The 110,041-nt window shown below is 34.5% G+C and overlaps 9 protein-coding genes, 1 long non-coding RNA gene and 2 other non-coding genes across 20 annotated transcripts in view; 8 read left to right on the top strand and 4 right to left on the bottom strand.

The window, feature by feature from the left end:
- Positions 1–12,914, top strand: part of LOC122298562 (transcriptional corepressor SEUSS) — a 13,428-nt gene extending 514 nt beyond the window's left edge. The window contains exons 2-11 of one of the 4 annotated variants that reach the window (XM_043108372.1): positions 240–1,031; positions 1,116–1,840; positions 1,931–2,050; positions 2,326–2,374; positions 2,606–2,820; positions 2,920–2,988; positions 5,194–5,291; positions 6,089–6,182; positions 9,338–9,407; positions 11,641–12,914. In XM_043108372.1, the coding sequence (XP_042964306.1) occupies positions 764–1,031; positions 1,116–1,840; positions 1,931–2,050; positions 2,326–2,374; positions 2,606–2,820; positions 2,920–2,988; positions 5,194–5,291; positions 6,089–6,182; positions 9,338–9,407; positions 11,641–12,578 (2,646 nt within the window). In that variant the 5' untranslated portion in view covers positions 240–763 and the 3' untranslated portion in view covers positions 12,579–12,914. Of the gene's footprint in view, positions 1–239; positions 1,841–1,930; positions 2,051–2,325; positions 2,375–2,605; positions 2,821–2,919; positions 2,989–5,193; positions 5,292–6,088; positions 6,183–9,337; positions 9,408–11,640 lie in introns of all 4 variants that reach the window. The other 3 variants (XM_043108368.1, XM_043108369.1, XM_043108371.1) reach the window with 3 other exon arrangements.
- Positions 12,915–15,421: 2,507 nt separating this feature from the next.
- On the bottom strand, positions 15,422–16,542 carry LOC122299335 (thioredoxin M-type, chloroplastic-like). The gene is made up of 2 exons (XM_043109553.1): positions 16,191–16,542; positions 15,422–15,878 (listed from the first exon to the last, which is right to left on the bottom strand). The coding sequence occupies exons 1-2, from the start codon at positions 16,420–16,422 to the stop codon at positions 15,559–15,561; spliced, it is 552 nt and encodes a 183-aa protein (XP_042965487.1). The 5' UTR covers positions 16,423–16,542; the 3' UTR covers positions 15,422–15,558.
- Positions 16,543–17,075: 533 nt separating this feature from the next.
- On the bottom strand, positions 17,076–20,771 carry LOC122299333 (ribosome maturation protein SBDS). Of its 3 annotated transcripts, none has more exons than XM_043109550.1 (6): positions 20,517–20,771; positions 19,669–19,836; positions 19,044–19,173; positions 18,721–18,921; positions 18,353–18,520; positions 17,076–17,664 (listed from the first exon to the last, which is right to left on the bottom strand). In XM_043109550.1, exons 2-6 carry the CDS (start codon positions 19,800–19,802, stop codon positions 17,221–17,223), a joined length of 1,077 nt encoding a protein of 358 aa, XP_042965484.1. In that variant the 5' UTR covers positions 19,803–19,836; positions 20,517–20,771; the 3' UTR covers positions 17,076–17,220. The 3 variants fall into 3 exon arrangements, with proteins under 3 accessions (XP_042965484.1, XP_042965485.1, XP_042965486.1); XM_043109551.1 differs by having other exon boundaries at positions 19,669–19,910; XM_043109552.1 differs by lacking the exon at positions 20,517–20,771 and having other exon boundaries at positions 19,007–19,173; positions 19,669–19,811.
- A 12,429-nt stretch (positions 20,772–33,200) lies between these two features.
- LOC122298621 (transcription factor MYB15-like) lies at positions 33,201–35,040 on the top strand. The gene is made up of 2 exons (XM_043108452.1): positions 33,201–33,551; positions 33,826–35,040. Exons 1-2 carry the CDS (start codon positions 33,326–33,328, stop codon positions 34,713–34,715), a joined length of 1,116 nt encoding a protein of 371 aa, XP_042964386.1. The 5' UTR covers positions 33,201–33,325; the 3' UTR covers positions 34,716–35,040.
- Positions 35,041–48,244: 13,204 nt separating this feature from the next.
- Positions 48,245–57,476, top strand: LOC122299616 (probable protein phosphatase 2C 11). The gene is made up of 15 exons (XM_043110002.1): positions 48,245–48,619; positions 48,738–48,806; positions 49,454–49,519; positions 50,489–50,610; positions 50,955–51,083; positions 51,823–51,935; positions 52,578–52,590; positions 53,103–53,305; positions 54,164–54,306; positions 54,441–54,539; positions 54,646–54,804; positions 55,094–55,180; positions 55,389–55,480; positions 56,152–56,223; positions 57,064–57,476. The coding sequence occupies exons 1-15, from the start codon at positions 48,478–48,480 to the stop codon at positions 57,190–57,192; spliced, it is 1,638 nt and encodes a 545-aa protein (XP_042965936.1). The 5' UTR covers positions 48,245–48,477; the 3' UTR covers positions 57,193–57,476.
- A 946-nt stretch (positions 57,477–58,422) lies between these two features.
- Positions 58,423–66,454, top strand: LOC122299351 (putative DEAD-box ATP-dependent RNA helicase 29). Its single transcript, XM_043109576.1, has 11 exons — positions 58,423–58,835; positions 59,034–60,195; positions 60,317–60,374; positions 61,220–61,324; positions 62,150–62,192; positions 63,395–63,471; positions 63,689–63,741; positions 64,593–64,674; positions 64,753–64,809; positions 65,771–65,909; positions 66,003–66,454. The coding sequence occupies exons 1-11, from the start codon at positions 58,460–58,462 to the stop codon at positions 66,224–66,226; spliced, it is 2,376 nt and encodes a 791-aa protein (XP_042965510.1). The 5' UTR covers positions 58,423–58,459; the 3' UTR covers positions 66,227–66,454.
- A 726-nt stretch (positions 66,455–67,180) lies between these two features.
- TRNAQ-UUG lies at positions 67,181–67,252 on the top strand. Its single transcript has one exon. It is a non-coding gene; the product is annotated as a tRNA-Gln (tRNA).
- LOC122299375 lies at positions 67,201–68,375 on the top strand. Its single transcript, XR_006239672.1, has 2 exons — positions 67,201–68,096; positions 68,208–68,375. It is a non-coding gene; the product is annotated as an uncharacterized LOC122299375 (long non-coding RNA).
- Positions 68,376–68,669: 294 nt separating this feature from the next.
- LOC122299374 (F-box protein SKP2B-like) lies at positions 68,670–73,441 on the bottom strand. Of its 4 annotated transcripts, XM_043109619.1 has the most exons (6): positions 73,306–73,429; positions 72,619–72,665; positions 72,239–72,540; positions 70,470–70,818; positions 70,237–70,378; positions 68,670–69,226 (listed from the first exon to the last, which is right to left on the bottom strand). In XM_043109619.1, exons 3-6 carry the CDS (start codon positions 72,496–72,498, stop codon positions 68,859–68,861), a joined length of 1,119 nt encoding a protein of 372 aa, XP_042965553.1. In that variant the 5' UTR covers positions 72,499–72,540; positions 72,619–72,665; positions 73,306–73,429; the 3' UTR covers positions 68,670–68,858. The 4 variants fall into 4 exon arrangements, with proteins under 4 accessions (XP_042965553.1, XP_042965552.1, XP_042965550.1 ...); XM_043109618.1 differs by lacking the exon at positions 72,619–72,665 and having other exon boundaries at positions 73,306–73,441; XM_043109616.1 differs by having other exon boundaries at positions 72,239–72,665; positions 73,306–73,428.
- A 5,332-nt stretch (positions 73,442–78,773) lies between these two features.
- LOC122299549 (ACT domain-containing protein ACR3) lies at positions 78,774–85,445 on the bottom strand. The gene is made up of 8 exons (XM_043109918.1): positions 85,196–85,445; positions 82,706–82,890; positions 82,561–82,606; positions 81,826–81,940; positions 81,472–81,539; positions 80,710–81,327; positions 79,964–80,068; positions 78,774–79,244 (listed from the first exon to the last, which is right to left on the bottom strand). The coding sequence occupies exons 2-8, from the start codon at positions 82,774–82,776 to the stop codon at positions 78,921–78,923; spliced, it is 1,347 nt and encodes a 448-aa protein (XP_042965852.1). The 5' UTR covers positions 82,777–82,890; positions 85,196–85,445; the 3' UTR covers positions 78,774–78,920.
- An 11,496-nt stretch (positions 85,446–96,941) lies between these two features.
- Positions 96,942–97,012, top strand: TRNAG-GCC. The gene has a single exon. It is a non-coding gene; the product is annotated as a tRNA-Gly (tRNA).
- Positions 97,013–101,225: 4,213 nt separating this feature from the next.
- Positions 101,226–103,705, top strand: LOC122299617 (protein FAR1-RELATED SEQUENCE 5-like). The gene is made up of 2 exons (XM_043110003.1): positions 101,226–103,552; positions 103,645–103,705. The coding sequence occupies exons 1-2, from the start codon at positions 101,226–101,228 to the stop codon at positions 103,703–103,705; spliced, it is 2,388 nt and encodes a 795-aa protein (XP_042965937.1).
- The last annotated feature ends 6,336 nt before the right edge of the window (positions 103,706–110,041 follow it).

A 110,041-nucleotide genomic window follows, 5' to 3' on the forward strand; every position in this document is an offset into this window, starting at 1 on the left:
TCTTGATCGTTGATTGTTAAGGTTTGGGAATCGATCGATGCGGGTTTAGTTGTTGTCTGCATTTGTTTAGCTCTTTGGTTGTTGTTTGCAGTCGTGATTGTTGTTATTGTTTGATAAAGTTTCAATTTTGCGCTTTTTGGGATTGCTTGGGGGTGTTCATGTTTGAAACTTAAACTCGGAGGTGTGAGAAAAAGAGTTGTTCTTTGATGAGTAAGTTTCACTTTCGTTTTCTTTTGTAGGGTTGTGAATTTTGGTGACATGGGTTTGTTTTGGGATTTGGTTGCAGCTGTTGGCCGGTAGTGTGAGGAAATTGAGATTCAGAATCTGTGTTTGGGAGTGAATGTTTGATTGTGGATTGGTTAGTGTTTTTGTACAATGGTTGAAGCTGTAGTAGATCTGAAAATTCGTAAATTATACAGAGATTCATGCGGAAGCGGCTTGGAGATTGCTGGTTTTGCAGAAAAAGTACAATTCTAGTATGTTCAGAATCGATGCTTATTCCTTGGTTTTGGGCTGTCTCGGTACTTGGCTTGCCTTTGGAAGAAGTCAACACCATATGCACAGGCAGAAAGCTTGCCCCCTTCTATTGGTGCACAATAAGCTTCTTTGAAGCCAAAGACCTTGGATGTTGCGGAGAAGTGCTATCTGGTTTGAGCAATTTGTCTGGTTTTTCACGCCTTGTGTAATTGTAGTTTCTTGATTCTTGTTGTTTTAGATAGTTGTAGCACTTCGGTCAGTGTGTTTAGTTTGCGCTTCTGGAAAGATGGTACCTTCGGGGCCGCCCACACCAATTGGTGGCACCCAGTCCGTTTCACCTTCACTCTTGCGATCAAATTCTGGAATGTTAGGAGGTCAAGGGGGTCCCATGCCTTCCCAGACGGCTTTTCCTCCACTTGTGTCATCCCGTACTCAGTTTAATAACATGAATATGCTGGGAAACGTGCCCAATATGTCATCCCTTCTTAATCAGTCTTTTGGAAATGGAGGTCCGAATACTTTGCTTTCAGGTCCTGGAAGTAGCCAGCGTGGAGGTATTGATACTGGGGCTGAGTCGGATCAACTTTCTAGTATTGGCAATGGTATGGGTTTTAATACTCCTTCATCTTCATTTGTAGCTTCGAACATGGTGAACCCTTCTTCATCTGGGCAAAATCAGGGTCAGCAATTCTCGAACTCTTCTGGTAACCAGCTAATGTCAGATCAACAACAGTCCCAGCAACTTGAATCCCAAAATTTCCAACATGGTCAGCCGGCAATGCAACAGTTCTCTGCTCCACATGGTTCCCACCAGCAACAGCAGCAGCAGCAGCAGCAATTTCAACAAATTCGAGGGGGAGGTGGTGTTGGACCTGTAAAGTTGGAGCCCCAGGTGTCAAATGATCAGCATGGACAGCAACAGCAGCAGCAGTTACAATCATTAAGAAATATTCGTCCAGTGAAACTGGAACCACAACAAATTCAAACAATGAGAAGTCTGGTGCCAGTGAAAATGGAACCTCAACATCCTGATCAATCCTTATATCTGCAACAACAGCAGCAACAACAGCAGCAACAGCAACAGCAATTCCTCCACATGTCAAGGCAGTCCCCTCAGGCTGCTGCTGCTGCCCAGATTAATATTTTGAATCACCAAAGATTCTTGCAGCTACAGCAACATCAACAACACCAGCAACACCACCAGCAGCAACTATTGAAAATGCCCCAGCAGCGTTCCCAGTTACAACAGCAGTTTCAACAGCAGAATTTGCCTTTGAGGCCTCCTACAAAATCGGTTTATGCACCTGGGACATGTGCTAGGCGGCTCACACATTACATGTATCAGCAACAACACAGGCCAGAAGTAAGGTTTTTTTAACCATTTATAGTCTTTTATATACTTCATTTGGTGTGGCTGTTATGGTCTGTAATAATTTATAAAACCTTTGTGTAGGACAACAATATTGAGTTCTGGAGGAAATTTGTTGCTGAGTACTTTGCCCCCCATGCGAAAAAGAGATGGTGTGTTTCTATGTATGGAAGTGGCCGGCAAACAACTGGAGTTTTTCCTCAGGTTGCTGCTAATGACATTAAATTACTCCAGAGGACATGCAAACCTGCGGCTCTTCTTGTTCTTTATCTTTTGTATCTATACACCACTGATACTTAATATCACCTTCATGCTAGTTTGAAGTAAATAATTTCAATTCATGCTCTCAAAATTTTATTAGCCCTTATAAAAAAAAAAAATTATTAGCCCTTCAATCTCTGTGCATTCATCCTCGTTTGGATTCCTATTAACTCAAATATTCGTCCAAGTGAAAATGATCAATCTTGTGAATTTTTCAGGATGTGTGGCACTGTGAAATATGCAACCGCAAGCCTGGCCGTGGTTTTGGTATGTTCTCAATTAATTTTTCAAGTTTGTTGTTCATACCATGTTGTTTTCCTTGGTGCCCATTGCTGCTCTAATTTAGCGTCGTCTTTTAAATGTAAACTATGCTATTGGCTCACTAGCATCTTTGATTTTTGGTGAATATGGTCACTAGTTACGCTCCTTGCTACTTTTATTTGGTGTATGGATGGAGTTTTCCATGTCTAACTGGTGTCTGAATTCTGTTTACTGTAGAAGCAACTGTTGAGGTTCTTCCTAGGCTTTTCAAAATCAAGTATGAAAGTGGTACTTTGGAAGAACTTCTTTATGTTGATATGCCCCGTGAATATGAGAATTCATCTGGTCAGATTGTCCTGGACTATGCTAAAGCAATACAGGAAAGTGTGTTTGAGCAACTTCGCGTTGTTCGTGATGGTCAGCTACGAATAGTTTTCTCTCCAGACCTAAAGGTTGCACAGAAGAGAATGGCATCTTTACCTGTAATGTCTGCGTTATTCTTTATGCATTGCTATTGACATTTTCTTGTCTTTGGTCACCCTTTTGACTAGATATGCTCCTGGGAATTTTGTGCTCGGCGCCATGAAGAGCTCATCCCTCGAAGATTGCTTATACCTCAGGTAATGATGAAGTATCATTTTGCGACAAGAGAAGCCATTCTGTTTTACGGTTGACTACTTGATTCCTGCAAGATATCTTTGTTGGAGAACCAAGTTAACTGTCTGATTGATATGCTGATTGGGGTATATTGTTTGTTCAGTGACAACTAGACCTTGCTTTTTAAAATACAATGAGGCAACCATTTGTTTTGGTGTAAATAAATATTTCTGTAAGGTGGTTAAATAGTTTACAACTACTGTCTTAGACTCTTAATAGAAGTGTGCTTGTTTGCTAATCATTTGTGCTAGAATTTGTAGAGCAGATTTAGGTTTTCTAAAAGACACGGGTTATGAATAGGAAGTTCGTATATTTGGTGTGCTCCTTTTGGCTAGCCTGCTAATGTTTGAATCACGTGGGGATCAATGTATTGGATTTAGGAGGTCCTTTCCTTGATGGTTATGATAATGACTTGTTTATGTATTTGATTGTTTGGATTCCTTTCTTTTGTTTTTGTATTCCACTTCTTGTCAGTATTCATGTAAACTTTTTGCCTCAAATCTGGCGTAAAGATGGTCGAGAAATCTTTCTTTTTAAGCATGTTGATAATTGGAGAAATTTAATTGGATTGAATGTGGAAGTGCTACAAATCCTATGCAAATGCTTGTAGGGCACCTTCAACCTATTAATTAAGGGTTTACTAGAACGCATGTGAATCTTTTTTTTTTTTTTTTTTTTTTTTCTGAAAGAGGTCGTAGCCCCAATTTTATTATTAGCCCTCACTTACGGTGGATGAATACCGTGGTAACACAAAATCTCCACTAATGGTCATCATCATTTACAATGTAAATATGGAAGGCCCAATTTATCAGGTCTCAAACATCCCCTTAAATTTGCAAGGAAGGTCACGGAGCTCCAAGACATCAGTTGATTGCCCCTGAGCTCCAATTTTTGCTAATCCATCTGCTACTTGATTGACTTCACAGTATGCATGATATACATGAAAAACCATGTGGTTAGCAAAGGACTTTGCTTGATCCCATGCGTTCCTGAATCCTCACTATCCATATAACCTCAAAATCGTTTTGCCGCCATGAACAAATCAACTAGGAGTCAGATTCCACTTCCACCTCATAAAGATTTAGCTGCATGCAAAGTTTCAGACCATCTACTAAAGCGAAAGCTTCTGCTTCTGAGTTGGACCGAGTCCCGTGCCTACAGAACGCAGCCACAGACTCTCCATTCGCATCTCCAATGATCCCTACTCCACCACTCGGGCCTGGATTCCTGCGACTGCTCCCATCTATGTTCAACTTGACATTTCCTCTGGTGGGTCTTAGCCACTTAAGAACAAGATACTTCTGTCTTTTAATAGGGTGAAGTTATGCCTAATTGCTTCAATGCATATGGATCAGATCGTTTTATGACTGACAGATCTTGCTTTGCCATCAATTGCTCAGCCAAGAAGCTCTTAATCCTGAATACAATGGCTGCTCCTGTTTCCACCACCCTCCATGCGTGCAATGCAATGCCTAGTACACAAGAACCAGCTAATAAAGGAAGGGAGAAGCCCAATCATTAAGCTGATTTGGGAGGCTAGATTCGCCTTTCTAAACCACCAAGAAAAAAGGGGGGGGGGGGTGTTATTTCTTATTGCTGAAATTTTCAAAAAGGAAAATTCTATACACCATAATACTATCCCACTTTCATCCCATTAAATATGATGTGACACATTTATCACCGTTGAATGATCATTTATTGCATGCTTTTTTTATCATTTAATGGTGATGTGGATGAAAATAGGATAAGAGTGTGGTGTATGATATTACTCTTTCAAAAAATGTCTTGTTTCTATTATTGTTCTAGATTGTGTGATTGTTTATTTTTCATTTTCAGCTTTATCTTTACTTAGTTTTGAGTCATATTACTGGATGTCTAAACCGAAGCCCGTCCGGCATTGATTGAAATGATATACAATGGATTTTTTTTAGTTTTAGATGAAATAAGTACTGTAGCTTGGTTGTTTCATTTCAGATGTACCATATCCTGGTTTTGATAACCTGTAGGCACACGCATTTTCATTGGATGTGCAAATTACCCATTAATTGTCGAATTCTCCTCATCCCCAATTGGCATTTGAAGTAATTGATTGGATGTCATAACGTATGTTTAAGCACTTTTGCCACTACCAGATATTGATCATGGTTGACGGTATTTGTGGTGCACAGGTTAGTCAGCTAGGAACTGCAGCTCAAAAATACCAGGCTGCTACTCAAAATGCATCGTCCAATATATCTGTTTCAGAGTTGCAAAATAATTGTAACATGTAAGTCCCTGACTTTTATGGTTCCTTATTTGTATGCTATCTCTAAGAGCCTTTGAGTAGTGCTTCACTTTTGCTCCTGGAATTTACCTGTTTGATTAATTTCTTTTCAAGAAGGGGTAAAAATGTGAAAAAAGCAATAAACACTTTATGGATTCCCTATATTTTTTTTTTTATAAGAATGTTTTAATGTTTTTTAGCTCTCTCTCTCTCTCTCTCTCTCTCTCTGTCCACGCATTTCTTTTCTTCACTTGTTTCTGTTTTCTCAAGCATCTTAAGATTGGTAATGATGAAGTTATTTCCATCTAAATTGACTTGAGGAGTGGTGGTCTGCACGTCTTTTGCAGTTCAGCTTGATGCATAATGCACACATTTTATGATTTTCATGTAGCTTTAATTGCACTAGCAACATGAGTATGGCGGCAATAGAAGTTAAGATTTAACCATGTTTCATTGGCACTGTGCTGAGTATCTGCAACAACATTTGATTCTCAAACTTGCTTCATCTATGAAATATGTTTTGATTCTCAAATACTTCGTCAGATAAGGCTGCCAGTGTATTATATTTTATTGTGACTAGTTGGTTGCAAATTTTGGTTCCCCTCCCCCTCAAGAAAAAAAAGAATTCCCTGCGAGCTGCAGGGTTTTGAGGTATGCCTTGTGGTTACTGCTTATGATTTTAGGTATACCTCGGTATGAATTACGTGAGAGTAGTTTGTCATTGACTTGCCTTGGACTTGACCAATGATGTGTGGCATTTAAGGCCTTTCATTAATTCTTTCTGTGTGATTTTTCTTTAGGTTTGTAGCATCGGCTCGACAATTAGCGAAAGCCTTGGAAGTGCCATTGGTAAATGATTTAGGATATACAAAGAGATATGTTCGATGCCTTCAGGTAATGTCCTATTTCTAGACGGGCTATTAGCATCTCTTGTGTTATTCCTCCAGCTTTAAAAGTTGAATGCTTTGGGTTCCATGTTTAAGAGTATTAAATCATCTTTACTTGGAATATGAAGTAAAACGCAAAACAACAATAAGCGGTTAGTAGTTGGGTAATTTGTGCTTGAGGTCTTTGCAATTTCCATATAGGGAATACCATTTTCTTTTCTTTTCTTTCTATTTTTTTGAGTACTAATGTATTTTGATCTTGGCAAGCTATTTTCTATGTTGGTTATTTTCTAGTAGAGTACGAGAAATTGGAGAACATCAACCTTCCAGTTATGAGCTACTCTCCTAGTTAAACTAACCGTCTTAGGGCTGGTTTGGATGTTGAGATGCGATGAGATGCTCATCTCAACATCCAAACATCACTCAAATATAAATACTTTTCAATTTCAAATTTTTAACTTTTTCATCCAATTATTACAACTTTTGCAAACTTCCAAACAGAACACAAAAAAGAATTCAATTTTTTCAAATCTCAAAACAAAAATAATATTTTAATAATATTTTAATTTTATACGATTTTTATTCAATTTTTTCACTTATTTCCCAAAATCTCAAAAAACATCTTAACTCGAACTATTTCACTACCATTTACAGATTTTCATCTCATCTCATCTCAACATTGAAACGAGGCATAAGAGGAGTTACTAGAGAATTCCAGTAGCTTAGCCACTAAAGTCTCTTGTGCATGTGCGATACTATGCATCTCTGGTAAAGTTTCCTTGAGGGCTTTGTTGCCACATTATATGTCATGCCAGAATTTGGTCCCAAGGCCATTACCTATCTCAAGCCTAGTATGACTAGAAAAACTCATCCTCAAATGTGGTATGGCTTGAAAAACCATCCTGTCCTGATATTGTTTATAACTTCACTTCATGCGGCTCATATACCTCATTAGAACTCCACCCACCCCTTGCACACACTAATTTTGCAGCTTTCCACAAGGCCTCCCTCTCATATTGCTAAAGCTAGAGCTACTTTCCTAGAAGGGCATGATGGAACATAAGCTTGTTTCAAACTCCCAAATCTCCCATAGAGATAAGGAGTGCACACCTTGACCTAGTTAACCAAGTAGAATTTGGACTCTTCACTTAGTCTTCTCCATAAAAGTCTTGTTGTGTAACCCCTAGGGATTGGCTCACGTGGTAAGGGCCTTGGGTACAAACAATTTCTAGGGGCCATTAGTGAAAATCGATTTACCTGATACTGGAACGTGTAACATGGGGCCAAGATTTATCCGATTTTTTTTTTAATTATCTTAATTAAAGATGTGTTGCATTGCATGATCTCCAAAATTCCTCATCTCATAAAAATAAAATAAAATAAAGGCTTGATGTGGCTTCTCTATTCGATTGGTCATGCCAGTGGGAAAAGTAAACCATGGATAACAAATATGTGGGCAAATAAGATAGCATACTCTCAAAATAAATTAGATAGGATGCTCTTGATCAAGTTGACCTGATCACCTTTAGACAAATATGTCATTTCCCAACCAGCCAATCGACACTCAGCCTTCTCAATCTCACAATCCCAATATGTGGGCTAGACTATCTGCATTGAAACATTACCCACAGGAAACAGCTCCGACTTAGCCAACTTCAAAGCATGAGAAAAGGGCTCTCAAAGAACAATGATGGGCCAAGTTTGCCCCCCAAAATATTGAAGTATCATTTACAAACAAAAGGAAAATGTTTAGGACACCAATATTACTTGCCGCCACAGAAAAAACCAGTCTCTCCATTGATGGTGGCTGATAAGTTAACGTTGTTGAGACTTATAAAAAAAAAACAATTTGCTCAGCGACTCCATGAAAATAATGAAAACTAATGGAGTCAACGGATCACCGTCACAAACCTCAAGAACTATTGAAGAAGACAAGGGACTGACATTCACTAATGTATAAAAGTTAATACAGAGATACCAATGAGCTATTCAAAATTGTTATCTCTTCAAAGAAAATAATAACGAAAACCTCAATCAACATTTGTAAGCCTTCTTTTTTCAAATTTGCTATTGGTATGAAAATCCTCAGATATACCTTCATGATGTCTTTGATTAATGAGCTTGAAGGAATACAATAGTAAAATTGTTCAGGCCTGGTGCTTTATTAGTGATCATACTTTTTACCACTATGAGAATCTGACTCTTTTCAAGCCACAAGGAAATATCTTCCACTATGGTCTCAAGTGCTAATCTGTCAAAGTTGGGCCTTGAAGCAAACTGCTCTGAAAACACATTCTCGTAATAAAGCACAATGTGATTTCTAATCTCTAACCAGCTGGAGGAGACCGCCATCATCAATCAAAAGTATCTCAATTGTGTTGTTTCTCTTATTCGACTTAGCCACTCGATGGAAAACTTTATTGGTGCCCTTTCTAGGTTACTGGTCACGTGCTTTTTTCTTGGATTTTATTCTTAAGATAACATTCGCTCATTTTTAGCTATTCTTAAGATAATGTTTGCTCATCTTCCACACCTTTCAAAACTTGTAACTCCTCCAAGAGAGACTTCTTCTATGCTCCTCATTACCAAATATTTGCTCATTTCAAGCCTTTTTTAGATCATTCTTAAAAGCATTTAATTTAAGAGCCAAGAAAGCTTGGAGTTCCTTGGAAGTCGTGGGATGACCACCACTGACTAACCTTACTAATAAAAGCTTCTGCTTTTGTTGACAGGGTTCATCATGACATGATGAACTTTGTCCATGTTACTACATCATTAAGGATATGCTTTTCCTTTAGGATCAACTACTTCATCAAGACTTGGATTAGGTTCTTTCCTTTGTTTGGGGTCAGTGCTTGAAATTTTCTCTTTCTATGTAAAAGTCTAGCAGTTCAAACAAGGTATGCTGAGATCTTTTCTGTGTTTGAGAGACATTTGGAGCTTTTGCTGCTCACAAAGCCCTAGTACCTAGGACTTATCTCTTATTGCGATAGTTTCTTTTATGACATTAGACAACAATGGTAAGCACTGGTTAAAATGCTTAACTGTGGATTTTTTGGAGGCTAAAAAATAATAGCTTCTGAGCAGTTACTGAACTATATTACTAATAATTCTGTGCAGTGTTCATCACTCTGTTCTTTAATATCATTCTCGTGCTTGCAGATATCAGAAGTGGTTAATAGTATGAAAGACTTGATTGATTATAGCTGGGAAAAAGGGACAGGACCTATGGGTAAGTTTCCTGCAAATTTTTTTTCATTAAAACTTTTACCTTTACGTATTTGTTTCATCGGTGGTCTTTTACTAAGGCCGAGAGTAATGTTAGAATGTCAGATCAAAGAAATGAAGCTGGGAAACTCTTACCTAGCTCCATGGTAGTATTGCTATGCTACCTTTTGATAAGTATTGCTATACCATCGAACTGATGAATCTAATGTGACTTTATTGGGGTAAATTTGTCATAGAAATTGCAGAAAGTTTATTTCCTTGATTTTAAGCAATTGAAGACTTTAGCGGCAGAATCTTCTTGTGACCCTAATGTGCACCCTGCCTCTCAAAACCCAAAACAAATCCGTAGGGAAGATGTAGTAGTGGCCCCAAATTTTATGCTGTTTACATAATGGTTAGCTGTTAATGTGTAAATCAACAAAGTATATTTCCATGACTCTTTTCCTGTTGTGTTTTGGACGGTTGCTCACTTTATTTAGGCATTACTTCTTTTTGTTAAATGTCAAATATTCTGCACTTGCTGGAGATCAAGCTATTCCTTTTGGTTTTCATGACATTTGGAGCATTCAGCTTCAGGAGTCTGTAAACTTTATTATTGCTTGCATACGGTAGAGTAATCATTTTGCTCTTTAGCAAGACTCTAGTAACAATGATGAGAGATCTGGAAAAATTGGATGGGCTAGGAGAAATGAGGCCTTTAAATAAGAATGCTGCATGTGCTGTCAGGAAATGGTATGAGATTTTGGATAAGATACAACGAGTAACTTTGTAGTTGCCATATTTCCAAGCAGTTCATGCAGTGCCCGGCTTACCCAATGCTCTCCCTCTTTTCCATATATGGGGGAGGTGAAATGGACAGACTGGATTGAAATTCTTCTACATATTAGCTGTCACTTGATTGGAATGAGCTTCTGAGCAAATCAATCTTGGAAACTACACTCCCCTGCCTCTCTTGTTTGCATAGGTGCACGAAAACTTATTACAGGGCTTGATCATTGGTGCACGGTGCCACTGTTATCATAGTGCAAAAACTGAATTTTCTCTCTCCATTAATAGAGCTTTGCTTAGTTTCTTTTTCCATCCTCTGTCAATGAATCAGGAGTGTGGAAACCTGGCCTTGCGACATATTTGGTTTGTAATTGGTGTCTTTTTAAGGTCTTCTCTAAGCAGATCTATGGTTGATGTGTTTGGAGCAGTCAAGGATGGTTCCATTACATAGATTTATAACACATCAAAAATAAAAAAATGTTGAATGGATCTTCTAATTACTAAACCATTTGAAATTTGGACAGCCAATAACATGATTTTAGAGCTCCTTTGTCTAGAGGCTGAAATCCCCACTTCGATTTCTGCCCCATTAGCATCTCCAAACCAAGATTCGGGCCAGGCTTCCAATATTTCCTTTTGGTGCTTTTAGAAATGATTTTCTCAGATACTTCTTAAAGAAAAAAAGAAAAGAAATGATCGTATGAGAAAAAAAAGAAGAGAAATGACTGGTCCATAGGTATGGGGAAGCTGTATGATCTTTCAAGAGAAGCAAAGGATCTCTCTGTGTTTTATAATACGTGTTGTGTTCCCTATCACATCCAATATACAGGGTAACTTGGAGGCTCATGTTCAGGCAAACCATTGTTCTTAAAGGGATTTATTGAGTGGATATGATATCTTAGTTTTTTAAGTTTCTCAAAACCAGTGGGTAATATTCCCAGAACTGTTTAACTAGAAATCTTCAACGTTAAATTTTCTTGTCTTGTAGCCCATCGGGCCCCTAGATCTCTTTAAAGTTGGGGATGTGCCTTTTGTGTTAAAATATCAGATCTGCAAATATGCCTTTATTGTTGCTCATAAAGATAGTGTAGTTATAACAGTAAAAGGGAATGTTATTGTTGATAGATTTAGGCTTTTCAAATGCGAGGGAAGTCTGTGGTGGCAGTTTTCAACATTGTGGACCTAATACTGACAAATGAAGAGCTGCTCCCTTCGACCCCAAACTATTTTGCTGTCTTCTGTTGGAAAATAGATTTTTTCCTGTGTGTATGCACGTAAAAAATCTACCGAACTCTTCATAGTTAATATTTCGTAACATGCAAGTGTGTGGGTATTCCAATGGCCTCATAGATTTATTTGTTTTTTTGTTTTGCGTGTTTTCTGGATTTTTATTTGCAAGATGCACATCACAACTGTACTTTGGGTTTTCAAATGCCAAGGGTAGCTCATTTTTTTCTGTTTCTTCTCAGAAAGCTTGGCCAAGTATCCTAGGAGGATAAGTACTTCGCATAGTCAGTCTCAACAGCCTGAGGAACAGCTACAACAGCATCATAAAGTGGCCCAGAACTCAAACAGTGATCAAAGCTCCGTCCAGGTTGCTGCTATGCAACTTGCTGCTGGCAATGGTGCGTCTGGTGTAAATAATAATTCCCTCAATGCATCATCCACGTCAACCTCAGCAAGCACAATTGTTGGGCTTCTCCATCAAAACTCCATGAACTCCAGACAGCAAAATTCCATGAATGCAAGCAGTCCTTATGGTGGAAGTTCTGTTCAAATTCCTTCCCCAGGTTCATCCAGTACTATTCCACAGGCACAGCCCAATCCATCTCCGTTTCAATCACCAACACCATCATCTAACAATCCACCGCAAGCGCACGGTGCCTTAACAGCTGCCAACCATATGAGTACCTCGAATTCACCTGCAAATATGTCCGTGCAACAGCCAGTGCTTTCCAGCGAGGCCGACCCAAGTGATTCACAGAGCTCTGTTCAGAAAATCCTACATGAGGTGATGATGTCCAACCAACTTAATGGCACAGTTGGTATGGTTAGTGTTGGTTCTTTGGGGAATGACATGAAAAATGTTAATGGGATTTTGCCGACAAGCAGCAACGCAGGTCTCAACGGTGGCAACTACTTGATGGGCAATGGAACTGTTAACAGTAATTCAGGTATGGGTCCTGGATTTGGTACCGTGGGTGGACCTGGTCAGTCTGCCATGGTTAATGGAATCAGAGCGGCGATGGGAAATAATTCTGCCATGAATGGAAGGGTAGGAATGGCATCCATGGCTCGAGACCAAAGCATGAATCATCAACAGGATTTGGGAAACCAGCTGCTTAATGGGCTAGGAGCACTTAACGGGTTTAATAATCTCCAGTTTGATTGGAAACCGTCCCCATGAGAAAGGCTTTGTTGATCACACTGATATTCCTGTTCTTGATTACAGCTGCTGCTTGTGCAGCATGCGAAATGGTAGAATTGCCTGCTGCCCTGTGTGAAGATGGTTGTATACGGCGAGATTTTTGCAGGGTTTTGCTCCCACTTTGTACTAATCTGTTTTTCATATATAAAAAGGAAATTTGGTGGCTGGTTGTGGCTGAAGGGGCTAAGTTGCTGTGATTTTAAATGTACTTAATATATATATGTATATGAGGTAGGTTTAAGTTGCACTTGGTGTAACTTTAAATAGTACACTTTAATTTTCCTCTTAATCAATATTTTGAGTCCATTTTTTTCACATGCTAATTACTCACATTTAGAGTTTATGGCTAATCAGTTGGTTTTTTAAGATGGCATATCTTTTTTAATCTTCAATTGAGGTCAAATTTAGCAACCAATTAAGATATTTTTCTTACAAGAAAACCCTAATTAAGCCTTGCTCAAATGGTAACATCAGATACAATTGGATTCTTGGTATGCATATGTTGCTTTGGATCTGTGAAAGTTACACTGCGGTATCAAACCATCTTTGTTTTTCTTTCTGTTTTTATTTTTAATTTACTTTCTAAATTATTAAAACTTTCTAAATTATTAGATTTGAAATTTTCTGGCAATATGCGAGAGGCATGCTTGGCACAAGAAGGCTCTTAGGTTGCGAATGGGTTAGAGAGAAGTGGTAGTGTCATGAAAATCGCTGTGTGTGGTCCTCAAGCGCTAGACCAACAAACTCGCCACCATCAGATCCTATAGATCTGACTGTTGAGGTTGCAAAGAGATAGGCATGTGGGCATCATGCGCTGTAACAGATTTTGAAGTCTATTGGAGTTACTTTAAATTGTAATTCGTTCTTTTTTTATCTCTATTTTAGTACTTATTGTTTTTCTCAAATTTTGTTAGGATGCTCTTATAAGTAAAGAGTTAAGTAAAATATTCAAACCATTGGCGCTTGACAATCACCACCTCATCTTTAGTCTCTTGGCGGTCTTTTTCCGCCACAACTCACGAGTCCCACTTTTTTTACTTTTATCCCTGGCACGAGATTCACATGTACTCTTTTAGGAGAGTGGAATTTTGTAACGACGTATAACACGATGGAGAATCACATGTACTCCCCCTACCCCTTACTCATGTATTTCTGTATCTCTTAATTATAATATATTGAGCTTGCTTAGAAAAATAAAAACTATTGTTCATGGTCAAATCTTAATTAAAAACGTAATTTTCAACAACCAATTTTGAAAATTTGGAGCCCATATTACCAATTCATGGCAGTTGAGGAATACAAAGTGTAATTTTCTTTTGAGTTTTTATTTTTTATTTAGATATATATATATATATATATAACATATATAATTTGACTTGAACGTAAAACCAACAAAATTCATGGCGTGGTCCTCAAGCACTAGACCAATGAACTCGCCACCATCAGATCCTATAGATCTGATTGTTGAGGTTGCAAAGAGATAGGCATGTGGGCACCATGCGCCGTCACATATGTCGAAGTCTACTGGAGTTAGTTTAAATTGTAATTCGTCCATTTTCACTTCTATTTTATTACTTTTCTTACTGTTTTTCTCAAATTTTGCTAGGATGCTCTTACAAGTAAAGAGTTAAGTAAAATATTCAAACCGTTAGCGCTTGACAATCACCACCTCATCTTTGGTCTCTTGGCGGTCTCTCTCCGCCACAACTCACGAGTCTCACTTTTTTTACTTTTATCCCTTGCACAAGATTCACATGTACTCTTTTGGGAGAGTGGAGTTTTGCGACGACGTATAATGCGATGGAGAATCACATGTACTCCCCTTACCCCTTATGTATTTCTGTATCTCTTAATTATAATATATTGAGCTTGCTTAGAAAAATAAAAACTATTGTTCCTAACTATCAAATTTAAAACTGTTGTTCCTAACTATCAAATTTTGACATGGTCAAATCTTAATTAAAAACGTAATTTTCAACAGCCAATTTTGAAAATTTGGAGCCCATATTACCAATTCATGGCAGTTGAGGAATACAAAGTGTAATTTTCTTTTGAGTTTTTATTTTTTATTCAGATATATATATATATATATAACATATATAATTTGACTTGAACATAAAACCAACAAAATGGGTGTGAACACCAAACGGTGTACCCTTTGGAATGACACCCTCTCCATGATGATGGTTTCCTTGGGGTGATGGTTAGGGAAGTGTTAAAAGATACAACCTTTTGATTTAATTAAAAGGTTATGTCACTTACAAACCATTGTATTGTCAATGGTTGTGACACTTGCCAACTAGTGTCTCCTGGCCTATAAATAAGGGTCATTAGTGCGCATTCAAAGCACTCAAATTCACTTTGTTCATCACCAACTTGTGGGACAAATACCCTCACGGGAGTGCCACCATCTTGTTAGTTTTACGTTCAATTTTCGTCCATTTTGTTTCTCCATTTTTCTACAGCATGCAGATCCACCCGTTAGTGGCCTTCTTTTAATTCTCATTGAGAATGATTTGGTGTATGCATGTTTTTTAAGAAAAGCATGAAAAATCGATGTTAGTCTTCTATTGACGATACACCCTTTAGCGCCCTAGCTAGCAGTCCACGCATCTACATGCACAAAGCAACAATCTGATCTGCAAAATTGTGCTGAACTTGTACTATCACTTCTCTGTATAAAGTTATAAACTCATGCACATGTACAATCCACACAAACACACAAGTTCCAGCCTCCACTCTTGAGACTCTCCGGGTATGGTTTGAGAAACTACAATCTAAAAAATACTTGATATTTAGGAGTTCCTGAGAGAGACTGAATATGCATTGTCGAATGCAGGGTGGTTATAGAGTAATAACATGTACAAAATGAAGGAGATATTTTGAGTACAATGATAACATTAACATAACATTAGTGCCCTTTCCCCAAAAGGAAATGTTTGTTTTTTCATTTCTGTTTTCAGGCCTCTATATATTTCTCTATGGTAGTAGATAAGGTGGACTTTGGCACTGCACCAATCACACTCTCTTTCTTCTCTCCATTCTTGAAGAACAGCACAGTTGGAATGCTTCTGATTCCATACTTAGTGGCGATGTTCGGACTGTCATCGGTGTTGAGCTTGCAGCATAGGATCTTTCCTGCATATTCTTTTGCTAGTTCATCAATTACAGGTGCAATCATCCTGCATGGTCCACACCATGGTGCCCAAAACTCCACCAGAACTGGGTTTTCACTTGCAATTACAAGGTTATTCCAGCTTGAATCTGTCACCACTTGAACTGCAGATTTCCAAGTATTTGTATCAATTAAAAGGATTGTAAATTTTCTCTGAAAATAGTAGGAGATATTGGGGGAGTAACCTTTGAGAGAAAATGACAACTACTGAATCTCTGACTGCCTTCTGTTTTCGTTCTCAGCATTCAACAATTATATGATGGGGGAAGAAGGCAAAGGCAGTTGCAGTAGTAACTCTTAAAAACTTAGCTAAAATGAAGACAAAAAAACAAAAAAGCCACACACACCCCCTCGGTTGTTTTGCTGCTTCGGCTACAATATTTTGCTTTGAGTTATTAAAGAGTTTAGCAGCTAACCTTCATCCAGAGCTTCACGAGCTTTGCAGACAATGCTCAATTTTTGGGGTTTGCTTTTGAGGGAATGACGATAAGATGGAGATGATAAAGAGGATGTAAGTATGGACTTCTTCAATCCGCTACATATCGGCAAATGAAGTTTTTCTTTTGAATAAAATGGATGATAACATTGTAAAGCAGCAGCTCTGGTGGTGCAAACGGTGCTCACTTGAAAACAGTTCTCCAGAGCCATTTTTTCCCTCAACAATTACAATATTTTTTTGGTTTTGTGAAGAGTATGACTACAAGATTTTCTAGTGGATATTATTACAAGATTCTATGGTCGCAAGAGTGCTCAAATACATGTGGATGACATTTATGTACTGAAACTCACAATTTGTACCACTCGTAAAGTCATCAAAATTACCCAAAACACTCTCCTTTTATAGACAGATGCAGAAATCCAAATCATCCCACTTTCCAGGATTTATCGACCACCCTTCATTGGAGGACCACAAATTTCTCATCCGTTCATCAGCTTTGACTGCTTTTATGTTCACAGATGGCTCTCAGCTTAAGGGTTTATAGGACTATTACTTGCTATCTTCAACATGCCTCAATAGTAGCTAGTATTTCCATTATTTTCACTCTTAATTCTAACCCAATCCTTTGGGCAAGCATGATGTATTACAAATTGATCATTAACAACCATGTTAAGATTTTAATACGCGCAAAGCCATTGGAATCCCTCTACATATCCTTTCTGGTTTCTTGTCCCCTTTTGATTATAATATATCCTTTCCACATACAGATTCACTGCATAAATAATGTTGCGTGTACCAAAAACCAAGATACCACACTGACTCAAAGCACTAATGCTGGGAGAGAGGGAAGAAGATTTGATACTAGCGAAAAATGATTCTCTCATATATTTTCTATTTAGGGGAATCCAAACACCAGCATAAAACATCTTTTACTTTTTTTTTGATAAGCAAGCACAAAACATCTTTTACTATTATCTAATACATGTGTGGAAATTAACCATCCAGTCTTAAAATGAATAATCCTTCAAATCTGCCCTCGAGTCACCAGCTTCAGCGTCAACCATGCACTCTTCTTCAGTAAGGGGAGGGAGTTGCCGGGTCTTGCGCTTCACGTTATGCTTATGCCACTCACCCTTGAAGTGATCCCTGAACTCCTTGGAATCCCCAAAAAATGCATTGCATGTACTGCACTTATTTTGCTTCCCCTCCCCCTTGGCATTCCCACTTTCAACAGAAACAGTGGTCTGTTTTTGGAATTTCTCGCTTAGTTCAGACGTATGTTTAGCAGATTCCTTGGGTAAGACTGACAGCCCGTCGGCATAATCATCATAATCATCTGCATGGGTATCTCCCTCCACATGCACAGAGTGTGCAAGAACTTCAAACCGTCCTTGCAAATTGCTCACAAATTCACTAGAGTCCCGATATAAACCAGGATCAATTTCACAAACCTGCACACCGACACAAATATTGAACATTAGGGTAGATAGATTGCTTCGTATAACAAATCCCATGACAGTAAGAAGTAGTATAGAACAATAGTAAGTTATAATAATAGATCAGCGGTCATAAGTGTACATGACTCTACCAAGCTAATTACATGATTGAAGTGTACCAACTGGTGGTATTTTGAATTTAGCAACAGATTATGAAAAATCCCTAAGTAACTTTCTTTTGCTTAATTGGAGACTACTAGGACCTCTGAAGGTGATATTTGATCCTAGATCTGGTATACTTATGTAGCTAAATTATGATAGACAAACCTACACAACCTACATCAACAAAACGAATAGTGAATAACAGAAACGCCGCTCAGTCTCTGCTATTCGGTCTAATCTATATGTCTAATCTATATATCACAAGCTTCACACTCCCGATATATAAATGGGTGCAATTTGATAAAACCACTGCTATTCAATTTACTCATTTTCATTCTTTCCATGTAGATATAACTTTTACAACACCCAAAAGCACGTGCATGCAAATCCTTACTTTGAAATTTGAACAGGCATGATGGTTAATAGTAAACTAGCACTAAAAACTGATACGGGAAAAGGAAATGAATAGATCATAACTTAAAAGCCTACTATAGTTGGCAGTCAAGACATCTGTAAACAGATAAAAAGAACCCAGACTTACAATAGACGGCTGACTTCCAAAATCATCTTTTGAAACAATGGTAGCATTCCAGATATTCAGCTTCTCCAAAAGAGAGGAATAATTCTTTTCTGGAACATAGAGTCGTAATCTCATTGGCGACCGTTTTATTGGAAAGTGCTTCTGAAGCTCATGTATTACTTCCAGAGCCTGCATAAGTTGTGTCATTGCTAGAGAACAAAATATTTATGCATCATACATTCTCAATGAGGAGATGGCAGTGAGAAAAAACTAAAATCCTTTTGTACCATCTTAAAACTGACATGTGCAGGTTTAAAAATTCCACCAAATTTAATACCATCAATCCCTTTGTCAAAATTTACAGACCCAAATGCAGCAAATAGATTTACCTGCTTCTTTGAGCTACCATGTGGATCAACAGCAAAATGAATTTCATGCATAAGTCGCTCAATCATGCTAATGGTGTAAGGACGTTGAGTTTCAGGATTGAAGGTCTTCTGCATAACAATGGTCGCAATATCCCGAAACTGACTAGATAACTGAGATTCTCTCTCCTTCCCAGCCACTTGAAGATCTCCTTTATCCAAAATCTGCCACCAATACATATACAATTCAATGAAACCAACATTAGACCTTTACTGGTACTCAGCGGGCAACAGAGCATATGACACGTACCATTGCAACAGTGGAATAAATTAACCATCTCACTGACCTCCAAGCATATTTTTCCCTGATCATCAGTTCCAAAAGCCGCAATCAAATCTTTTGACTTGGAAAGAATTCCTTTTGAAACATTTGAATAAACTATCTGTGACTGCAACACTTCATCCAAATCTTTCTCGCTGTTCCCAAAATATCTCATCACAATGGTGACCATTCACATATCAAAACGTTCAAATCTTAGTGGAATAAGTGAAAGATATCAAAGCACTAAATTAGGTAAATCTATATTCAGTCGGCATCTCAGACAACAATGTATTCGTAAATATTTGCTCATGTACTGAATGGGGAAAATTTAAATGTTTTACTTTCAGACTTTACTTCCCTAATCCCTAGCTTGTATTTAGGTGTTTCTGCTAGTGTACTTCCTGTGTACTTTGACTATGTCTATTTACTTGCATTAATAAACTCTCTTATTACTTATCAAAAAAATGTTTGGGCATTTACATTCAATGTTAAATTAAATTCTAAACTGAGGTTTGCTATAGAGGACAGCATATATACATACATATATGGTTGGCCAATAAACGTAAAAAACTAGGGTTCCATAAAAGGAGAGAGAGAGAGAGAGAGAGAGAGAGAGAGAGAGAGAGAGAGAGAGAGAGAGAGAGACATACAAGCCAGAACGCCAAGAGAGAACCTTGTTCTTGTAGCAGGCGATCTCGAAGCGAGTGCCGCGCTTCTTGAGGCGGACCACAGCGACATTCGTTAGTCTCTTTTGCCCTACCGGCTGCACCAGTATCCGAGACATTTTTCCTCCTTTTTCTTGCCTTTCAACTGGCTCCCTGCTCCCACAAAGCAAAAACGACGATCAAACCCGTTCTATTTGGCGACGTTGCTTATCGCGATCCGATCACGTCTAAAGTTTTTCAAGCAAATGTTATCCCGATCCCCAAATTAAATAGGACCAGGACACTGGTCACTGGGATATGAAATTATTAGGACTAGTTCAAACAACCCAAAAAACCCAGTAAGGATTTTGCTTTTCGTGTTTTAGTTGGCTAATTCTGGTTCTGGATATGTCCGAGACAAAGCTTCTTTGAAAACAAATCTCTTCTTCTCCAAAACAACCTTGGTAACTTGTAAACACACAGATATGAAAACTGGAATGATGGGTTTTTATGTTGACTCTAGGAACTCCGAGTTAATTTTTTACTTCCTCCAGATAAAGAATAAATAACTGCCTTTTATAAAAACAACAATTAGAAAAAGAGGAGTACGAAAGAATGAGATTTGGATGAAAACCACCCACCTAAAATCCAAAAAACAAAACAAAATCACAGTTTCTCTGAAACGGGAAAAATAAATTGCAATTTACCAGCAGCAGAAAGATAAGGATACGCAGTAACGCAGGAAGGAATAACAATGTCAATCTAACATTGCGGAGTACAAATATAGTCAATCTCCAGGGTCCTTGTCGGATTTAGACATGGGTTTTTCGCAAAATCGTTTAGTAAGTAAATACCTGTGGCGTGGAGTGGGCGGTGGACGTCGACGTGCGGCGGAGGAAAGCGAGCTGCGACGGAGCCGATCAAGCAACACGAGCGGACCGAGCTTCGACGACGTTGTGGAGGTGGCGTTGGCGTCGGAGCGTGGAGATACTAAAGAGTGGAGATGTCGCGCCCAAGAACTAGAGAGAGAAATATGTAAGAAGAATTAGAGAGAGAGAAAGACAGAAGAAGCAAAACTGTAACTGAACTCTTATGTAATTTCTTGATATTATCCTCTGTACATCCCCGTCACGTATATATCCATCTGACCGTATGACAATAGGCACTAGGGCTTATTTACAGTTACGGGCCTTGGGCCCCGAATGTATGACTATAAGGCTCATCATTTCATCTGCTCATTAACACCTAATACAGGCTCATCGTCAAAGCCCACGAAGCCTCATCAACGTCTGTTGCCCTAAGCCACGATCTCATTTCTCTCTCTTCTCCTCTTCTTCTATCCTTTTGCCCTAGCCGCCACCTGTGACAGGAGACAGATTGATAAAGAGCAAATATAAGAATGAGAAAGTTAGAACTTAGGTATTTCGCAGGGAAGGGGTGAAGAACGGGAGAAGTCGAACGGGAAGCGGAATTATCGTTTTGTCCCCAGTTTTTAAGTTATTCACGAAAATGCTGTTTGGTATACTTCAGACCGGAATATCGAAATCCGGCCGAAAAGGCCAAAATTTAGTCGGGAACGGAATGTCCACTATGTCGTGCCGGTTAGAACTGTATCTCGGCACGGTGAATTCCGACCCTTCTATTAAGCAATTTTAGTAATTTTTAATTAAAAAATAAAAATAAAATAGAGCTAAGAATATATTTATTTTAAATAATTTTTTCAATTGAAGATTTTCGATTTTAAGGTCCGGATTGGTTACACAAAATTAAAAACCTTATCTTATCTCTTCTCAACTCATTATTATAATTTTTTTAAATTTTTGTATAAAATATAATAAATAATTTTACTTTTTTAAATTTCAGTACAAAATTAATATTATAAAATTATATTATAATAATATTTTATTCATTACTATTTAAAACATCTCATCTCATCTTATCTCATCTGTGTAACTAAACGAGACTTTAATTACAACTCTTTTATGCACAATCGTCTAATGTAGACGCCGTGCAGTCAACTGATATGGCTTGACATTAACTGACATTAAAGAAATAGAAAAAAAACATGACAAAGACAAATGTGAGAAGGGGAAGAAACGCAGACAGAAACCCATTTATATGGTTTCCCACTTCTGAGGGTGCGAGAGATCAAAATCTCAGTGCGACTCTTTCTAATCTTCCTCCAGCTAAAATTAACTCAAATTCTTGGGGAAAAATTTCTTGTGGTTTTATTTATTTATTTAAAATGATTTTCTCTTTCTCATGATCATGGAAGTGGACCATCCTGGGCCACCTAGATGCGTCAGCGGTGCTCATGGAGATAACGTATGCATCGCCCAGCTCACCCAACCTTGTAGAGTCAGACTACTTAATGCCGACGTCGACCCGGTCCGTGAAAATCATTCTGTTGCAGCACCCCAACAAGTTGCCGTCGTCTTCATTTTCTCTAAATGGACGTTGAAGCTGCAGAGCGTGACCTGGGTCCAGTGGATCGACCTCCTCCTCCCCTTCTATCGTTGGATTAGGACTTACAAATTGAGGGAGTACCTCCAGATAGATCTCATGGTTGGGACAACTGTCGATGTCATGCTCGTCCCCCAGGTACTAATACCAGTGTTTTTAAAATCTTACCGTACCGGCCGGTACGGCCGGTATATTCCGTACCGGCCATCGGACCGGTACAGAAATTCTGTAATTTCGTACCGGTTCAAATACCGGCCGTACCGGCCGAGATTTCGGCATGTACCGGCCTATGTACCGGCCGGTATTTCGGTTTCGTTTTTTTTTTTTTCATTTTTTCAAACTACAAATTTATTTTTTTACCCCCAATTTAGACTAAACTATTTATAATTTATATAGATATATGTATTTATGTATAATTTATTTATATATAAATTATTATTTTGAAATATAATTAATATATATATTTATATATATATATTTATATATATAATTTATTTATATATCGACTATCCCGAAATGGTACACGAAACGGTACCGGTATCGAAATATTTCGTTCCAGTGCCTTGACCAGTACGACATTCAAAACATTGACTAATACCCTACACTTGCCCATTCCTTCCTTCAAAGACAATAAAAGAACAGACGCAGCATACAATGATTCGGTGTAGATGACGTTTTCATTATATTGTTGATTTTACTTCTTTCTCTGCAACCAAACAAAGTTATACTTTCTCTTTGGTTGTTGTGGAAACCAAGGAAAGGAAAGAAAATTAACTCAAAGTTTTTGTTTTGAAAGATATAGGGCTCAGCTCAACTAAGCTAGACTGTTGTTTTCCGATCGCTTGAATGGAAAATATGTTCTTGCAAATGATTAATTCAGTCGACATCAAAATATTGAATATTTTTATTTTCCATTCTCTGGCAACTCGAAGCTTTCTTTGTGCATGAATTTTTTTTATTGATTGTATGCCTTCTTCTGTTTTCCCGTTGAACCCGCAGTGGAATTATCCAGTGAAATGGAGGAAATGGGGTCTAAGGAGAATGGTGGGCGTGGACTCGAGAGAAGTTGAGAGATTAGGGAAATGGAAGAATTAGTTCTGAGGAAAATGACATGGAATCGAGAGAGTAGAGATGAAGGATTTGAGGAGATAGGAAAACAAAACCGGATGGCGTGGAATCGAGAGAGAAGCATAGAGAGGAAGGGTCTGAGGAGAGAGAAATTCTTATTGCAGTCCCCGAATGGGGATTGCGTTGCAAGCATAATGAAATGCAGTGTTTTATTATTAAATAGAACGTTGCGTTTCATTACAGAAAACCAAAATGTCCCATACATAGATGAAATCGCCCCTAGCCTAGATGAAATTGCCCCCCCCTCACCCCGTTGCTGTGGTCATCGCCTCTCTCCATCATATGCTACGTCGTCGTCTTCTTCCTCAGAGAAGAATAAATCCCATTTCTTCTTCAGATGCATATAAAAATCATAGAATGTGTTTGTGTTTGGTTTTGGTAAATCCCTGTGCTAATTTTTGATGTCCCACTAATTAGTACATAGTATTCATTTATTTCCACATATGAGTGAAACTCGAGCAAGTGATTTGCAAAAGGATGGCTACTATCTTTGTAATCGATCTCCCTCCTCGTTTTCTAGAAAACAAGAATTGCAAATGACCAAAATAAAAGAAAAGAAAAACGAATGAGGTAGAGCTTGAGACCAAAAAAAAAAAACTTGAGGAAAATGGAACGAAAATAAACAGAATGTTCCGTTGATGGTAGAGGAAAAGGGAAAGAAAACAAATCTTGAGTATGTGACACCGTTGATGGTGGAAATGGTTTTTCCATCCATGCAGATTTGATCTGGGGCGCAGCAGTATTCGTATAGAATGTCAAATGTTATCATTTAGCTTTAGGTTGTAGAAGAAGGAGGGGTAAAGTAGTAATTGTAAGCCTAAATATGTGGACAACCTAGTCATTTTAGCCACTAGAACTGCAATACAGTCCTCTAAGAGGACTGTATATAGCACCGCTCTTGAAGAGATAGACAAACAAAGCTAGAAAAACAGTAAACGAAATGATGCATTAGGAATTAATACACGTCAGCGGGCCGCTTACCCCCATCGACTGCATTTAGCTTTTTTCTTTTAATTAATAGATCTAACAAAATCATATATATATATATATAAGAGAATAATAAAAAAAATGATTTTTTAACTCGAGAGATAAATATTAGCCTGATCCAAATAAATTAAAAAGATAAAATATTAGAATCAAGAAAAAAAAATTGTGGATATTAAAAATGGGCTAATTATTGCAGTAAATAATGGGCCAATGAAACAGATATTGGACATGTGTACAGTTACTACCTATGGGCTAAAGAATGCAGCCAGACTTTAATGGGCCATTAACAGTTGGGTTAAAACATGGGCTGGTCTTATTATTTCCTCTCTGATTTAATTTCCTTATTTCAGTAACAAAATAATAAAAAAAGGCATATTTTTATATTAGTAATTTATTATTCTCTTTTATTCATCTCTTGGTCTAAATGAGTTATAATCGCATTGTTAATTAGCTCCAAGGACTCCTAAGTAGGATGTCATATTTGGAGGAAAAAAAAAAACATATGTCAAATATGACATATAAATGAGATTTTAAAGAGAATAATTAAAAAATTATATAAAAATAAATCAACAAGCTAACGTGACTTCTTGATTATATGTAGACAAGAGAACATACCTCAGACCAGATAAAAAATAAAAATAAAAATCAAATCTAATACTCTTTTTAATATTAGATTTAATATTAATAAATATTAATAAAAAAGGTCAATCCCTTAAATGAAACCACAAATTCACTTAGGAGCAAAGGCTCCACAAATTAACTTCTTCTACTCTTGCAAGGACTAGAACATAAGAGTCCTTGTAGGAGATCGACTTTTTATTTTATTTTTTATTTATTTTATTTTTTTAATATTTGATTTAATATTAATAAATATTATATAAATATAAAGTAATGTTATATATAGTCATAGAGTGTGTAAGTGTCATTCAATTACTTTGAAAAAAAGTTAGATTCACCTTTAAAAAATTAATTTTTTCATGTGAATCTCGTATTTATTAACTTTTTTCAAAATAATTACGTGGCGCTTACGATTGCAACCATCATTTCTCTAACTTTAATTATGGTTTAATTCACTATATGATCATCATAATTGCACTCTAAATTTAATTTAATTACAAAAAGAGCTCCCGATTACTAAATATATAATATCCGTGGAGAAATAAAGTATGCATATACTATAAATTTAATTTTCTTGAGTACCCAATATTATATATTTAATATTTTAATCTTTTGATTATTATTTTATCCATATAATCACATTCCATGTAGAAAATTAATTAATTTCAATAATTCCTTGCTAAAATACTTCATCCTGACATTCAGAATATATAATCAACTCCCATTAAATTTATCTCAAGAGGATATTTTTTACCTCAAAAGAGATATTTTGTAACAAAATATCTCAAGAGGATATTTGGTTATACATCCCAATCTATCTCATCTCATTTCATCTCATCTAATTATTACAATTTTTTTAAACTTCCATACATAATATAATAAACAATTCAACTTTTTCAAATCTAAAAATAAAAATAATATTAAAAAATTATATTCTAAAAATATTTTATTCAACTTTTAAATTTCATTTTATCTCATCTTATCTGATCAGTGTAACCAAAGGAGGAATGTAATTACCTAACCTATTAAGATATTGATCCATTAATAGGATCTCATGTCATTCTCAATAACATATAACTTATTATATTATAAATTACAATGACTTGTGATTTATATCTTCTGTATAATATATATAAATCACATACAATATTATAACTTATGGATTAAACAAATACAATCCATGCCCAGCATTCATGTGGTTTCCAACCGACTGAATATTTTATTAACAAACTGCAAATCTTATATATGAATTATTAAGACTTTAACCCAACAATATTATATATATATATATATATATATATGAAAAAAGATATTTATAACCGTGAATTGTGTAACTGTCGCGTAATCGTTTTAAAAAAATTAGTGAATAAAGTATAAGATCCACGTAAAAAAATTAATTTTTTAATTGTGGATCCTACTCTTTTTCAAAACGATTACGTAATGTTTATGTACTTCACAGTTGTATATAAAATTACTCTATATATATAAATGATTTATAACTGTTCCAACTTCCTACATGTTAAAAATAACCCTGCCAATAATTAATAAAACCTGCCATGCATATGTATAAATTGGAGCAAGCTGCAACCATGATATAATAATTATTTCTTTCATGAAAAAAAAAAAAAAAAAAAAACCCAAAAACAAGGTGTGAGAAGTGATCAGGTACGTCCACGGCCATTACCCAACTGAAAGGTGGTGGCGGCGGCGTATAGATTGATCGAACAAATAATTACCTACTTTGATATGAAATGCTAATGTTGACTTCATTACAACTTGATCATCGATAACAGTTTTGTTACCATACTTTGTCCTCTTTGGATTGCAAGTTTATCCATTAAGCATACTTTCTTCTGATTCGGTGTATTATGGCTAGTTTATTTTCCTTTAATTGTTTTTTTTAATACAGTCCATTTTGATATTCAGGTATCCATTTGTAATTATGATTTTCTTCCGTCATAAGTGAGAGCGTTTAATAAAATTAAAATGCCGCATTTTTTAAAAGAAAAAAAATATTGGACCAAGATCATGATTTCCTTCCTATAATTATATATGATCTAGGGCATTCTATTAAGTGGATCTTTTCAAATCCTAACCATTCATGATCTCATGAAATTCATCGGTACTAGAGATTTTTCTATATGATCATCAGTATTTATCACTTGAAAACCCAAATATATAATAATGATCTTAATATTATAGTTCTACTTTAAAGAATATAATATTCATGTAATATTGTGATATATATATATAATTAATTTATACAATTATTTCTATAAATAATATATATAATTTTTTTTTAAAAATTTTTCATTCGGTTCGATCCATTGAGGTGAAAAATCCCTAGATCACGGACAATACCGAATGAATTCGGTCCTCCCTTTTTGGACCGGACCGAATTAGTCCGGTCCAAAAATGGCCGGTTCGGTCCGGGCCGGTGATACTCTCCCTTATTGAAAATATATTACAAAATAATAAAAATATTGATTTAGCAAAATGTTTGTTATTAATATTGGATATTCTTTAGGACACTTAGTTTGGATAAAAATATATCAGAATATCTGTAAATAGTACTAGTAAATAGTTTGTGGGTACTAACAGCTTCTACAGAAACGTCGACCTCTCTTAGTTGTTTTCGGCACCTAGCCTATAGCGTAACCCGATCGATCGAACAATGACAAAGAATCCCAAAACAATATGGCACGTACGTTGAAGCGTGTCTATGACCTTATGATTAAGAGTTGAGATTAGACACATCAGATAAAGGTTGGGGAATTTAATGTTCTAATTGACTCTTTTAAAAGTAAAAGGTAGCTGAACTGTCATTGTCTTAGAGCACTAACACATTGTATTATTATTCAAAGGCCAGATTTCTCAATGAAGAATAGGGACGTCGTTGTACGTTTGCTGAAAATGAGATCACATCATAAGAAACGCAATCAAACACCAACTAACTGCACTTAATTGACCCCTTTAGAAACACATTGATCATAATATTCATGTAGTACTACTGATCATCTGGCTTAATCTGGGGGCATGGAATTACTTCTGTTCTGTAAGCATAAAATGACAAGAAAAGTCCACCAAATGATCGATTCTTATGGGTTACTTCATCCTTCATGTGTTGGATAACACGTCATGATGTGTTTATATATATATTTATCATTAATCTGCCAAGTTATCAGAACTTGAGTCGTTCATTTCTTTTTCGGGTACGTATGCGATGGAGTCATTTAAGACAAGACAACAACGATGATCTAATTTGGATCAGAAAAAGTCGTCGGAAAAATTATTTTCGGAGATTTCAGATATTATTTTCACCTAGCTATAGTCATCGTCAGAAAGAGCCAATAATCTTGTAGTGTACATCTATATATGATACTGATATTGCAGAGTCTCGTTTCAAATCAAGATTTGATATCATGTTAAACTATCAGAAATTATCGTAAAGTTTATATAAATCATGAAAGAGATTATTAAAATTTTGACTATTTAAATTATAATGTCCTTAATAGATACATAATGTCATAACCCACATGATCAATTGAAATGATGAGTGAGGACAAAGTTTGGTTACTGACAATATTGTTCTTAATTGTTTGCATGTGTTGGCAATATGCAATGCACATGAGGTTTTTCATTTGTTGAAAAAGATCGAAAACAGATCGATCAGAAACCTGAGGTAGTAGTCATTTCAATAGCCAAACTCCTCATAGGTTTTGATATTATTGCATAAGACATGAAATTTGCAAGGTCCATCAACAGCTTAATTAGGTCAGTCCTATCTGATCTTCTCTCCTTTTGGGCAAGTGCCAGCAGCTAGTACTACTGTTTGTGGAGGTATAATGAAGGCCAGCATCATCAGCAACTACCCAACAACAGAAAGCATTTATTGTGAACAGGATAATGAGCCAATGAGGTAAGCTTTGCAAAGCGAGAGGTGCAAAAAATATATATGATCTCCATCATAATGGAGATATTCGTGTGTACATGTGTGTGTGTAAGAACAAAGAAGGTGGGACGTGAATAGTCAAAGTAGTTTGTTGCATGTTTTCAATATACCTGTTGATGTAAAAGGCAAGGTTAGAGAGAGAGAGAGAGAGAGAGAGAGAGAGAGAGAGGCCGCCAGGGGTTGCTTATATATGGGTTTCTTGGGAAGGTAAGAGAGAAAAGGTATCTTATGGTTTTCATATAAAGACATAATTCTGAAGGAAATGGATGTTTTGGCTGTGCAAGTAATAACAGAACTTGCTTTGCAATCAGTACTGTTTGAAAGATATTCGTTACTTTTCATAAATGTAATTGCACGCAACATGACCCACATGAAACTCATCACATGCAGTCTGCAGATCGATCGATCGATCAAACCAGCAGCAGATGCACGTATTCTTCAAACCGTTAATTATTTCTCCTGGAATCGAAGATGCATAAAAAAAATTATGCAGAAAACAGCTAGCTAGCGAGGCAGAGCCGCAGATCATCACTTTTCATGAATATTGTAACAAGTCCGCTAGCTTTTAATTATAAGGTAACTTCTTTGAAAAAAGCAACACTTGATCTTTCTAAAGCCACAACCTTGTCATGATTTCTACAACCTTATTGGCTGCATGTTTCCAAGATTTCTTGGTTCAAGATATATAATAATGCAACCAATATTGTGACTTATGCTTCTGCAGTACCATTACCGATTAGGGCTTTAATATTAGGAAAATATTCTAGTCACAAATGGATTAAATAAACAAGGAGAACGGCCTGCTTAGACATATAGCTAGTGAAAAAGATCTCTAGGCCGAGAGATTTTATGCCAGGAGATCAACAGCCTGAACATATATCCTATACCACTATTGACATAGTCTTGCACATTCAAATTATTATGTTTATGCCTGCATATAATTAAGGGGACGTAATTTCACATGGTATCAGAGCTAACAGAGATTTTGATTTCAAACCTTGACTCTACACTCTATCCAATTTAATTAAATATTCTACGTATTAAGCTCACTCATTAAGGGAGAGTCTAGACTATACGTGAGAGGAAGTGTAAAAAAAATATAATATAAATAATTAAATTTATCTCTTACTATAAGTTTTTTAAAACAAGTGGTGATTTCATAATGTGATAGTTTCATTGAAGAAAAGATGATGATCACAACTTGGAGGGTGTAAATTAATTGTATTGTTCTAATCAAAATTATCCATCTGATCCCTAGGTACCCACTTGACCAATATTGCCTCTGATTTTCAGTGGTTGAATGATGAATTTTCAACGTACTCCTTAATTTATCCTCTAATTAAATACAAATAAAATCATAAATTGGTGAGTTGGACGACTCACATGAATGTTTGATCTTCAATTATATATAAAGCATGCGAACAATTCAAATGTACAAGTCAATAAATGCGTGCTACAGCCTCCATTTGCTTTATTGTGGGTTAGAAAAGTACCAAATGTCTTCCTCATTCAGGCTAGAGCTATTTGCTTTTGCCATAAGAAAAAAGTAACCAAATTCAAGACAACACCTTCAATTTTGCTGCTGCGATCACTTCCAAATTTGAGATATCACCTCAACTGGGCCTCTTCCTAAAATGTTTACTTTTTATAACTTCCATTAATTTAGACCTTTAAATCTTAGATTGAAGTTGAAATATTAGTTTGATGATCATGACCTTACTTGGTATTTAGTTAAGATCGATTCATGACATTTCTAATATGTCCTATTAGAGTAATACTAGATACAATATTAGGATGTACATATCTCATGCACTCTTTTTGAAAAAAGTGGAGTCTACATTAAAAAAAATAATTTTTCATGTGGATTCCATATTTATTCAATTTTTCAAATGATTTGAAGTGCGTGGAGCTTAATTGTATATCCTAAGACTGCAAATATCTGGAGTGCATGGCTAAGATCAATCCATCTACTATATATATATATATATATATATATATATTTATAGTTGTGATATTCAAACCTACAAATATAAATCTAAAAAAATTTAGAAAACCAACCAGCTGCTAGCTATTGATTGGAGTCATATAGAAGGTCTTCAAGAAAAATCAAACCTAACACATCATGCATATATATATCAGGGGCGGGCCATTGAGAGGAAAATCAAGTTTGATCAAGATGAAGATTATAAGTTAACCAGATTAATTAATTATTAAACAACATGGACGAAATTAAAAAAAAAAAAAAAAAGAAGACATGTTTGATAGGATGGACCTGTTAGATTGGCACATTCATTAGTTACAATTAGATACCGATTTCATACCAACTAGACCAATGATGTGTAGTTTAATTTATTTATGCTGATGTTAATAGATAAGCTATTTTAAGCATATTTAGATGGGAAGAAAGGTTTTCGATTTCGTGGGGTATGAAATCCTAATCAGTTAAGAAACACAATACAATATTAATACTTGATCTTTATCTTCAAAAATATTCTCAAATCTCTCTCTCTCTCTCTCTCTCTCTCTCTCTCTCTCTCTCTCTCTCTCTCTCTATATATATATATATATACATGACTTGTCATCTGCATGCATGGAAGTATGGAAAAAGCTAGCTAGGCAGACGGTTTACCAGTAGTTTTCTTGATGCTGTACTTGCACGGCATTTGGTTAACCCTGAACCTGACAGTTTCTCGTTTAAAAACAATGAAGGATTGACTGCGCTAGCCCTAACCCTTCTTTGAACTTTCTCCATATATAAAAGGTTTTACTGCGCACAGTAGTTTTGTCTTTTGTTTTCTTCTTTCTATAAACCAAATTCTTTTTGAATGTTCTTCTGCGTTGTCGTACTTACATATATACAGAAGCATGCATGTTCCAAGACTGCTTATATATGAGTTACATATTGATCTATTCTCAAGCCGGTTATCATGTGTAGAGCACGTTATACACGTCACTTAAATTATAAGATTTGATTTGTAAAATTTAAATTTTAAAATAATTTATATTTCAAATCAAATTAATTATTATGCTATGTAAGAACTTTATCAAGTGTGGTCTACACATTGACTTGAGAATATAATTTTCTTTTTTAAGGAAACTGACTATGCATGTTCATGATGGCTAAGAAACAAACCTTATTGAATTTTCCTAGTATTGGTTTGTGACTGTTATCAAGTCAACATTGGTTTAGTTTGATCTCCATAAAAAACAAAATTACAGGACCATTGGAGAAAAAGTAAGATACATGTCATCTGATCTCAGCACATATAATAGTTATGAGATATGGGTACTTTCATTAGGTTACTGAAAATTAATTGGAACTTTTCCAAAAAGAAAAAGAAAATTGGGGCGCAGCTAGCACCCATGACAATTAGGGTTTAAGAGTGCCAACAATCAGTTGTAATTTACTGTAAACCAGAACCTAAATTGAGCAATTTTACCTGGCTATCATTCTAACCTTCTGTAACCAAAAAATGGAAAAGAAGAAGAAAATGCTGTCATCCTTAATTAATTAATTCTTTAATTGGATCAGATATTCCATTAATTAATTATATATCTTGAATTCAATTAATAGTTATTCCTTTGAGCACAAGCTAATCGTGATCTCATGCTGTACTACAAGCCACGAGTACATGAATATAAGTATCTTCCATTTATAGCAGGATTATCTGCTTCAGAGTTCGATTTACATATCATGACAACCTTAAGATTATTACCAAACTTGATCTTTTATATACATTAATTAATAGTACTGGAAATCAGATTCCTGCATGCATGTGCCAGATAATTGAACTGCTTCCATTGAACAGAATTAGCATGATCATGAACTAAAATGGAGAAAAGTTTAATTAATGACATATTATCTTGTTATCTTGTGCTGATATGGTCCATTTTTCATACCAAATAAGAGACTATATTCAGCAATAATATCTAAATATATATGATTAATAATTTTATTTGGTATTGAGATGTTTGCCACCAACATTCACTATTAGTTTAAACTTATTGTGCATGGTTAGTGCAACTATTGAATATATATATTTATATATATATATATATACACATATTATTCCTTTGAGATTAATCGCAGATGAACTTATATATCCATTTTCTCTTTGTACCCAGATATTTAATTAATAAGATATATACCTTATACATAAAAGACATTAGGAAACTGGCCTTTTAATTAGACTAGGAGAAATGTCCCTTTGATGAAAAATACACTACAATGTCGAAGTCCCTGGGTTTGATTTAACGTGGTACCATGGATTAAGAATTTGAGAGAGAGAGAGAGAGAGAGAGAGAGAGAGAGAGAGAGAGAGAGATAACTGTAAAGCTAGGGTCATTGGATCAATACAAATACATAGGCTTAATGTGTCGTGTAAAACCAACAAAAGTGACTTGCCATCCACAACCCTAAACCAACCCCTCTCCCCCCCAACTTTCTTATTCTGTTGGTACTCATTTCTTCTACTCCTTTATATCTTCCTGTGGACTTCTCTTTTGGTGTATTTGATGTCACAGAATTCTAAAAGCTATTCTGGTGGCACCCACAAAGCCCGCCCTGAAGCTGCTGCCATGGAGGATTCTGCAGCCGGTTCTAGTGACGATAACAAAAGTAATACTACTTGTCCCCGAGGACACTGGAGGCCCGCTGAGGATGAACAACTCCGGCAACTGGTGGAACAATATGGAGCTCAAAACTGGAACTCGATTGCAGAGAAGCTTCAAGGAAGATCAGGTATAATTAATATATACTCATGAGATTAACCTCTCTCTCTCGGGATCTTGGATTTTACTTGATTAGAGTTTCAAAGTTTGGGATTGAATTTTCTCTGGACAAACCTTGATATCCTAATCTGATCTAAGTGCTTAATTTAGGAGCTATGTGGTACACCCTAGCTACATGATCATGAGACTTAAAACAATTAGAAAATCTCTCTCTGTCTCTCTCTGAAGTATATATATATATAACTAATGAGTTCTCTCTCTCTCTTTTGTTCATAAAAATTCAGGGAAGAGCTGCAGATTGAGGTGGTTCAATCAACTTGATCCCAGAATCAATAGACGGCCATTTACGGAAGAGGAAGAAGAAAGACTTCTTGCAGCTCATCGCATTCATGGAAATAAGTGGGCTCTCATAGCAAGGCTATTCCCTGGTCGAACGGATAATGCTGTGAAGAATCACTGGCATGTGATCATGGCGAGAAAGCAAAGAGAACAATCCAAGATATGCGGAAAGAGAACCTATCAAGACGTTTACGACGACTCCAACACCTCTAGTACTACCTTTCGTGAAAGGAAAACACTATGCCAGTACTTGGGGGAATTTAGCTCAAAAGTTGGGTCGAGTGGTACTGAGAGCAGCAGATTCTTTGAATTCCGAAACCCAAATAAAGAAATTAGGTCGATAGTCTCGGATTCACCTTCCAGTTGTTTGCTTTCTTGGAACTTCGCCTCGATGGGAACAGTAGAAAGCAACTCATCTTCGATGGATTTTCTCACAAGAGAAGGAAGAGATCACTACTTCAAATCCAATTCTAGAGACCATTGCATTTCTGATCAGTACTACTCAAATAGTTCAGATAAATATCTTTATAGATATCATCCAAATTCTTCTGTTTATGGCAGTAACTACAGGCGGAGTTGCACTAAATTTGGACTTCCAAACTACACCATGGTTGTTCCTGGTCCCTTTGGCTACCTTAACCTTGGAGATGATTATGAACCCAATGGAAGGATGATCGAGAGAGATGAGTTAATGAGTTTTTGCGATAACTCACCCACTTTAGAGAAGTTGAAGGCAACCGCAGATCATCAGCAAAAGGTCAAAGGAGATATTGAATCCATTGAAGCCAAGGAAATTCCCTTCATTGATTTTCTTGGTGTGGGAATCACTTCTTGATCATTAGCTTAAAACAGCCTTTTTTATTTATCTTTTTATGGTATTTATAATAATATTTATGCATGGTTCAGTTTCATTTCTCAGCTTATGATATTTATATGTAGTTTCCTAGTCATTTTCTACTCACACTTAACACTGCCACATTTGAGGTTTACAAGCTAGCTGCAGGTATCATGCACCTTATTAAATATGGAGATTAGGGCGCCATTTCAAGCATATTTTCTTTTAGGTGAGAGGTTAGTACTTATATACAGTCTCTAGGCGTTAGAGATTTGAAGAATCCTAGCTACTTTTTTCAATAAAAATCATTGAATTTGTCAGCTCATTTTCTTGTTCTATCTTAATCATTGCATCAATAATGTACGTGTAACAGAAGGAAGGATATAATTTTTGTCCTAATAATTTTATAGTCGTGGAAGGAAGTTGAAAGAACAATATAATTATTGCTTGTGGCAGGCATGATTCGGAGATTGCGTTGGAAATTTCTATCTAGCTTTCTGTTAAATCCCCTTGAACATGATGCAATCTTCACCTGCATTTATAGTCATTATTCTTGTTCGAAGTTCCCCAGCTTTAAGCTTTGGCTGATGGCTAAGAACTGGTTGCAAATTATGTTGAGAAGGGCATTCTACATTGCATGTGGACAAGAATCTAGGCATGTTTATAAAGAATGAGTAATTATCTCTTAATGAACCGGTTTTATAAGATGAGTTAGGTCCACGAATTTCTGCACGGTATCAGAACCAACCACAGGACAAATGACAAAATAGGGGCCTACATTTCTAATCCCTTGACAAGAATCAACAAAAATATTAGCTTGTACCTGAGGGAGAGTATTGAGAAGGGTATCCCACATTACTTGTGGATAAGAATTTGGGCATGTTTATAAGAAATGAGCAACCTTATATTTTTTAATCGATTTTACAAGATGAATTAGATCCACAGATTTCTTCAAATTAAAAAGCATCAGGGTAGAATAATTAACGGCTTGTAATTCAAATGCAAGCAGCTTTAATTAGGTGAAGATATACTTATATTTGCTGCAGAATTATCAAGTTTACCAGCTATCACAAGAAACAACTACCACTATTTATTTATTTATTTTTTTAATTTATAAGAAGCCCATCATGATCAAGAAATGGTCAATTACTACATGATAGCAAACATTGACATTATAACTGTAAGGTTATTTAATTTATTGCCTGATCAGGATTTTTTTTTTCTAGCATTTCAAGGTCATGAGTTTCAACTCATTCAATGTGTGCTCGATATATAATTAATATTAAGGGCTAGCGGTTAACGTATCGTATAAATCATTCTGGAACCTAATGAAGAAATTAAAGTCAAAGCATGAAAAGCCAACCATTTTAGCATGAGTCTTTTATGCTATATTAAAAATTTCTGTGCTAAACGAAGTCGATCGATCGGTCATATTTTCACATTAACGAATGAGTAAAGCTTAATTGCTTGCTGCCACGTTGCTTTCCGATTGTTTTCCTTCGAGATGTTGCAATATACATATAGTACTATCATGGCCCCATGATGATGCATACGACATAGCTAGCTAGCCTATTACAAAATTGGCTCATCAACAACATGAGTCTCTCAAAAGAAAAGGATGATCAATTTCTCAACAAAAGACTTTGAATAAGAGAAGTTCTGTTATAGTCACACAAATAGATCTCTAAACTTATAAACTGACATGATGTTTTTATATGATACGTTAAATTTGCTTTATAATAAAAGTTGTTTTATGATCTAATGTCGTACCATATGATCAAGGCGGCCATGCCAATTTTTAAATTTGTTTTTGTGAGATATTTTTTTTTTAAGCTAAAATATTTCTCTTTCAACAATAGACATGCAAACGTATATACGTGTGTGTATATATATATTTATATATAAAAAAATCTATTCATCATTTTAATTCTTATATTTCTCTAATCATCTTATAATGTGGTATTAGATGATAGATTTATAAGTGAAATATAATAAATAATTTTTAATTATCTAATGCTACATCATAAGATGATAAGATGATAATAAAAATTAAAATGATGAATAATATTACTCTTTATATATATATATATATATATATATATAAAAGGTCGGCAAATCCAGTGTTTGGCCGGCTGCTGTTGCTGTTCTCCCCATGGTTTATTAATGTGTGGGTGCATGTGTGAGTAATTTTCATATATATAAATATATATACATATATATATATATATATATTTATATATATTCTGTTTTCCTTTCAAGGCATCTTTGTCATTGATGGATGGCTTGATGCGCGCAATTGCCCAAAGAATTTAAAGAAAGGGACACTTACCCAAGAAACGTACGACGTTTAGCCTTTATGTCGGCGATTTTCTTCAAATGCCATATATATTCATTGTATATATGGCCGCCATATTTGAATACATGAAGAAAAAAAGAGGTCAAAAAGGGTTGAGTGAACGTTTTTGTCAATTGATTAATCACACGTACGTGTCTTAATTATTTAATTAATTACAGTTTGTTTCCCTTCAATTTTTTAATTAACCTAAAAAACGAATTCGAGCGGCCTGAAGCTAGCATTTATATATAAGACAAAGCGTACTACACAATCTATTGAATATGATGCGTTTTTCTCGTCACCATGGTAAGACAAATCAACATGATTTATGTATTGTAATATTAAAAGGATCATCATCACTTTTCAACTTTGATGCACAATTTTTTTAACAAAAATGAGTTCGACCCGGCCTAAATATTATCAATCGATCCTCACTTTTGATGAACGAATACCTCGTGCAAGTAGAAAATTTTAAAAATAACAAAAAGTCAATATTTCTTTTTATAAATGCATAACAATCATGACGATTCGCAAAGCTATTGATCATGTAGCCAAAATTTCACCATATGGGAGTTGATAAAACTAATTTCAACAATGGGAGGAAAACAAATTTGAGCATTAGCAAGCCTTGAAGTACCGTCTAAGATGCATGCATATCCACGACGGTGCATGGTTTTCACATTCTTTATCCCTCGGATAGCACAGCACAAAGATTGGTTAATGCGACTCGAAGGCACGCCGTTGTTGATGGCATTCATGGAACCGTACGTGGATCTAAACCCAAGGAAGAAAAATGCAAAAGAAAAGTGGGAAATTGAAAGAAAGAGGAAAATGAGGGGAGGGATCGAGAAAAGAGGATTTGGCTTTCTAATCCATTGAGACACCTATAATCCTGTAGTCAAGTTAATTTTTTTCTTGTTTTTCTTATCCCTTATGGTCTAGAGGTAAAAAGAAATTCTATTTATAAACCAGCATGTAAAGTACTCTCTATACTGTTGACATGAATAATGTAAAGAGCGTATTCTTCACACTGACTCATAAGTAGCTCAATTATTCTAATATTAACCATCCTCTCTTTGACCTCCCCCAACCACTAAAAATTGACTCATTGAATTTGAAACTAAGGAAACAATTTAAATTGGATTTTGACTTCAATTTAGCCCAACATCGATCTCATCCAAGCATACTTCCTAGGCCTATGTTTGGGTTTGTCCAATGGGCTGCCCGGCCCTTAGGTCTCCCCTAATGTTTAGGGTCAACGTCTCCGTCTCCTTTTTCTAGAAGCATCATCCATGGGCTATTAAAGTCGTTGATCATTAGTCTTTTTAATTATTAACTACACCTAATAAAGCATGCAATTAACTATTATTGTCAACATCCGTTGCATAATAAAATATAAGTAATATTATATATAATTATTTTTATATATTTTATTAATGTAATTAATTATATTAATTTTTTTAATATTTAACTAATTATATATATGAATATATAATAAAATATATAAAAGTAACTGTATATAAATTTTTTTATAAAAAATTATGTCTCAATGCTTCTGAGAGCCAATTTGATCTCTATGAGAAGCCATGTGATGTTGACACGTTCGCAACATATAACAATTATATTTCAAGAATTATAAGAGTTTTAAATTTGAAATATATTGAACATTTGGATTATGGTATATAAATATATATACATACATATATTATATTTATATTTTAATCTCATCTCACTATACTATCGTGACACTATTCATAACTCTTTGAAGGAGGGTTTTTTTACTATCAATAGGTAATGATGTCAGACCATGCGTCGTAATGAAAGAAAAATAAGATATGAGTATAGTATGTAGTATAACTCAAATAATTATTTTATGTCAAATTAGCTTTATAGTAAATAAAAATACTCTTAAGCCTCTGCGACATTGGTATCGATTACTTTCGTATGAAACTTTAGTTGCAATATATAATTAAAATGTACATGATCAATAATTAAAATCTAAAAATCACGTTAACTATAGTGTTCTCAAAAATCGAAAACTAAGACAAAATAGAATATAAAGCAAATTTTTTGTTATTTTAATATAAGATTAATAAAACTATGAACACATTATAAAGTTAAAAATAATGGAACGAGAGATGAGTTCGTAGATTAAGAGTTGACAAATGACAATGTACATTAATTACTAAGCAACAAAGAAATTAAGAACAAAAATTAAATTTCCTTTTGATTGTACAGTACAGAAAAGATGAGATGTTTTGTTAAAAATTAAATAAAATATTATTATAATAAAATTTTTTAATATTAATTTTATTTTAAAATTTTAAAAATTAAATTATTTATTATATTTTATATAAAAATTTTAAAAAATTATAATAATTAAATAAAATAAAATAGTTTAAATTTTGTCAGCTAAATCACCCATAAATGCCAAGCTCCAAGTTGTACATGTAACATACTATTATTTAATTCATTTCTGATTAACCATCATCGAAAGATGCACCTCTTCTAACAAAAAGGACATAAATCCGACTGCTTAATATTTATCAATCTATTTTTTTCTATCTTATCATTTCGACTTTTCTTTTTTTCAATCGGGATTACAAATATAGAAAGAAAAACAAATCACAAAACCAAATTCCTAAAAAATAAATAGAGACTATATATAAATGAAGAGTTTTATAATATATAAGTGAATTTACATACCAATTTGTATATCAATATTTCCTTCATATTTAAAATTTAAATTGATACTATTCCTATTAAAATATGACTTTCTGATCAATTACGTTAGATAAGTATGCGTATTAGTACACATAATCGCTTATGATCAGATTTTTCCATAAATGAGAAGTGTTATAAATATAAAGAAATTATACAAAAGTAAATTCATAAAGAAACGTTACTTCATGTGATTTGTTAGATCTATTTTATAGTAAAAATAACTTTATAATTTAATATATCACATCAAGTCACGTCATTTTGTAGGTTTACAAAATTATTATGAATTTTTTAAAATTATAAAGGAAACGATTATTTTGTTTAAAATTATAAAATAAAATAAAAAATTCCCCAATCCGTTCGCTTAATTATTTGGTAGTCCATGGTAACACAATAGACAGTTACGAAAACATATGCATTTGTTTAATGTAAGTAGCACAAGTTTTAACTTTTATCCAAAGCATCTCAAGTTTTGTACAATATTATTACATTAGTTAAAGCGACATGATTCATGTATATAGAAAGCTCTTCAATTGGTGGAGTATATATAATGAAAAATGCTAGTACGTCATCTGAGTTTGTCACATCACATTAATTTAATGATTAAAAAAGTAACTTTTAATGTATTTTATATTTTTAAAAATATTTAAATATGTTAAAAAATTATGAAAAAGAAAAGAATAAAAAAATAAAAAATTTAAATTTATTTTAGGCGGAACGGCACGCTGCAATCATTGCTAGGTGGCAGCCTAACATTACTCATATATATATATATATATATATATTTATAATATATTAGACAGAGATAATTTCGAGGCTCAGGAAAACGATTTTAGATATATTACCAAACTTTACACAGTACAGCTTTGCACTAATAGTAGGGAAACTTGCTTAAACAACAATTGAGAGGTGTTTAAAAAAAAATAAAAAGGTAACCCATTATTGATTTTTGAATTAATAGTAATTATCATGCCATGCATAAGTTAGCTGTTATTACGAAGTGAATGTGTAGTTACATCTAATATAGTGTTTACACCACATAATTTTATTTAAAAAATAAATTTTAATATCTAAATTTTACAAATTAAATCTTATTATTTGATTTTGTACTGATCCACGCATGATTTGAGAATAGAATAATTATGAAATTAATTAGTATTCATGCCTTTTATAGCATTCAAAGTTTTATTTTAGAGTGATCATGGGGAACAATTTATAGACACATGACCTTCCCAACAACTCCATCCAAGAAAGTAATCGCCATGGATATGGAGCAAGAAGACATGCAATTTCTTGGTATCTTTGGTGTCTATAGAGAAGCCTACAAGATCATCTTCTCATGGCGGAAAATCTTTAGCCAGATTACTCTGGCCTTCGTCATCCCTCTATCTTTCATTTACTTGGTTCACATGGAAGTTTCAGATCTTCCCTTCTCGAGGATCATCCACCACGAGATAGTCCTGGACGAAACCAGAGCCGGAACTTCAAAACACAACAAGCTCTCAGATGTCGTCACCTCCGAATGGATCACTTTATGGATTTTCAAGGCTGGCTATTTCACTTTCCTCCTCATTTTCTCACTCCTCTCCACCTCCGCCGTCGTTTACACCATTCATTGCATGCATTTACATCGGCTGGCGTCTTAGCATGGCCAGCAGGGTTGGTTATGGGATTATCTGTTTGTTGTTGCTTTTCAAGTTGATGCTTTTCGGGCTTATAATTCAGACAGTGATATATTTTGTCTGCAAATCCTACCACCATGAAAACATTGACAAGTCGGCTCTCTCGGATCACCTTGAAGTTTATCTTGGAGAGTATGTTTCTCTGAAGGCCAAGGATGTTTAGCTCGAGCAGTTCAATGTTTGATCATTTTGGCTATGGATGTCAGACAAATAATGGTCTATAAATGTAATATTAGCTGTTGTCTGTTTTGTATCTACATCATCTTGGGAGTGTTGCATTCCACACTACAGAATTAATGGTTATTTGTGTTATTTTTCACATACATTGCATGAATATTTACCAAAATAAAAACAAAAACAAAAGCTAGTTTTAATTCTAATGTTGGAAACCAAAAAAAAAAACCAGTTTTAATTCTAATGTTGGGTTCAACCTTTTCTTTAGTCATTTGGAGCATGTCTTGAATAAGGGAGAATTTACTGCTGCTATTTGGAGGAAGGTTTCGGGGGAAGTAGGAGTTCCATTCCTTAGGCAGCAAAGCTGGAAAGATAGAGTCCACATTTGGTTTAATAGAGCTTCCCGAAACTCTCAATTGGGAACATTGTTGGGTTTGATTCCATGTTTAGTAGTGTGGAGTGTTGCGTACTCCGGCCGTCCAAAAATCACACAAGACGATATTTAAGTGGTTCAACAAATTGCCTACGTCCACTGAAATCTCTTTTATAGAACTTGTACGAGATTTACAAAAAAACTCTACAAATTTCTATCTCTTTCTCATCTACTCTCTTCCTCTCTATTTTCTTCTCCCACTGCCTCCCTCTGTAGATCAAAATTCTCCTATTTATAGGAGAAGTTTTCCTCAATAAGTTGCTAATTAATTTTAGTGCAGCAATTTGCTGTTGAAATTATGGGGTGGGTGCCTAATAAAACAAAGCACCGAACGGTGCACGTGCAGCCCTTCATACTTGGGTTGATTCAACATGGAGGTTGTGGAGAAGGAGATGTGTAGCCAGAATGGAGGGGAAATTGGAGAGTGATGAAGATGTCTGGCTGTCCATTAAGCATTGGGTGGGGGTTTTGAGTAAGAACATGACTGATATGAATCATTTAAATGAATCTGATGTTCGGATATTGAATAATCTGGAAGTGCCGATTGCTAATAAAAAGAATAAAGCTATGCAAGTGGTGAGATGGTTAAAACCGAGATAAGAGCGGTTGAAGCTCAATTTGGATGGGAGCTGCTTCGGGATCCAGGGCCGACTGGTGGTGGTGGTGGTATCCTTAGAGACTGTATAGGTTCTCTTATTTTCGATTTTTTTAATTTTTTAGTTCTTGTTCTAATAATGAAGCTGAATTGCTAGTGGAGCTGGAAGGTATAGATATTTGTAAACAATTGGATAAGGTCCTGAAAATGCACTTTATGGTATTTGTAGGAGCAGCTTTACTAGTTTATTGGAGGGAGTAGATTTTTCTATCAAGCATTTGGATAAAGAAGGGAATAAAGTGGCAGATGCTTTGACTTGGCAAAGTGCCATGGGGAGGAATAATTTGTTTACAAATAGTTCTCAGCTTCCTAGAACTATTCAAGGTTTGTATAGATTGGATAAGATGATAACAACTTATATTAGACATGTTTAGAGGGTTTATTGTTGGTTATAGCAGGGGGGTTGGTTTTCTTTTATTATTATTATTAGTTTGCTAAACTTGGAACTACTGGTTGGTTTCTGGATTACTTTGGGGAAAAATGTTGGTACGGAAAGATTTAGAGGTCTTTTATATTTGGATAGTTAGAGTTCTCCTTACATGAGGTGTTAGTTTTTGTTGGGTTGGGTCTTGCATTTATTAATCGAGTTGTTATTTATTATCATGGTATTTCTTTATCATAAGTGAAGGTTTTTTAATAAATTTAAGAGAAAATAACTCATGAACAAGTGACTTTCGTCTATTTAAAAAAAGAAAAATCCTTTTCTTTAGTCTTCTTTTGAGTCGTTGGCTGTTTTGTGGGAGTGGTCAATGCGTATGATATGGGTTTGGTTGACTTGAACCTTTGAAATTTGGAATCTGGTTGTTGGAATTGCGAAACCTAATTAGGAACCAGATGGGAAACTTCCTCCTTTGAAATTCTGTTCTCAAGACCAAGGTGAGCTTTATTTGATTAATTGGATAGAAAGGGAGGTTTGAGATACAAGGATTTCTAAACATTTATGCTCGTTTGATTACACAGTTTAGATGAGATAAGATATTTTATTGAAAATTGAATAAAATGTTATTATAATATAATATTTTAATATTAATTTTATTTTAAAATTTGAAAAATTTGAATTATTTATTATATTTTATTTAAAAATTTAAAATAATTATAATAATTATACGAGATAAAATAGGATGAGATAAGAATGATTGTGAAAACAAACGAGACACCCAAAAAAACAAACCATTGACAATGTAGATTAATTACTAAGCAACAAATTAGAAAGAACAAAAACTAAATGCCAAAGCTGCAAGTTGTATATATATATATATATATAACATGCTATTATTTAATTCATTTAGGATTAATCATCATCGACAGATCCGTCTTTGCTAATAAAAGCCAAAAGGATATAAATCTGCCTGCTTCATATGCTAATATTTATCATTTTTTTTTTTTTTTGGCCATTCGACTTTTCTTTGGCTTGGATTCTCCGAAATTTAAAATATATTCATATTGTTTAAATAAAGATTATAAAAAAAAAATTCTCAAAATCAAGTTTCTAAAAAATAAATAGAAACTATATATAAATGAAAAGAGTTATAAATTTAAAAAAATTACAACTCATATAAAAGTAATATTGTTCATATAATCTGTTAGATCTATTTTATGATAATAATAATTTTATAATTTAATATATAATAAATTACGTTATTTTATAAATTTATTTTTATATAATTTCTAATTTATCAATGAGATTATATATGGAAATAAAATTAGTGTTAAATAGAAGAAAAATCCCTAATTCGCTTATTTGGTAGTCCATGCTTAATGCTTTGAAACGATGACCCCAAAAAGTAACAAAAAAGAAAGTCAAGAAAACATATGCATTTGTTTAAAATGCGTACGTGGCACAAGTTTTATCCAAAGCATCTCAAGTTTTGTACAACATTATATTAGCGGGGTTAATCCGTCGCGTAATCATTTAAAAATAATAATAAATAAATAATTTATATAAAAAAATTAATTTTTAATAAAAATTTTATTTAATTTTTAAAATAATAATATAAAATTTACCTACTTTACGAATATATATAATATTATTTTTTACCTTTATAGAAATTGCCTCAATCGGTAGAATATATATAATATATGAGTTTTGTTACATACAAGCGCAGTTGCGCATTAATCTGTGTATCAACACTAATTTATTCATACTTAAAATTTAAATTAACACTGTTATTAATAAAATCTACTTTTTGATCAATCACATCATATTAATGCACATATTAATACACAATTATCCTTGCAACTATACTTTTCCATAATATATTAGACATAGATAAGTTCGAGATCAGGAAAACGATTTTAGATGCATTCAAGAAACTTTACACGGTATAGCTCTGCACTAATCGAAGGGACACTTGCTTAAACAAAAATTGAGAGGTGGTTTAAAAAAAATAAAAAAATGTAACCCGTCAGGGTAGTTGAGAGAAATTGATTTTTGAATTAATAGTAATTAATAGTAACCCACTTAAAATTAAGAAAAATCTTATTAAGAAGTTGATGTGTAGAGTACATCTAATAAATAAGTTATGTTATATACAATCATTTTTTACGTATTTTTTATACATTCTACTAATGTAATTGATTAAAATAATTATTTTATATTTAAAATATGATGCAGTCAATCAAATTATTGGAATGCATAAAAATAACTATATATAAAATTTTTATGAATAAAATGTTTACATGAGATAGTTTTATTTGAAAGGTAGATTTTAACACTTAAATTTTACAAATTAAATCTTACTATTTGATTGTGTACTAATCTACACGTTAATTTGAGAATAAAATAATTTTAAAATTAATTGATATTCACGCCTTTGATAACATTCAAAGTTTTATTTTAGAGTGATAAGAGGGAACAATTTATAGACACACCTTCCCAACATGAATGCTATGAAAATTGTATAAATATACTAATTGAACACTTTCTTTGTAATTTTCATTAATTGATTAAACACGAACCAATTTAATATCGAAGCGCCTCTCTTGTGAGACTGGGTCTTCGCCCATTAAAAAGACGCGGCATGACTTGACCTGGTTTGTTTGAAGGGTTGGAGTCTTTTGGGATCTGCAGAAAAGTCCAGGTTAATTTTCTATATCCCATCCCCAAGACCACTCTCTCTCTCCCTCAGGCCATTTCCAAATTCTCATCTCCAAGTCCAACAACAACAACAACTCCATCCAAGAGAGGAATCGCCATGGATATGGAGCAAGAAGACATGCAATTTCTTGGTATCTTTGGTGTCTATAGAGAAGCCTACAAGATCATCCTCTCATGGCGGAGAATCTTGAGCCAGATTACGCTGGCCTTCGTCATCCCTCTAGCTTTCATCTACTTGGTTCACATGGATGTCTCAGATCTTCTCTTCTCGAGGATCATCCACAACGAGATAGTCCTGGACGAAACCAGAGACGGAACTCCAAAATACAACAAGCTCTCAGATGTCGTCACCTCCGAATGGATCACTTTCTGGCTTTTCAAGGCTGCCTATTTTACTTTCCTCCTCATTTTCTCCCTCCTCTCCACCTCCGCCGTCGTTTACACCATTGCATGCATTTACACCGGCCGGGAAGTGACCTTCAAGAAGGTCATGAGCGTTGTACCAAAGGTCTGGAAACGGCTTATGGTCACTTTCATCTGCACTTTCATCGCCTTCTTCGTTTACAACATCGTGGCTTTTCTGATCACGATCGCGATCGCGATTACATTATTAGAATTCCTTGCTTCAGACAAATATTTTATCCCCACTTTCATAGCCGTGGGGATCTTATACTTGGTGGGATTTGTGTACATGACCATAGTTTGGCAGTTAGCCAGCGTCGTGACAGTTTTAGAAGACAGCTATGGAGTTCGGGCTATGCTGAAAAGCAAGGCGCTGTTGAAGGGGAAGATGTTGGTGGCCACGGTTATATTTTTCAAGCTTAATATTTCTCTTGCAATCATACAGATAGCATTTAGGAAGCTTGTTGTTCATGGCTGGCGTCTTGGCATGGCGAGCAGGCTTGGGTATGGGATTATCAGTTTGTTGTTGCTTTTCATGTTGCTGCTTTTCGGGCTTGTAATTCAGACAGTAATATATTTTGTCTGCAAATCCTACCACCATGAAAACATCGACAAGTCGACTCTCTCGGATCACCTTGAAGTCTATCTCGGAGAGTATGTTCCTTTGAAGGCCAAGGATGTTCAGCTCGAGCAGTTCGATGTTTGATCATTTTGGCTATGGATGTCAGACAAATAATGATCTATATATGCAATATTAGCATGGTTACTTGTGTTATTTTTCACATACATTGCATCAATATTTACCAAAACAAAAACAAAAACCAGTTTTAATTCTAATGTTTGGGTTCAACCTTTTCTCTAGTCTTCTTTTGAGTTGATGGCATGCTTTGTGGGAGTGGTCAATGCGTATGACATGGGGTTGGTTGACTTGAACCTTGAAATCTGTTTGTTGGAATTGAAAAACGTAATTAGGAACCAGATAGGAACCTTCCTTCCTTTGAAAGTCTTCTCAAGACCAAGATGGGCTTTACATGATTAGTTAGAAGCGGAGGTTTGAGATTTTTTTAATATATATATATATATTTTTTATATTCTAACATCTTTTATGGTTTAAAAAAATAAGAATCTCCGTATATTTAGATGCAGTTTGGATAATGAGATGAGATAAGACGATTTTAAATAAAAGTTAAAAATTGAATAAAATATTATTATAATATTACTTTTTAATATTATTATTGTTATGAGATTTAAGAAGTCGAAAAAATTATAATAATGTGATGAAATGAAATGAAATGTTTCTTTTATTCAAACAGGGTCTTAATTGAGCTAAACTTTCTTCCCACGCTTCCAAATCATAAGGACATGATACTAATTTGAGATTGAGACTGAACCCAATCATCCATCCTATGCAATCAGTTTATCTACCTGGTTGGCAACTACCATGATTGTCTTCACCAATTAGGTTTGTTCTCTTCTAAAGGGAAGTTTTTAATGATCATGGATGGCCAAAAGAAAAAGAAAGAAACAAATATGTAGTTCAGCAAGAGACTTCTTTGAGCATTTTCAATGGGCTATGTAATATGAAATATCTATGTTTTTGTAAATTTTGAAGGAAATATCTCAAAATAACCTATCCAATGGATTATGTATTTTATCACTAATATCTATTTTGCTACCGTACCAATTCTATATCTATATATTTTAAAGGACAGAATGAAAAAAAAAATACAATTCCGACTAAATTGGCGACTCTATAAATTTTTGGATAACTAGCCATTTATTTTATTTAAAAAAAATAGAAATATCTTTTTATTATTTTTAAAAGTTTTGTTATTCATTATTCTCACATATTACATATTATAATTTTTTTTATATTTTTATATTTTTTTAAAATTTATTTTTATTAAATTAATTATATTTTTTTATTCATTATCCATATATTAAATATTTGATTAAAAAAATTAAAAAACTGTAACGTGTGTCATGTAAGAATGATATTCCTATCTTAAAAGTGTACGAATTAAAACGACGCCTTTTAAGAAGAAAGAAGAAAAAGAAGAGACTTTGACAGAGCTTGCTTGGCCCCTCTGCAACCTGCGCCTTTCACTTTCCGCAGAGCACGCAACACAAGATAAAGATCCTTTCTGTTTCGAATCTAATTTTCTTCTCTCCATTTCCTATCAATTCCATCGATTCACAGAAATCGAATTCTACGTTAATGCCAGTGTTGTTGGTTGGCTGGGACTGGTAAGGTTTGCGTACAATGGATACGGCGTCGTCTTCGACTCCAGCAGATTTCGATTACCTGTTCAAGTTGTTGCTGATTGGGGATTCTGGCGTTGGGAAGAGCACGTTCCTCTTGAGCTTCACTTCCAGTACCTTCGAGGATCTCTCTCCGACAATCGGTGAGTTTGGCATTTCCTCCTCTTCTTACCAATGGCGTGACTTGTTATTATAGTTGTTATTTATTTAATTTTTGATTTCTTAAATATTCAATTTACATTATTTAAAAATGTTTTCTAGGTGTGGATTTTAAGGTGAAATATAATTCCATTGGGGGAAAGAAGTTGAAGCTTGCAATTTGGGACACAGGTATTTAACTGGAATTTGTTTATTGCATTTGCATATGTTTGATCAAGAAATGTTATTGTCTGAAAAGTCTCTGCTTTAGAGTTGTGTGAAAAAGCTCGGATTCCCGCATCCATTATATGGGAATGTCTCGTTATCGGCTGTTTGTTTTTACGTAGAGTGTGATAGAAAAGTATGGGTTATAAATTTATGAATTATGATAAATAACACGAAAGCTCAATTATATTAGATTCCCTTACAATGCATAATCAAACCGCATTTGGTGACCGGTAGTTGTTGTTCTTGGAAATATTAGACGTATTTTTTGGTTGTTCCCTGGATTATGAGCTGATTTAAGGACCCACAATATCCCCCCCCCCCCCCCCCCCCAACAACAAAAAAAAAAAAAAAAAAAATCATGCGAAGGATACTTTGATTTTGGGTGAGCATATGATATGTTGATTTATACTAATGCAGTTGGGTTTCATGGAGTAGAGTGATAAATTTTAGGATTTTACACCTTTGAACTAGTATATAATTAATATATGCTATTTATCACACATATGTGTCTGTGCACACACACTCTTAATTTTGAAAGCACATTAATTTAGGTTATATTTTGCTCCCATGCTTGGTTTTTGACATTAATTTCCTGTTTTCTCATCGTGAAGCTGGACAAGAAAGATTTAGAACTCTAACTAGCTCATATTACAGAGGAGCTCAAGGGATAATAATTGGTATGTTGATTCATCGCCATTTATCTATGCTTTCTTTTCCTCTCCGTGCCTTGTTAGTATGAAATCCATGCCTTTATTATCATTGGGAGTTCACCATTTCCTTAGCTAAAACTGCAAACAAGTATGCTTTATTTGTTGAGTATAAAATTACACACATGTTAAAACTGCTTGGGATAAATTTAAATTTAGGTTACCTTGTCAAGGAAAAAGTTGGGATTAATTTTTAATTCTTAATGGAAGGGGTGAGCTAAACAGAATCAGTTTTTCTGTCATTCAACGGGATAATTTTTTTCTTTCATCATGCCATAGGATTAATTATTTTGCATAGAAACGGAATGCAAATGCATGGCTGATATTTGGGATTGTTTGACGAGCATATAATGCATACCTTCATCCTCGATTCGTCCCTTTTGAGTTCTATTTTTCTTAATTTCTTTACTGATAAAAAATTCTTAATTTCTTGTTTTTTGTGTGTGTATTTGTGTGTAAAATTTTGGTGCTGCTAGCGTCTTGATATTATGTTGTTGGCTTAGATGTGTTGTTTTGAGGTATAAACCTTACATCCCAGCACAAGGAAGCGCAGAGTTGTTCTTCTGGAGAGAATTTCTTTTTTCAAAAAAAAAAAAAAAAAAAAAGAAATCTTATTCTTGTTCAATTCGTAGAGTGGAAATGCTGTAATTCTATACAAGTAAGTTGTTTTACTTATGATTTGCATTAACTTCTTGTTTGATGTTATTGAATCCCCTACTACAGATTCACTAGTATCCTTAAGGATGACCAGTGTTGTTTAAGTGTGGCCCTAGTTCTCCTTTATTGATTTTTCGGTAATAATAAACTTTAAAACGATGTTCTTGTCTTTTTCTGCCAACTGTATGTTTGTAATTGACCTAGTAGCTTATATGTTACACTTCTTTAATTGGGATGGGTTATTTTCTATACCTTAGTAATTGAATTTGGTAAATGGTGCAGTGTATGATGTAACAAGGCGTGAAACCTTTACAAATTTATCTGATATATGGGCCAAGGAAATTGACTTGTACTCAACAAATCAAGATTGCATCAAGATGCTTGTTGGCAACAAAGTTGATAAGGTATTTTTTTAGTGAACTTGCATTTATAGTCTTTTGATTCTTGAGAGCATCCTGATCTTGATAAACATGTCTGAAGCTTAGGATTGTACTAAGACCTCCCATCCCCAGACCATATAATTGCGAGAACAACACCTGGGTAGTTTCCTCTTAATGTGTTAGAGGAAATTAACAATGAACTATTAATCTTGATCGCATGATTAGGATATATACCAAGTTTTTTGAACTTTGTCTTGTGAGCTTTTTAGTTGCAGGATTCTTGGCATGTTATGTTGTTTCTATTGTTTTCTTATAACATTTTTTTGAATTAAAGATGTCAAGCACATTGAATTTACCTGTATTTTCAGGAGGGTGAAAGGGTTGTAAGCAAAAAAGAGGGTATTGACTTTGCAAGAGAATACGGATGCCTTTTCTTGGAATGTAGTGCAAAAACTCGAGTCAATGTGGAGCAATGCTTCGAGGAGCTTGTATTAAAGGTTTGCAAAATGTTAAAACCTTTCCTCTCTAAATTGTTTTTATATTATAATGTACTTTTATATGTGATTCCTCGGATGTGCACCAGTTCTGGTATGGGTTTGGTTCCAGGTGTGAAGTTTTAGTTCCCTACTTTTCAGAAACTTGGAAATAAGGATTGCCCTTATAATAAAACTGGTCCTCTTAGTGGAATCAAGCTGGATTCATCCTTGTGCCTTTTGAAGGTGTGGCACAAGGACACGAGCAGCAAAAGGATACTGCATATAAACAAAATTCTTTTTTAGTATAAAGTCACGGTTAGATGTGTAATGGCATTCTTAGGTCCACAAGGACGTATAGCAAGGAAACTGATTTATACAGACCTAGGATGTGTAAGCCCTGTGCTGGCCCTTTGAAAAAAGTGAGATCCACCATGAAAAAGTCGCACTTTTTCTCAAAGGACCTGCACAGGACTTGCATGCCCTAGGCTTGTATCTAGCATTACTCATTATCACAAGTTGCATCTTCTTTTGGTAAGATTTGAAGGCATAAATCCACACTTCTCTGTCTCTGTGTGTCTCTCTCATACCGGTTCACCAAATTATGTGTTGAAGAAGGTAATTCATGTAGCAGAATAACTATGGTGTTTGTGCCTTTTATAGCAAAGAATGCATTCGTTTGTTTGGTTTATTTGCTCAAATATTTTGTTGAGCTTTAGAGTAACTTGTGTGGATGATGTGAGGGTAACATGTTGATGTGCAGATTTTGGAGACACCTAGTCTCTTGGCCGAGGGCTCAGCTGCGGTGAAAAAGAGCAACATCTTCAAACAGAAACCTCCACAATCTGATGCTTCCACTAGTGGCTGCTGCTCTTGGTGATTGTACTCTGTTGTTTCTTCAAACCCTCCCCTCCAAAAGTAGCATTTCGTTCTTACCTTCTTCCCCAATTTGATCTAAAGTGTTTTACACGTAATTCAATTTGATGGGAAAGTGTACATTTAGTTCAAACAACAATGACTAATGTCTCCAATGACTCGTCTTCTCCTTTACATATCATGAAATACCTTTGTCCCACATTGTGGAGGTTCTTACATTTAAAAGTGCATATCTATATATATTGTATCTGCTGTTCATGGTTCTTTGTCACCATTTTTCTCTTATTTAAGAGGCTGCGTGTTTATAACTTTATTTACCAGTCTTGTGAGATCGTAAAAGGAGGGTTTGCAAGAATCAGTTGAATATTGCTGATAATATTCAATCCGTAGGTTTACTTATAAAAAAAATATATATATTTCAATCCGTAGGCGATGAGAAATGATAGTTTTAGTTGTGATTATGCTTTCAGTTGTGATTATGCATAATTATTTTGAAAAAAATAAAAAGTATAAAATTTACATAAAAAAATTAATTTTTTAATAATAGATATTATTTTTTTTTTTCAAAGTAACTGGTACCGCATCATAGTACACATCATAATATTACTCATATGCAATGGACATGATCCTGTTCGGTTTCAGTTTATTTTCTGGGGTTGGTCAGAGCGATGGCTTAATCATTTTTCTTTATAGAAATTTTAGATCTACTCAGAGTTTTAGATTATGAGACTTTTAAAACCTTTCATCTACTTTTCAATTAAAGAGTTTTTCATACCAATATGTTTACAATTCTTTATTTTTTCCTTAAATTATCTTTTATACTCCCAACATTTTTTTAACAAAATACGAATCCACCAAGATAATCTTTTATATAATTATATTTTAAATTAAGAATATTTTAATAAAATATGTTATAAATATATTTTTGTTTTATATATATAAATATATATATTTTAATGTAAATGCGGGGACGACATTAGATTGACACTGATAGTTCAAAGTGGAGCCCATACAACGGACAAAGAGGAGGAGGGGACCCAGAACCAGAAGGTGGGGTCATGAACTCTAAAATCCTTGCGTTGGGACTTGGGAGGGTGTTTTTTTTTTTTTATTATTTATTAAAAAAACAAGTAAAAGCAAGAGAAAATAAGGGAGAGAGCACGGTAGGGCATGAACACGGTAGTAGAGGATTCTGCCACCACTACCACCACTGATCCCGGCAACGTTACAATTCCGACGGACCCGAAGACCGGCGATTCCGACCCGCATGCGAAAGATGCCCCCCCGGGACCGCCATCGCGGCCGCTAGCGCCGGCGATCATAATATCCTCCACAGAACCCGATGCCATTTTCAGCGGTGGCGGCATCAGGTTTTCTGTCTCTCTCGTGTTTCTTTATTTTCTGTGCTGCTCTTTTAAATGTATTACTTGCTAGATTTCTATTTGTCTGTCGGGATCTCGTCTTGATAGATTTATGTTATTTCTTCGGTTTGGTGCTATATTTTTAGAATTTCACATTCCCGTTTGATTGATTTTTCTCCAAGTGTGTTCTGGTTTTGGAAGTTTACTCAAAACGCAACTCTCAAATGTTATGCTTTCCCTGGAAAATTCTTGTGGAAATCCTCTGTGCCGATTGCGTTCGAGTTGTTGATTGGGTCTGGATTTTGGTTAATTTTGGGAGAGCACGTACCAAGTTGTTCGCTTTTATTCTAAATAACATATAAAAAACCGTCGCAAGTCTGGTTTTAGGCTTGGGGTTTGATGTAGCATTAATTAATCCTATGCTCAGTGATGTCAAGTGGTAGAGTCGTTGCATTGTTGTTGACTTGACTTATATTGCGTCTGGAATTCAAAATCTATTTTTGTGATTTTAAATTGTCATATGCTTTTGAATCTAATATGGGACCTTTTACACAATTCAACTTTGATCATTGTGTTTAGCTAAGGACAGGCTGGCCTTATGTTTAACCAAGGGCATAATCTTTTTCACTAAGGGAAAGATCACGGAAAGGTTATTGAACCCTCAATTATCACGGAAAGATTATATTACCTTTGATATATGTTTATAAAGAATACCATGGGTGTGGTGAACCTTGAAATCTTGTCTTTGACATTTTTTTTTTTCCTCTTTGGCAAATGGAAGACTGTTTCAAATATTATATAGACCCACAATTGTCTCAGAGTGGTTGAAGTTACATATCTGACTAAGTGTTCTATTTTTATGATTAGCTTTGTTACTGGAAGCCAAAATGGAAGTTTCAACTATGGGTATTCCACTTTCAAGGGTAAAAGAGCTTCCATGGAGGATTTCTACGAGACTAGAATTTCTGAAGTTGATGGTCAGATGGTCGCATTTTTTGGTGTTTTCGATGGTACGGCCTAGGATTTTATTTCCTCTCCTCATATGGTGATGTTTTTTTCAAGCTCAAGGTTCTTTCTATGAGTAGGGACATTACTTATCCAATTACCTGTTTTGTTTTTACATGGTTATTGTCATCCAATTCAGGCCATGGGGGCTCGAGAACTGCTGAATACCTAAAAACCAACCTTTTCAAGAATTTAAGTAGCCACCCAGATTTGATCAAAGACACAAAGACAGCTATTGGTACGAAGTCGATTAACTTCTACTGTCATTATTTGTATGGAGTGATTTAAACTATTTATTCATGTGGATCATAAACCAGTAACAAATTTTCTTTTTTCCATTGTAGTTGAAGTATTTAGACAGACAGATGCTGATTACCTCAATGAAGAAAAAGGCCAGCAAAAAGATGCTGGTTCAACTGCATCAACTGCTTTGCTGTTAGGTGACCGGCTGCTTGTTGCAAATGTTGGTGATTCCAGAGTAGTTGCCTCTAGAGCTGGTTCAGGTTGCTGCCTCATCTGTTAACATTGGGATTTTTTACAACCATGCTTTTAACACCAGTATAAATTAGGAAATTTAGACCTTAAAGAAATCAAGAATTTCTCACCACCCATGGTTCATATTTTCTTTTGAAAATTAATTTGCAGACCAAAAATGCCTTTTTTAAATGATTTTTATAAGCCAGACCGATGGATTGACTTCCATAGGTTTTACTTGATTTGTGTGAAAATATAAATATTAAGAAATCTCTTTTGTCTCTTTAATTTGATGGTTGTTATTGTCGCCTTTTACAGCTATTGCTTTGTCTATTGATCACAAACCTGAAAGATCTGATGAGCGTGAACGGATTGAACAGGCTGGGGGTTTCATCATTTGGGCTGGTAAATTTTGTCTTCTTGGTATTATGTGTATGCATTTGTTGTGGTTGGGTTAGATGTGACCAAAACTTCTGCAATGAGGAATTTTTATCCGCATTTAGTGTTGATTAAAGAATAGAATGCAACTGAAGGCTGAGCTATTCAAATTGTTCTTTTACCAATTTAGTTTGTTATGCAATCGTGAACTTGTAACATGGTGCTGCTTTCACAGGCACTTGGAGGGTTGGTGGTGTTCTTGCCATTTCTCGTGCATTTGGAGACAAACTACTAAAGCAATATGTTGTTGCTGAGCCAGAAATCCAGGTTAACTTTTACCTCTGCCTTTTTTTCCCCCACTTGAACACTGAAGTGATAATCTTGACTGTTTCTTGCATCAATATTTGTCATTCGTAAAGGAAGTTTTAACAAGTTTTCGATATAATTGGTGACGTTAATGTATTTGCTCTGTGTTATTCTATTGGAATGTGTGAGGGTTAAACAAACAGATTATTGGGAACAAGTGCAACATAAGATGATTTGTCTCAAGTAGCAAGGAGGATGGGATGGATTTTGGTAGGTCTTAGGTTAAAATCTGACCAAGCAAAAGAAAAGGGTGCAACTTTTATAATCACAATTTTCTTTCCATTATTGAATCTCAAATCTTTCCTTGTTAACTACAAAATATCTTGCTAGTGGTTTTGCATTTTTGTTTTCTTAATCTCTCCTAATATCTTTTGAAATCTTTCATTGTTTAACTGCTTCCATACATATCATGGATTTCGTAGTTTTATCTTGTAATGTTATTCATGAAAAGTACCCTGAATTTTAAGTTGGGGCCGTCATGCTACTGTGAACCACTTCCTTTCTCTTGATAATTTTCTCGTACACTTTGTCATTTTATTTTGCTGAAGCATCTGGAGGTTTTGTAATGGAGCTTCACTTTACCATGTTTCCTTGTTTTGTTACTCAATGTTTTTTCATGTTCCAATGCCTAGGAAGAAGAAATTGATGGTGTAGATTTTATAATTCTTGCTAGTGATGGACTTTGGAATGTCATATCGAATAAGGTGAGTGTTTGGTAAGCCTTAAATTACTCTGCCATTAAATACTGAAACTCCTTGAAATTCCATTTTCAGTTTTTCTAAGATAAATTTGTGACACTTGGGCAACATCATCAAAGAACTGTTATCCTATAGGTCCTTGAAATCTGGGAAGTCAAATAATTTGCTGTTAAGCATTCCTCTACCCTACTGACTCCTTTTACCCGTGGTCTTCTGAGATGTGGCTTTCTCTGGAGTTGATTTGGCTCTTTAAGGTCCCTCACAAAGTTATCTTCACCTTGCCAACGGGAAAATTATTAGCTTCAAGGGCAGTATACTTTCCATTTGTTCCACATGGTACTGCATTCATGTGATATTGATTTTCTAGAACCTTAGGTTCTATGGCGCATGGGCAAAGCAGTTTTGATGATCTGGACAGTGTAGCTAGGGACATAATGTTGTTTAGTGGTAAGTGAAAGTCGTAGATGGGATTGTATACATTTCTAATCCAAAAGACAAAGCTTAAAATAGGAGTTGAAATTTGGCTTTATAACCCACTGCCTGGGACCCATGTATTGCACCCTTTAAATTCATCGGAAATAAAGAACAGAAAATGGATATTCTTTTTCCTCGGTTTGTTTTAGTGAATTATTTGGACCACCTGAGTTCCCATTCTTTGGAAAAAGGTTTATCTTGTTATTGAGATGAGGCCAGTTCAAATCATCTATACTCTCCTTCCTTTAAAATAACCTATAATATCCTTCACTCGTGTAATTATGTTTCACTAGTCTACGCCAATTGCTTGCCGTCAAGTATAAATTATATTTCATGGAATCACAGTATCTCACAAAACTCTTTTCCTTCCAGGATGCTGTGGCTTTAGTACAGGATATATCAAATGCAGAGGAGGCATCAAGAAGACTTGTTACAGAAGCTTATGCCCGAGGAAGTTCTGATAATATCACTTGTATCGTTGTTCGGTTTGATGTTTCATGAGCAGACACATTAAGCCTTTCAAGTATAAGTTAATGATCTTGCCTATCGTGATTATTCAAGACTTTTACAGTAATCTTTCCTTATTTTCAAAGTTTTGTAGGCTTTAGGATCATAAAAAAGTATCCATGCAGGTAACAAAAAAGTAGATTGTTCCACTCTTTTTCCCCCCACTTCTCAATGTAGAGTGTGAGCAGGCGATGATCTGAATTTTGAAAATGTTGGTCCTGAACAACACATAATCAGTTTGTGTTTAATTGATGGTTTATGGCATTGACGCAAATCTAGATACGTTGTCAATCTCACGTCTGAAATCCCCTTTCCTGGAGTCTTCCTTTGACGTCTTCAGCCTCAAACTCAATTCTAAGGCTGTGTTCGGTAACTAGTTCATTATTATTTACTACTATTTACGAATAGTTTATTACTATTTATTATTTTTTTACTACTATTCACAAATTATTTGATATCAGCATCTAAACACAGCCTAAGACTGTTTAATGATTACTATTTATCAACTGTTTGATATTACTATTTATCTAACGGCTCCAACATTGGCTTCTTCCTTTGTATCTACCTATCTCACCATTTTCAATACATAAATACATTTCTTTATATAAGAAATGTTGCAATCATAAAGAAATTTATTTTATAATAAAAATAATTTTACAATCAAAAGTATCGTATCAACTTATGTTAATTTATAGTTAAAATATTTTTATATATCTTTTCTTCCGTTGATTTGTGGGTATATTTTCAATATATACCCATAAATTCCAATGATTTTTGCCCCTTAGCTTCCCTTTCTTTCATTATTTGCCTATATATTGATAGATAGATAATAATAATAAATAAATAAATAAATAATAAATAAAAGAAGTCAGGATTCTCTCTCTTAATCAAATATTACATTTCAAGTCAGAAAATCCGCAAATTGGATGATTATCACACAAGGGAAGCAAAACCCACATTTCAATATTTTAGTTTTTATATTGGGAAGTTCTGAAAATCGTCTTTGTATATATAAATAAATATTAAAAAAGTATAAAACCATTAAATATTCATATATCAAAGTCAAACTCTATGTAGAGTGAGAAACTGACCCGTCCGGTTTGGGTCGAGTCAGAATATTCGGGTTGGATCGGTAGCGACCTTTAACCAAATGTGGCCTTAGCCCATTCCAAAAATAGGCCCATACCTCTAAAATGAGAAGAATGCAAACTCTTTTATACATCTTCTTCGGCGCAAAGGGTTTTAACGAAGCTTTGGAATAATGGCTTTCGGACAGTCTCTACACGTGAGCTCTAAAGCGGAGCTGAAGCGGAAGGAGAAGCTGAAGAAGAAGGCCAAGTCCGGAGGATTCGAGTCCTTAGGCCTCAGCTCCAATGTATTCAGAGGAATCAAGCGGAAGGGCTACAAAGTCCCCACCCCGATCCAGCGTAAGACCATGCCGCTCATACTCGCCGGCGCCGACGTCGTCGCCATGGCCCGCACGGGTTCTGGAAAGACCGCCGCCTTTCTTGTCCCTATGATCGAGCGGCTGCGCCAGCACACCCCTCAGGGCGGCGCCAGGGCTCTTGTCTTGTCTCCCACTCGGGACTTGGCGCTCCAGACCCTCAAGTTCGCCAAGGAACTCGGCCGCTTCACGGGTTTGTTCTTTATTTATTTTTATCTAGAATTTTGGGAGCTGCCCATTTATTTTGTTGTTGAGAAATTTTTTTGGGGAAATAGAGATGATAACATATTGATTTTTTTAATTACTTATTATTTGATAATGTCGTAGTATTATCCGATAACATATTCTATTACTGTATCATATTATTGATCCAATAAGAGTTTCATTGCAGATCTTCGTATTAGTTTACTAGTTGGTGGCGATAGCATGGAGAGTCAATTTGAAGAATTAGCACAGAGTCCTGATATTATAATTGCAACTCCGGGTAGGCTCATGCATCATTTGTCCGAGGTTGATGACATGTCGTTGCGCACAGTGGAATATGTTGTTTTCGACGAAGCAGATTGTCTATTTGGCATGGGTTTTGCGGAGCAGCTGCATAAGATTCTTGCACAGCTAAGTGAGAATCGTCAGACCTTGCTTTTCAGTGCCACATTACCCAGTGCCCTTGCCGAGTTTGCCAAGGCTGGTCTGCGAGACCCTCAGCTTGTGCGGCTTGATCTGGAAACTAGGATTAGCCCTGACCTCAAGCTTTGCTTTTTTACCTTACGACACGAAGAAAAACACGCCGCTCTACTCTATTTGATAAGGGAACAAATTAGTTCCGATCAGCAGACGTTGATATTTGTGTCCACCAAACATCATGTGGAGTTTCTCAATACGTTGTTTAGAGAAGAGGGAATTGAGCCCTCTGTATGTTATGGTGATATGGATCAAGATGCTCGCAAGATTCACATATCAAGGTTTAGAGCAAGAAGGACTATGCTGCTAATTGTGACGGATGTTGCAGCAAGGGGCATCGACATTCCATTGCTTGACAATGTCATCAACTGGGACTTCCCCCCAAAACCTAAAATTTTTGTTCATAGAGTTGGACGAGCTGCAAGGGCAGGTCGTACTGGTACTGCGTTTTCTTTTCTGACATCTGAGGACATGCCTTATCTTTTGGATCTTCATCTATTTCTCTCAAAACCTATTAGAGCTGCGCCCAATGAAGAGGAGGTTTTGCAGGACATGGATGGAGTAATGTCCAGGATTGATCAAGCAACTGCAAATGGAGAAACCATCTACGGGCGTTTTCCCCAGACAGTTATTGACCTTGTTTCAGATAGAGTTAGGGAAATAATTGATTCTTCTGCGGAGCTGACTTATATGCAGAGAACCTGCACCAATGCATTTCGCTTGTATTCAAAAACCAAACCATTACCTTCAAAGGAGTCCATTAGAAGAGCAAAGGATTTGCCCTGTGAAGGCTTGCACCCAATATTCAGAAGTATAATGGGAGGTGGAGAATCAATGGCTTTAGCATTTTCTGAGCGCCTGAAAATGTTCAGGTACACTGCTAGAAAGTTTTTATTTTTTTTTATTTTTTATTTTTATTTTTTTTAAAGTAGAGTTACTTGGCAATGCGTCATTGTTTGTTTCTTACCATCTAGAATGATTGATTTATGCTAGACCCAAGCAGACTATTCTTGAAGCTGAAGGCGAAGCTGCTAAATCAAAGCATCTGCAGGTAACTCTCCACTTGTATGATTTTACGGAGGAGTTTCCTCTAATTCATAATTGTATATTCCTCATCTCCCTATGTAAACACTTCTATCTTAGTTTTAATCTAAATTATAGTTTTCTTTCTATCGATGATGAAAATCTAGCCTCTTTGATATAGTTAATATTTACATGTTGTGTACTTGCTTTCATGGTGCACGTTGGGATTTTACTTGGTGCTTTGTAGCATATTTATCATATTTGATAATGCCTCGTGCTTATTGTCATGTAGTTAAAATGTTGAAACCATATGAAAGCATAGGTGTACAGAAAGAAATATATGATGAGTCAGCTCTTTAAAATTTTTTCAGTGTTTGGTTTGCCACTAGAGAAAAGAACGGAGAAAATTTCATGTTAACCATGAATAAGAAAGGAAAAGAGAAGAAAGAGGGACAAAAATAATTAAAGAAATTATCCACTCAGACCCATCAAAATGTTCTCCCGAAAACAGAGATATTTGAGAACTTAGATGGCATGAATAAAAACTCTAAATTCTTTCTCTACCTAATAACCTTTTTCATTTTGTTTTGTTACTCCGTTCTTTTTGGCAAGACCTTATTCTCAGTTTTTCTGAAACTTTATTTTGGTGATTTGTTCAGCTTGCCTGAAATTCTAATATGATAAAAAGAGCTTTCATAAGTTTAAAACGAGTAATATTTCCCAAAATAGAACATGATAGGACTTCGAGCTTTGCACTAATTTAAGATTTGCAGGAACTTAATTTTGCCTTCCATACATTCTCTTGGACTTATCTTCTCTCAAATTTCTATGTAAGCTTGAATTTATTATGTTGAGGTTATCTCTTGATCTCAGGGCCCTTCTAGTCAATGGGTTGATGTAATGAAGAAAAAAAGAGCTATTCATGAAGAGATTATTAATTTGGTGCATCAACAACGCTCTATCAATCATGAGGAGAAGGTAGATCCGCTAAGTACTATATGATTTGAAGTTCTTTAAGATGCAAATTGATTTGCAGTTATAGGACTTGATATTTTTTCTGCAAACCACAGTGCTTTATGCCAGGATGTGTTTCTTGTATTGTGAATGTATTGTTTATTTTTACTTGCCATGACGTCTTAGTCATTCACATGAAAAAGAGAGGTGTTCATCTAGTTCAGTGCCTGAAGATCTGGTTGCATTCATGAAAAACTGAATGTAATACTCATTTACGGCTAGAATGCGCCTGAGGATGTGGAAGACACAGCAGTGTAGGGCTCCGAGTTGACCTTAGGTATTAGATTGATAATTTCTGGCATGGTCATATTTTAGTAGGAAGCTTTGTTGCTCATGAATACATTTCATTTTTCCCCTTATGTGCATTTTTGTGCTTATATCTTTACTGTGTGAGCCTATTTATCAAAAAAAAAAAAATCTTTACAGTGTAATCCTGGTCTGCGAAAAAGTTCCAGGCTGGTCCTATGTACTTCTATGGTAGGTTCAAGCAATTAATCTATTGGATGGAAAAGCTCCAAACTTCACGGTTTGTGGTATATACTTGCTTTATACTGTAATTGGCTTCATTATAATGATTTCCTTATATAGATTTCTTGTTTTAGATTGATGTATTTCTTGTATACTTGTGCACTTGGATTGCTCATTTTAATAAACTTATTACTCAAACAAGATATATTGATGGTATCAAAAAAGATATATTGATGGAATAATCTGATTTCGTGGTTTACTTTAGCAATTGAATTGTAGCTTCCTGGTGTTTATGATTTATTTGTCTTTTGGCTCTTGCAGGAAGTCATTCCTGAAGTCACTTCTTCCAAACAGAAGAAAAAAGGTTTTGTCCTTGTCCATTTCTTATTTATACCTATCAAAAAGGTTTTTATTTATTTATTTATTTGTTCAGCTTCTGTTGTGCTCTCTCTCGCACACAAACACTAATGTAATCATGTATATATGCGCTTATGTATGTATTTACATGTGTATAATGTATAGTCATAGGCTTAATTTTATATTTATCTTGGTACCGGGAGCCAATCCCCTATTGGTCCTGCGATCATGCCACAGAATGGGAGTTAGAGACCACAGTTTCAATATTTTTATTTTTGCTTTTCCTAAATCACAGACAATGTTTTCTTCCATAGCAGATCCGTATAACTTTAATTGGTTTGTTGTTCTGCCTCAAACAATTTTATTCCACTTATGGAAACCTGGCATGTGGTAAAGGAATTAAGATTCTTTCAGAAGCATTATTATTACGAAAGAATTTAGTATGTGGTAAAAATTTGAGAGGAGTCAGCCTTGTGACTTTATATAAGGAACATTGAAGAGGGGCCTTACATACAAAGATGTCAGAGTCTTAGCCTGAGTTAAAAAGGCCATTGCAAATATGGTGGCTTTTGAAAACTGGATAGTTAGTTTCAGAATATGGGTTTCTTTTGTGAAAGCTGAAGAATGATTCGGTTGATTCATAATAAATGATAGGAAATTTAATTAAGTAGTTATACTTTCTGGGTATCATCCATTCTTGCTTAGGCAATTTCTTTCTTGATTTTATTTTGTAAAGGAAGTTATGGAATTAAAGAAGAGGTGAAAGAATAGCAACCAACCACCAAAAAAGAAAAATAGAGAATTTTTTTGAATTGCACTACTTTAAATGTTTATGGGAGCACACCTTTGATAAGATCTTGATATATTTTAATGATCCCCATTTACTTATTAAAAAAAAAAAAAATTTAATGATCCCCACTTGTCTTTGGTGGTGTCTTTGGAGGGAAAGGAATGCAAGAAGCTTTAAAGATTGTGAGCGGTCAATGGAAGAGCTTAGAACCTTCTTCTTTAACACTTTATTCCATTGGTCAATTGTAATAGATTTCAATGGTTTGAATCTCCATGACTTTCTTGTATCTCTAGACAATCATGACTAGGCATTGCACTTGCTTATGTCTTGTGTACTTGGGCTAAGCCTATTTCTATCAATAAACTTGCTTACTGATAAAGAAAATTATTAATGATTTTTATATTTTTGTTTAATGTCAGAAGCTCGTGGGTCTAAAAGAAAGGCAAAGAGCTTCAAAGATGAGGAGTACTTTATAAGTTCAGTACCATCAAATCATGTAGGTTATGCATCTTTTCATATTCTAGTTTTTGATGTTCAGTAAGTCCAGACATTTTGATAAGTAAAGAAGTGAAGTCCAAACGTTCTCAATAGTTAAAATGCTGTGTCAAATTTTATGCTCCCTTAGATGTTAATGGAGCATAATATGAGTGGTAAATTTTCTCTGGACATTGTGAAGGTGATTGACCATGATTTGCATCTCGTGTTATTCTCAGCATATGGAAGCAGGACTAGCAGTAAGAGCTAACCAAGACTTCGGATCAAATAGGTATTCCCCATAATATATAGCTGAGTTTGCATGTCGTCCTTCTAATCTATCCTTGCGATGAATCCAGCCCATAAAAAGCTTTAATAGTCTGGAAGTGAAAAATTGGAAAGTTTAAACTGTATATGGCAAGATTAAAGAAGTATTAAACATGCATACATGCGTGCACACATTCATGAGAAATTTAAGAGGAAGTTGTTAGGTCATTTCTGTCATGCAAATGGCTGCTTTCTGTAGATGCCAGTGAACTTATCTGCCACATGCCCTGCTATCAGCTTTAGTATTTCAGTAAATGTATATTGCACGTGCTTCTACCCATGAAAAAAAATAAAAAAATAGTGCGCATACTTTTACAATTCTACATGTGCACGTCTCTGTCTCCTCCCTGGTAGTGAGCAATATCAAGATCAAAAGCACGTGGGTAGAAGCACGTGTAAATGGCAAGATTAAAGAAGTATTAAACATGCATACATGCGTGCACACATTCATGAGAAATTTAAGAGGAAGTTGTTGGGTCATTTCTGTCATGCAAATGGCTGCTTTCTGTAGATGCCAGTGAACTTATCTGCCACATGCCCTGCTATCAGCTTTAGTATTTCAGTAAATGTATATTGCACGTGCTTCTACCCATGAAAAAAAATAAAAAAATAGTGCGCATACTTTTACAATTCTACATGTGCACGTCTCTGTCTCCTCCCTGGTAGTGAGCAATATCAAGATCAAAAGCTCCACTTCTGAACATATTTTTATGAAGTGAAGTGGCATGATTATTTTTTAGATCTTGTGAGTTAGATATGCAAAGCCCCTGTATTTTCTTACCGGTTGCACATCTACTGACACTATTTTAATCTTAGGTTGGAAACTGCAGTTCTAGATTTAGTTGCAGATGATGGTGCGGGCATGCAGAAACAGAAGTCTCACTATCACTGGGACAAGGTAGTATAAGCTATTAACCTTTGGTTAATTATTGTGATGTAGTTTATCTTCTTGACATTAAAAATCCCTTTGGTGCAGAGGAGTAAAAAGTATGTCAAGCTAAACAATGGTGACCGTGTTACAGCTAGTGGAAAGGTATATATTCTTTTTAACCATTTTCCTTTTCTTGTCTCCATCCGCAAATTACTGACATTCACTGTTAAATTATGGCATTTTTACCTACAAAAAAAGGCATTTGAAAGAAAGATTGTATTACTAGGCATCGGAGTTTTGTGGGAATGAATATGATAGCATCTGGCTTTGTTTTAAAGGGTTGTTTTATCTTATTTGGTCGTAAGATTTCTGTTTTATGCCTTCGTACTTTCCTTTCAAATTCGGTGCCCTTGACACTATTGGGATTACCTTGATCTTCCTTGCATTATCATGGACCAAGGGACTTGCCAACTCTCTGACACACGTATAATGAAGCAAGATGGTATGGCAATTTATCTGAGCATGGCCAATGGTCCAATCCTTCATGAAAGGGACAAGTAACTGAATTTATAAGAGCTGGGGGTGGAGAAAATTTTTATGCTTAGAACATTTGCAAGAAATGGAAGTTGTCTAGGTGGCTATTTAGTGACTGCTTGTGTGGTCAATGGCAGAATATTCTTCTAATATGTTGATACGATTTAGGTGGGTTATCACTAGGGCATTTATCATGGTAATGTGCCCTTTAATTTGTCTCCCATTGCTTTAAATACCCAAGTCTTTGTTCCACATGTTGGCATAGATTGAAATTTTGTATGTCTAATCTTTTTGCATGTCATATTTTTAGCGATGATCAGATTGTCTTTAATTTGAAAAACAGCCAAAATATATAGATATTCTCTCTAAAGGGCATACAACTACATGGATCTGGGTTGATTAATCCCTTCTGGTGCATGTTGGAATATGGAATTATTGGGTAGCTAGTTAGTGTCATGCTATTGGTCTATCTGTTTATTAACTGTCCTGTGCTTGATAATAAATAATTTCACACATTCACAACAAATGCGGGATTTACTTATTTTCATGCCTGAAAGATGGACGTTTTCTATTTATACCTGGTGTGTAGATAAAGACAGAGAGTGGTGCAAAAGTGAAAGCCAATAAAACCGGGATATACAAGAAGTGGAAACAACAGTCGCACAATAAAATCTCTCTTAAAGGAACCATGAATGAAGGGAATGCTGAGGAATCCAGGAGCACGTCAGGTAATTCAATGAATTGGAAGCCCCTGATGAATGTTCATCTTATTTTCTCTTGAAATTGGTTGAAATTTGCCAAAAACTTGCTTTTATTTTCAGGGCATCTTAGATCGCAAGGAAATAATAGAAAGTTTAAAGGGGGCAAGAGGCAGCATAATATGCCTAATGCTCATGTACGTTCAGAAATTAAAGATCTAGAACAAGTTCGGAAAGAAAGGCAGAAAAAGGCAAACAAAATCTCCTACATGAAGAACAAATCTGGCAAGTCTGGTAAGGGGAAAAAATTTAATAGAAATGGCAAAAGAGGGAAGGGTAAGCAGTGAGGTCACCGAAAAAGATGGTTTTGTGCTGTTGGGTGCTCTCAGAAGATTGTTTGCAATTAGAATGGGGAAAAGAGTGCCTGAAATTTTCACAGCCAACTACATGTTTTGTGGTTTTGTATTTGGATCAAGACTGCTTAATCAGCTTGCCCTTGTAATTGAATTAAAATATGCATTTGTTAAGGTTGCACAACAGTTACATTTGTTAATGGGGTTGTGATAGTCTGCTCATACGTCTATTTCCTAGAAATCTCAACTATTCTTTAATCCAATTAATCAAAACTATTTTGTAAGGCCCCACACTTGTAAGAAATTCATTGGATGCAATCTAGAATTAGAAAGAATGCAAATGTTTCAAACATTAAGGTGTAGTTTGGACAGTGAGATAAGATGAGATAAAATAGTTTTAAATAAAAGTTGAAAATTGAATAAAATATTATTAGAATATTATTTTTTAATATTATTATGATTTTGAGATTTGAAAAAGTTGAATTGTATATTATATTTTGTATGGAAATTTTTGTAATAATGATATGGAATGAGATAAAATCATTTCTCTATCCAAATTAAGTGGGGTTATGCTTTTTGTTTCCTATAAATGATCAAGAAAAAGTATTATGTAACGTCCCAAATTTTGAGAGATTCATTTGATACAGAAAAGAAAAGAAGTTAGAATGCCAATACTTGAAAGAGAAGATATTTGTAATCATAAATGTGTAATTACCATGTAATCATTTTAAAAAAAATTGAATAAAACATGAGATTTACATTAAAAAAATTTAATTTTTTAATAGTAAATTTTAATCTTTCTTAAAGTGATTATACATTATTTATATATTTTATGATTATACGGTAAAATAGTTGGCGATTATTCCTATCAATTTGGGAATATTGTCACTTTTGACTGTTTGACTTAAACCTTGAAATATATAAAATCCTGTTTACCAATAAATAAGTGGTTCTATGGTGTAGTGGTTAGCACTCTGGACTTTGAATCCAGCGACCTGGGTTCGACTCCCGGTAGGACCTTTTTCTTTCAAGTTTCATTTTTCTAAATGTAACTGTTCTTTTTCAGAAATCAGTATCTGTATCTTTAGAGTAGTGCTACAGGCAGGCATAATGTCGTGCCTGCCCGAACGCCACTAACGTGGCATTTATATAAATATATATATATATATACATATATATGTATATATAAATAAATAAAAAAAAAAAAAAAAAAAAGATGCAAATGAATCGAGAAGGGAAAAATGCATACCCAGTTCAAGCGGAAGGGGAAAATGCCGTGCCTCACCATTTCGTTCTCTTCCTCGGCATAGTAGCTCCGGTGTGCACCAGTTGCAGCAACTCATGGCTTTGAACCTGATAAGTTTCTTTCAATTTGTCAATGGCAGAGACTCATTGTATTTTTCACAAGTTTTTATTTTATGGGAAATGGCAAAGAGGAAAAAGTTGCAAATGATTGCCCCTCACACAAAAAGGATTTTCCAGTCAACCTTTTCACAGTTGCTTTCCTCATCTGCTTCCCACTCACACACACATACACAATCATAGAGCACTGATGTGTCTTCTCTCTCTCTCTCTCTCTCTCTCTCTCTCTCTATTTCTGCATTATCTGTGTTAGTCTCTCCCTCTTTTCTTCCTCAGTTGAAATGAGAGTAAGACAACAGCGATCAAAGAAAAAACGCTGCGTGTTCTCAAGTGGAGGGAGAAGAAGAGTCTCAAATGAAAAACGCAGCGTTTTGTATTTTCAGAAGGGGGTTCGATCAGTTGAACAAAACATGAACGTTTTCATCACTTAGTTCAAACGGGACGTTTTAGTCGACGTAGGAGACCGTCCACGGGGAGCCCCCCCCCTCCACAAGAGGCCTGGGTTTAGACTTTCTCTTATCTTTACCTTTATGGATGATTTTATTCACAATCGATTATTTTATTTTATTTGAACTCCTCTAATGTTAACTGAATTTTACTCTGAATTTTGCAGTTCCAATTACAAACTCATTTGTCCCCCTTTTCGGTGTTCTATTGCTTGGATGAAACGCCAGAAATTTACCAGATCAGAATTCCACTATTGATAGAGCTACTACTACATACCATGATTCCAGTTTTTATAAGATTACCCAAAAATATAAAAAGGTTCCCATTTCTGAAATGTACTTTCCATGCATATACTCTTGCTCAAACCGCCCGAGTAGTCCAATCCGGGAAGCCAATTCCACCAGATTCTTCTTCTTGTGTTCTTAATTAATTAAAAGTAATGATTTTGTTGTGTTCTTGGTTAACCATTTCAAGGGCGATGATTCCTAAGAGAAAAAGATCGAGGCATACAAAAAACATGATTTTTCCGGCAACTTTAGAATCAATTTCCTCTTAACAAAAACAAGGCTAGGCTTCATAAAAACAGATCCTATTTGGCAAGTTGAGTTGCGAGTAAATGACCTGCTGCTTTTAGTAACGAGATATGTATTCTCAACTCTATATCATCCATAACCAACAGAACCTTTTAGTAACAGGCTTCTCTAAATGCCCACACAGAATTAGCATATCAACATGCATAAACACGAGTTCAAACTACTTTTTAAATTGTAGCTGGGTTCTGACAAAATACATACTACTTTTTAGCTCAAACCTTCATTCAATGAGCTGGGTGAGCAACATTGCTGGTTGTGCGGTGTGCATGGAAGGCACAGGCACAATGCACGGACATCAAGTTCAGACAGCCGCTCATGATAAGCGAATGCCTTCCCGAGCAAGTGTGGAGTGAAGGAAATGAATCGCACACTGCCTGAACAGCAGGCGGGGTAAGTGCCGTGCACTGGCTGATGTTGAGAGTCCTAAGCCCATCCTCATCTTTAATTTCATTCACTGGTTCCCACATTGAAGTCTTCTTCACTCGGCTGTAGGCCAAAGAGTACATTGCTCTGTCTGTGATGTTCTGACAGTAGTACAGGCCGAGGGATCTCAAATGAAGACATCTGTTTGCAAGAGCAATCACACTATCATCTGCAATGTAACAATAAATTGGTCAAGACTTTCTAAATCATAGCAAGCCAAATACACTTCCTGTTGGCCCAAAAACTTCAAAACTTTTCAGATTCAATACACTATCAATTATCATTTACATGTTTGATTGTTCCTAAATTTCGTACTTCTACTAAATCATTTACACACTACCATTGTCTTAAGCAAAAAAATGGGAATCAGAAAACATCTTAAAGGATTCTAACTCATTGCACCGTGTCAACTTTACTTCCCAACAACAGTCAGCTCACGACACCTCCAAGTCCAAACCATGTAGAATAAGGAATTCCAGAGAGAGCCCATATAAATAAAACTATGTTTTGATCTCTCCCTTCTGAGAATTTGGAAGCAAGAACACAAGTTACAGTTAAAGTTAAAGTTGACCATAGCATATAGGGACGGTAAGCATCTTAACTACACAATGATCATGCAACTAGTTGGCGTATGAGAGAATGAAACATCTTTAAACAAGTAAGCAACGGCATCTGCTAGTTGGAACTGACGAACCAGATGAAGATCCACCAGGTTACTTTCGGTATACTGCAACAGAGACCAGAGATTAGGTGTATGTGTTTTTTTTGGCAGAGAGAGAGAGAGAGAGAGAGAGAGAGAGAGAGAGAACGAGTCAGTTGCCCAAGACATTATTCGCATTGTTGAGGAGCATCCTATGATCATACAAATCCTCATAGAAAGGGACCAAGTCTACAGAAGGAGCCATGAGGCAAATTACCTGGGTGCTGGCACATCTGAATAAGGGACTAATAATATTGTGAAATTTGAGTACCAGAACAGATTAGTCCTTTTTTTCAACAAAGTACGGATTCATTACCCGCATCTTGAACAAAGTCTACAGAAGGAACCAGGAAATTGCAGGTGATGAAACCGATGAATCTGAATAAGGGGTTCATAATTTGGTGAAATTTAGCACCAGAACCCACTAGTTTTAGCATGTTAACAAAGATATAGATTCATTGCCTCTACATATCAGGTACCTGTTATGCGAACACAGCCGCACAAATCAAGAGTTCTGAGATCAGGGCATCCATATGCTAAACTCATTACTCCCACGTCACTTACATTATCACACCATCCTAAATTTAAAGACTGCAACTGACTGCAGTAACATCCAATTGCCTGCATATCATTAAAGAAATATAACTAAATTATCTCACTTCTTATGACTTGAGTTGAAAGAAACAATTGGAATTCAGAAAATCATTTATACCTGCAATGCACGGTCAGATGCAGCTTTGACACATCCACAAAGATTTAAAACCTTTAACTTATGGCAAAAACTAGCCAGATATGCAAGAGCACTGTCACTGAATGCTGAACATCCACTGATATTGAGTTTTGAAAGATTAGGGCAACCATGAGCCAGGGAATACAGAGAGCTGTCACTAAGCTTGAAACTTTTGCTGAGGTCCAGGACCTGCAGATCATGACAGCAGTTTGCTATAGTTTCAACAGCATGATCCTCAAGCTGTGGTTTATCTTGGCGCAATATGAGATTCTGCAATTTTGTGAATTTTGGAGCAAGAGATAGGACCAAGTTGTTCATGTTCTTGCTGCACCTGAAAAAAGAGTTCATGCCATCTGATAGGTATGGTATTCACAGGTACAGGATCTACTTATTTTGTTAAAAATTTAGAGAAAAATGTACTGTCAACATCATTAAAAATTTTTGATGGACAATACTGTAAAATAGAAACTGAAATATATATATATATATATATATATATATCTTGGTTTATCACTGTCAGACAACGTAAAAAAAGAGGAAAAGATATGATTGGTTAAACTCATTTGGATATAAACTATACTCAGAAAAATTCAAATATCTACGGTACTAAAACTTCAAAGACTTTTTCTTCCCAATCTTGCAACTCGTGAGGAAAGAAATCATATCCCAAAACAACAAAATAATTTGGATCTAACACAGAATCATGACTTCCTCACACAGCTTCACATCTGAACACAAACATGAAGGTCCAATGGAATGCAGCATGCAATTGATTCCACAAGTACCAGGATTTCCAAAATAAAATAGTTACTATTTATAATGCATATAAATCACCAGAAGTAGTTGAAAAAGACAAAAAAACAAAGGGTTTCCAAGACCATACAGTAACAAACAATAAAGCCATCTATGGAATTCAGGTTTCCAACTCAATTCATGATATTCCCTAATCATAAATCAACAGAAATAGAAAATTTCCAGGCAAACTTGTGTAATAGCAAGAGTTGAAACTGAAACATCAAGCAACACGTTGACATGATCTTTAGCACTACAAACAATAAAAAGAAAAACATTTTTTTTTATAGTTAAAAAAAAAGGTGGGGTCAAAATCTGTCTCTTGTTTTGAGATGTCCATCAGTTCTACAAATTTAGCAAACTCTTATAATCATGAACGAGGAAGAAATAGTACAAATTACAGGAACTCATTCCATCAAAGTTTTCACAATAAGCATATAGGGCAAGAGGAATGTACGCATAATGCTATGCTTTTAAACTTTGTACCGTAAAATTCTACAGAAGCTATAGAAAACTTTACAATAAACGATAAACCCCCCCCCCCCCCCCCCTCCATAATAAAAATAAATAAATAAATAAATAACACAAATATAGAGAAGTGGAGCTACAAGACTTTACACCCTTAAAGCTAATGATTCCACAACAGAACTGCGCAGCATTGAGTTCTTATAAAACTCCTATCCTTCTCTATTCTCTTCCCCCTTTTAGGGCACCTGGTTAAATCCATAAAGATCAAAATATGAAATATACAAGTTGAATTCAAACAAGGTAAATGCTCACTCCTATGATACCAATACATAGTTGAAAAAAAAGCTTGCGCAACAGCAATTAGTCAAATTTCTTCTAATTTGAAGGGTGGCAAATTATATGATACGACCGTCCATGAAAGGATACAAAACCAGGAAAAATAGCACCACAACCACTTGAAGCAAAATATATATATATATATATATATATACCATGAGAAAGAGAGGTGGGTAAGGCCCAAGCAAATAGCATCTCTCCACCCACGACACACTCCAGATGCCATGATCACCGTCTTATCATCAACAAGAGAAACAATTTGCAACAAGAGCTCTGTGGGAATATCCTTCCACTCAGTGATGATACCACCTTCCATTTTCACCCCTCCTTTTTGAATCCCATTTCCACCAAGCATCATAAGCTTCTCAAAGCACAAGTTCAAGTCCTCAGCCCTTAAGTTGTCTTTACCTACCATTTCACTCTCAATCCAACACCAATGTTCACTTTACTTATGTACCTGTATAAATAATAAACTCCACAGTTCTGTCACCAAATAGAGAGAGGAAATGGATAACGCATTTGCAAATTCCAAGACCTTGAATTCAGGGACCAAAAGGTGGAGGAAACCAGCACGTTAACAAACTGAAACCAACACAAAGTCATACGTGATCACCATAAGAGATTGACAGAGATGTAATTCTCAGAGAGTAAATTTCACAACTACAATCAAATCTTGAGAATTTACATGTACACGTAAATACTTTATTCTGTTTTGTTTGTTTTTTTACCATGTATATCCTCAATCCATTCACAGGAAAGTACGTGGTGATCAATGAAACGGGAATTGGTCAAAGCATACCAATTTGACGACTAACAGAACAATAAAATGTGTCAAAAGAAAAGAAAGTTGAAAAAGCCAAAGAAGCTCTTTTCTGCAAAAACAGAAACACCCATTTCGAGATATTAAATAAAAGATGCGTTTTGACCCAAACAAGCTCAAATTCTAGAGGGAAACGATCGATAAAAATTAAAAAAAACTGTATCTTTTGTTTTTCATTCCAAAACCAAACAGTTACGATCAAAACAGAGGAAAACACTGAATTCCAGGCAGATAATCCCAACGAAGAGAAAAAAAAAAAAATACCTCTTCAAAACCTATGCAAACACCAACATCTAAGAACTAAAATTAACAAACCAGTTGATGATATTAACCAAGAAAAAAAGAAAGGCTCGTAAGAAACAGATAATCTGCCAAACAAAAATTAGGGTTATGATTATGTACCTCGGAAGGCTGACTTGGTGAACAAAAGTTGCCAGCTTTGATCAGTTTCGTATTCAAGTGTGCAATGCTAGAGGCTTGCTATGCGTCTGTATTAGTACTCTGTTTTCTTTTCTATATTATTATTCTTTTAATTTCTAAGAGGAAAAGAAAAGGAGGGAGAAGCGTACGGGTGGATGTGGGGTTATTTACTCTATGCCGCCACGTGGGACAATGATGACCATCGATGTGATCTGGTGGTGCATACAGTGGGTCCTACGAAAAGTTGTCGGTCTTGATTTTATCTGAAAATTTGATTGAAAAATTGCAAATTCAGCACAAATATTAAGGAATAAAAGGGTGGGAAAATACAAAATTAAACAAATAAAAAATAAAAAAATTAGTGGAAGACATTTGATGGCGGATTATTGGAGGAGGAAAGAATAAAGGGGAAGGTGATAGAAGAGGATTGACAATGTGTAGAAGGTTCCATCTGCTTGTTCAAAACCGAAACCGTGTCCAAAAGCAATACCTTGTGAATGTCGATTCCAAAAAATGCTAATCTCTTTTCAGATTGTTCAACTTATGCTTTATTTGTGAGACATTTTCTTAATCCTTCTTAGGTTCTTTTCTTCATTTTAGAAAGTTGCTTTTTTCTTTTATAAGCTGGAAAGTTACTTTTGGAAATCCTTCACCAACAAGCTTGTTCTTAAGAGTAAAATGTTATCATTTGTACCATTTGGTTCAAGTAAATCCCCACATTGAGTATTGAGTATAAAATTTAAGTGTATACGGGGGTGGATTCAAGCAATTTCAAGTTGCATAAGTTGCGACTTTGTAATCGAATAATATTGACATATGGTTCCGTCGTCGAGTCGGGAAGATGCGGATGCTAGTTTAAAATGTTTTTAATACAATTTATTAAATGGTGCTAAGTCATTGAATACTATGTTTACAATTTTAGGGTTTCAAATTGTTTTGAGTGCAAGTTTGATCATGTGTATATGAGCTTTTGGACACCTTCCTCCTCTTAGAGTCTTGAGCCAGTTTTCAAATTAAGTAAGTTTCTCCTAATCAAGTACTAGCAACTTAATCAAATTTAAATGATAAATGGACTTCATGGGGTATGTTTGGTTTTCCACTTTGCTCAAGATTTTTTTTTTTAAAAAAAATTACAAATAAATTTTCAAAATCAAATAAAAAAGTTATATTTAAATAACTTTTCAACTGTACCATTTATTTTCAAAAATTTCAATACAAAACATATTTAAAATGAAAGTATTTAAAAGTTTTTCTGATCTCTTACAGAACCCAATAAACAGAAAATCTAAAAAAATTCTCAAAAATTGTGAAACGAAATATGCCCTTGATAATAGACAAATTAACCCACTATGTTAATGACATGATTAATTCTCAATATACTTAAAGTATCGTTTGAATAGTAAATTGAGATAAAAGTTAAAAGTTGAATAAAATATTATTAAAATATTAGAATATTATTTTTTAATATTATTATTATTTTGAGATTTGAAAAAAATTAAGTTATTTATTATATTTTGTGTAAAAATTTGAAAAAATTATAATGATGAGATAAGATGAAATATTTTCACTATCCAAACAGAGTTTAGAGGGTTGGTTTGAATAGTGAGATGAGATGAGATCATTTTAAATAAAAATTGAATAAAATATTATTAGAATATTATGTTTTTAATATTATTATTGTTTTAAGATTTTAAAAAATTAAATTATTAATTATATTTTATGTAAAAATTTTAAAAAATAATAATAATAAAATAAAACAAAACAAAACGTTTTTCAAATCTAAATGGTCTTAATATGTTATTCCTACCTTGCAGATGTTAGAAAGGAAGTGTGTCAGATACTCTTGGTGGACCATCACCAAAAGAATAAGAAATCACAACACACTTTTGAAGTTTTCAGAGGCACATATTGACTCTATTTTTATTCTCTTCAATTCCATCTGTATGCTTGTCACTATATATGTATAGTCATATTGACTCTATTTTTATTCTCTTCACTTCCATCTGTATGCTTGTCACTATATATGTATAGTCTATTCTCACACATGAATAATGCTGCGTGTCCCCTGTCAATCGGAAATGTCTTTTCTCTCAAGTCTTGTGTGCCTCAAAGTGGCTGGAAAATTGGTCCTTTTTTTATCCATTATGCAAAGAAATCTGAACTAGAGCCTCTGTATGCAGATAAAAAGGTTTTTGTGTTTGTTTTTTTTTTTTTAATTATCAATCTATATACTGTTTTCCTTCAATGTTTATGAGCAAGTTGTTTACTTGGTTAATTTGCCTCATCGGATTAAAGATGGGATGTTGGGGGCGGGGGTGGTCAGACATGAATAATGATGAACAGTAAGAGTTTTTGGTTAATTTCGTCTTAACAACTATAATTCCTAGGTAGCTGTATCTTGTGAGGGAAGAGGATCGGGAGGAAGAGTAATGCTACTGATTAGGCCTATGCAGGAAATCGCTTGACCTGATCCGCCCGCGAAATCCAACCCACATAGTGCCACATCGGAAAACCGGTTTAAATTAAAGCTTGAGTTCAATCCGTACAACCCGTTTTATATTAGGCAATCCACATAAAAGTTAAAACCCAACCAAATGTGAAACCCTAGATAGCTAGCGCCCCACCTTCTCCCCTCCTAAATTCTCTTTGTCGCCATCGCCACCCTTCCCCACTTCTCTGCGACCAACAACGACTTTTACAGAGCCAAGGCAGCCACCTAGCAGGACTCCCTCCTAGTGTGGTTGTTGCCAAAGAAAGTACGAGCAAAGGCGGAGGAAATTCCAAAGATTTGTAGGAAAGAGGTGCTTGCATGGAAATCGCATGCAACAAAAGTGGTTGAGGCTTTGTTCGAGTTACTGTCTAAAGGGTTGGGAGTGGAGACTAGAAGGTTCAAGGAGCTGGGGTTTTTGGCCGATAAATTGCTCATGGGTCATTGCTATCTGTACTCTCTGATTTGTTAGTGACTAAACATATCTGATTCGACTCCCCATTTCTCATTCCCCTCTTAAATGATCTCTCTCTCTCTCTCTCTCTCTCTCTCTCTCTCTCTCTCTCTCTCTCTGTTCTTACGATCCTCTAGGTATTACACTAAGTTTGTGTGGATTCTCACCTCTAAGTTATGATCCCTGAATGGACTGATGTGGTTTTAGAGAGGAAGACCATACTTGTGTGACTGTTGACTCTCAAGTTTTGTTGAATGTGTTAGATTTCATATAGTTGCGAAGATGATGAAATTGAAGCTTGAGCTGGGCTTGATGTTTTATTGTTGGCGATTTGATTGTATGTTCAAGAGTTTACCGAGTATGGTTCAGGCTCAAGTTCTCTCATTTCTGGCTTATGAGCATCAGAAGTTTTGTGCGCGTGACTTGTCAATGCTGGCCCAGAACGTTTTGAGTATGAATCAGTAACTCAATTTTTGGGTCAAGAGAGCTACCCGCAATCTGCTTGAGGTATTGTTTGATATGAAGTATGAGTGGATTTTTGGTTTGAGTTTGGATTATGGGGAAGAAGGCGTGGATGAAGAGTTCGAAACTGTACCAAGTTGGCTCAAGGAGGTGGCGGGTGCCAATGATGTGTTTCTCCCTTGGCTTCTTATTTTTCCGCACAAACTGAATTCAAAAACATTTCTCGGTACCAATGAAGATAGTCTGGATTTTTCGAAGCACAATGGAGAGGATGGAGAAAGGGAGTTGAATGCAATCATGAAGGAAATAGGTGTTGATCATCCCACAAATGTTCCTGTTGGATCTGAAATTTAAGAAAATGCTAATTCTTTAAAAGTTAGGACTCTGAACTTCAAATCTTCTTAAAAAACTGCTGGTTTAGTTAATGAAATTGAAGCATGAAGCAGTGAAGGTTCCATAAAATGTCATTGGGGGGAAAAAAAAAAAATTGACTCAGTTTGGCCCAAGCACGGCCCGGATTGGTCGGGTTGCAGGTCTACTACCAGTATCGATAGTTTGGACTGACAAGTGCATTTGCACTTTTTTTTTTTTTTTAATTTCTTTTGTTTTTATTTTAACTATAGTTATACTACATACAATTATTTTTGTATATTCATTACATATTTCATTGGTGTGATTGGTTAAAATAATTATTTTATATCTAAAAAATAACGCAGTCAATCAAATCAGTGGAATCCACAAAGAAGTACACAAAAATGACTGCACATAAATTTTTAAAAAAAGATAATATACACTTTTGTAAAGCATTCTCGGTTCAAATAACTTTTTCTAAGGAAAATTCATCACTGTAGAAGCCTAAAGTCTACAGCTTTGGACCACTTTGCCAGCCATAGTAAGGCCACCACCACCTACAAAGTTGTGATGTGTTGATTTGAGTACATTTTGTTTGTTTGTTTAGAGCTCTATAGTCCAAGCATTTTTTGTATCATATCTACTTGTCTATATGTTCCTCCACAATGGGTACAAAGTACAAATGCCCTTTTAAAATCCCGTGCCTTTGGATCAAATAGGCTGATGAATAATTGTCCAAACCAAAAGCAACTTGCTTACCATGTTACAACTTACAACTCTATATGTACATAACTCATTAATTTACAACTATATTTTATAATTTTAGTAGTTTGATTAAAACATGATAAAATGATGATAGTTTTATTATTATTTAAGTTATTTTATAAAAATACCTTTAATTTAAAACATAATTGAGAAAAGGATTGTGTAATAAGATTTGTATCTATCATTGACTTTTGATATATTAAATAAACTTCCTATTAATAAGGATCATTGATATACTCAATCTAAGGTATTACAACTTATCTCTTCTTAAATTTCTGATGTTTTCATCGAGTAATGATATCCATACAATACATTTCACAATACATGGGTAAAATAAGGGTGTTTTGTAAAATGATATTAGTTTTATAAGTTATTTTAAAAAACACCCATCCTTGTGTTTATCATTTTTTATTTAGCAAAATCTTAAGAGGTTTGGATACAAAAAGTCTTTTTAATTCATTTTGTCTTATTTAATCATTACAACTTTCTCAAATTTCCATACAGAATACAATAAACAATTCAACTTTTTCAAATATCAAATTAATAATAATATTAAAAAATAATATTTTAATAATATTTTATTCAATTCATCTCAACTCAATATTCAAACTGCACCTTATTTTCCTCTTAGTTAAAGATAATATATCTAAACTGGAAAAGATTTTGCGACTTTCTTTTTCGTAGTCAAACTATTAACTTTATTTTTGATGTGGCCTAGTTCCTGCGTACGTAATTGTCAACATATCACACCTAGAGCAAGGCCTCCTTTTCGTGGCTGTTGCGTGTGGGCATCATGAAACTTGATTAGGGGCAAAACCTTTGGATTGAGCAAGCTCCATTTTATGTCTAACCCAGAGTTGAAAGTTTTGGTTTCATTAATAAAATCAGTGTTAAATTGCTGGAAAATATACACAAACAGAATCAAACAAGTGAAAAAGAAAAACCATGTTCAGACAGCATAGCATTGTAAGCATTCATGTCCATTGTACAGGGGGCCTGCCCAGAATGATCACAGACAGGTTCATTATTCTGTACACTGCCAATGTGTCTGTTTAGATCAATATACGGATATCGTTTTTAAGCTAAGAACTTTTCCAACAAGTTACCAAAGAAGAAGCTCGTTTTAGCCCATCCACTAGCCTCAGGTGCCTTTGCACTTGCTGCTGGGACCTTCTTCACATTGAGCTTGATCGTGTGTCCAATTTCTTTGCGAAGTGCTTCAATGGTCTTTGTGTCCACCGGCTTCCCTGAAGCATCTCTAACGTAGAAAACATTCACTGCTTGCTCCCCAACTGTTGTTACATCCGCTCTGGTGACTGATAAACCATTCTCTCTCAAGATCCTTGTTACTTCAGATAGTAAACCTACTCTATCCTTTGCACAGAGCTCTAGGCTTAGACCCTGTATGCATGGTTGACACCATATGAATTGAATTGAAGCTGGAAATTTTCTATGAATGTTTCTTGTATTTGATCCAGTAACATGTATGAATGAGACAATTATATGGACTATTAAAACAAGTTCATGGTGTGATTCATTGACAACGTATTCATAAAGCAAAAATGGATAGTATGTTGCAGTTAATTTCAATTTTTGCTGTCTTTTTTATGTGGTTAAGCAAAAGACGCATGTATCAGCACAGTTTCACAGTTTATAACCCATGTTGTGGTAATGCCTAGTTTTGCCCGAAACTTATTTCTATAGCAACAAATAGAGGAATGTGTGCCATCTATAGTTAGCAAATTCAGGATGGCATCCCTTCAATTTTGAAGAAATATATATTGTCATGCCATAGTGGTCTCCTCTCCCTTTTAGTAATTTACATGGCACGCAAGAAAAATAGAGTTTGATCGCTGGATATAGATGAAATCACATTCACCATAGGTCTTTAGAAACAATGAACTGAGGCCAGTCTATTGTCCTCATATCTATCATGTGACAACCGACTAGATTATGAAAAGTTCTTTTTATTAATATAACCATGAAAAGTTCAACACTCTCAATCAGAAAAGTGTACATGCCTGATTCTTCAATTAAACGTAAACGATATTGTATATTTATATATGCTTTAGGCAAGAAAGAAAGGTAAGGGTAGAACTTTGGTTAGACTTGTCACTTACCTCAGTAACTCTTCTTTGAATAGCAGCTTCAAGACATTTAATGACCATTTCCTTTTCTCCTTCGGTATCAAGTGTGCATCCATCCACGTGACGAATAAAATATTCCTACGAGTATATGAAGGTTAGCCTGATTACGTGTCCAAATCCCTATCGTGGGTGTTGGAACTTTGTGAATGCTTTTCATTTCCTTTTTTTTGCCTTTTTGAAAGAGGAAATCCCAAGTACATATATGGAGTGAAATCGGAAAAATTGGATTACTTTAAATGCTGTAGTCCACACAAAAAGCAAAAACAGAATACAGAGAAAAGTCACTTGTTGAACCCTTAAAATGGACTTACCCAAAACCTAAGGGCCTGAGGCCACTTATTTTTCCACAATGGAAAAGATGGAAGCTTAAGTGAAAACAATGTCCAATTTGGAATTTGGACATTGGGCATGTGAATACTCAATGATTCTGTTAGAAATTTTATTGTTTACAGTGGCTAAGGTGTGGAGATTATCTCTTCAGCACATGGAAAAAACCACCGAAGTGGTATTATGGTATTGCTTTTACTCATGGTGCATAGCTAATTTCAAATATATATGAGCAACTGCAAATATCCTGCAAACATATATGTGTTTAAGTTGAAGCTATTTGATGTTATAAAGTAAGCTTTATTATGAGCATCTGCAATTATCATGTGGAATATAAGTTGAAATCAACTTTATTAAGTTGTTCATCAGAAATGAAGTCAGTATTCATTTACCTGTGATGCATACGGGCCATCTGATGAAATGGTGGCATGGAAAACAACATATTGCATGTCTGTGAGTGTGCACACGATGTCAAACATTAGTTTTGCACGATCTTTGCACCGTACACTAATCACTGAGTACCCCTTTTCCTCACAACGGTCAACTGTAATTTTTGGTTTGAATGCAGGAGGATAATCAATATCAGTTGTTACCCCACCTCTTTCATAGTCCCTATCAGCAAAAAACATCTGATGGAGCCGTCTATCAACATGGGTGTACCCCATGGAGAAACTTGTACAGCTCTCCCAGTTGTCATCCTCACATACTCGCAAGATGTTCTTAAGCTGCTCCTCCATTACAGATAATCTGGTCGGGTCATCTATGGCACGGTTTGTGGTGTTATCATTGACATAAAGAACACTTGCTATTCGCCCATTGTGTGTCCATAGTTCAGCTGTAACAACATTAATGTCGAGGTTGGCAAGAACAGCGGAGATCTCAGATAAGAGACCAGGACGGTCCCTGCCAATGAGCTCAATAGCTGTGTGATCACCAATAGAGTGTACCCCAACCCTTTTGCCTGGCCAAGTCCTCAACTTGTCCTTCACGTGTCCATTTGGTCCTAAAGCCTATTGTAGCCACAATAGTTGATTAAATTTGCTATAAATAAGTCATATAAAGACAATATATCCATTTTAATGGAAACTTGCCACCTTTTAAGTGGTTTATAAATTAATTCATGAAAGCATATCCGGAAGAAGAAACTGGTGTACCTTCTCTATGTAGTCGATGGTTTTGCTGTCTGTTACCCTGTTTCCTTGTAGATCCGTGACATGAAATACTGTCCATTTGAAAACATGTCAACTAATTGTTTAATGTGTGTGCAGGCATGTATAGTGCAAAGAAAAATGCTATTCATCATCCTCTTAATTACAATCCTCTCATCATCCCTTTACATGATATCAAATAATATTGGTACACTCACATAGCCTAAAATGGGAAACATTTTTTTTTTTTCTCCCCTACGGGTCTGGAAACAAAAGTTCATGTAGCAGCCAACATTGCCAAGTAAAGAGAAAGCTCATAGTCCAAGTATATAACAAGCAAAAATAAATTCATATACAAACCATCCATGAACCATCCACCATCAGAGGAGACGTAAGCTTTGTTAATGATGAGGTCAAGATCTATCAGTACTTGCACAACTTCCAACAGAATTCCTGGTTTGTTAACGCTGTCAACCTACAAATCACGGTCATAACCTCCTCATGATATTCTTGTAAGGGAATTAAGAAAATAAGTGCAGAGACGAGGATGTAGAGATGTGATATTGTGGAAATAGTGTCTGCTGTGCATAAGGTAAACTAACAAAGATAATCCTTCATGCAAAAAAGAAAGACAATTTGTTGCAACATAGGTGGGGTTAAGCATGATCCACCTGCCATATGAACTAACTTGGGCCGAAATTTTGTAGATAATTTTGTGATGCTCTGTTTGACAAATTAAGGAATTTATGAGTGACTTCGAATAGGTAATTTGATCTTTTCCTATTCTTTTTATTTGAAAAAAAAAAAAAAAAAAAACGAGATGTTCTTTTTCATCTTTAATTTTGTCATCCACGATCACGCTTATTGAAGTGTCACATTTTAAAATAGCTGGATTACAAAGCCACTTAAAATGTCATATCACTTATCAGTCAATATGATTAAGATTGTTAAAATCTAAAATAAATAAAAAAGGTAATTGGAAATATTGAAACCCTTATCTCATGCCATATGGCACTACAATATACAGAGTGACCTGATCGTGACTAATTGTGGAGGACAGAATGAAGTATAAGTCATAAATATATCAGAATGTACCTTGATTAGAGTACAGTCATGGCAACTAACGTTGTCTACGGACACCCTGCAAACAGAAAATGGTTACTTCATGAAAACAACACAATGGCGCCAGAAACTAACCTTAGGGAGTGCATCATATGCAGTCAATGAAGAGAAAGAGAACCTTGGAGGATTGATTCTGGTGCTAAAGCTCTCATATTCAGGATCAAAGTATGGCCAACAAACTCTTGCCATCTAGTTCAAACCTTTGGCAATCAAGCTGGTGTCTCTTTCCCTGTGTCACAGAGGGATCAACACTCCCCGGTTTGCTGGCGAGATTCACCACCGTTGAAAGCAACGACTTTACACCTGTTATTAATCCATATGTTAGTGAATCAGACATGGCATATAAAAGTGAGTATGGCAAACATTATAGGAAGAACAATGAAGGACTTGTAAACAAATCCATCCCATCATGCCTAAAGGCTTGGCCCCTCTCAAGCTGATTTGGGAAAACGGTAATAGAACAGAGGGAAGTTCACTAGAGTTTGGAGATGAGCTAGAAACTCTTTTCGGTATTGGCTCTTTCATCCTTAATGGCTCCACCAGCAAGCAGCAAGCACTAGACACACCCAAATCAGCATACGGAAAAGAATAAATCTACTTGTAAGCTTTTTAATCGACACACCAAACACAACTGACATGTAAGCCTGCCACGTCAGCTTGCATAAAAAAGTATCAGTACTCTTATCCTTTTCATGAATATAATGAGTATCACAATAAGCGCTATGTTACACACAGAACTCCTAAATATTCTAGCTATAGAGAAAATAGGTGAGAACTCGTGATATTATGAGCTCATAATCTCAACTCCTGATAAGATTTGGGTTCCCAAGGAAAAAATTCTGGGTTTGCCCCAATGATAGGAAGTTAGCTACCATCTAGTAGTAACTCGATGAAGTCAAACTGGTGATAAGTTTTACTAGTTATTAGGCTACAAAATATTCTTTGAATTAATGGCAACAATAACCTTCAATGCAAATAGTCAATAAACGCACCTAATTGGTCTTAAAAAATCAACCACATTCTACAGTATTACAGAGATGATCTTGAGAAAGAAAAAACTAGGGGTCAAAGTCATTCCAATCCAGTAATCCTTATGATAGGCAACAATTGCAAACGAAACAACTTATAACTCTGCGATTCATTCAAACACAACAGTAGCTGTCGCACAACCTCCATGGAGTATCATATTGAAACAATTCCCTCCACTTTGCTTAAAATATTAGCTTTTATGTGCTGTGCTTTAATCAGTGCTAAAAAGCATGCTGTATAAGAGGCTTTAAGGTAAGAAATTGATCGTAAAAGTTTCAAGTATCATATATCAAGGTTTCATGTTTGGCTTTCACCTGTAACTGATTTTGAACTTAGTTAAGGCATGTTCTGGGTTGTTGGTGCTGAAGTCGAACATGGGTCATTCCATGGATTTTAAGGAATAAGGGCACCAAAAGAGAAAGACCCACAATTTAAAGAGAGGAAAAAAAAGAGAAGAAGCTAAATTATCAATTAATTACATGAGCAGAAAGCTGAATGGAAGGGATTAAAGTGTAACCACATCCTCCAAAAAGTTAAAAGGTTCTAGTTTTTTTTTTTTTAAAGAAAGCATAAAGCCTTTAAGGCTTCAAAATGCTTACAAATATTACGAGAGAAGGTGGGATCTTTTCGGCTGTCCAAGCCTAGTCCATAGTTGAAAATAGTGCCTTTGACGAATGCACAATAAAAGAGGTTGGAATTTTAAAAACAAAACTGAATTAATAAAATAAATTAAAATAAAACCCAAGAGTGTTGGAAACTCAACACGTGGGTGACTGTGACTCAACAAAAGAACGGACCGTCCATTTTACTTTTGAGAATTGGTAACCCTAAATCAAGCATCGAACGGTCATATCAGCTCCTTGATTCTTCTTGATTCGACGGTGGTGAAATTTTCTTTTACTTTTCAGCTAGCAACCATCAGACAACATAGTTATAACAATAATAGTAACGACAACAACAACTCAGCTAATGCAGATGCCGACTAAAAGTCTGCAGTGTAGAAACAAAACTAGAATTCGAAAATTTGCTATGTTTTTCGTGCAAATCATTGCTCTTTATTTTCATGGCATGCAAGAAACTGTTGTATCAATGAAGGAAGAAAATTCATTAATCAAAGCTGTAAATCAGAATCTGCTGCAACTTCAGCAGAACAACAAAGAAAATAAATAAATAAAGAAAGCGAGGAAATGGCGAGCCAGAATCTCAGGCGCACACCTGTGAATTTGAGAGAGAGAGAGAGAGAGAGAGAGAGAGAGAGAGAGAAGTTTGCAGAATTTTTGTTTCCAACTGGAACAATGATAATATGTAGGGTATGTACTATGTACACAGAGAGAATAATTTATCGGGAACTTCTTCGGTTGGAAATTAAAAGGAGAATGCTTTTAATCACGAGCTCAGGCAGAAAAGTAACCCAATTCTTGGAGAAAAAACAGCAGGTCCGGAATTTGGCAGGAAGGTTCAGGATTTGAGCACAGAAAGAAAGAAAGAAAGAAAGAGAAAAAGAGTGATACAGAGAGAGTCCGTCGGCGGAGTTAGAGAAATCCATAGAGGGTGCTAAAAAGAAGAGAAAAGGTGTTACCTTGGAAAGGTCAAATTGATACTGGAAGTAATTACATCTTCTCGAACAGAGCCAGAGAGCGCGCGCATAGCAGAAAGATGGATCTTTCTTCTTTTTTGTAGCTCCGCTTTCGACGTTGGAATACCACTCTCTCTCTCTCTCTCTCTCTCTCTCTCTCTCTCTCTCTCTCTCACGCAAGCACGCACGGAGAGAATAAGGCTAGTGTCTTGCTCGCTCGCTCTCTAAAAGACGAAGGAATCGTAAAGCGGCGGGGATGGCGGAAGGAAGGTCCATTATATATTTCGGATGTCTTCTTCCCTGTTCCGACCTTTTGGTGTCAGCTGTCTATTCGTCACATTTCTGTGCTGTCGCTGTTATAACTTTTTTGATTCGGAGAGATTATTTGAATCTCAATCTATTTAATGTTGGAATTTGTATTAATCACGGATGGTGGTTATGTCTATCTTTTTCTTCTCTCTCTCTTTTTTTTTTTAAAATTAATTATTATATAACACACCACATTCTTTATATTTATAAAAATAGTCACAAAATATAAATAATTTTTTTTTATGTAAATTGATGCTTAAAATTAAATTATCTTATAAATTAAATACTACCTTATTAATAATATAAAAATAAATGACGTGCTTTATATACCGATATTTAGTTAATTTTTTGTTTGTTTATTTTTTTTTCCATTGTCTTAGATCAAAACTTGATAAAGGGTGTTTTTTAATAGAAGATAAACTGATTTTTTTTTTTAATCTCTCGATCACATAAAATGATCATAGGAAAATAATAATTTTAGAATAAAGAGTAACATTACTCCTGATAATAATATTCACGTAATTTTTTAATTCTGATTATAATTTGATTGTTGAGTTTCTTAAACTTAAATGGAAAATGACGAAACGTTATAAAGGAAAAAGAAAAAGAGAGAAAATATACCAAATTTGTAACCATGAATAATGAAATTTATAGTCATTTAATACAAATTGAATGATGTAGCTCAACTAATTTATATATGTTACATATATGATGATTAGAGATATTAATATCAATGTAAATGAGTAAAGTATTATTTTCTCTTTTAATAAATGTCAGCTACAAATATATATATATATATATATATATATATATATATATATCTTGCCCTTAGTTTCAATAAATAGACATGATGTATGGCTTTAATAATCGTGACATAACATATTGTTGGGATGAAAAAGCTTTCTACGGTAATTATTATTATTTTTTGAATAAAGAAAGGAGTACGGAAGATTTAAAGAGGAATGATAATAGACACGTTTTAATGCCCAACCAAGCTATAGAACAATGGAGCCTTAAAAGACTTTGGGTAATTCAAGGGAATATGCCACCAATATGCACCACATAGTCAGAGCACTATGTTTATATAAGAAATGATATTCATACTCTTAGAATGTATAAATATAGTATACTCATTTGAAAAAAATAAATAAATTTGAGACTCACAAAAAAAATTATTTTTTTAACGGTGAACCCTATTTTTTTTCAAATGGAGAGAACAAGAATTATACACATCCCAATATTGTATCTAGCATTATTTTGTTTATATATATGCTTTCCATTTTTACATAAAAAAGAGAAATGATAATTACAGTTATGAATATGCAAGCGCCGTGTAGTCACTTTAAACAAAGTGAATAAATAAGGAGACATATATGAAAAAAAATTAATTTTTTAATACTAGACTCAACTTTTTTTTAAAACGATTACACGGTACTTGTACACTCCACAACTGTATATAGTATTACTTTAAAATAAATTATCTTGACATGATTTTTTTTTGTTTTTTAGCAAGCATTCAACATATATTATAACTAAACAAATTATAAAGTTAGAAGTACCCTACCAAAAGGAGATTTTTATCGCTATGAAAATCTAGTAGGCATGGTGGGATTGAGATAAGAGGAATAGTTCCATAAATATTATTGGAAGATGGCCGTTACGCAAAATGATGTGCATATTAATTATAATCTCAATAGATTTTTCGAATTTCTCAACAATCAAATAGATTTTTCTGGTTGCTCAACTGCTTGGATTGCTACTTGAGAGTCCCCTCCAATTGTAAGCTTTTTGATATTGAATCCAGCACTTGGACTGCTACTTGACATGAACGAATTACTTTCTCATATTGAATCCAACACTTGGAGGCTTTTGTTTTCATGCAATTAGGTTTTCAGTTCAAAATACACAAACAGATTTTAAATTGCAAATTCAAAAGAAATGAAAGGAAAAAGGCAAAATAGAGAGAGGCCATGGTAGTTGGTTGCCCTTGAAATGGACCACCATTAATGAAGGAATTTCATTAACTTCATTTTCAGCCTCACTTTTCATGTTTGATTTCCAAAAGCAATCTTTTTGAGCCTCCTACTTTTTTGTTTCAATGGAATACGTTGAAAAGTGCATATATAAAATATATTTGCCTATGTAGAATATATTAGAGGGGCCTGTAGCCACCAAAGGGGGTGCACTAAGAGGCCAACTAGCTCCAAAGTAGATAAAACCAAAAGTGCTTGGAAAAAATAAAAACCACAAGCTAGAATTCCACCTTGAATGCCCATTTTTTACTTTTAGGGTTTATATTGGGGATTAAATTAGGCAAAGGTTGGTGCGGTTCATGGACATGTTAAAATATGTCCACTAGTTCTACCCAAATGCTTATATATTCACTACGCACCAATAATATATATATTTTTTAAGTCAACTAGTTCTACCCAAATGCTTGCTCAATTAGGTGCGTTTTGAATAGTTAGATAAGATGAGATAGTTTTAGATCAAGTTAAAAGTTGAATAAAACATTGTTAGAATATTATTTTTTGATATTATTATTATTTTAAAATTTGATAAAATTGAATTATTTATTATATTTTATGTGAAAATTACAAAAATTTATAATGATGAAATGTGATAAAATACTTTCGGAGAAAGTAGAGAGATAAATACATGGTTTGAAAGAGAGTTTATAAATTAACATGTTTTGATATACAACGTCATATTGCAACACTTATCTTTATTATAAAATAGATATGATAAATCGGATTAACCCGTGTTAATTTGAAACATTTATTTATAAGTTTTGGACTTCTCTAAATTTTAATTTGTCAATAAACCTGAACCAAAAACTCATGCTTTGATCCCCAAATGGGACCACAAAAAGGAAAATATTCCCAAGCATGACTTATTCATGTTGTCTACTTGATTTGAAAAAATGTAAGTCATGCTATATAGTACACTTTCATTCCACTCTTATCTCATTGTTTTATGCAGCGACATCGTCCATTAACTATTAGATTAGTTTTAATTTTTTAAAATAACAAATTCATTCAATATTCTAATATAACAGCTTCTCATAAAAATTATGCTATGCTATGAGAGACTTTTCTACTCTAAAATATAGTGCTAATTTTAGTACATATTTGTGAAGACAAGATCATCCTCGTGCCCTATTTTCTAGACACATGTTTCCATTTGAAGCTTTTTTCTTCTAGTCATGGTGAAAGATAAAAGAAATCTTTTACCAAAGAGTTTTGTTATATATAATTATTTTTATGTATTTTTTGTATACTCTACTGATACGATTTATCAAATCAATTATTTTATATTAAAAAAAGTGAGACAGTCAATTATATCAATGTAGTGTTTAAGAAGTACGTAAAAATAACTGCACATAAAATTTTTGTTTACCGAAACCTCGTCTCATTGATGAAGATATACAAGTAGTTGGGGAACCACAAAATTAGTTCCAACTTTGCTTGATGATATGAACCAAGAGAAATGGAATCAAATTCCCACCTACTTCCTCGAAATTAAACCTCAAACCCATTTTCTGATCTTTAATTCTCATAGGTTCTCATATTTTGCCTTTTGTCTTTTCGAAAGAATTGGGATCACATGCTAAGACTTTTGTGATAATGTTTTTATTAATTTTGCATGATTCCTTCTAAAGTTCATAAAATATTATAGCACACTAGTTATTTAGTCCACACTTTGCTTAAAATGTACTTTCTTCATCAGTTAGATATGAAGTGTTTCATATTATATTTATATTAATTTGTTGATAATTTGAGTTCTATTTTTGAGAATTTGGATGAAAAATCCATGTTAAAAATGCCTATATATTTAGACTTTCTTTTTACTAATAATATTACTCCTTAGTAAAATTATAAAATATATTATCAAAAATAAGCTACATGCAATTTAGAAATTGGTTACACAATTTATTACTCAGCAAACTCTACAAGAAAAATGTTTATTTGTCACTAATTATTTATTATGAAAATGATAATTTTTTATAAAAACATGTCTATTCTCATCGCAAATAATCAAAATGAAAGTAAATCGTTAATATTAATTTAAGTACCGCTAAATTTGTAGAAAATATTGGAATGCAAAGAAGCATGTGTTTTGACTCTTAAGGTTGGGTTTGGGTAGTGAGAAGTATATATTGTGAATAGTAATAAAAAAAATAATGAAAAAGTAATAATAAAATATTGAATAGTAGTAAAAAATAATAAATAGTAATAAAAAATAGATAAAAAATAATAATAAAGTAATAAATAATAGTGGAGAATATCTTATACTTTTGAGGTGCCCAAACACAAGGCGGATCTTTGAGGTACGTACGTAATGGATGAGATCCAATTGGCAAGTGACTTTACACGTACGAGGACCACCATGAATGATCATTTGGTTTGCCATATACATACCACATGATCATGCTTTATTTTAATTCTTAGGTATTGGCTCACACCCTTTACCATTTCAATTTGCTAGACATCTTCTTCTTCTTTTTTATTTAAGGACTAATTATAAAATTTTGTTTATTTATTTATTTATTATTATTTTTTATACAAGAGATGAGGAGTTTTAAATATAAATTTTTTATTTAAAAAATCGAATTATATATCATCAGGTTTTAACGTTATTATAAATTGTTTTCAACTTTCCTGAAGATGATATCTTATAATAAAAAAACATGCAACTAGGTATCTTTCTTAATTTAAACCTCTGTCGCATTCGAATACACGTGTATGTACGAGTGTGAAGATGAAACGAACAAAATCTGATGAAATAGAAATTAGAAAATGAAAATGAAATAAGAAAATGGGGAAGCGTGGAAGATGCAAAGGTGGCCAAATTGCAAAGGAATATTCCGTATCCTGCCTTTTATAAAATGCATGCACCTCAGCCCACAACCATCCGTTTTTCTGGGTTCCTGTTTAGGACTTTGTTACATACAGTCGTTACATGCAATCGGCGTGCAGTCGGTCTTCAAAAATAATTTGTTGGGTGCGTCAACTTCAACTTTCCATATTAATTTCCCATCTCAGTCTTCAATCGCTTTCATCTCTATGCAACAAAATAAATGAGAAGAGAAATTGAAAAAGAGATATTATAAAAATACATTTATAAATTAATGTTATTCGACGCATTATATTAAATTATAAAATTAATTTTAATATAAAATACACCTAACGGCTAACGTAACGTAAAGAGATATGTCAGTTTATAAGTTTAATTTTATAAAATCTCTTTATAGTAATATCACTTCTTAAACGTAAATGATCATTTTTATAACTAATAATGGTAAATATAAGTTTAGATTATTCAAGTCATGCGTACTATATTTGCAAAAAACTAGATTATTTTTTTTAATGATGGACATCAAATTTATCTTCTTCTTATTTTTTAAAAAAAGTTCACGAAACTTACGCATTTTTAAAATGGTAGATATCATTCTCTTTTTATAATTCTTAAATAGATATTAAATCCAATCTTTTAGAGGAATATTTATATACAGCATCTGATGAGTAATGATTCAGTTGATTATATTGGTTTTAGTTCTACAAAGTATGCTAAGAAAGCAAGAATAATCATAATTTTATTGGTTCAAAGAAACCCTCCAATGGATAGATTATACATACACCAACAGAAAAGGCACTCCAGCAGAGAATGATCTCCATCAGGACATGTTGCAAATCCTATAGGCTTAGCTAATCTTGAAAGAACAATATTTAATTATGGTATAATCTCTTTTATAGCCTATTTGGCGACTCTATATTAACAAGAAGTTACTATTTAAATATCTAGAATTTATACTTTTTAAGAAGAGAAATGATAGTTACAATCGTGAGTATTCACATATCATGTAAATTTTTTTATTTTTAAACAATTACATGATACTTACATACTTTACAACTATATATAACATTACTCTTTTAAAAATTAGTACTCATAATTTAAAAAGTTTAGAAATAGAACCTTGGGCTATGGTCAAGTTTCAAAATGGTTCCTTCAGCGGTCTCCTGACGTGATAATTAGCCGTCAAAGCACTCCTAATGGATTTTTCATCATATCTTTTAAAATATATCACAAAATCTCACTTTTTCTATTTTACATACTGATTTTTACAATACATTATACATCAACTTATCTATTTTTTTTTTTCATATCATTTTAATATTATATCTTTTAATATTTAATGAGAGAAAAAAGTATAATAAGAGAAATTAATTTTAGAGAAATAGTACAAAAAGAGATAAAAAATAAATAAAAATATGTTTACATTTGTGTACAGTTGCTTCTACATCTAGCGACAACATTGTACACAAATGCAAAATAGAAATAAAATGAAACATCCGTTGGATGCTAGTTTTAGACAACTTTGCTTTAAATTTTATATAAATTCATTGTGAGGGCTCTTCCTTAGCTAATAAAAAGACAATATATATCATATTATTTAGAAAAATGTTACTCTCACTGTTCAAATTTATCACTCATTGCACCGCTTGAATCTTTTATTTTATTTTTTAATTTTTTTACTTAATGATTAAAAAAATATTTTTTAATAATATTATAATTTTTTTATTTTTATATATAAAAAAAAAAAAAAACCAAATTACAACAAACGGTGGCGGTGGCTGCCAGTGCGGGGAACGGTGACCCACCCTATGAACAATAAAAAAACATATCTTTATTGAACACATCTTAGAATTTAAAAAATGCACAGTACCACATCAAAATGAACAATAAAAAAACATTAATTTTCTAAATTAGAAAATAGAAAAATTTATTTAAAAATAAAGAAAATAAAGATATGGCACGACTCTTTTAAAACATTTTTTTACAAAAATGCCCACAATTTTAGATAAGATTGTAAAAATAATTGTAAGAAGAGTTAGGCCTCCTTGGGAAAGAGAAGAATTTGAAAGAAAAAAAGAGAAATCCCACAAATCATTTCATTTCATCTTAAAATTATTCATAATTTCATTTTCAAACATAAATTAAAAGCAAACATTTTTTAATTTCAAAATTTCAACTTTTTCATCTAATTATTATCTAATTATTACAATTTTTTCAAATTTTTAAACAAAAAAAAAATACAACTCAATTTTTTCAAACTTCAAAATAAAAATAATATTAAAAAATCACATTCTAACAATATTAATTTAACTTTATAATATTTTTATTCAACTTTTTCTCTCTCATTCTTTAAGTAAAATAAAATATTTTAATTTATATTATTTTACTATTATTTATAAATTATTTTATTATTATTCATAAACTATTTCATTATTATTTATATATTTTTTATTAAATCTTATTTTCCAAACGAGGCGTTAGTGATTCATCTCTCACTCATCTCAATAGATGCTGCGTTTTTGTGCTTTTTTCTTTGTCACGCTTCCAATATTTGGGGTGCTTTATGAGTCCACTTGCTCAAATGCTAGCAACACGTTCCAAATTCATTGTGTACAAAATCAAGTCAAATACATAAAGGCCTATATATAGAGGCTACTACCTTATAAGCTTAAGAGATACATCTGAACTGACATGCATGTCAACTGACTAATGCTTACATAAGTAATGCATTTGACTGCCCATCAATTATTCAAAAATGCGGAGATCCTGGTCTTCCATTGGTTGTTGAGATTTTTTTCCCTCTTTCAATTCATAGAGTCAATTGCAAATTGACCCCTACATCTTGAAATAGTTGAATTTAATTAGGGGTTGAAATCTAAGATCCATCCCCTCATGTCCATTAACTATTTAATCACCTCTATCCATTATCTCTTGATCTTATCTACTCTTCCAAGTTTATGAAATCCATAATAATATGAAATAATTTGAATGCTTTTATTTCAAGTTCTTAATATTATTGAATGGTTTAAATAATACAAAAACTTTACGTGAAATTACTTTTGTGTATTTCTTACTTATGCTACTAATATGATTAGTCACGTCAATTTTTTTAATATTAAATAATTGTTTTAGTCAATTACATAAATAAAGTGTGTAAAGAATACGTAAAAATAACTGTATATAATAAATTTTTAAATAAAATTATCATCTTTGGAGATTGCATTATCATGATAATTAGTCTCACACATCTAAGCTAAAATTGTAATGAAGGTATAAATTTAAGTGATGACTTCTTTTAACTTTCTAGCATTTTTTTATTAGGACAATGTATAAATTGGTTGTAATGTAGCATTTTGAGCCCTCACAACGTTTTTTGTTCTTGTTTTCTAAAAGAGTTGTTTTTTCTATTGTTTTTGGTACCGTATTGTACCAGCCGTTACATTTTGTATCGGTCACTAGGTCACTACAGGTATAGTACCTGTTTCATACCGATTGAAATACTGGTCGTACCGACCATATCGACCTATATTTCGGCCTGCACAAGTCTATGTACCGGTCGGTATTTCAGTCTTTATTTTTTTTCACTTTTTCAAGCTATAATCTTATTTTTTGACTTCCAATTCATATCAGACTATTTATAATTTATATATACATATGTATTCATGTATAATTTATTTATATAGACTATTATTTTGAAATATAATTTATATATATTTATATATATAATTTATTTATATATTGACTATATCGAAACCGTACCGATATCGAAATATTTCGTTTCAGTACCTTGATCGGTACGATATCCGATACAGTATTTAAAATATTAATTTTTTTTCCACGTCATATGAAAATGATTTGTACAGTCTAATGGTATACAAGTCTCGCGTACTTATATTGAAAATAAATAAATAAATCTAAGACTCACATTTTAATAAATATCTCAACAATTTTTTCAAAAAAAATATACGAGACTTGTACTCATTAAAACTGTATATATATTTATATGCAACATTTTTTCAAAATATCATCGCATGGAAGTCACCATAATCTTTATTCTTTCTTAGCTTGAAAAGTTCATTCTTTTGTGGTGGACACTGTTGTTTGGTCAAGCCTAAAAGATATGCCTTTGGAATTACTTCTCCGAGAATATCTCAACATTACGTACCATATTGAGTCATTGACTTTGCCTGTTAACAATGTTACTCACGCACTCTATTAATTAATATAATTTGATTGTAAATAATACGTAGTGTTCTAAAGTTTTTGAATTTTAAATTACTTAAAATTCTTCAACATATGAATTTTCAACTTATTTTAATACAGGACTAGATGACGTGTCTCAACGCGAACAAAACTCATATATATTTTAAAATATTTATGTTTTGTATGGAAAAAAAATTGGATGACGTTAGTCAACTGTTACAAAATATGGATCTAAAACATGATTGTAATGTCAAGATTAGAGTGGTATACCCTATTGGGTTGAACAACCTCAAATAATTGTACAATTCTAAGGTTTGGCGTCACGTGCTGAAATGTTTGTAACTTTATCGGTGCCAACACGACAGTTGCTTGAGCCATATCCATATAGAGTAGGATGCTTAGCTTTTTTTTCTCATGAAAGATCATTCCATACTTGGATGTATCCAATTATTTTTATAATATTTTATATAATCTTATTTTAAATAAGAGATATTTTTATAAAATAATTTATAAAAATAACATCATTTTAAAAAAACATGATTTTAAAAAAGATTATAACCGTACTATTACTCGTAAGTTTTTTCGTATCCATAAAAATCGACGTCATTTTAATCTTTATGGTTGGCTTAAGTGGTAAAAGTTCTCGCATTAGCTATGTGCGTTCTATGAAAATCCTATTGTCGAGAACTTGAACACTCTTAGAATTAGTAGGAGCAGTATTCAAAAAAAATAAAAATTCAACCTCATTCCACTTATTAAAAGTCGCATCTTCATGCTTTATATCTAACACTCAGAAATTTGAGGAATAGTTGCAGCCATTAACTGAATCTATTAGGTTCAGCCGATCATGAGTGTAGACTGTAGAGACCATTATCTGTTAAGAGCTAATAATGGCCCAAGAGAGACTTTTTTTCAGAAGGAAATTTCCTGAGCATTGACTATTTCAGATGGTATATACTGCTGATCCCCATTAATTCAGATTTTATTTGATTGGAATTGGGGTAATGCAATGTATAGTCATAGAGTATAAAAGTATCGTATAGTCGGTTTAAAAAAAAAAGGAATTTATTATTAAAAAATTAATTTTTTATATAGTTTTCATATTTATTTAAATTTTTTAAAATAATTGTATTTATATACTCATGATTGCAACTATCATTTCTCTATTTTATATATCTATTTATTCAAATATTAAATTAAGAATTTGAATGTCTATTTCTTTGGAATTCGACCATCTAATTTGATTGATTTTTTTTTTCTTTTTTCTTTTTTTAAAATCTATGTCTAGAGTCTTCACTAGCATTATACAACACAGCACAACTTCTCTGTCTCACTCTCCATGTGCCAACAAATGTTTTGAAGACTTTGTTGCTCCTGTTCTTAACCTATGCTTGAAGCCTCCCATATCCACTCTGTTTCCAACCAATTGATGTTCCACCAAGCAGGCACATGATGCCTATTATTTCATGAAATTATTCATGGCCCAACCATTGTTCAACAAGTGAGAAATGACTGGGGGCTTCCAGAACTTCTGCTGATTTCAAAAAAGCAGCATGGAAATCTGCCTGAAACACCCGTTAAAGTTTTATACTGGTTTGCTGAATAGATAGGTGCTCTTTAATCAGAACTTGAATTTCATCTAAAAACTAGCAGCCTAACTTTTTTGCAAATCCTGATGTTTTTTTTTTTTTTATCAACAAATCCTGATGTTTAGACTTATGAGGCCAATTATACATATACAATATTGTAAAAAAGCCCAAACCTTTAGGTGAAGCCCCCCAGCAAGCACGCCAATGTAATCATACAAATGTTCAACTTGAGATGATTGGGCTAGTTTGGTTGTTAGATTTAACTGAATTCAGTTCAGTTCAGTTTATTTTTAAATTGAGTCTAATATTTAAATACTCAATTTTTAAATTATTAAATTCATTTTAACTAAAAATCTTTTTACACGTAGGACTTATAATATTTTTCAATTCAACGTCTCTTTATATGTAATACTCATAATCTTTTTTAACTTTCTATAAATAGTACTAAACTCATTTTAATATTTAAATACATGCAAATTCATTTTAGATGGACCTCATATAGCTTGCTCTACTAACTCAATTTATTACTATTTATAAAGAGTTCAGCTTAATTTAACATCCAAACGTAGCTGAATCATTAGGGAAAAAAAAAAGGAGGATGCTTCTCCATGAATGATTAGGCTAAAATTTTTTATAAGAGTTATAAAAATGAATAATGTTAGAGATAAGTCTCAAATACTCAAATTTTGTGTAAACTTTTTCTAAAAAAGTCACCCCATCAAGAAAAAGTATTTCGGTGCTTGTCCATTTTCAGGTCATATTCAGATTTCCATCAAATTTCATTGCATTAAGCACCAGTGGTCTAGTGGTAGAATAGTACCCTGCCACGGTACAGACCCGGGTTCGATTCCCGGCTGGTGCAATACTTTTTACGAACCGGCTTGCAAATATATGTCTTTTTAAAATTGGCCTGAAAGTAGTAGGTATGTAAATAATTTTTATTGGCTACAAACTTTCATGTCCATATGCAATCCTACCTTATTTAGCACAACAAGCTATTAATGATTTACTAAGAACACTTCCAAAGCTATTTGTGACTTCTAAGCTGTAGCCACGGCTTCGGTGGATCCCCTTCAGGTTCTGTTGGTCTTCTTCCCGGTTTTGGAAACTGCCTGCAGAATTGCCTCAAGCTGCAGACTGGCTATGCTGTCATCTTCTGCTCCAAATCAATAAACAGACTATAAATCTTGATAAAAATAGTTAGCAAAATTATAAAGTAATAATTTGTACAAGCTCTAGATATACAGGTTCCGTACAGTTCTTTTGTAAAAAAGTGAACCCCATCGTGAAAAAGTGTAAACAAACCATTTCTTTTTTAGTGAACCAATTTTTTTACAAAGGGTCTGATCGGGACTTGTACCTAATATTACTCGTGTAGATAATAATATATAGAAGATCTCTGACCTGATTCTTGTAGTTCATAGGAAGCCCCAATATCCATTGAGGTTTCATCTTCGTTTGATCTGTATGCAGAAGATGAAGGCATCGTCATGTTTCTCATAATAGAGTTTTCCGAAGAGCCATTGGATGAGGGGAAGTTTCTATAAGAGAAAACATACTCCATGTCTTTACTGTCATGATCATGACATTAGAACAGGCTTGGACACAGAATAGAACAGGATGTGTTCTATATTATGCGGATCTCTTGTCCAAGGTCTCAAAACTTCCAGAGACATGCTATGTAGTATTATCGCAATCTTGAAAGATATCTGTTTCAAGTAAAACCTTAAATCCCGTCTAAGGTACCTGTTAATTAAGGTTTCCGGGCTAGCGTTGAAACCAAAAGACGTACAAACATATCAATGAAATGATGCAAAGTAGAGAGAGATACACACATAAGTCGGATCCCAAAACCTTTATTGAACATTTAATGCGGACTAAGAAATTCATTGGACAATCATAAATGCTCTACAGTTCTAATTCCAGGGATCCAAATCCCACCCCACTTGGGAATAGTTCACTTATCAAAATTATATTCAGCTTTTTCAAAAGGAAAAGATCAATAGAGCAGCAAATTGGACTGCAGGATGAAAGAAAAACATTAGCATCGAGAAGAATTCACAATCGTGAAAAGCATTAAAAATTAATAAATAAACTAACTGTCAATGACAATCTAAGTCATTAAGTGACAACCTATATTTATATATATATATATATATAAGACAAATAAAATACCAGTCAATTACAACCCAACTTGCATTCCAGCTTGCTACCTCTTGTAAAACAACCAGCTTAATTGCAAAGCCAGCCGTAATTTTGACTTCAAGGCTGACCTGTAAATTAAAAGAAAATATCAAGATGAACAGCAGAAGAGAAAACAATAGACATACTGATCATCAAGAGAGTTCAGTCACATGGTGAGAAGCGAGAACGTGCTTAAGTGCACAGACGTTGTCAGTTTACAAAGCTTAGGTGGGTTTTTATAAATAGAATACGAGCAAAGGCACCTCATCTATGGAATTAATCTGTTCCATTACATGCCAGACTTGTATGGAATTTGAAAAATTCTATTTATTAGCCGGTTTGGAGGACATGCACGTCTTTCATATCTCTAATATGTAGGGGCGTTAAAAAAAAACTGACAAATTGGATCGTATTGGACCAAATTGGTCGGATCGGTCTAGTCTCGAGTTTGGTTCGGTCCGATTTTATTTTTGTTACAACAGGTCAAAATCAGTACGGCTCTAATTTTTTTTTTCTAAAATTGGACCGGACCGGCTTAAATATATATTTTAATTTTTTCTATTATATATAATTTTTATATATAATATATAATTATATATAAAATAGTTTTGAATTATATGATAAATTACTAATTAATATAATATTAAATTTTAAAATCTTATATTATTTTGTTTATTGTATTAATAGTTATACTAATATTATATAGTGCATATTAATAGTTATACTAATACTTATCACTATATATTATAATATGCTATAATATATTATATTATATAATATATAATATAGTATATTAAAACTGAAAAATCGGATCAAACTGAATCGAAAATCAGTAAAACTTGAGTACTAATTTAGGAAGATAACTTGTGCGTAATTGGTTTTGTAAAATAGAAAACCGGTGCATACTAGTTCGGTTCTAAATTTTGTCCAAAACCAGACCGAACTGGACCGGTTACACCCCTACTAATATGTCAAATTAAAATTAAAAATGTTTAAAGTTGTCATAAATCCACTTATATCATGTCGACAATTGTGCTCTCTCCATTGACTTATAAGTAGAAGAACTCATAGAATTTATCCGACATTTTTTTTTTTAGTTTAGAGTGTCATAAATATTCCAACCTAATTAAGCACTAAGAACTACAGTAGTCATGCACTTAAAAGGGGGAAAAACCTTTTTACATTTCACTTGAAATGGATAATATCTTTTTAACATCATATAGATAGTATTGATGATCCACTACAAGAAAAATGGTTTTTTCCAAAGCCACAAATCACCGCAATAAAAGTATGATCAATGCAGAATGTTATATGAATTCATATATAGCCATCCAAATTTTTTTACATTTAGACAACATTATATATGGTGTTAATAGGAATCAATTTAGAGCATCCATGTAGTACCCCTTGATCTTCAAGCCTTCTAGCACTTCTCTTGAGCATATCTACATACAAATCAACTTTCTCTGAAACTCCTTCCTCCATTGCACGAGTACTCATTACAGGTAAATCATCCGTCCATGCTCTGAGTTGGTAACCCACTATATATATATATATTTGCCAAACCATGAAAAAGAAATTTATTTATATGGTGCGTAGCATGGAGACCAATATAATAACTAATTATAGCAGAACACTCACATATTATTTACCAAGTGTTCAACAAAAAGATATGCCTTTTAATAAGCTTACAGGGAAGAAGTTGGACAAGCCAAGGAGGAAAAACAGAGTGTTATCTCCACAGATATTGAATTCAAGATGTTGTAAGCCACAAACATGTTGTGTGGGTTCCCTCCTATATGGAGGATGGCCCATGTGGGTCCATTAAGCCCACATGGAGAGAGGGTTTAGGCCCAGTTTAATTAGATGAGCTCCTCTTCGGACCGATGTCACCTATAAACCCCAATTATCGGAAACCAATTACGAGCTGCCACGTAGCAATTGCCTTGAGAAACCAGGTGGGCCGTAAAGCAGAGGATCATCATGTCCGAAGAAGCTTTCCCGCTCGAGCTCCAAACTGCAACCCGAGAACACACTCATTTTTTTTTCTCTCTCTCTCTCTCTTCTTCCTTCGAAGTGGAACTGAGCTGCAACCCGATCTCTCTCTCTCTCTCTCTCCTTCGAAGACTCCGTGAACGATCTGCAACTCGATCTCTCTCTCTCTCTCTCTCTCTCTCTCTCTCTCTCTCTCTCTCTCCTTCGAAGACTCCGTGAACGAGCTGCAACCCGATTTTGAAGCTCTCTCTCTCCCATTAGAGGAGGAACTGAAACCCAAGGAAGTCCTTCAACCGTCTGTATCCTTCCCTCTCTCTCCTTCGATCTACCTCACGAAAACCCTAAGACGAAGTTCAGAATCTCTCTCTCTCCTTCCCTCTCAGTTTTACGATCTCTCTCCTTACGAAATCAGGAACCCAGATTTATTGAGCCGTTTCTCTATATTGCAACTTCAGCGTTGGAGGACTTCATCGGGGTACGAATTTCTATAATTTTGTAATTTATAATTTTTTGTAATCCCTAATTTCTAATGGTCTGTGTTTTGTGTGTTTTGTTGTAGGGTTTTTGTCTTTGATTTCTCACTGCCTGCACAACGACGAACCAGTGAAAATCATGGTTTGTGTTTTTTTATTCTCTAGTTTCCAGTTGTTATCTAGAATGAGAAATCTGTGTTACCTTGAGCAGATAATGGATGAGCTGAAAATTTCCTTTTTCAATACTGTATTGCTTGGGGCAGTCGCTATAAATTTTAATCGACTGAGTTTTCATGATGTCCTTAAATCTTTTCTATTTTTAATTAGGCATTTCTTTGGCATTAGAAATATATTTTCCTTTGCATTAGAAATATTGTGGTTTAGGAGATTTATTTAATATTAATTTTATTGTTTTATGTTGGGATGAAGGAATTTGGGTGGAGTTCGGATAGTGATGATGTTGAGATGCTAATGAGTAGAAACTGTCCACGTGTTGTAAATGAAAGTATTGAGGATGAAACCGTGGATGATCAATGTGATGCGAATGCGGGCAATGGATTGAATATGATAGATGGCGTGAATTTGGGAGATGTTGATGGAGTCAATTTCATTTCTACTTCTAGTAGTGGACCTTTTGACCCGTTCATTGGAAAGGAATTTGATGAAGTTGAGGATGCGCAAGCATTTTACAAGGCGTATGCAAGACGAAAAGGTTTTGCAATAAGGACCAACCATACGCAATTATCGAGAGGGGACAAAAAATTAATTGGAGTACACTATGTTTGTACAAGGGAAGGATTTAGGCGTGAAAGTCTCAAACAAAAAGAAAGACAAATTCTCGAACCTGCTGAAACAAAAATTGGGTGTAAAGCGACCATGTGTATAAGAAAAGAGGAGGAAAGGTGGGTAGTATGCAAGTTCGTGGCCCAACATAATCATGAGCTACTCACACCAAAAAGTACTAGTATGCTTCGCGGACATAGAGGAGTAACACGCGTGCAAAAAAATCTCATTCTCACTTTGAATGAGTCTGGTGTACCGATGAGGAAAATAATGTCGGTGTTAAGTAAGGAAGCAGGTGGTGATTTTAACATTGGTTGTATTGGGAAGGACGTCGAAAATTATTTGGGAAATAAAAGAAAAAAATTGTTTGAAGAGGGAGATGCACAAAGGTTGTACGCCTACTTTCTTGAACGACAGTGTAAAGAACCTGGGTTTGTGTACTCAATGCAGGTCGATGAGAATGGGTGTATGGGAAGCTGTTTTTGGGCAGATGCAAGATCAAGGTCTGCATATCAATATTTCGGAGATGTTGTCACATTTGATGCGACATACCTCACAAACGTATATAAAATGCCATTTGTGCCGTTCTCAGGAGTTAATCATCATCACCAAACTATAATGTTTGGTTGTGCGTTGTTAGTCAATGAAACAGCTGAATCCTATATATGGTTATTGAGAACATGGCAGGAAGCAATGCTCGGGCGTGCCCCTTCAACTATTATTACTGATGATGACAAAGCTATGGCTAAGGCCATTGCAGAGGTACTCCCAAATACAACTCACCGATTGTGTTTGTGGCATATTTTACAAAAATTTTCAGAACATTTGGCACATGTCTATAACAAGTTTCCAGAGTTTCAAAAAGAGTTTCATCATTGTATACATGAAACTGTAACATCTGATGAGTTTGAGGAGGAATGGGTTTCAATAGTAGTGAAGTATGGTCTAGTCGGTAATGATTGGCTGCAAAATCTTTACAACCGACGGGAGAAGTGGGTTCCAGCTTACTTGCGAACCACATTTTGTGCCGGTATGTCGACCACACAAAGGAGCGAGAGTATGAATAAGTTTTTTAAGGATTATGTGCGAGCAAGCACGATGGTAAGTGACTTTGTGCATCAGTACGAGAAAGCTTTAGATGCACGCTATTTTAAGGAGAAAGAGAAGGATGTGAGAACGAAATCGACTAGGCCGGTTTTGAAAACATGTTGGGAAATTGAAGAAGAGGCTGCCAAAGTGTATACAAGGAAGTCTTTCAATATATTTCAAGACGAGCTATTCAATTGCCAACGATATAAAGCAACAAAAGTTCATCAAGAGGGTGAGAGTAAGACGTATGAGGTGGCACCTAGGGGCAATGACAAACGTATTTATTATGTCAGTTTAGACTGTATAGAAGCAAAGGCAATATGCATTTGTCATATGTTTGAGTTTCTGGGCATTATGTGTAGGCATATCCTATGTGTCTTCATGAAGAAAAATAACTTAGACTGTTTGCCACATCACTATGTTCTAGAGCGATGGACTATCAATGCAAAGAGTCGAGCTATCTGTGATATACCAAATTCCGAGGGGCATGTTTCAACACAAGAAGATCCGACAATTCGAAAAAGCCGTTTGATGATGCAGTTTTACGACATTGCAGAACTTGGCTCACAATCAAGGTTTAAAATGGACCACCTTTCTCTTGCCTTGGATAAGGTACACAAGGAGTTGCTTTTGATGGGTAATGTTGAAGAACAAAATTTCGAAGTCGGAGACATGTCACGTAATGATTCCCCAATGTTAAGATCACAAGTAATATCAAATTTCTCACAAACTATACAAGATCCTCAACGAGTGCCAACGAAAGGAAGACCAAAATCTTTGAGAGCAAAGAACCCGAGAGAGACTCAATCAGTGAAGAAAAGGCGATGTAGCATTTGTAAGATTGAGGGTCATACCAAGAATAACTGTCCTTCATTGGGGTAAATTACGTGATTTTTTTTATTTTTATTTTTATTTTTTTGTGTTTTAATTTAATAATTTCATTTTGATGTTTTTTTGGTCTTTCCTGTAGGAATTTTGGAAATGTAAATGAGAACACATTACAAGGGGTTGATAACAGCCAAGAAAAATGAGGTTGGTGTCCAAGAAAAATGAGAACTCAACTGCTTATTTTCTGTCCAAGCAGTAATCGGCTTAATCACTAATTTGGTAAATAACTTGGCTTTTTTTTTTTTATGTTGCAGGAAATGCCTATTTTGCATGCTGCATTTGTTTCCAAGGAGTTCAAGAATTTATGGGATTAAAATGTATTTGGAGATGGGTAATGTATTTGTATTTGTGTATTGGGTGTGCAAAGTCCAAGAACTCAACTATTTGTATTTTGCTTATTAGATGAATTAGAGGAATTTGTATTTGTGTTTGAATATTCAGAACTGGCACGCTATTCCAAAGAGGTTGGCATTTGTAACATCTTATGGTTCAATGTACGTTGAACAATTTGGTCTTTAATTTAGACAGCTGAATGTTGTACTATAGTTTGATGAAGTTGATGAAGCTGATGTTGAACAATATGTGTCCGAAGACAAATTCCCAAAAATTCAATTGCCAAAGGTCGATGATAATGTACATAGTTTGATGAAGTTGAGGATGGAACTTAATGCTAGCAGGGAAAAACATGAAATAGCAAATAATACCAAATTTACAATATTCCAGAATACACAACCTGCAAATACCATTAAATTAAGGAGGTAGCTAAAACATAACAACACTTGCAGTCATTACATATGGACTACAATAGATATCTACTTGCAACAAAAACATTCACCAAATGGATTACATTCCCCAAATGGTCATTACATTGTCACTTAATTGGTTACAACAACCATCCAATGAAATACAATTACAACACAAAGCAAAACTATAGAAAACCATGACAAGAATAGAACTTTTAATGTTTTCTTGTACTTCTTTTCCATAGTTTTGAATTTTGCTTCTTCAGCCAATACACGTTTTTTATTGATCGAGGCGTTCCTTCTTTGAGCAAGCTCCAATATCATTTTGCAACAACTGCTTTGTTCCATTTCAAAATCAATCCATTGGAAAAATCTGCATTGTTTGCCCATCTTATAGTTTGGACAATTGAAAAATCGTCTGCCAAAGCTAGTGTCTTTGGCAGAAATCCTTAACTTTGATGGGATCCCATAGTGGCAAAGTGGTCTATCCAACACGACTTCATCTTTTGCTCTTGAAATCCAAGAACTTGAACTAGAACTACAACTAGCATCACTGTTATGCTGCATTTTACACGTTAGTCATACTACCAAAATGGATTATGTAACACCTCAGAACATATACTATCCAACAACAGGGACATGGGACCGACCTCTAAACAGAATGGAACATTCAAGTTGATATGTGAACATTCTTTTTTTTACATAAGTAAGACAACAGTTGATCAAAATCTTTTCTGTGCTCAAAAAGGCAAACAAAATTGTATCATGATGTATCTTTCAACTAGCTAACAGCCAAAATAAAAGGCAAAAAAATTGTACCAAAACATTCTGTGCTCAAAATCTTTCAATCAAAACATTCTGTTCAAAATCAAAGACATTGTATCATTCAAACAGTTTTATGGAACATCCGAAGAGACACAAATACTCCATTTCAAGATTATTCTGGCATCACTTTAATAATACAAATAGGGCAATCTGGAAGGAAAAAAAAATTACGGCAATCTAGTTTATATTTCAAATCGGCCAATCTGGAAGAAAAAATAACCCGAGAGCAATCTAGTTTATATTTCAAATCGGCCAATCTGGAAGAAAAAATAACTCGAGAGCAATCTACTTTAATACTACAAATCGGGCAATCTAGAAGCAGGGAAATTCGTACCTTCATCTTCGGTGAAATTTGGGAGGATTAGGGTTTGGTCATTTATTGATTTCTCAAAAAAGCCTACAAATACAAACAACCAAAAATAAAGGAGTAGAATAAATAAAACCCTAACCTACTGTCAGGAGAAGAACAAATCGCAATCAAAATCTAAAAATACCTCAAGTTTTCACCTTTCGGGATCGACAAAGAGAGCAGAGCGAGGGGGATCGAGAGTGAGAGAGCGAAGGGGTTTCGAGAGTGGAGCTCAAAGAAAGAGCAGTATGAGAGATCGAGACTCTGACAGTGAGAAAGAGAGAGGGAGATCGAGAGTCTGAGAGCAGATGGAGGGGTTTCGAGAGTGGAGCTTGAGAAAGAGAGAGGGAGATCGAGAGTCTGGAAGTGGAGAGGGGGGTCATTTCGTCTGAGAGAGTGAGAGAGCAATCTGAGAGCAGAGAGGGGGTTCGAGAGCCTGAGAGAAGAGAGAGGGGATGGTCTATTGCCCGCTCGGATAGGAACTTAATGTACCGCACACATGGCACGTACTCATTGGTTTCCGATAAGTGAAGCTTATCGGTGTCACCGGTGGGAAGGTTTGCTCTAATTAGATTTATTAAAACTTAAGTGTTGCTTCTATTAGCAAATGTGAGTGTGTGGAAAAAATTTAAAAAAAGAGAAGAAAAAACGTGTGAGAGATTGGGAAGAGGAAGAGACAGCTAAATATAGAAGAGTTCATCCAGTTTCAATCAAACGCTTGGATTGGAGTCGTCTGTGGTCCGATCAAGCTGAAATTTTGCAGACACATTCAAAACTTAAGGCTCTATAATCTGAACGGTGAAGATCGGATTTGGAGTAGTATTTATGGTGTACGTGATCGTGAAGAGTAATGCATATCTTTGGTGAAATATCTTCTATCACACTGTTTGGTTGTCAAGAAAGTGTTTTTCTTAAGATTATTATTGATTTTATGACTCTAGTGTTATCTAGAGAGAACATTTGTATACACTTCATTGTTGATAGTGGAAGGTTTAACTGGATTAGGTCCCGTAATTTTTCCCTTTACATTGAAGGGTTTTCCACGTAAAATTTTTTGGCTCTGTGTGTGTGAGATTTTGCTTTAGATTATTCTCTATTAAATTACTTCCTAACAGAGTCACACAAAGTGGGAGAGAATTATTTCTACTATTTAGTAATTGATTTGATTATTTCAAGTTGCTGTTTAGATTTCTCCCAACAAAACATAGAACAACAATAAAGCTTTTGATTCCCGAGAAAGAGATAATTATATTAAATCCACCTGAAAGCTTACTGGGGTGGAGGATCTTATGGAGGACTCCTAGCACAACAAGCTTGTCGCCACCACGAAGAATGAAACCCGTTGCCTCCACTCCTTTAAAGATGTGATCAAGCTCAACTTGGTTGCGATTTTTAGTGGCATTCAATGCGGTAATAACGCAAGATGGAGGTGACAAAGGGCCATCCATGGACATTTGTATGTTATTTTAAAGGAATCCACAAGTAATGTGTGTATAGTTTTCCTAACTGGGTGATGATTGTTATGGACTAGAGACCAAAAACCTTAAATAAGTGGCTTTTTGTTTGAGGAAGCCAAAGACATATTGGTATTCGTTAAGATTGATACTTGTTAAATAATGAGGTTGTCCAGAGTCTGCAGATATGCTGTTTTTTCCCACAAGTCCAACAACAACCCCCCCCAAACACCCCCTAGGGGTGAAAACCGACATATCGGTACAGTTTTTTGTCCAAAACCAAAACCGCACCGATACCTTGAAATGATGCAAATCTTGACCGAAACCGGCCAGTGAATGGGAAGGAACCCGTAGTCCTCGGTCTCGGTGTAACTCCAGTCGGTTTGTTGGCATCTTCGGTGGCTGCATGCTCCATGAGAGAGAGAGAGAGAGAGGGGCAGCAAAACTCAGTCTGAAAGTGAAAAAAAGAAATGAGGAAGAAGAGAAACGTGTGCCGTGTTAACCCTAGAGTTAAAATGACACTATTCCTTTTATATTTTTTTCAAATATTAAGTCCTAAAACGACAACGTTTCACTTCAGTTTAAGTGAAGCGGCGTCGTTTCATATATGTATAAATAAATAAAAAATACATTTAAACCATCGATGGGTTTAGCGGTCTGGCCCAGGTTCAAATTGGGACCGAACCGCTGGACATCATTTTTGAATAAATTTCACCGTGCGCCGACCGGTTCTACTCCGGTTTCGATTTCCGGCGGCCGGTCTAAGTCGGTTCCGGTCGGTTTTTCGGTATTCTATAGAGCCCTACCCTCCCCCCCCCCCCCCAAAAAAAAAACAACATGAGAGAACACACATTCTTTGGTGCTTTGCCTCATCTGAATTGAATCTTTAATATCGTGAATATCCTCGAGATTATAAGGAGATGTTTGGAAACAATTCTTATCTTATTTCATTTTATTTCCTTTTTAAACATCATTCAAAGACAAATATTTTCAAACTAATCATTACAATTTTCTCCAACTTCAAACAAAAAATAAAAAATAATTCAACTTTTTTATTTGACTTTTTCTCTATCATTTTTCAAAATCTAAAAAACACTTAATTCAAACCATCTCATTTTTATTCACAAACTATTTTTACTATTATTTATAAAATTCTCATTCCTCAGACATCCTCTATGAGTGTTAACTAATTATCAATATTGTTGACAAAAAAATGTTTTAATTACGTAGAAATTTTATAAAAATAAATTTATAAATTGACTTAAATTAAAATGTAGAATTATTTTTATAATATATACATAGTTAGAAAAGTCCGATACATATATATATGGAGTTGGAATAGGCAATATGCGAAGCCTATGAAATCCTAAGAAATCTAGAAAGTAAAGACTGGCCCATAAAAAGTCCGCCTTGGAATTGGACTAGGCTATATGGTTAACATTTAAAAAATACATACAAAATTATAATATAAAAATCCAAAGAACATTTTGGATCATCTCGATCGAGAAGCTGCGGTCTTAATCCAATCCCATTTTTTTTTTTGAGCCACATGATCAGCATTGTCAAATAGTTATTGGTTGGGACCCACATATTCCAGTTGCATCGTAGACACATTTATGCAAAATTGCAAATTGCAAAAATTAAGAGTTTAGAAAGAAAGAAAAAAAAAGAGGCTGTTTTCTTCTTTTCCAATCCCACCATGATACCAATGATCTCTTGGTGGGAAAGTGATGGTACATAGAATCTAAAATCATATATGCACAAAGTTAATTTGGACCCCACTGGCCAATTATTGTACCAATTTAAGGGTGGGGATCGTTAGATCAAAAGACTTTTGGATCAATAGAAGAATGAGTGATAGAGATGGACACTACTGCGGATTGAAAATTTTTGCTTTCGAGAAAACTGGGTATAGAAAATAGAGAGAAAAAAAAAAAAAAGAGAGAAAAAGACTCAGCTAATAAATGTTGCAAAAATGCTGATTACCAACCTCAGGGAATTAGAAAATGGAAACTACGTACGGTCAATCATGAGGACTTGGAACGATGCGTGTTGGTTGGTTCTGACCGCAGCACAGTAGATATAGTTGCCAAAGGAGAAAAATTAATGGAAAATAAAGACAAAGAAAAGAGATAAAGAAAGATAAGGAAAAAGGTGAGCGAAGTTTTGAGTAATGTTATATTCAGTTACCGGGATGTTATTCATTCTAGCTTCTAAACTCTAAGAAAAATAGGGAGAGAAGTGAGAAAAGTTTGAGTAACGTTATATTCAGTCGGAATGCATTCATTGTAGCTTGTAAACTCTATCATTCCTGGCATTAATTGTAACGTTCATGTCCTTCCCACGTTTATAGATTACATCATATTACAGTGTACGTTATTGTTCTCAGCATTAATTGATACAAATAGTTTTATTTTTCCTATATTTTTCATTTCATACTTTAATTTCCTTCTCTTTTACCGTACTAGTCTTGAATTCTATCTAACTCGAGTCATCTGATCTGGATTTCTTGTTAGAACTTTTTAAAATTTAAAAAGAGAGAGAAATAAACACTTAAAATAATTATCTCATTTTATGTTTATATTTCTGATCTTCTACTCTAAACTATTGAAAACTTTAAAAGATTTGAATCCCTCTATCTTCATCGTCCATCCGTAACTACAACATAAAATACTTTTATTGGACAAGATCATTTGAGACCAAAAATAATATTTTTGTGACAAAATGTCTAGTCCGATAAAGACATTTTTTTTTTTTGTAATGTCGATGAATATATAACAACCTTGACCTTAAACAAATTACATGTTGTTATTGCCCTATTTAATTCTTTGTTTTGTGGTCATGATATGTAGCCATCAAAGGAATGACGAGATATTTGTTTGGATTATTTAAAAGAGGTCAGAAAATAAAAGAACCATAATACTTATATAGTTGACAAGTAGAGCCCCTTCTAGATTAATATTGCTCAATTTTATTTTATTGGGACCATTTGCAATTAGATAAATGTATTCCCAAGTAACACCTGTCTGCAATAACATTAATATATACCGCCTCCTAATAATAGACACATTATTTCCCTTGACTTTTGATGATCTTGGCCTTGTTCTT

The sequence above is a fragment of the Carya illinoinensis genome, chromosome 16 (genome assembly GCF_018687715.1).
Source record: "Carya illinoinensis cultivar Pawnee chromosome 16, C.illinoinensisPawnee_v1, whole genome shotgun sequence".
Classification (NCBI taxonomy): domain Eukaryota; kingdom Viridiplantae; phylum Streptophyta; class Magnoliopsida; order Fagales; family Juglandaceae; genus Carya; species Carya illinoinensis.

Coding starts and splice junctions, on each gene's coding strand:
- LOC122299335 (XM_043109553.1), bottom strand. CDS start 16,422: ATGGCTCTGGAGAACTGTTTTCAAGTGAGCACCGTTTGCACCACCAGA. Junction 15,879..16,190: donor TCGTGAAGCTCTGGATGAAG/GTTAGCTGCTAA, acceptor GGAAATCTGCAG/TTCAAGTGGTGACAGATTCA.
- LOC122299333 (XM_043109550.1), bottom strand. CDS start 19,802: ATGTCTCGGATACTGGTGCAGCCGGTAGGGCAAAAGAGACTAACGAAT. Junction 19,174..19,668: donor CTCTCTTGGCGTTCTGGCTT/GTATGTCTCTCT, acceptor TTTTGGGAACAG/CGAGAAAGATTTGGATGAAG. Junction 17,665..18,352: donor TTGGAAGTCAGCCGTCTATT/GTAAGTCTGGGT, acceptor GTCGGTGTGCAG/GTTTGTGAAATTGATCCTGG.
- LOC122298621 (XM_043108452.1), top strand. CDS start 33,326: ATGTCACAGAATTCTAAAAGCTATTCTGGTGGCACCCACAAAGCCCGC. Junction 33,552..33,825: donor GAAGCTTCAAGGAAGATCAG/GTATAATTAATA, acceptor ATAAAAATTCAG/GGAAGAGCTGCAGATTGAGG.
- LOC122299616 (XM_043110002.1), top strand. CDS start 48,478: ATGGATACGGCGTCGTCTTCGACTCCAGCAGATTTCGATTACCTGTTC. Junction 54,307..54,440: donor ATTTTTTGGTGTTTTCGATG/GTACGGCCTAGG, acceptor CATCCAATTCAG/GCCATGGGGGCTCGAGAACT. Junction 55,481..56,151: donor TTGCTGAGCCAGAAATCCAG/GTTAACTTTTAC, acceptor TCCAATGCCTAG/GAAGAAGAAATTGATGGTGT.
- LOC122299351 (XM_043109576.1), top strand. CDS start 58,460: ATGGCTTTCGGACAGTCTCTACACGTGAGCTCTAAAGCGGAGCTGAAG. Junction 63,472..63,688: donor GTTCAGTACCATCAAATCAT/GTAGGTTATGCA, acceptor TGTTATTCTCAG/CATATGGAAGCAGGACTAGC. Junction 64,810..65,770: donor GTGTTACAGCTAGTGGAAAG/GTATATATTCTT, acceptor CCTGGTGTGTAG/ATAAAGACAGAGAGTGGTGC.
- LOC122299374 (XM_043109618.1), bottom strand. CDS start 72,498: ATGGTAGGTAAAGACAACTTAAGGGCTGAGGACTTGAACTTGTGCTTT. Junction 70,819..72,238: donor ACCCACCTCTCTTTCTCATG/GTATATATATAT, acceptor CTCTTTTTTCAG/GTGCAGCAAGAACATGAACA. Junction 69,227..70,236: donor CGGCTGTGTTCGCATAACAG/GTACCTGATATG, acceptor GTTACATTGCAG/ATGATAGTGTGATTGCTCTT.
- LOC122299549 (XM_043109918.1), bottom strand. CDS start 82,776: ATGGCAAGAGTTTGTTGGCCATACTTTGATCCTGAATATGAGAGCTTT. Junction 81,540..81,825: donor TGGTGGATGGTTCATGGATG/GTTTGTATATGA, acceptor TCAAATGGACAG/TATTTCATGTCACGGATCTA. Junction 80,069..80,709: donor ATGGCCCGTATGCATCACAG/GTAAATGAATAC, acceptor ATATACTCGTAG/GAATATTTTATTCGTCACGT.
- LOC122299617 (XM_043110003.1), top strand. CDS start 101,226: ATGAAGGAATTTGGGTGGAGTTCGGATAGTGATGATGTTGAGATGCTA. Junction 103,553..103,644: donor AATAACTGTCCTTCATTGGG/GTAAATTACGTG, acceptor TCTTTCCTGTAG/GAATTTTGGAAATGTAAATG.